Source organism: Jaculus jaculus, chromosome 4 (assembly GCF_020740685.1).
Source record: "Jaculus jaculus isolate mJacJac1 chromosome 4, mJacJac1.mat.Y.cur, whole genome shotgun sequence".
In the NCBI taxonomy this organism is placed as follows: Eukaryota; Metazoa; Chordata; class Mammalia; order Rodentia; family Dipodidae; genus Jaculus; species Jaculus jaculus.
Window position 1 is genome coordinate 89,246,762 of NC_059105.1, and position 121,896 is coordinate 89,368,657.

The window sequence follows — 121,896 nt, forward strand, 5'->3', positions numbered from 1 at the left end:
AGTGCATCTAAAAAAAAGTAGTGCATCTATCCAGGCATATTTATCCCATGCACTTTTGTGTGTATGAATGTGTGGGTATACTAACCTGCCCTCCCTTGGGAGCACAGAGGAAAAGGGAAAGGCTTTTGTTTTTCTTTGCAGGACTGCTGTGGACCAAATCTAGGCCTTTGCATATGCTAGGCAACTATTTTCAGCTGAGTTTTATCCTCAGAAATCTTTGCACATATATCTTTACGTGTCTTATAAATTTAGAAATAGTATTCCTATGTGTTTAATTGATAAGCAAAAGAGCATGATATAGTTACACTTGCTCGTCCCATCACATTAGCTACTTGGGAGACTGATTCAGGAGGTTCACCTGGCCCAAGTATTCAAGACTAGCCTTGGCAAAATGGTGAGATCCTGTTTTACACAAACACCCCCCTGCATAAATGAGCACATCAAAATAGAAGAGAGAATGGTTGGAAAGAAGGAATATAGTGGAGGAGGGATTTGGGAGAGGGGAAAAGGAAGAGTGGTGGGAGGGGATTATGATCATGCCATATTGTCTATATATATATCTATGTATATGTATATGTATATGTATATGTATATATATATATATATATATATATATATATATATATATATTTGATATCAATAAAATGTTCAAAAAAATCCCTAATATTAGTAGAAGTAGAATATGTAAAAGCACTGTTTTGAAGAGTTTACTTGAGTACTTAGGTTATTATCAGATCCTCATGCTTAACTATGGGTTCACACATCTGGAGCACAGAGCTCTTAACACTGGATTCAACAGAACCATCAAGGGAGCTTTCAAAGCAGCCCCAGTGCCCAGACTCTACCCATCCCCACAGATCCTGATTTAATGGGGCTGGGAGTGGGACTGGGCACTGGTGAGTCTAATGTGTATCCAGGGCTGACAGCCACTATGTGAGCCATGTGCTAACACACAATAGTGTCTAGCAAAGAACACCCAGTGATCCTGAATATCCTGTCTCATCATGATTATTGCTGGAACCCTGAGATGCTGAGGCCTGTGAAAGGGCAAAGTGATAGAAAGGTCTAAAATTAGACCACTTGCTTATGGAGTCAGATGGGAACACTGTCTTTTGTAGTCAGACTGCTGGCTCCTTCAAAGACTAGCTGGGTAAGTGATGCTGGGCACATTATTTATTTGCTAGCCTGGTGGAGACTTATAACCCTTAAGTTACTGAGCCAGTTGTGTTTGGGAGAAAAATATAAGAGAAGGTTCAGTCTTATGTAGCCGTTTTCAGCTACTTATTCTTTCTTGATCCAAGCTTTTACACCTATTAAATAGATATAATTATAACTACACATACTTTTAGGTTAGACAATTGAGCAGATTAGGTAAAGTAATAAATGATAAACATTTATTATGTTAGTGCCTTATGATAGTGCCTAACACGTACTATCACTCCAATACCTTAATAGCTACCCAATGGCTAATTTTTACCACTCAGACTGTATTAACCTCAGTTTGCTGTTTTATTCTCAGGATGTAGAGTCTTTTGCCTATTTATCTTGGACATGAAGTCAGAATCTTCACCTCACACGTGAACAATGGATTCTATGCTTCTGTTTCCTTTGATAATAGCTCCTTGTGTGACTTCATTGCCTTTCCTTAGAAGCCAACTAAAGGTGCAGAAAATAAATATCTCATTGCTTAATTTTCTTATAAGTAAGAGGGGATAAATATAAATAGAATTAAGATAGATTCATATATAATCTTTAGAGTAGAATTTTTGCTTTAATAAGAGCTATCACTGACTATAGTATCTACCATGTTTCATGTATAATTTTAAATGTTTTACATAAAACATTGAAATGTTTTGTTGTGGAATATCCTAGGAGCATATGGAAGTCACTGTCTGTACAACATATGAATCTTCATATACTCATATTCACTCAGAAATGATTCTCTATACCCTTGCATCCTCACTATCTTGATACCATGAATAATCTCCTTTAAGTAGCTCAGCATGCTCCTCAAAAGGATAAAGACCTTTGAAGATGTGTTAGCAATACCAGCACAGCACACAGAGCAACCCATGTTAAAGCCTTATTCACTAAGTAATATTACCATCCTTATTTCACAGATGAAGAAATCAAGGCACAGAGAGGTCGACTAACTTGTTCAAGTTTATATAGCAAGTGACAGAAATGGGGTTTAAAACCAGATGAATTGGCAATGTTTGTTCTTAACCACATTGACATAGTAACTTTTCAAATAAAGAAATAATATAATAATAGAGCAATTTCTTCTCAATGCATGCAAAAGTCCAGACTTTAGTTTTCTTAATGTTTTTACATTATGAAGGTCCTACTGGGCATGGGGATTTAGTTTTGTGATTGCGTGGACTTAGGTTTCTGACAGAGCTGAGATTGAATCCTGGTTCCATAATTTATTAGCCAGGTGAAGGTTGAATGAGTTAATTCCACAGAATGCTTTCTCCCATGCTTGCCATATACTGAGGCTTACTGTGTTACGATATAGGGTCCAGAAAGTAGGCAGTTAATTATGCAGAAACAGAGTATTTCTGAGTGTTTGGGTGTCTAAATATTTGAGTGCTATCATGGAGAAAGTCTTTTACACCTTGAAAGGATATACCATACTTGATTAGACTGCTTCTTTTGGCTTGATTGGTCAGGCAGCAGTCCACTGAATGGCCACGAACTCTCTTGATGAGGGCTGATTTAGAAGTGCTTCCTCATTTGCAGCTGAGAAGCTGTCAGCTTGTTAAATCAAAATAAATGTTATCATATGTTCGCTCATCTCAGCAGAGGAACATCATCTTCAAGGCATGATGCTTCTTTTTTTGAGTCGCTTTCAAGTCCTTTGTCAACACCCACCCTAAAAATGCACTGAAAATTCACATGGAGCACATGCACATATTTTGGTGCCTGGCTTCTTTGAATCCAGCCATCAGCTGGAAGCCACATTATGAATAATAAGCTGGAGAGTGAAGAATGTTAAGACCATGGGAGTGGAAAAGTGTGTGTAGCAGTCCTTGTGTGTCTGCCCTTTAAAATTAACAACCTGTGGGCTGGGGGATGGCTCTGTGGCTAAAGCCCTTTCTGTGCATCCCAAGAACCTGTACAAAGCTGGCCACGGCAGTGCATGTCTATAACCACAGGGGTCCTATGGCAAGATCGGGGAGGAAGACAAGAGAATCCTTGGAAGCTTGTGGGCCAGTGGGCTTGGTGTATGTAATGGCAAACAACAAGACTCTGCCTCAAGCAAGGTGGATGGCCAGGACCAACACCTGAGGTTGTCCTCTGACATCCACACATCTGATCTGTGGCTCACATATGTTCTCTCCCTCTCTCTCTCTCTCTCACACACACACCACACACCCCAGAAGTTATATGCCTGCGCTCACACATATATCATACACATACTCACACAAATTATATGTCTGTGCTCACACATAAATTACATATGCAGTTTTCTTAAAAAAACAACTTGTTTCTAAATTACCTACTATTTTGGCACTTATGTTCCATTGCTGTCTACCATAATCAGGGCTTGATCACACTTAGGGTATTTCATGGTATTTCTTTCTCGGCTTTGTAACATGTGATATTCAGCAAGTGTGCTTCATTACAGACTCTAATTCTTTTCCTCTTGTTCATATCAGTTCTGCCCAAGGTTTGTATTGAACAATTCAAGCTTGTCAAAGAAAAATCAAGCTTTTCCAATATTACACTTAATTGGGAGCCCTGTTACTTTGAAGGCATGTGATTGACGTACTGTACACATTTTGACAACAATGGCATTCCTTTTAGTATTCCCACTAGGTAGAAATAACACCCTGTAACCTTGCTCGCTCCCCTGTCTTCGCTTTGTTAGGTAAAAATGAAAGGGTGATTTTGATTTACAAGCAGCAGCTGAGCGCAGCTCTCACCTTCACAATACCCTTGCTCCATGAAGAAAACAAATGTTATTTTGCTCTATAAACATTGTATTTGAGATTTTCCTTCAGATGTCTTTTAAATCATCTTTTCAGCCTAAGGCTTCTTGCTTCCCCTAGGCTTGCAATTTCTCCAAACTCAGCCACATCTTGCCAGCATCCCTTTGCCAGGCAGGCAAAGAGAGAATCTTGGAGAACTCAGAATCTTTGAAATTCTCCATTGAAAACAAGTCTCTTGCCTCCAGCAGTGTGTATATAAGGGAATTGGGCTCTGCTTTTCCTATAGCTACGTCAAAGTAATCACTTATGCTGTCTGATCAAACACTTGGCAAAACTTAGATGACATGCCAACCTTTCAGAATTTTGCATTAACAATCTCTGAATGAAATAAAAACTGCAAATTATATTCTATCTAGGTAATTTGATCCAAGGTAAAAAAAAATAAGTAGAAATTTGGGAGTGTTTGCCATGTGGATGGTTAGGTTTTACAGTTGGCTGATGCTTCAGTTTATTGATCTCTTTGTATCACCTATAGGTATCACTTATAATCACCTTTTCAACATATATATGTATATATATATATATATATAGTTTATTAGTTTTTCTAAGTAGGGTCTCACTCTAGCCCTGCTGACCTGAAACTCACTCTGTAGTCCCAGACTGGCCTTGAACCCACAGAAATCCTCCCATCTCTGTCTCCCATGTGCTGGGATTAAAGGCATGTGGCACCATGCCTGGAAAAATTATGCTTTTGTCTTGTTTTGATTTTGTGTTTTGAGGTAGAGACTCACTGTAGTCCAAACTGACCTGGAATTCACTATGTAGTCTCAGAGTGGCCTTGAACTCACAGTGATCCTCCTACCTCTGCTTCCCAAGTACTGGGATTAAAGGCATTGTGCCACCACACCCAGTTCAAAATATGCTTTTAAAAAATACATAATGGGAATTTATTGGATTGGCTTACAGGATACAGTCTAGGCAGTCCAACAATGGCTGTCTGCAGACTGGAGAACCTGAGAATCTGTGGCAGCTCAATCCATAAGGATGGACACCTCAGTAGTCAAAATATATCTTTTATGCAATAAAATGCATCAATTCTAAGTGTAGACTTTGTTGAGTTATGACAAATGTAGAGATTTAGGTCATCCTCATCCTAAACAAGGAATCAAACCACTATCCCCAACCAAGGTGACAGAAAAGAGAACACTTGTCAGACACTGTCATTCTTAGAAGAAAACGCACCCTCAAACTCAGTTGTAACTGTGTGGCTTTCTTTAACAAAAGCGACATTTGCTGTAATGACTTTATTATAAGCAGAAACATTCAGACAGTGAAAGAGCTCCTTCAATGACTGACGGCTCCAAAAGGAGGAGGGGCATCAGGGAAGAGCCAGGATGGCGGGGCAGCAGACACAGATTATTACAACGGCAAGCAGGTCAGGATGCTCCAACTGGCTTCAGAGGGACCTGATTTCCTGTGGCTTTAAGCAAAAGGGATAAATTATAGCTGACATCTGCAATGAAAAATAGCAAGATGACCCAAAGGGGGCAAAACGTCAGATATGGTAGAGGTTAGAGAGCCTTACTGAATTGTTGTTCAACAAATGCAGATTTGTTTGCAAAGACCGAAGAAGCAAATGTTATAAGAGGTGTCTTCAGTAATAAGCTGTAGAGAGAGTGCACTAAACAGCGGTCATGTTACTAACCCTTCATTAAATCAAGCACTTCTGCTGGGGCAAGGTGGAGGTGGGAGTCAGAGTGGCTGGGGTAGCCTGTGAGGGGATGAGACAAAGACAAGGAAGTTGTGGGTCCGAATGAAACAGGCTTTCTTTTTGATGAGATAGATCTGAATTCTTTCCCCACCTCTCTGTGGGCGTTTGATATTGTTCAGACAGCTCAATTATAGGATTTTGATGCCTTTAGTGGCTCAATCAATCATCGGTAAGAAGGTTTGGGTGTTTGCATTCTGCATGTTCTGAGGAGGATAGCAGTTGGCATTTTCATTATAAGAAAAGTGGGATGGCAGTAGGGGAAACACTCAAATTATTTCAGATTTAAATTAAGTGCACACAATTAGATGTGAAAAGAATAGCGTGGAAGATGGGTTTAGCTCATATGCCTGTTTTTTTCTCTTGTCATTATGCCATTTATACAACACTGCTTATTGTTAAATAATTTTATTTTTATTTATTTATTTGAGAGAGAAGAAGGAGAGAGAGAGAAAGAAAGAGAGAGAGAGAGGAGAGAGAGGGAGAGAATGGGTACATCAGGGCCACTGCAAACAAACTCTAGACGCATGCACCACCTTGTGCATCTGGCTTACCTGGGTCTTGAGGAATTGAGCTTGGGTCCTTTGGCTTTGCAGGCAAACACCTCAACCACTAAGCCATGTCTCTAGTCCTCCAACAGTATTTAAACCAAAGTGTATGCAAGGTAGCCTGTAAGACATCGGTTTAGTGAAAACCGTCAAGTGAGTAGATTCAGTGTGGTGATCACAGGTCATGAGTGGAGGCAGAGAGGAGGGACAGCAGTGACTGTAGTCAAACTTTGCACTTAAGTGTGGGTTCATTGTCCAAGGTAAAAGGGTTTGCTGATGCCAGGACACTGGGCAAAACGGTATTGGTACAATCAGCACTAGTGGTCTGTTGGTGTTTTCTGCCATCTTGCCAAGGAAAAGTGTTAGCTTTTTAGTTGATCCTGTAGGCACTCCGTGAGATGTCTAAATTTTCCTTTGAGATAGTCCCATTGCTTTTAGCCATGACTGAATTCACAGGCTTTTATTTGTGAACTACTTCCCATCTCCTCAGAAATAGAGTGAGCTGCACCTTTTCTGATGTTCGAACATATCTTATTTTTCTTCTTTTCATATAGTGGCTTATTATAAGTAGTATAAACACAACAAGAACCCTTGAACATGCATGCAATTTTTCATAAACATGTACAATCACTGCCTATTCACTGTGGGCTTTGTCAACATGCAGCAAATCAGGGAGTCTGTCTGGTGGTTATATTTTTCCTATAACCGAAGTTATTTTTTTCACTTTTAGCATATGTCAATTTTCTTTAGTCTAATGTTCTCAACCCATTTCTCTGAACACAGACTAAGAAAATCTTGAATTTATCAGGATACAAGGCCACTGAAGAAATTTTGCTATAAATTTTTTTTCTAATGAAAGTATTTTCTGATTAAACAAAAAGCACACATTGCCTTTTAAATATACTTCTTTCTTTCTGCCAGCCTTTGGACAAACTAGGCTTCTCTTTCAATTTTCTGTTTGCATTTTTTAAATGTGGCTGGGTAACTATGACTTTAACTTTCCATCTTACAGCTATTAAAGACCTTGACCCACTGGTCCTAATAAAAGAGTTATGAACCGTGCCCTGCTACAATGTCTCTCTCCCCTTCCTCTCCTTTCACTCTGCTAAATTCCCTTGGTGGGTGATAAAACCCTGCATTGAAATGGACACATTTGGTCTCTGTTAAAGCTATTTATGGCCATTTTTTCTGCCACAAGCATTATACTTAGGGCAACCAGATGCTCCCCTTTCAAGGCCCATCACATAACATATTCTCTCAGGATTCCACAAACTCCTTTGGGGCCAGCAAATTATTCCCTCATGCAAGTGAAGTCATAGCTCTATCCTGGAGAGGGAATGTGTATAAAGAGGAAAAATACCACAAAGTAGGAATGGCACCTTTAATTAAAAAAAAAAAATCAAAAAACCACTTATATATTTAATTTGAGATAGGGTCTCATGAAACCCAGGTTGGGCTTGAACTCAATACATAGGTGAAGCTGGCCTTTAACTCCTAATCTTCCTGCCTTCATTTCCCAAATTCTAAATGTATGCCACCACACTTGGCTTCACATTTCTAGTGCGAGACTTCAGCAACAGGACAGTGGTTGACTGGAAAGCATGAATATTTCCATTTTTTGTTTTTTTGAGACAAAGGGGATGAGCCATCCATAAACTCTGGTAAACAGATAAGATCGCATCTTCTTAATTCAGATAAATATGTCACACTTTTCGCAATTGATTCTCTTGATTAGTACATCAGTTTTAGAAATCAGAAGTGAACTCCTGGCCTCCTGTCAGTCTTCTCCAAGAACATTAAACTTTAAAGCGACCATAGCTACATAAATGTCTGTTTAAACAAGATCCTTCTAAAGATAGTGGATATATATTGTTTTCTCCAGACAGTCTCATGTAGCTCAGCCTGGTCTTAAGTTATGTAGCCAAGGTTTCTTTGAACTTCTGATGTTCCTCCTCTATTTCCCAAGTGCTAGCATTATTGGCTTGGGCCACCATGCCCTGTTTATATGATACCGGGGATCAAACTCAACCTTTGTGCAAGCTAGGTAAGCACTCTATTCATTGAGCCCCATCCCCAGCCCTGATCAGTATATATATTTTTTAACAGACTTTATTTTATTTTAATCTATTTATTTTTGGTTTTCAAGGTAGGGTCTCACTTTAGCCCAGGCTAAACTGGAGTTTACTATGTAGTCTCAGGCTGGCCTCAAACTCATAGAAATCCTCCTACCGCTGCTTCCTGGGTGCTGGGATTAAAGATATGCTCCACCATGACTGGCAGGCTTCCTTCCTTCTTTCCTTCTTTCCTCCCTCCTTCCCTTCCTCCCTCCCTTTCTTCCTTCTTTTTTCTTTTCTGAGAGAGAGAGAATGATCTGGCACCAGGGCCTCAGTCACTGCAATCGAACTCCTAGTGCCACCTAGTGAGTATGTGGGACCTTGCATTTGCCTCACCTTTGTGTGCCTGGCTTATGTGGGATCGAGAAAGTTGAATATGGATCCTTACGCTTCGCAGGCAAGTACCTTAACCACTAAGCCATCTCTGCAGCCCCAAACCTTATTTTTAAGTGAAATTTTAGTATTACAGACAAATTGAGTGAAAACAACAGAGACTTCTCAAACATTCTCTGCTCTGTAACATGCATAGCCTCCTTTGTTATTCATTTCCCCCACCAGAATGATCCATTTGTTATAGCTGGTGAAACTGTACTGACACACCATTGTCACTTTATTGTTTAAATAAGATTCATTCTATAGTTTTAGACCAATGTGTATTGATGTGTACATGTCACAATAGTCAGATTAGTGGACTCAGCGTTTACCTTTAGAAGTCCATATGAACCACTGCAGGTTACCCTTTGTCGTTTGGACGCTTTGGTGCTGTTTTCCCTCCTCCGTTTCAATACCAACTCACCTCCAAGCACAACAGTGAGGACAGTGGCTCCAAGAACTCCATTAAACTGAGCTATTTCACTTACTAAAGCAAAGGTAAGTGTGTCCATATTAAGTTTCCAGGTTGTGGCTAAGGTCATCTTTATTGCTCCTCTGATGAGTTGGCTGGGAAACCCAGCAAGGATGGGTTGGTGTAGCTGACTGAAAGCTTCCTTTCCTGTTTGTCCTTGCCTGCCACGATGTCTGTTCTTCTGCAAGACAGCTGTACAGACAGTTATAGGTTCTACAGGCCAACATCCCCAAACACACGAGCAGATCTCATTGAGGCAAAGTGCTTTTCTTCTCCTGTTCCCAGAAAATCATTTCCATTTGGGAGCGATTGGGCAAAGAGAATTGCATGCAAACTTCTTCTCAAAAGCTGCGAAAAGTGGAGGTTGCGGAAGCAGGTTTGAAGGAGAACAGCTGTTTCTAGTTCTCTGGGGGAAACAGTAGTGTGAGGATTGGCTGATGTCCTGTCCTAAAGCCACTTGGATTCCCTAGCACGGTGTCTGGCACAAAGTAGGCAGTCACATATTTGCTAAATTAAAGTTTCTGTGTTAAAATAATTTATGAACCAGAAAATAAAAGTAGTGTTTAAAACCTTAAGTTTCACTAGAGGTTATAGCAGGAGGAAGAGAGATGATTAATGAGGGTGTGCAAAAATATACATGGAATGCTTGCATATAGTGTGTAGAGATTGAATATTTATTCCTTTTATTCTGTGTTTGGATGAAATTCCCTTCTTACATAGCTTGACCTTTGACTGTTTCTATTGCTTACTTTGGAACTGTCTCCAATGTTTCCTGTGTGAAAACATGCCACATTTAAACATTGTTTTGGAAGTCCTGATCTAATCTTTTAGAGTTCAATTTTCTGAAGTCAAGTCTGATTTTGGAAAAAAAAAAAAATAAAAGGAACAAAACTTGGCAAAAACTCTACTTGGAAAATAAGGTTGTCTATGTGTCATGCAGACCTAATCCAAACAAGGTTGTTGTATTAGTTAAATTAAATTCAGAGAAACAGGGAACAACTGAATCTCTCATACTATGGAAAAGAGCTACCAAGTTTTGTGAGAACTTTACTTTCAGAGAATATGATTTGATTTGAATTAATTTTATTTAATTCTACTGATTACACATTTTCTTTGTGCTAGACCTGTGCTGAGTACCAGCCATGCAAAGATGATTTACATGAGCTTTGTGTTCTGCAGGAGCTCACAGACTGCTCAGAGGTTGAATGACTCATTGGAACCTACCCTGCACAATAGCAGACCTTCTCCGTGCACCATCGTATCTCCTATCCCCATAACAGGTGCTCAGTGCTGTATGTAAAAGACTGATGGAATAGTACAGTATGAGGGAGGGAGTTTCTGAATTATCACATACTTATGTGGCAAATAGCCACAAGTGTGGAAACTGGTTCTTACCAAACCTCTGCTGTGATGTATAGCAGTCCAGCAAAGTTGCTACTATTCAATTTCTAAATCAAAAGCTGGTAGACTTGGATTGAATGAGATGCAATACTTCCATGTCATATTGTCTTAGGACTATGTTTTTTGCATGGTATAAAACAGAAATTGAAGATTTAAGACTCTAAGTCTGGGATAATTGTTCTGCAGGTGGTGAATTCCAAGTTCACTGTTCCTTGAACAGAAGGAAGTGTTCATCTCATGGAAGCCAGCTTACATTGGAAAACTGGCCTAGAAACTAAAGTCTGACATGGACCATAGGTAACAAGCCTGCCCTATAACTGCATCAAAACAGCAAAAGTTTGGCCAGGAAAATGACCACAAATAGAATCACAAAGCTGGCCTATGATATGATGGGACCAGACTCAGAAGGAGTTTCAAATGAGTCTATTAAAAGTGAATTTGGGCTGGAGAGATGGCTCAGTGGTTAAGCACTTGCTTGTGAAGCCTAAGGACCCTGGTTCAAGACTTGATTCCCCAGGACCCATGTTAGCCAGATGTACAAGGGGGCACACACATCTGGAATTTGTTTGCAGTGGCTGGAGGCCCTGATGCTCCCATTCTCTCTATCTCTCTCTCTGCCTCTTTCTCTCTCTGTCTGTCTCAAATAAATAAATAAAACTAAACAAAAAAAATTGAAGTCACATCTCTTGTCAGCCTTTTGGCTAAGATCAAGTGCAGTATCTGTTCTTATCAGTTTAATATCTGATAGGTCCTCTATCTGAGGTCAGTATATTAAATGGATTTTTGGAACTAGGAGTTGGAATAGGAGTTTGCTCCATCCACTCCATGCATCGATCTGGTATTGCAGTACCTCCAGCAACAGAATGCCCCTGGGAGGGCAGTGAAGTCACAAAAGGGTTTTTTAATAACTTACACATTTTTTATGTAAATACACTTTAAGATATGTGCATGCATATTCACTCATCAATATTATGATGTAGGGTCAGGACATTCTTGAGTATTCTTCTGAGCAGCTTTCTTTCTTCTTTCCTTGTCTTCTACTCTCCCTCCCTCTTTTGCTCCCTCCCTTCCTTTCTCCCTCCCTCTCTTCCTTCTTTCCTTCCTCTATTCCTTCTTTCCATATAACATGTCCATACTGAAGCTTTTATAAGCTCCAGTGTTAGTGTCTTGGAGCGGTGCAAGATTCAGATGAGACTCTGGGTTGAAGCTGGGCAGAGTGGCACACGCCTTTTAATCCCAGCACTCGGGGGGCAGAGGTAGGAGGATCATCTTGAGTTTGAGGCCAGTCAGGGACTACAGAGTGGGTTTCAGGCCAGTCTAGGCTAGAACTTGAGATCCTGCCTCAAAAAGACAAATACAAAACAAAACAAAAACTAGCCAACCAAATAAAAAGAGCCTCTGGGTTGAGAATTTAAACACAGCTGAAAAGCATTTTAAGGATAGAACCTTTATGTACTTCTGCGGTTTTTACAGTTTTAATGACTTGCCTCTCTTGAATTTTTTTAAGATTTATTTTTATTTATTTATTTATTTGAGACAGACAGACAGATACACACAGACACACACACAGACACACACACACACACACACACACACACACACACAGAATGAATATGAATGGGTGTGCCAGGGGCTGTAGCCACTATAAACGAACTCCAGATGCATGCGCCCCCTTGTGCATCTGGCTTATGCGGGGAGGAGGCTGGAGAATTGAACCTGGATCTTTAGTCTTCGCAGGCAAGTGTCTTAACTGCTAAGCCATCTCTCCAGCCCTCTTGAATCTTTTTGAAATGACAAATTTCTCTTCTGTTACCATTTCATGAAATACTATGAATGTACAAACTTACGAATGTAAGTTTGCTCTTACATGTTATTAAGTAATAGATTTGAAGTAATAGACACAATGGCCAAAAATATCTTCTAAAACCAATCCAACTGATTTCTTCATAAGATTCCAACTCCACAGGTGAGAGCAGAAGTGCATATACACACTGCAGAGCAGCCAATTAGCTGTGCATGGGGAACAGGCTGTGCAGTCTTAGTTCGGGTTTTGCCTCTGGCGTGGCATGCTGCAAAGCTGTGGAGTGAGTAATGATCTACATTACGTGACAACAGGAAATGACACGTAAGGGTTTTTTTTTTTTTATTGGCCAAGGAACTGTAGCTCTTTGGACATAATATTAAAGTTATTTCAAGTAAATTTGAAACACACATTTAAACTGCTTGACAAAGTAGGAATTTGTGTTGAGAGGAGCCCAAGAGTGCAAGGAATGCTTGATTTAGTTAGAAGGCAACCAGCTCTAGGTAGCCCATCTCTGGAGTGTGAAGGCCATACCTTGAGTGGTGACTTAGACTCAACCCACAGGGATATGAATAGCACTGTTAGGAGAGTTACAAGAAAGGCTTTGCGTTTGTGTGAACTTTACCATTCCCTGTTGCAAGTGCTAGACATTATTTGGGTGACTAAGCAGATAATGTTTAACCGAAGACTTGCTTGTTAGAAACTGGGAGAGCTGTGGTATGGAGTCAGAGGCAAAGCTGCAAGCATTAGAATCCCCAAACCTGTGTCAAAACTGGTCCTCAGCTGCAGCAGCCAAGACATAGATGCAAACATTTGTTCCACCTTGCACCAGAAAGTCAGTTAAACTCAGCCCAGGCCAATACCATATGCCCCTGTTGCTGCTGTGCCAAGGACCCAACCTGCAGTTACTGCTCCTGTTGCCATGGAGAAGGAGACAGGAGAGTCACTGTCTACTTGAGCACTTTGATCCTGAACCAATTCCAGCCTAGATGGGTCATTGTAAATAGTGTAAATAGAGAGCAAGTTCCCAACATTCTTAGTATTTGTAGCAAGCACTTTGGATAGGAGTGCACCAGTCTTAGAAAAAGAGTTTAAATTTTGAACAGAATTGAATGTTCACTAGACATAAAGCAGCCATGTTGAGGTCACCAGAATGCAGTGCTGGGACAATATGTTTGTATGTGAATAGGCAATACCCAGTAAAGTGTTAGGAAGACATCTGTCCTTATGTTTGAAGGAGCCCTCAACACAGGAAGGAATTGCTGCTTAACATTTCTTCTCAAGGTAGAAGGGGAAATTGAGAGTCGTGTCAAGGCCTTAATTTAGTACCTGTTAAGAGTGATGAATGAGCACTTCCATATGCCTGCTGGAATGGAAACAGGAATGGGCTGTATCCCTAATGGGATAATGGGACAGGGCTACAGTGCTTTACTTTCCCAATTTTAGGAGGGTCTAGGCAGCTGTGATTAACCTGACAAATCAAGGAGAGGATGGTTTGAAGGGATCCAAACAGCTGAGCCAATCTGGCGCTTCTTCCTCTTGCATCCTTGAGGGTCTCATCAGACAATGGCTTGGCTCTGCTCTTCATAGAGCATCTCTGTCAGGCTTCCAAGTCTTGGTCCCAGGGATGCTGGTTGCTGAAGTCAGGGCCAAGATTCTCTTGGCTTCAGTCCTCTAGTGTGCCCAGGGAGGCTGTTTCTAATCCTATCTTGGAACAGGGTACAGTGGGGAAGATTGTAGTCAGAGATAATCAGCCAGAAGTTATCACACCCAAGGTGGCCTCTGGATTATGAACCATTTATATATTTAGCAAATATTTATTGAACACCCACAGTGACTAAGACAAAGGGCCAGGTATCCTGATGGTGAGAGGGAGAAATAGAGATAGAGAGATAGAGGAATAGAAAAAGAGACAGATCTGGGACTGTGGAAGATTTGAGGAAAGCACTCACATGGTGGAAGAAACTCATTTATATGTTAGTGTAAAAGGAAAGGGCTTGTTTTCATCTGGGGTTGCCCTGTGCTATGGAAATACTCCTTGCTGGAGAGCTGATTATGTCTCTGCATGAGCTGATGAGTGTAGGACCAGGTTGGAGCTGGTTAGCAATGTTGTAAAAGGCTCCCAAGCCACAGCTCAGCCTTCTGGAAACAGCTGTTGCCAAATCCCACATGTGGGCATGAGTCCCAGGCCCACATGGGCAGCCTTGCTGGGGGTCTTCCCATTGCCAGTTTAAGGCTGAAATGATATTGTTTATGTTTTCATTTATCAGGAGGACTCTTTTGTGACTTCCTTGTCTTTTGTAGGCACTAGGAGAAGGGAGCTCAGCTGGTGAGGAGAACTAGAAGTCAGGTTCCTACTTCAATTTCTCCATCTTTGATTCTCCCATAAAGAGAAGAGCTGTTTTCCCAGGATTCTGGCAACCCTTTTACTGTAAAAGCAAGAAAGCTTATCTCCTGGTTTGTACAAAACCCTTGATGCCCATCGGACTGATGTTAGGTACAGGATGTGGAATGTGGGAGTCTTCCACAGACAGTAAAAAATCCTTGAGTGAAAATGTTTTAGGTCTGGATGAAGAAGGTCCAGTCACTGCTGGAGCCAGAACCTGTGTAGAACTATGCATGATGAGACTCATGGCTCTCAGGTATGATAGCTTCCAGGTGCCAGTCAATGCCCCTCTCATGCTTATTTGTCAAGCATAATTTCAGATTCAGAAATTAGTAAAACATTGAAGACTCTAGTAAAAACTGACAATAATCATTGTTCAGTGGGTGGAAATAACAACCTGCCAAGGAAGCACTTGAGGAAATCTATTGGAAACATGCTTTCACAATGAGAGATTAGCATATTTCCAAATAATTTCAGCTGCAAAGCTTTGATATAAAACATAAATACTGTTTATTAATTTTTTGAGAATTATAAAATGAGCTAAAACTGCCCCACAGTTGATGGATGAAGAATTCTTTACTCAGGAAGCAAAAGGATAAAAAAGGTTGTGAATCAACCATTTTTCAGGAGAGGATGAATTTAGCTTTAAACACCAATACTAGGGGTAGGGAGATGACTCAGCTGTTGAAGATGCTTGCTTGCAAAATATATCAGTCCCAGCTTCAATTCCTCATGTTGCAGTCAAGTTCGCATTGCTGGAAGAAATCACCTAACCAAGAGCATCTTGTGGGAAGAAGAGGATTTATTTTGGCTTACAGAGTCAAGGGGAAGCTCCATGATGGCGATGGCATGGAAAATGATGGCATGAGGAGAGGGTGGACATAACCCCCCAGCCAACATAAGGTGGACCATAGCAACATTGGCAAGGAGAAGCTGGCTATAACACCCATAAGCCAGCCCCCAACAATACACTCCTCCAGATGGTGTTAATTCCCAAATCTCCATAAGCTGGGAAACTAGCATTCAGAATACCTAAGTTTTTAGGGACACCTGAATCAAACCACCACACCTCAATACCATATAAAGCCAAATGTACAAAGTGTCAACTGCATCTGGAGTTCATTTTGCAGCAGCAAGAGGCCCTGGTGTGCCCATACACATAGCTACACACCCACAAATAAATAAATAGATAAATAAAAAAATAAATTTAAAAAGACCAATACTAACTAGGCAGAGACAAATGTCCATTCATGGAAGAAGGTGATTCATTTCATGCTGGTGCCTTGATTGAAGATGGGACCCCTGAACTTCTGTCTCACCTGAGACCTTTTGAAAATGTAAACCTTGGATACTATTACAGACCCACTGATAAGAACATACCAGGGTGGATCTAGCAGTCTGGGTCTTAACAAGTCTCTAGGTGATTGTGTTGCAACTTAAAGATAGGAATCTCTGCTGTAGACTAATATTCATTTGTTCAGCTAATGGAGACTATACTCCTCCTCCATTTGTAGGACCATCAACACCTTTCTGATTTGTGATTTGGTCTTTCGGTGATCATTTCCAGAGGGATTGTTCTGTGGTGGTAAATTAAGAAGTTCACATTCTGCTTTTCAAATCAATCTGTCATGTAAGATGTAGTCCCTTCCTCCCAGGAGCCTGAGGTGAACCACTAATATTACATTTCTAAATCTTAGTTAATCTATTTTACCGAAGGGACCCTCAGTCTGAAGTAAATGTCTTTCCTTTACTCATTTTTACTACACAAAGAGTACTCCAAACTATAACATTTTTAAATTTAAAGGGACTTTTTGAAGCTAAAATGGAGGATTTGCCAGCAATAATCCTGAATGTAAATAATTCAGCATCAGCGAATTGGCTCCAGACTTTAAATAGATAAGAGGAAAAATACAGAACATAGATCTCTCCTACTAGCTGGATATACTAGCTTAAGCATTGTATGAATGGCAAATTCAACAGCTAAATTCAGCAGATATTTTTTAAAAAGGTAAATAATATATGGGAGGTTTGCTTATCTGTTTATACTAAAGGCTATCAAAATTAATGATCTATCCTTTCCTCATAAAAGGCCTCTAAATGAAATGTACCTACTTTAAATTAAATCTGATCTGATTTTTTTTTTTTTTTTCTGGCAGGGACTGTCTTAAATCTTCCATGCATCATGACAACATTAAAATTCTTTGTTCCAGAAGATGCAAGCAGGCACTTGCAGAAGAATTTGATGGCAGTAAAGCTTCCACTGGAGATCACAGGAGAATTAATGCCCATGAGGGACACATCCACTAATAATTAGACAACTTTTTGTTTAAAATACTTAACTTCTAGGAATAAAACTAATTTCTGATTATATCAAATGGATGTTTTTCTGAGGGTGTTAATAGTTACACATTGCTGAGGAAGGGTGTGTGAATAGTATGGCTCAGTTAAAAAGACAAAGCAATAAGCCTAATTAAATTTATATTGAATCCTTTTAGTATTATATTATAGCCATGTATTAAACTGGCATAGCCACAAGTATGTTATGAAATTTTCAAAAAATAAAAAGGTAAATGCACAGAGATTTAGCTGGTAGCTACTAGGAGTGATGGGAAGATGGGAAGAGTGGGAGCATTGCAGACATATAGGATGAACAGGTCCAGAGATCTAATGTTCAAAACCAAGGCTGAAGTTATTATTGTGTTTTGATGGGGATTTTTTCTACAACAATAGATTTTAGGAGCTCTACACACACACACACACACACACACACACACACACACACACACATAGTAGCCACATTAGATGAAGGACACATAACTTTCTTGACTATAATAACCCTTCATTATTTATTTTTGTTCATCAAAGCATGTGGCATAGCTTAAATATGTAATAAAGTAAAACTTTAAAAACTCTCCTTGAGAAAATGTACCCTGATCATAATCCCCTTCCACCACCTTCCTTTGTCTCCTCTCCCCTATGTCTTTTCCACTGAACTCTTCCCTCTTTTCAACTAGTCCCTCTTTTATTTTGATGTCATCACTTTTTTTTTTGCTCTCATATTATACAGGTTTTATGTAGATAGCCTCAGCCAATGTGAGGTCATGAATGCCTGGAAGATAGTATTCCAAAGCACTTTTCCCCTTCCTTTGGCTCTCATATTTTTTCTTTCTTTTAACTTATTTTTTATTGACAACTTCCATAATTATAGACAAACCATGATAATTCCCTCCTCTCTCCCATTTTCCATCATATCCCCTTCATCCTATCCTCACCATACGCCACCCCTCTCTCAATTAGTCTCTCTTTTATCTTGATGTTATCATCTTTTCCTCCTATAATGAGAGTCTTATGTAGGTAGTACCAAAGACTGTAAGGTCATGGATATCCAGGCCATTTTGTGTCTGTAAGATTGCATTGTAAGAAGTCCTACCTTTCCTTTGTCTCTTACATTCTTTTCTCCACTTCTTCCACAATGGATCCTAAGCCTTGGAAGGTGTGATAGAGATGTCTCAGTGCTGAGCCCTCATCTGTCATTTCTTCTCAGCAATATGTTGCCTTTGAATCATCCCAGTGGTCACTGCCATCTGAAAGAAGCTTCTGTAACCAAAAGTGAGAGCAGCATTAAAGTGTGGGTAGGAACATTAAAAAAGTTTGGTGAGCATAATATATGCATTTATCCAGACAACAGCAGGTGTTAAACTCCAAGACCTCATGCACTTCCCCACCATAAACTTTTGACTAAGTTTTCAGCACCAGGTATGTATTCCTTCATGTGGAGTGGACCTTCAGTCCAATTATAAAGTGGTTTGTTTCCCCCATAACAGACATGCCACTATTGCATTTCTGATCTATTACTGGTCTATAATGGGTTCCAGTTCAGCCTGGGGATGAATAAGACCCTGCCCCCAAGAATGACAGAAGGAGATAAAGGCACAATAAATCAGGAAACATCAAAAGTCACAAATGTCACCCCCCAAAATACAGCTTATTTACGAATGGTAAAGCTGACTTTCTATCATATCTAACAAATAACCTGCCCCGACATGCAAGGTGTGATTAGCACTTATAGTTCAGGCCTATATACTATGCTTTGGGGCAGAAATTAACTCAGTGTACATAGGCTGTTACATTTCAGGCTGACTGCTGGTCTCCCCTGTGCTGTGTGCCCACCTGGGTCCCTCTTTCTTGCTCTGTGAGCTTGGCTATGCTGGTTGGCTTGGGTCAGTTCTGATCAGCTGTACTGGCTGCTGTGTGGCTCAGTCCCCTTCCCCAGATCTCCAGTGGTCTTCTTCTTCAGGAGCTGCTCAACTGATTTCTGTTATCTTCTGCTTCAGGTTTCTTGACTTTGTGAGGAGGCTGGTGTGAGTGGAGAGTCCCTTCACCTGGGTTCTGCTCCTGAGGCTCAGGTAGGGCTGGGCACACTTAGCTCTCTATTCCCAGCAGCTCACCAGAGAGGTGCCATGATTGGAGCCTATTCTGGCTGCTTGTGTAGTTGCTAGAAACTCTGGGTCTCTCCTGCTTCTGTGCTGTAGTTGATAATTCCTTATACACCTTCACCTTTTACTTTTAATTATAATAGTGCTTGTGGTACTTTTCTGCTTATTTCCCCCTCCCCTGCCCTAGGCTGCTTTAGCATGGTTACTATGCTTTCATCTTAACTGGTAGTCCAATTTTCTTTTTCTCATATATTTTTCTATCACCTCTTCTGCAATGGTCACTGAGCCTTAGAGGGTATGATAGAGATGCATCACATTGTGGTGAGTATTCCATAGTCACTTCCCAGAATTTTGATAAGTTTTGAGTCTCCCCAGTCATCACTAATGATCTGAAAAGAGAAGCTTCTCTAACCAAAATGAGAGTAGCTGTAATATATGGATATAAACATTAATATTTAGGGGGCAAATTGGTGGGCATACTATATTCATTTAGCCAGATAGCAGTAATAGTTTCTCCCCTAGAACTTATGCCTCCCTTTCCATAGGTTTTTGATTAGGTTTTCAGTACCAGTCATAACAGACATAACTAACATTGTACCAGATGGATCATTTTGCTTTGTTGGCCAGTAGTTTAGTATATAGGATCTATTGCTTGTTAAAACCATTTATGACTTTTCTGCCCCAACAGGCTGTGTAGTTCTTTTTTTATCAGTATCATGTCAGCTAGTCAATAGAGAGGAGGCTTCCAGCTGAGATCCAGCTTGATACCCCTGTGTTCTGTAGCCCAAATGTATGGTGTCTTCAGCAATAAAATCTTAACATCTACTTCTGATGGACAGCCAAGAGTCTAGGCAATAGCTTGCATTATTTAGGGGGCATCCAAGGTCCTTCTGACCAAGAACTCACTGGAAGGTATCCTACTGCAGCACTGAAGTTTAATTTTAATAATCTATGGCTGGCTTCTGAGACCAGTATTATCCACCACCACCCCCCCCGCCCCGCCACAGGGTACTTCTGCCAAAGTCTCTCTCTCTCTCTCTCTCTTTTTTTTTTTTAAAAATATATATTATTTTGCCAGTGAAAAGTAGGTTTCCATATAGCTTATTCATAACATCTTTACTGTTTTTTTAAGTAGAAACTTTGTATGGATACATTATATGTTGGTACCATTATTTCCCTCCTCCTTGCACCCATTCCACTGAGGGCCATCCTTAGTGGGATTGCTGGTATTCAACATGTAGTCACAGATTATGAGTTGTGACAGAAGCAGTCTGTCATTGTGGGGAGGGTTATGCTCTGGATAGCCCTTCCTACTCTGTGGCTCTTATGTTCTTTCTGTTCCTCTTCCATAACCTTCCTTGAGCCTTGGTGGCTGTACTTTAGTTCTACTTTAGTGCTGAGTTCTCAGCAGCTTCTGGATTTCTGCTTTGGTACATTTTGCGTCTTCTCAGTGTCTGCCTGCATCACCTTGGCCCTGGTCATCAGACTCACTGTGGAAGCAGCATAGTTGCTTACCTTGCCAATTTCCCTGTGCTATCTTTAATTTTGACTAATCATCTTCCTTAAAAACTTTTCATTTTACCTACTTACTGTAGTCTGAAATATTCTTACATCATTGAAGACTCAGAGTTTATGCTAAAGATTATAGTACTGTATATAAAAATGGCAGAGTGATATTCAGGTGGCAGGTACCAGCAGGGCCATAGTGCCATCCTACAACTGCCATTAATTAGTGTAACTGTCAACCATGCAAAGACACAAACCTGAATCTTGCTAGCCAGGAAAGCAAGGCTAAGATATAAATAAGAGTGAATGCTAACATTTCCTGGGCTCTGGAAATAGTTTCTCACTTGGATATATCCAAATAGAACACATTTTTATTTTATGCAGAGGCTTAATAATAAAAAAATGTTTGGGGCAGAGAGGAAAGACAAATATTCAACAGAAAAGATGAGTAGAGGTAAACTAAAGATTTAACTTTATATTATGTCATGATTATTATTTTTTGACCTAGGGTCTTGCTCTAACCCAGGCTAACCTGGAATTCACTACGTCATCTCAGCAAGGCCTCAAACTCATGAAAATCCTCCTATCTCTGCCTCCTGAATGCTGGCATTAAAGGCATGTGCTACCAAAGGCATTAGTTGAACAAATTGCCCCTTAACTGGTTTTGTTCTGCTAGATTACAGTTATATATCACATAGGTTTTCATTCTTTTGTCTTTTTTTTCCCTACTCTATAACCCAAAACCAAATGGGTTATTTAAGATAGATTTTATTGGCAAAGTTACAGGGAGTATGAACCATTATTAGGATACTTTCCTTCCATTTTGACCTGTACCTGAATGACTGAAAATAAGAAGTCTAGGTAACTAGGTGCCTAGCCCAAGTAACATCAAGCAACCAACTTGACTATTTCTCTAACATTTTCCATTTTGTACAGAGCCAAGTTTCTTGGGATTGGGGGAGAGTTTCAGGCAAGCATAACCTTTATTTGTCAGCCTCCTTCATTTCCAAGTGGGTGATAAGAGAAACATTGTGCTTCAAAATTAACAGAGATGGGGGAAATTTCTTCAAGGGAATTCATCCTTCAAAAGCCAAAGGACAACTTGAAATTTGTATTAGATTTATCTAGAAATAAGAACTGCTAATGAATAAATCTGCTTGCTAGTGATTTTGAATGTGTATAAAATAAGGAAGTTTTTACTTTACTTGACAAGGAAATCAAGACAGTGAATAGATTATTCAATGGACTGCTGATGTGGCCTAGCATCCCTCTGGCAGGTGCACTGTGCTCAAATATACATGATAATAGTTTAAATGTAAATAAGGTTAATGAATTTTAATATTCCTCTGAAGCTTGTATTCGTGCTTCCATTTGCATAGTGACTTATTTCTCAAGTCCCTTTGTAAATATTGTAATGAAATAAACATAAGAGTCGAGCACAAAGGAGTGCATACAATTAACTCAGCAGACAGTCCTCCATGAAGGAAAATTGGAATCATATCAGAGGATCACAGACATCAGGGATGGGTGAGTCCTGTAAGTAAGCCAGCTGATCCTCCTTTCTAGTGGGGAGTCATTCTGTTTAGGAAGCTTTCAAAAAAGTGGCTTGATTTAGGTGCTGCAACTGACAAGGTTTCTGAACTTTCCTTCAAAAGAATATCTGCTGTGCTTCTGTGTGAGGTCCCCTAGATATGGCATAAGGGACGCCACCTGGAGCATAAGCACTGTGTGTGTGTGGAGGGGATGGTGGCTTCACGCTGGGGACACTCAGTAGTCCTGATGTGAATTCTAGAAGCATTGTGGTACAGAGGAAGAGTCAGGCTGTTCAGAATAGGGTTCACTTTTTCTCCTGGCAATTTTGGTTAAAATAAGCAGACAAGGGCTGGAGAGATGGCTTAGTGGTTAAGCGCTTGCCTGTGAAGCCTAAGGACCCCGGTTCGAGGCTCAGTTCCCCAGGTCCCACGTTAGCCAGATGCACAAGGGGGCGCACGCATCTGGAGTTCGTTTGCAGAGGCTGGAAGCCCTGGCGCGCCCATTCTCTCTCTCCCCCTCTATCTGTCTTTCTCTCTGTGTCTGTCGCTCTCAAATAAAAAAAAATTAAAAAAAAAAATAAGCAGACAAAAAGTCCCACCCTTATCCCTCTACTATTGTCCTTGTAAAGATAAGCCAGTTGGGAGTTGAATGCTTGCTGGTTAAAATGATGCTTAGGGTGGTGGTGATTTTATCTTCAGCCTTTCGTTTGTATTTGCACTAATCCATAAACTGCTGCTCTGAAAATGCTTGTACTTTGGCTTTTCTTTTCTTTTCTTTAAAGTTTTTAAAAATATTTTATTTTTATTTAGTTATTTGACAGAGAAAGAGGGAGAGAGAGGGAGTGAGAGAGAAAATGGGTGCACCAGAGCCTCCAGCCACCGCAAATGAACTCCAGATGTGTGTACCCCCTTGTGCATCTGGCTAATGTGGGTCCTGGGGAATCCAACCTGGGTCCTTCGGCTTTGCAGTCAAATCCTTAACTGCTAAGCCCTCCCTCCAGCCCCACTTTGGCTTTTCCTTGAACACACTGTGCTCTCTCTGCTCCTGGGCTAGGCTAGGACTACAGTGCAGAGAGCCTAGATCCTCAAATCACGACTCTTTCCTTGAAACCCAAGTGAAACAGGAACAATTACCTCAGCTACCTAAAAGGTTTGGAATCAGGACTATTACTTTGAAACCCCAAATGAAAGAGGAACAATTACTGTAGGTAATTTACAGGTTAATCTGGTGCTGGTGCAAGCTTGGAAGAATGTCTGGCGCAAAAGCTTTAGCTCTCACTAGCTCCTCTGCTAGAAATGCCCTTTTCCCTCCTCCATAAAACTGTTTTTTACTCTGGGCCAAACGTTTTTACATTTTTACCCTAGTACCTCAGACTTCTAACTCAAGGTAGGATCAATTGCTGGTTCCTCCCATACTTTGCTAACACATTTACTATCCTTCCTTCCTCCCTCCCTTCCTCCCTTTCCCCCTCCCTCCCTCCCTCCCTCCCTCCCTTCCTTCCTTCCTTCCTTCCTTCCTTCCTTCCTATCTCTCTTTTTCTTTTCTTTTTTTTTTTGGTGGGGGGTAGGGTCTCACTCTAGCCCAGGCTGACTTATAACTCACTCTGTAGTTCTAGGCTGGCCTTGAACTCTGCTTCCGGAGTGCTGGGATTAAAAGCATGCATGACCATGCCTGGCTATGACACATTTTATGTATTTCTAGAAGTGCATGATTTTTGTGAGAATATAATGAAAACATTTCTTTTATTTCTAGGCTTTTTACTCCTTAGTATTTGGGGCAATTCTTAAGCTATGAGTCTCAGAGTCCCTGAACAGTAGTGTAGGCAGCTGAGCTTCCCATAAAGCACTCCAGTGGGGAATCCTGGTTTGAAAGAAAGCAGGACAGATGTCCGCCCACCCTTTTCTGATTTCATAGCAATGCAAGTAGCGGCCTTTGCAAGTATGGTAGAGGTAGTCAGCGGAAGACATGTTTGTTCCAGAAGTGTTCATAAGTGAAGTCAAGTTCTGGAATTTTAATAGCAACAACGCCAGCATTAGTGTCTTCCATGTCTAATTTGTGGTGTCATTTGCCTGGAAATTGAACCCCCTACTTCTGTATGACTTTGTAAGTTACTTAATGTGCTGTAATAATACAATAGCTAAGCTAATGCCATCTTGTTCTGACCTGGCCCTGACTCCATTTTGTGGCTGAATGGGTGCTTTTCAGCCACTCTTTGCCCCACTGCCAGGTGGTCATGTGCACATTCAGGGCTTTCCATGAGCCTGACCATGGCCCAGATATATCTCTAAAATGGCTCCAGGATATATAACCAAAATAACTGCAGATGTATGATCAAAATAACTGGCATTGCAAGGCTACCCTAACCTTCACTGGACATTGATGTCATTATGGTTTTTGTCTCTAAAAATGCTACACCCCTGAACTTCTTCACTGAGATCTCTTTTGGCAGTAAGCCCCCTCTTGGTCGCCTGCTTAATAAAAGGACTCTTAACTGGCTTAAAAAGTGTGGTGACCTATAATTCCCTCACATGGACTATAACAAATAAATATCTTGTTTTGCTTATGTTAGAGAGGATTCTGGTGTTTTCTACCCAAATCTCAGACAAATAGAGCTATGTTGGACTTACCTCTACTGTCCAGAATTCTCAGGATGTAGCAGTTGTCTTCTTGTTGCTGGGACAAAATAAAAGACCAGAAACAGCTTATGGAAGGAAGGGGTTTTATTTCCAGCTTACAGTTTTGAGGGGCAGTTTCATCATGGCAGCCGAAAGAATGGCAGGTGCTCACAGCTGGGCAGCACATCTCCACAGCAGCAGGAAGGGAATAAAGTGACTGAGTGAACTCCACGCCTGTTCAAGCCGGGCTGGACACTTAACTCCCCAAGGTCTGGCCCCAGTTACACACCTCTGATGGCGAGGCTCTACCTCCCTAAAGCTCTCTCAGCTGGGAATTGAGTACGAGGCTTAATCACAAACACATAGAGTGATGTGGGGCATTTTAACTTCAAACCTCCACACAGGGAGTAGTGATGCTTTTGTTCTTGTGGTGTATTCTCAGCTTAACATCTGAGCCGGAACTCATTTGGACCCTCCATGTGTCATGTGCCAATGGTAACTCAAGTTATTGTCAGTGAGATGCTTAGGAAATTGTAGTTTTATTCATAAGAGGTTGGATTATGTAGTCTGACAGAAACCTCCAGGTATATAGCAAGTGATTCTTTTCAGGTCTCCCTTTCACATCTGCCCAGACCCTTGCAAACAAATGTGTTGCCATCAGCAGGGGGAGCTAGACTCAGGAAACTAGAACTGCTGGAACAAAGCCTGTGTTTCCAAGGAGGAAATTAGCCAGCATAAAAGGTCAGGAAGAGTTCAGTTAGGATTTTCTGAGAAGGGGAAAAAAATTGGGAGAGAGTAAAGAGATCAGAAAATTGTTATGAGTAATAATAATAGATTCAAAATAGGAGAGAGAGTTAAAAGATGATTAACAGCTGTCACTCCTTCAATTGCTAAAGCTGGGGAATTGCTCATATAATTCACGTTTATAATTTTCCACCTAGTATACTTCGCTCATGAGACTCACAAATGACTTGCACGTGGTACTTTTATTAGGCTGCAGAGGATGTGCGTCCAAGCAAAGCTTTGGATTTAGAAGGAACAGCATGGGCACGCATGTGTACATCTGAAGAAAGGGTTTTCCCGGTTACAGGCTGAAGGCACTTGGGATTGAAGACAGGCATTAGGATTTACCTCTTCATGACAGAGATTCGAGACAGAGGCCTGTAGAGGGCCTGAGTTACTGAGTGTCACAACATAAACTTGACTCCTTGCTCTATCACAGCTAACCAGCCCTCACACCAATGCCTACGTTTCTATAAAACCATCCTGCTCCTCACCTGAATGTCCAGTGCATTTTTCTTCCTTCAGTTACACCATCCCCAGCCACTTAGATACACAGTGGTCCCCACACAGATTCTGACCAGTATTGTACAGAGCTAAAGTCTAAACAAATTGCTGGGATCTGTTTCTTACTCGTTTTCTTTTTGTCCTACATTCCTTAATGCTTAGCAGATGTTGAATGCAAACAACAGCTGGGTGAGTGAGAAAGGCTCTCCTCTTTTAAGGCTTAAGCACACATGCCCATTTCTTTAAAATATTTTACTCTTGCAAACTGGCAAAGGGGAGCTTTCCTTCCATTGTATTTCACACATACAGACCCACTCTCCATTTGCACTATAGGACTCCCCTCCCAACTTTATATGTGTTTGGATTTTTAAAGATTTTTAGGTGGGAAACACGTTTGTCAGATCTAGAAACTTGACTGAGTCATTCAGCCTACAGAAAAGCCTGGCTGACTCTGCCCTTCAGGAGTTCCTTCACCGTTGCCATCTGTAAATCTGAACCTTTATTTCATTACATTCTAGACTTCAGTGTCCTTGGGCCAGAACCCAGCTCCCGTGGCTGCCACCCATTTCTTTCTGTGGTTTGCTTGGATGACTCTGGGGATCCTTTGAAATTCCTAAAGGAAAGGCATTTTCCTTGGTTGAGTTTGAGTTGGCTTCTGGTTTAGACTCTTTGATTGCAGCTGTGGAAACCCAAGCATATTTATTGGTGTAATAAAAGATAATTGTTGTTGCATATTTGTGCTTTTCTATTTGGGTTTCTTTTGATCCTTTAAAAAGAATTTGAGCACTTTTCCTTGGGTGCTGAAGCAATAGGAAAGTGTGAGAAGCACTTAAGAAAACATTATTTACTAAACTGTTCACTTATGGAAACAACTCTACCATAAATATGGACAGAATAAAGGGATGTTTGTTTTGTCAGAATTATACTGGTGGTAAGTGGACCACCCACCTTCAGCAAGCTCTCAAAGGTACAACCTTAACAGGGGCAAGTGGATTGGATTTAGGACCTCCAAGGGCTGGTTTACTTGATCCTCTGTCCTTGCAGCAGCCTCTTAGAAGATAATTGCACCATGGCATTCTTTTCTGAACAATGTCTCTTCAGTTTAAGCTATCCAAGATCTTTTGATGCCCTTTCAAAGCCTTCCTAAAAAAACTTATATAACACATGGTGAGCTTTGCATCAATAGATAATCAATGACAATCGATCTTTGTCCTTCAAGATTTTGACATTTGCAGATGTAGTGCATTCTCCTGGATCTCCAGACCCATGATAGATACTTTATTGCAGTTCTGACAGGTGTGACTCAGGCTTGGGTAAAGAATGAGAGGGGATAAGTCAACATTTCCCAGTGGGCCAGGAGAGCTGCCCTGCCCCTGAATATTAATACAGTTTTTGAGGTTTGCTGTTCTCTGTGAATTTTCATCTACATTAGTTGTCAGTGTTTGTATATATGAAAATAGCCATGGAATGGGAGGGTAAACATCAGTGATGTGGAAATCTTTCTAGGAAATGCAGCTTTTCATAAAAACATGATTTGGATGAGAACCAGTTCTAAAAAATTATTTGCTCAAAATTTAGTCATTTATGAACATCTAAGAACATTGTTACTTTATATGAATTTTGAAAATTATAGGAGTTGTATAAAATAAGAGTAAAAATATGTTACTTTCCTGTAGAAATCTCTGTGGCTTGAATTGCAATGTCTCTCAGCTTCATGTTAAATTTTATTTTTTGTCCTAATGAACTTGTTCATTTGATTATTTTGGTGATAACAGATTTCGCAGAACTGAAGGAATAATTAACAGTAGTTTCTTTGCAACACCATGCTTTATATACAAAAATGTTTAGTTTGTATCTGCACATAGAAATAGCTGCCACTGTATTTAGAAAGATGAACTGGCTTTTAATTCTTTCATAATGTTCCATTTCACTTTTGAGAAGTTTATAGGTATATGCATATTAACTACATCACCATTTCCAACATATGTCATAGATTTGCTGTCTGGGCAGTTAAGTCCCACAGAGAGGAGACTCTTTTGAAGACAGATGTTCATCATGTCTAGCAGCAAAGAATTAGAAATTTCATGAGTCTTCCCTGGTGTCCTTTGGCTTACAGAGTGACTTCCAGAGCATCATGCTGGTCTGCCTTGATTCCAGAACTAGTGTGACTCTAATACCTAAGAGGGAAGAGGAATTGAATTTGGATTTACAAATGCCGACTCAGTGGGTCTTACAAAGAAAAAAAAAATGATAACACAAATAATTTCTCCTGCAACTTAGATGTGTAAAATCTCTACTGTGAAATTCCATTCTTAGAATGTTTGACTTCACAGGATGACAGCTCATCAGAACTCAGGGTTGTGGTCAGCTTAATAATACCTTGGTGGCTTTATCTCATATTAACTTGATATATAGGTCAGCCAAAAGTTTACTGGTTCACAAGCATGTAGAATATTTACAACTGGGAGGAGACAATAAATGAAGGGCAGAGGAAATCAATTTTTATAGATTGTTTTAAAGCAAAAGAGGCTTAAGCTATAGTCTTAGAAAATCCATGTGGTTTTGTTTGTTCTGTGATGTTGACTTGATCTATGATTTTTAATTTAGGTATAAGTTTCCCTTGGGCCATTTAATTGGGCAACTTGAAAATAATTTTATTATTTGTTTCTTAAACAAGTAGTTAGATAATATGTCTTTTGGGGGGTAAACCTTGCTTTGTTTTACTTTGGTTTTCTTAACCAAGTCATAAATTATTTGGCATCATAACCTATGTCTGACTTCTTTAATTTTTATACCACTTATTAAAGTTTTAAAAAAATATTTATTTACTTATTTATGAGAGAGAGAAAGAGAGAGAATGAATGGGTGTGCCAGGGTCTCTTGCCACTACAAAGAACTCCCAATGCATGCATCACCTTGTTCATCTGGCTTTATGTGGGTGCTGGGGAATTGAACCTGGGTCATTGGGCTTTGCAGTAAGTGCTTTTAATTGCATAATCATCTCTCCAGGCTCCTTCAAAACGTTTTAAGTGATTTATAGTTTAAAAATAGGATGCTTTTGTTTAAGAGTTCTTGATGTGATCTACAATTATATTCATATTCTCATCACAATGAAGTTAAAAGCCCAACAGAAATGTATAGGGGGTGTAGTGGTTTGATTCAGGTGTCCCCCATAAACCTAGGTGTTCTGAATGCTAGGTTCCCAGCTGATGAATATTTGGGAATTAATGCCTCCTGGAGGGAGTGTATTGTTGGGGGCGGGCTTATGGGCTTTATAGCCAGTTTCCCCACGCCAGTGTTTGGCACACCCTCCTGTTGATGTGGTCCACCTTATGTTGGCCAGGGGGTGATGTCCACCCTCTGCTCATGCCATCGTTTTCCCCTGGCATCGTGGAGCTTCCCCTCGAGCCTGTAAGCCAAAATAAATCTCTTTTTTCTAGAAGCTGCTCTTGGTTGGGTGATTTCTAACAGCAATACGAACCGGACTGTAACAGGTGGAAAGAAATTAAATTCCAAAATGTTTAATTATGTGAAGAGGACACAGTGATGGGTGACTTTATATTTTTTTTGTATTTTCAATTTTTGAGAGCTCCACTAGAGAAAAATTGCCTATTTAGAATGAAAATATACTTTGGCACCTGACCAAAATATAATGCTTCCACTATCAGGTCAATGATCTCACTAAGAACAGAGATCTGATACGCATGGCTGCTTGGAGTCATCAGAAAGCAGCCCAAGTGGCAAGACTGGAAGGCAGAGTTGGAGAAGGGGACATAACCATCCTGAGTTCCTGGCTGCTTTCTTCTCTGTGATTGCTGCTGATGTTTAACCAGGAACTTGAAACTGAGTAGAAAGTGGTGGTTGCCACAAAGAGGAATGAGATTATGCCAGTTGTAGGAAATTGGATGAAACTGGACATCAACATATTAATTAAAAAGAAAAGAGAAGAAAAAAAAAAACCAAGTCAGGCATGGTGGCGCACGCCTTTTATCCCAGCACTTGGGAGGCAAAAGTGGGAGGATTGCTGTGAATTTGAGACCACCCTGAGATGAATTCCAGGTCATCCTGAGCTAGAGTGAGACCCTACCTCAAAAACAAAACAAAAGAGAGAGAGAGAAAGAGAGAAAAGAAAATCAGACTCAGACAAATATTGTTTTTTTTTTTCCCCCCCTCAAATGCAGAATCTTCATTAAAAACATACAAAAATGGGGCTGGGGAGATGGCTTTGCAGTTAAGCGCTTGCCTGTGAAACCTAAGGACCTCGGTTCGAGGCTTGATTCCCCAGGACCCACATTAGTCTGATGCACAAGGGGGCACATGCATCTGGAGTTCGTTTGCAGTGGCTGGAGGTCCTGGCGTGCCCATTCTCTCTGTCTATCTGCCTCTTTCTTTCTCTCTCTCTGTTGCTCTGAAATAAATAAATAAAAATAAACAAAAAAATACAAAAACCATACAGATATATGAAAGCAGAAAGGGGTTTATGTGGGAGTAAGAAGGACTCTAAAGAGAAGGGGCAGCAAGACGAGGTAGTGTGTGGGGTGAGAAAACTATCACACATTCTTTCTCATATGCACAATATTAAGTATGCATATGTACACACATATGTATATGATATCGAAGAACAAGAGGGATGATTTCCAGGGATCACAGGGCCAGTGAGAGAGGATGATAAATAAGGGTGGCCAAGGACAAATATGAGCAAACTACAATGATGCACAGGTATGAAAATGTAATAAGTAGCTCATTATTTTGTATGCTCACCAAAAACATTCAGTAACAAAGTGATGGCTGAATGTGTTCAGCTTTCTCATTTGGCCTGGAAGACACAGCAAACATGCAGACAAACTGAAGCTCAGAACCTACCAAGAGCAGGGCCCAGTGGGCACATGTGAATTGAGACTTTGAAAGGATAAAAAAGATCAGCGAGAAACAGACCTTTGCTTCCACAGGCTTAAACTGAATCCCAAACATCTCAACTCCTACTAGGATTTACTTTTGATCTGACTGCTTTTGGGAAGAAAATTGCTCTGTGGAATAAGCAAACATATCTTGTATAACTTTTCATTTACAAATATGGTAATTAAGAAAGAGTGAGGCTGCCAGAAGACAGGACCCCCATGGATAAAACCAAAGGGAAAATAGTAACAAATTCACAAGTGATTCCGCTGTTGGAGCTATTAGACTTAAATTCTCAAAAGACAGTGACTATAGGGGCTAGGGAGATGGCTATGTGGTTAAAGGCACTTGCTTGCAAGCCTGATGGTCTGAGTTTAATTCCTCAGCCACACATGTAGAGCTGAGTAAGTATTTATTTGTAGTGGCAAGAGACCCTAGTGGCTTCCCCCACCCCCACACACGTGCGAATAAATAAAAATTTTAAAAATGTGTAACAAAATGCATAAGAAGAGATGATAAGATAGACAAGTTCTATAAAGAAGAATCATGTTTTTCAAGGTAGGGTCTCACTTTAGGCCAGATTGACCTGGAATTCTTCATGTAGTCTCATGCTGGCCTCAAAGTCACAGCGATTGTCCTACCCGTGCCCCCCAAGTGCGCCCCCACACTTGCTAGACTAGAAGTTTGTAATGCCTCTTCTGGGTCTTAAGATACTTATGTTTGTTATGGTGTCTCTTCTCATACTTGTTCCCTTTTTTGTGTATGTGGTGGTGGCCTCCTGCTTCCCTGGTTCCCTCTCACCTCCTTGCTGCTGAGCCCAGGTGAGTGGAGAGTCCATCTCTTCCAGGAAAGGCTCTCTCTGCTAAAGAGGTAACCCCAAAGCCCCTCTTCTGTCCCAGGTGACTTTTTGGGCTGGCATTTGGCAGGAACAGGCAAAATAGATTGTAGTTTGTAGCTTGCCGGTGAGCTTCTTCCTTCCTGGGAGGCCACTCTGTCCTTCAGCAGAGCCAGGTTAGGACTCCTCGCCTTCCGCCAGCTCTGTTTCAGCGGCTCTGGGAAACCGTGGGCTGACAGAGTCAATCAACCCATCAAGGCCTGTTTTCCCCCTAAGTCCAGACATAGCTCTAGAATCTTTCTCAGTGTCACATCCAAGGCAGCTGTGGGGGTTTGCTTGTATATAACACACACACACACACACACACACACACATCTTTGAGACTTGTTACTTTTAAACATTCTTTTGGCTCTGGAATTCTACAGTGGGAACTGATGGCAGGTTTTCAGTTACACTGTACAGGGTGGCTGGGAAGCATAGAGAATGGAGAACGGCCGGAAGTTACAGGTACCGCCACAGTTATGGCACCTGAAATTTTGTCTACACCTTCACATTCTTAGGCCATGGCATGGTCATCTGCTAAGATGGACCTTGCTGTATTGTGTATCTGTTGTCAGTTAGTTGAAACCTGGTGGACCTTTGGAACCTTTTGTGACAGTGGACAGCCAAACCCACCATCCCATTAACCAGGCCCCACTAGCTGCTCCAGCCATCTCTGCTGACCAGACAGCACTGCCTCCCCAAGCAGGCATCTGAGTACTTGCAATGTGGCGAGCTAGGCGATCGTGTTGGCACCACTTTTGAAGACTCCAGGGAACAGGACAGAGGAATTGTGGTGAAGTAGAAATAACACAATATTGACTCGGTGGACAAGTTCACATTATCGTGCCAGCAATCTCCGTGGTCTTTTCATCTTGCAAAATTAGAATCTCTACACCAGTTTAGAAGCAACTTCCCGTTTTGCCCTCTTCCCACTCCTTGATGACCATGTCTTTGAATATGACTGCTCTAGGACCCTCAGATATGCAGAGCCATGTAGTATTTGTATTTTTGTAAGTGGCTAATTTCACTTAGCAGAATATCCTCGGAGCTCATCCATGTTGTACCATGTGTGGAATTTCCTTCCTAAGGCTCCATTGCAGGCCCGTGCAGTGCCACACTGCAGTCACCTGGTCCTCTGTCAGCAGGCACTTGTGCTGTTAAGAACTTGAGCATTGGGGTGGGCACAACTCTGAATTTGGCAAAGACTAGCTCCTGGAAATTTTCTATCCAGAAGTGTGCAAACTGCTTCTAGGAGAAGAGCCTGAGAAGTGAGAGAGCTGACTCCTTAGACACCCATCTCAGCAGTGGGCTAACTACCGCTAGCAGTAGCCTGAGGAAAAAGGAAACTGAAGAGTTTACTTTAAGCCACTAGTGTACCTGCTGTCCACTCTGTCCACTGCTCTAATGTCCCTGCGGCTGTGGCTTCCTCTGCATATAAGTACTTACTGGCACTTTTACTAAACAGCCAAAAACCAATAAAATGTGAACAAATGGTCCATTGGATGTAAAGAAGTTTTGACCTTGGTTAATCTTTAAACATTTGTTAAAAGAAGGGATTTAAGGATATGACCTGCTGGGGTCTGCTAATTCAGAGCACACCTACACTCTGATCACAAGAGCAACCACATTAAGCCTACCTGTTGTCTTCAACAGATCTATGGGCCCATAGTGACTGACTTCAATGTCTTCAATGCTATGCTCAATACTTCACATACATGTGTGTTTGCTCTGAGTTGAGAGTCCATCCAGGCCTCTTAGGAAAGGAGCATAGAGCATATCTTACGATCAGTCAGCATCACTGAACATTGCTTGTCAATATTGGTCATTTTTTCTGTTCAGGTCAAACATACCCCAAGGTAGAAGAAACCTAGCCACATTGTATTAAGTGGGTTCATTACACAGTTACAAGATTAATTTTAGAGCAAGTTACAGGTAAGAAATTTAGCTGTCACAGCAATAATCTCAGAGAAGTTATTTGTAAGGTCCATGAGAAATATTTCCACAGTTTTTTCCCATACTTGATTCCCAGAGTTTATTCCCATGGTTTGTTCCTATAGTTCATTCCCATATGTAAGCATGTCTTCAAGGACTTGCTCTGTTCTTGCAGGGTGTGGGGGCCCAGATTTATAATCCCAGTGCTTGGGAGGCAGAGCTAGGAGGATTGTGAGTTGGAGGCTACCCTGGGCTACACAGCGAGTTTCAGCCCAATGTGGCCTACATAGTGAGACCCCCCCTTCCCATCTCAAAAACTAAACAGAGCAATCCTTGCTCAATTTTTTTTTTTTTTTTGATTTATACACACAAGTAGAAGTTTTGGTCATATAATGATTCTTTTTTTAGTATTTTGAGGAATTGCTATACTGTTTTTCATTTCCTACCAATAGAGCAAAGGTCTCAATTTCTACAAATCCTTGCTAAAATATCTTACAGTGTTTTGGTAACAGTTGAGACTTTTGGTAACAAGAACTTTATGACTAAACTAATAATGTATTATATTTAAAATTATTTTTCTACAAATATGTAAGATAGACTTGAGATACAATCAAATTCATTACACTATTACTATTAGTCACCAGTCACTTAAACCTCAGGTTCATTATTTTTGAAAATTTTATTAATATTTTATTTAAAATTTTTCAATTGTTCTTATTTACTAGTATATGTACTTAATTTTGGAAAACCTTCCCCTCTCCTTCCTGTGCCCCATCTCTCTGGCCCCCTACCCTGCTTTCCACTTCAGGACCTCCCTTTGATTTTTCATATCACTTAAGATCCGCTACCTTTTCTACCCTTCTCCTTTGAAGTCTCGTTTTAACCCCTCCTATGGGCTTCTTTAGAGCTTCTTGGTATTTTCTTGGTATCTACTCTCTTCCACAATATAACACACACATATAAAGTTTCTAAGCAAAGAACCACAAATGAGAGAGAACAAATAGTGGTTTTGGAAATTTTATATATGCTATGCAATAACTGGCTAAGAAGTCGGGGTGTGAACTAGAGTTGAGATGACATTTCTGTGAAGTAGCAGATGATAACCAGTGGTAGGTCGGAGAGCAGAGCAGGGCAGAAGCATGGCACTGCCACATGCAGCTGGTCATATTTAAGGAGGGGCTGTAATACAGACTGCCAGCCTGTTCCAGAAGGTGTACGTCTTTCTGCTACCATGAGACCAGAACTTCTCCCAGCCACTAAAACACAGTATGGGTTCTGAATAGATTTAAAGCATGTCAGCAAGGTTGACTGATCAACATGCTGCCAGGCAGACAAAATTTCTTGTGTAAAATCATGTGTCTTTTGAATTTTGAAGACTGTAGAAAACTAAAAGGGGATATGAAAAACTCAGCACTGACTTTCACTTGTTTCAGGACTATTTTCAGATTCCAAGAGAGATCTTCAACGCAAAAATCTATCATTCTCTGTAAAGGATTTTAGCTATTCCTAGAGTTGCCAATTCGCTGTATTTTGGAGAGATGAGTCAGGGAGAGCTGGGATTGCTACAGCTGGGTGTAATCAGGGCTATTGTCCCTGTCTGGGCAGCAGGAGGAATGTAGGATCTATTTACATAGGGCCCCCAGAACTGCTTCTACCCCTGAAGGTGTGGCCACCTTTGTACCCTGAAAGTCAGTGATATGTAGCCTTCCTTCCCAGTCTTGGAGTGCTGAGGAATTTGGCTCCATACCTGGATGTTTTTATCACCCTGATCAATATAGGAAGGTCACTAAATTTAGCTGGGAGTATCTTAGTTCCTAGTGTTTTGTTTTTTTTTTTTAAAGAAAAGAAGGGTTTATTTTGGTTTTCAATTCAAGGGAATCCAGTCCATGGCAGGGCAAGCATGGCAGCTGAAGTGAAGTGGCTGTTAATAGTCAATCCACAGGCAGGAGGCAGCGAGTCATGAATGCTGGTGCTCAACTTGGTTTCTCCTTTTCATTTAGTCTGGGACCCCAGACCGTGGTATGATGCTGCCCACAGTTAGGGTGGCTCAGCTCATCACAATGAACCTACTCTATAATTTTCTTCATAGACATGCCCAAAGATTTGTCTCCTAGGTGAGTCTATATGCTGCCAAGTTCACAATCAATATTAACCATCACACTCAGGCTTCAGTAAGTAAGCCTACTAAACTAATTGGTTCACCAAACTAAATTTTGGTAGAATCATTACTTTGGTTGATATTGCTGCCTTATGTGGGATGGATCTGTCATATTTCCCTAGGAGAGGCTAATACAACACCTATCTATTACTATCTCCCCAAGATTCTTATTTATTTTTTTCTTTTTTTAATTTTCTTTTTTCTGACAACTTCCCTAATTATAGACAATAACCTATGGTAATTCCCTCCCTTCTCCCACTTTCCCTTTGCAACTCCACTCTCCATCATACCTCTTCCCCTTCTCAACCAGTCTGTCTTTTATTTTGATGTCATCATCTTTTCCTCCTATTATGATGGTCTTGTGTAGGTAGTAAAGAGAAACAGAGAGCTCCATCTACACTCAATGCAGCTTCGTAAAGCTCAATAATGCTATTTTCATAATACTTTAATTTAATAGTAACACATGATTCTTATAGAAAAAGAAAATAAAAGTCCCTGATACTTTTATTACCCTGAAACAATCACTTTTATTATGTTGGCACAATTCTATCTTATCATTTCTGCAATCATGTATGATAACATAATTGTCCTCATATAACCTGTCACATAAGCATTTCCCCTGTTGTTGCGGTTGCCTAATGACAGTAATTTTACTGGCTGTATGGATGCATAACAATAATTGTGATGCTGAGAAATAGTGAATTCCCAAAGGAATCGGTACTGTCAGCTACTGGGTACCGGGACCATATTGTTTGGTCTTAGGAATGGCAGAGGTACCTCTACAATTCTTCTTCTTAGGGACTATAGTGTCCCCTCTACCACTGCCAAGGTAATTTGCTTAGGAGACTGTAGATGCTTGCCTCTCTTATTCTTTTCTCCCATTCCCAGGGCAAGTTAAGCGAGACTAAATGCGGTTCTGGTAGCTGGGCTCTGTTGCTGCCTCTGGGTGGTCTGAGGGCTTGAGAAGTGCCTAGGTGATTGTATTGTTAGCTTCAGTTTTGGCAGCTTCCTCGGGTTTGGTGGGTTTGTCTGGAGACTGATTTTTCTTGAGATTGATAGAGGCTGCTAGGATAATAGCAATGACTGCTGCAACAATCCCAGTGACAGCAGCCCAGTGAAAAGGATGAGTGCTCAATTTGGATGCTTGAACAATGCTGGTCACAATCTTTGATGAGTAAGGCGTCGTTTTTAAACATCCCCTGCAGTTGTAATCACTACTATGATTATCGTTTGCTTGTGGGATGGAGAAGCTACCGTTGAAGTGGGAAAAGCTCCTGGATGTGCTGTTCTGGTAGAATATGACCCTGTTCAGAGGGCTGCTTTTCTAGCCATGGCATCTCCACATGTTGGTTTCCCTTTCCTGAAACATCAGTTGAGGGGTCTGGAGCTATAATAACCAGTTGGAAATTATGCTCAGATGTACAGGGTCACTTAGGCTGGTCTGGTCCATCTGGCACTGGTACTCCCTGCTGTCATTGTTCTTGGCCTTAAATGTGTAGCTGGTCTGGACCTGGGTCAGGATTGGACTCCCATTGTGGGTGCACTGTGCAGAGTGGCTCCCTGGCATGGCAGGGTCAAGCTGTCATCCTGGAGCATATGCATCCATGGGGGTTCAAGTTTCACCACAGCCTTTAGGAGATTGGCTTAGTGGGCCCAAGCAAGGCATCAATGCCTTTTCACAAAAGCTATTTCTAAGGGCTTGCCATACTGCTTTGTCCTCTGACAATCTCAAGCATGTGTGTCTCCAGCAAGTATAAAAATTCTGGAAGGCACCAAGGACCTTTGCAGTCTTCTGTGACAGTATTTTTGAGCAAACCTTTTGATGAATTTGGAAGTTTAAAATGTGAACACAGAGGAAGGCATCAAATACCTATCTACAGGCTACTGGAAAAGTTGAAACACTTCTTTTTCCTTAGTTTCCCACTCAATTGGAAAAGAAACTTTAATGTAGATTTTAAAAATATCTGAGTATGACTGTTAATTTCTATTGTCAGTTTGGTCAGATCAGGAATCACGAGAGAGAGAGAGATGCCTGTGGCAGGGTCTATGAGGGCATTTCCAGGAAACAAACCAATACTCCACTGAACTGGAGCCTAAGACTTCCACATGGTCACGTTGGCTCCTTATGTCCTTGAGTCAATGGGCTAAGAAAGGAGTTACAGTGCTAGAAGGGTGACTGACCCAGATTTCCACTGTGTCTCCACAATAGAAGAGGGGAAGGAGTAGATCTGGAGTGCAGGAGGTCTTTTAGGGCCCATCTTAATGTTACCATGCCTATGATCAAGGTCAAGGGGAACTACAACAACTCAATCAAGGCAGGTCCTTCAGAAATGAAATGGTGGGTCACCCCTTTTGATAAATAAGTGCTTGATGAGTGTGGAGGAAATAGAGTGAAGAGTAGAACACAGTAGTTATAATCTCCAGCTAAGGTTGTGTTGTAAGGTTTGGGTTCAAGAAGAGCACTGAGATGATTTCTTGTGCCTTAGATTTTTATTTAAAGTCAGGACAGACTAGCCTGTAAAAGGAAAAGAGGCTTTGAAACCTTGGCTTCAAGCATTTTCCAAAGGGAGAGTGGGAATATCTTCAGAGGGAGTCAGGTAGCTTTGCTAGGCAATTAGGGTGGCCCCTGAAAATAAAAATGTCAGGAATGTCGGCACTTGCTTAGATCAAAGGAGGATCTGACTTCTTATCTCTTGACTATTTCCCTAATCCTGTTTATCCATACCTGAACCCCTTCCTGTGGGGGGGAAGGGAGCTCTTTTTCTAGAATCCTGACCTTGTGGTTGGGCAAATTCAGCTCTTAGAGTTTGGCATCATGGCTAGCCTCTTCCCGAGACAGCTCCTAACCCAGACCAATTGCTGAACCAGAAGGTAGGTGACTCAAAACTAACCAAAGTGCTGAGAAGTGATAGTGGAGTGTTCAACACTACCATAAGGTTATGAATATATTTGCGATGGGAGAGCAAGGTCTCTGGGATGCCTGGCCTCTTCTAAACCTCCAGATAAGTTTCTCCTCATCTTGGCCCAGCCAGGTTGAGGTGAGGGGAGAGCCCCTTAACCCCTACTTTCTACATGGGCTCTTTACCCTCTCCTGACCTCCACATGGCAGGAGCTTGCTATACTTTCTTTTTTGTTCTCTCCATTTTTTTTTTTTTTTTTAGTTTTTCGAGGTAGGGTCTCACTCTGGTCCAGGCTGACCTGGAATTAACTCTGTAGTCTCAGGGTGGCCTTGAACTCACGGCGATCCTCCTACCTCTGCCTCCCGAGTGCTGGGATTAAAGGCGTGCGCCACCACGCCCGGCTTGTTCTCTCCATTTTTTAAAAAATATTTTTTATTTTTATTTATTTATTTATTTGACAGAGAAAATGGGAGAGAGAGAATGGGCATGCCAGGGCCTCCAGCTGCTGCAAATGAACTCCAGACACATGCACCCTCTTGTGCATCTGGCTAATGTCCTGGGGTCCTGGGGAATCAAACTTGGGTCCTTTGGCTTTGCAGGCAAATGCATTAACCACTAAGTCATCTCTCTATTTTCTCTCTATGGTTTTTTGAGGCCCAACACATGGGCTCTCAAGCCACATGGATATATTTATTTTCCTTCTCTTTGTTTGTTACTTCTCTAAATAAATATAATAATTTAATAGTTATCCTTCTCAGTCTTATTTTATTCAATTCTTTGGTTAAAAGTAGACATGAGCCTAGGGTTTGGTGTTCAAGGATTTTCCTGAACCCCTTAGCACCCTGTTTCAATCCTATGGTGAGAGAGGATTTTTGGATGGTAGGGTGTTGAGCACCAAGCCTACTTGGTCAGGTTGTCTAGACCTCTTATTGACTTCCTTTAGGAAAGTGAGGCTTGTAAGACAGTTTTTACTCAGGGCCACAGGCAGGCAGTAGAGCTTTGTCAATTTACTTAATAGTATGTAGCTGTTGGGCGGGGGAGTGGAGAGAAGTAGCAGCTTTCTTGAACTTCATTACTTCTTAGATGAACCTAATTTTCAATTTTGTTTCTTATTATTGGGTAGTTTTCACATCGATAGAACTAACTTAGAGGATTGTAATTTCAAAAGAGTTTCTGTCCTGTTTCACTAAAAAGATATATATATATATATCCAAACATATATATATATGTTTACCCCCTCCTGACCTCCACATGGCAGGAGCTTGCTATACTTTCTTTTTTGTTCTCTCCATTAAAATATACATATGTTTGGATAGAAGTATCTTATAGAGGTATGAAATGTTGAGCCCAGAAGCCATAGATTATTATTAGAAAAACTTCAGTGTCAGGAGTGGAATGCCTTTCAGAGAATTGTTGGCCTAATTTCCTCTAAGCATTATATGATAGTACCAAGGCTCTTGGTTGCCCACCAGAATTAGATGGTAAAATCCTGTTTCTGAAGATTTCACATGCTTGGGCTACAGGACACGGAGCAACAAGCTGCAGCTGAGCTAGAAGCCTCCTTCTTGTTGATGATCTGGGAGGATGTTGGACAAAAGCTATGCAGATGGTTGGGGGACAAAAGTCATCAAGGGTGTTAAGCCAGAAGTGGACTCTACAAGCTTGTGGCTGGCCAGCCATGCTACAATGGTGGCATGTCCATTATGGGGGAAACCAACTGATCTCTGGCTGGACTTGCAGCCTGCTCCATGAGAGGGAATTCATTTTTGGTACTGAAAACCTATTGAAAAGCCTAAGGCTTGAGAGATCATAGCCCTAGGGGGGAACTACTACTGTTGTCTGGATAACTAAATATATTACGTCCACAAACCTGCCCCCTGAATACTTATGTTTATGCATATATATTAATGCTACTTTCGCTTTTAGTTAGAGAAACTTTGCTTTTCAGATGGCAGTAACTACTAGGGTGACTCAAAACTCACCAAAGTGCTGAGAAGTGATAGTGGAGTGTTCAACACTAAAAGAGACATCTCTATCACACTCTCCAAGGCTCAGGGACCATTGTAGAACAGGTGATGGAAAGAAAATAAGAGCGAGCCACAGGAAGGGGAGGAGTGCTTATAATACTGTGTTTCAGACAGAAAGTGGCCATGGTATTCATGACCTCACAGTGGCTGATGCTACTTACACAAGACCTACATAATAGGAGGGGAGAATGATGACATCAAAACAGAAGAGAGAGTATCTGGAAAAAAGAAGGAATTCAGTGGATGGGGATTCAGAAGAGGGAAAACTAAGGGTGGTGGGAGGGGGATTATGATCATAGTATATTGTCTATATGTATGGAAGGTATCAATAAAAAGTTAAAAAAAGAGAAATAAAAGTTCCTTTGTTATCTTTCTTCTACTTTTTTACCACGTAATATAGTATCAGTAGTTAAATGTTATTGTATTTATATAATCATATTTAAGTTATGGGACACTAAAGATGAAGCATATCTTAGGGGACTTTGCCATATATTTTAGGAGAAAGTACAGTGATCTTGCAGTTGCTTGTCAGATAGTTGTATCATGTTAGGTGGAATTCGGACCTTGCTATTGCCTTTACCTATAAATTAAGCATAATGTAAAATGTGGTTGGGTGTCAAGTTGACAAGGGGTAGACTTGTGGTACTTAATTTTTGTTGTCATCTTGATCAGACAAAAAATCAAGTAAGAGACACACCTCTTGGGCAGGTGTATGGGGCATTCCAGGAAATGGTAGTATCTTATGCCTGGCTACCCTTGCTACTTGGTGGTGAGTGCATATATATTGTTGCTATCCAACCTTCATGGACATTGGAGTCCAGCTTCTTCAGTCTTCCAATGTGAACTGAAGGACAGTGGTTCCCCAGAGTCCTTAAGGCTTTCCATGCCAGATTGGGACTTCTTTGTTTATTTTTATTTATTTATTTGAGAGAGATAGGCAGACAGAGAGAGAACAAGGAAGGGGGGGGGGAGAATGGGTATGCCAGGGCCTCCAGCCACTGCAAATGAACTCCAGATACATGCATCACCTTGTGCATCTGGCTTACATGGGTCCTGGGGAATCATGCCTTGAACTGGGGTCCTTAGGCTTCACAGGCACACTCTTAACCACTAAGCCATCTCTCCAGCCCCCAGAATGGGACTTTTGAGGCATCCATCCTCATGGACTAAGAAGCTACTGGGTTCCAGCCTCTCCATTCCACTGACAGCCATTGTTGGTCTGCCCAGCCTATATCTTGCATGCCAGTCTCATAAGCCCTTTATCATATGTCTACAACACAGAAAAGCATAGTGCACTATTGTGTACCTAGCTTCCAAAACTCAATACCTGCCACCCCTGCTTCCCACTTGATACTCTTGATAAATGGATAAAGTAACACAGCTTTGAAAAAAAAAAACTTTGTTCAATGAAATATTGATGATTGCTGCTGTGGTTGGAGAGATAAGATTTGATCTATGTTTTATCATGACACTTACCTAAAGCCATATGCAAACAAACATATTTACCTCTTATCAGTTGAGATTTAAAATAAATCAACCTCAAAATAACATCCATCCATCCATTCATTCATTTATTCAGCCTCTGGGAACATTTAATATAGTCCAAACTGTTTTCTAGGCATTGGGAAAACAATAGTAAACAAACCCAAAAGAAATTCTTGCCTTAATGGAAATTTACATCCTGGAGAGATAAAGAAAGGGAGGAAAGGGGGAGAGAGGATAAGGAAGAGATTGAAGCTGGAATATTAAATAGAGGGACCTGAGCTGGAAGAGAAAAGGGGAGCCAAGGAGAAATGGGAAGATGGGAAGACTGTTGCAGTTCTGGTTGGAAGGAATATCATGTGTCAAGGTCCAGGGATAGAGAGATGGGAGTGGTCTAATTTACGCTAAAGACAGCAAGGAAGACAGGACAGTAAGGAAGGAACAAGGAAAGGAGGTCTGAGAAATTCTGAGGAGGACTGTATTATTGCATGTTGAGGACATAGGTTTCCTCAGGGAAGTAAGCTTGAACAAGGGTGGGTAGCTAGCCAACAGCATGAGATTAAGGAGCAAAGTATTGTTCTAGTTAAGCCAAATAGGACAAAAAGTGAGATGTATTCTGGAGTTTTCACACAAGCTGAATTTTCTGAAGTAATTGGAAAATACCTGCATTTTGTTCCCCAAATCTAACAGGAATTTTGATACACAGGACATACTTACCTGTGTGTTTCTTTGTTCAAGCCTTCTTGTCTAACTGGATTATTTAATTATTTCTAGTTATTGCCTCTGTTTCAAAGTCTGCTACACAGGACTTTCCTTTCTTAGATGAACCTAATTTTCAATTTTGTTTCTTATTATTGGGTAGTTTTCGCATCGATAGAACTAACTTAGATAGAAACCTTGTCAGTTTCTCACAGACAATGGAGAAATCATCTGCTCTTCGGACTGAATGACTGCTTAATCCACTTGACTGCATTATTTGAGGCAGTGTAGAGGTAACAGGGCTCCTGAAAATAAAAGCAAGAAATGTCTTCCAACCTGTAAGGGTAGAAATGTCCTGGAGACTCTAAGGATAGAAATGTCCTTGAGCCTGTAAGGGGTGATTCTGGGTTTTCCTTATCTCTTTCCTTGCAGAAGAGCCCTTGCAGTCTCCATCTTGTAGGAGTTCAGGAGGATTATTCCCTTTCCTAGGCATGTAAATGGGATTACTCTCTCTCACAGAAGGTTAAGATTCCTGGAAGATATATCCCTCCCAAGATACTTAGACATCTTGCATGGGAACTGGGCTTACTAGCTCAGTCCCTATCTGGTAATTCCCATGAAAGTCCCCAGTCAGGGTCACCAGGGGTGCTTTCCCATTTCTAGGGGATCCATCTTCCTCAAAGAAGGGGCTGTGCCTTCTTTCCTTCTTGTAAATTCTATAATAAAATGTTTCTAAGCTTTACCCTTGATGGTCATTGGATTTCATGACTCAGTGGAAGTTTTGTGTGGCCACGATGTTTTGCACCCTAGTTCCTGAGTTACTGCTCAGCTAAGAGCCAACAAAAATTCTGTCAATCTCAAAGGTACCTCAAATTCTCTATCAATGCTAGATATTTACAGAATATCATATTTATTGCATCACTTTGGCATACTATGAATGAATGTCTGTATGATATGTTTTATCATTACTTTTTGGTAAAATATTAGACTTGAAATATAGTTGCCTTGTTTCTGGTCAAATCTCAGTGAAAGGAGATTATTGACTTCATAAGGTGTATATATAGTAGTTCATTATTATCTTGGGACTAATGTATCCCCTTTCAGGAGTGGTAGGGTGTGTTTTTTATACTCTGTGATACCTCACAGAGAAGGGTGGGGGGGTTCTCCTTCTGAATGATAATTTCCAATTATTCACACCCAACTTGAACAATACAAGCTAGCATAAGCAGACAGTCATAGTTTAGGGAATTCAGAAGGGGAAGAGGATTGGATATCAGGTTATGAGAGCTAACTGGATATCAGAGGAAGGTAGAGGAAAAGGGATAATTATATTTGTGGCTATCCTTCTTGAAACATTCTTAGCAGATTTTATAAACTTGGGTTAAAGATGTTTTTGTTTATTTACTTAAATATCAATTATGCATGTGTCATGAAGCTATGGTGCTGTTACATGCTGGGAGAAACAAGAACTATATAAGAAGGAATGGTACTTGCCTATGAAATGATTTAGAACAATGCAAGAATCCTCTCATGTAACCCCAGGTAAGCATCTGAGTAGTTAGAAATTACATGATGAGGTATAAAACATCCCTTTTGTAGTGAATTTTTCTTTATATCAATTATCTTCTTGCTCAGAGAGGTTGTTACCAAATTACAAGTAAGTACTATAACTTTTGTTGTTCTACTGACTAAATTCTAGAAAATGCTTTTTATTAATGTACACAAAGCCACAAAGCCTTTTTGGAACATTTGCAAAAAGCATGCAGAAAGCAAATAGTCAATCAAATATCTCTGTCCTGGTTTCATTTCATGTAGCCAAGTCTGGCCTCAAACTTTGATCTTCCTGCAATGTCTCTCTAGGCAATGCACCCAGGCCTGATTTGTTATGTGCTAGGCAAGCACTGGACCAACTGAGCTATATGCCCAGCCCCTGTCTGTTTTTTTTTTTTTTTTCTTTTTTCTTTTTTATTAAGCTGAAACTCTGTATGGATACATCAAGTGTTGCTACCAGCATTCCTCTCCTCCCTGCCCCCATTCCACTAAGGGTGTCCCCCTTAGTGGGATTGTTGGTATTCACCGTGGACTTGTAGGTTATGAGTTGTGAGAGCAGGAGTCACTGGGTATATGAGGAGGGAAATGCCTTTGATGATTCCCTCCCACCCTGTGGCTCTTACATTCTTTCTGCCCCCTCTTGCACAAAATTCCGTGAGCATTGGTGAGTGTGCTGTAAGTGTATTTTATTGTTGAGCCCTCAGCAGCTTCCGGATGCTCAGGGTCTGTCTCATCACCCTGGCTCAGGTTATCAGGCTTTCCATGGAAGCAGCACTCTTGCTCATCTCACGTTCCTTTGTTTTTTCACCTGGGCTCTGGCTGCTGTGCTGGGAGTGGGTTGCCTGCTGACACAGAGTCAGTGATCCTTGTGCTATTGACAGATTTTGGTTGTCCTTGGACCTTACTGTTTTCTGACAAAGAAAAACAGTTTCTCTAATGGAGAGTGAGATCAGGACAGGTTAAGGGTATAAGCATTGTTAATTTTGAGAGATTTCGATGGGTGTAACCTCACTTTGGGCAAAAAACTAGCAGAAGCTTTTCATTGTAGTCCATTACCTTGGTCTCCATAAGATTCTCAGTTGCAGCTATGGGTTCCTTTCCACTTAGTAGAACTCTTAGTTAATCAGAAAGCCATTCATACCCTACCTAAGGTGGGTGTCTCTATTGCACAGGTATGTACATCTTGTCAGGATAGTTGATTGCATATAGCAATCTCTTACTTGCTTGCAGCCTTATTGGCCTTTTCTTTTTTTTTTCTAGCATCTCATGTCACAGTTTTCAGCACTATATGAGCTAGTCATCCGGGTACTGACTTCTTTCCAAATTCAGGCAGATCTCTGTGTTCTGTGTCAGCAGCATGTGTTGTCTTCAGCAATAGTCTTACCTTTCTCTGCAGGTGGATAACCAAGTGCTTTGACAGAAGTCTGTCTTGTTTTGAAGACCTCAGAAATATCTCTGATCAAAAGCTCAATGTGGGTTGTAACCCATTTATGGTCCTGAGATTTACCAGCTAGGGCCAAATATTTTAGGGTTAGACTCTATCCCATCCTCTTCAGGTCCTATCTTACTGGATGATTCCTCCATGGTCCTATTGAGGGTTTTATCTTTTAGTCTGCTGTCAAGGAGGAAGGTTTCTGTGGTATCAATTCATTTTGTATTTGGGTTTGTGTATATCTCCCCCCGAACAGAACCCTCCCATTCCCCTCTCCACAAACACTTCTATCCTGCTTGCTTGCCCTCGAGTTATGTGGCCCTCAAGTTTCACATCTTGTATGATAGCAATTCAAGCTGTTCCAGTTTAGGAACCACAGATGAGAGAGACCAGAAGCATCTGCCTTTCTGTGCTTGTGTGAGTGTGGTACTTTGAATAGATGGCTCCTAATATACTCACTGTTTCATTAGTTTGTAGTTTGCATCTGCAGCCGCCTGGCTGCACACAATCTCACTAGGTGGATCTTAAGGTGTGGTTGTGGGTTTGAGATTTCAATCTAAAGATATGCAAAGTGTGTCGTGCTGTGTGGCTTGTGCTTTTGGCATGTGCTTCTCTGTCTGTGTTCGGTCCTGTGAAGGCAGGCCAGCTTCTTCTGCCATTTTGGAACTTCCCCTGGATCTGTAAGCTTAAATAAATCCCTTCCTCCATAACTGTGCCTGGTCTGGAAGTTCATCTCAGCAAACCTGAAACTGTCTGCTACAGAGAGTTTGCTTAGTATGATCTGTCCCCATTATGTCCACTTTTCTACAAATTTCATTCATCATTTTGCCTTACTGCTGAGTAGAATACCATTGTGTATATGTACCACCTCTTCATTATCCATTCATCAAACAATGGGCATTTGGGTTGATTCCAGTTCCTAGTGATTATGAATTGAGCAGCTATAAACATGGTTGAACAAGTATCTCTGCAGTGAGGTATGGAGCCTTTGGGGTAGATACTTGGTAGAAGAATAGCTGGGCCAGTTGGTAGCTCTATTTTCATCTTTTTCAGAAGTCTCCATATTAATTTCCATAATGGTTATACAAGTTTGTACTCCCATCAGCAGTAAGTAAGGGTTCCTCTTTCTCCACATCCTTTCCAACATTTGATTTTTCAATTATTGCCATCCTTTATGGAATAAGGTGGAATCTCATAGGTTTTTATTTTTAGTTTTTGGTTTCTCAAGGTAGAATCTTGTGGTAGCCCAGGCTGACCTAGAATTCACTATGTAGTCTCAGTGTGGCCTCGAACTCATGGAGATCCCCCTACTTCTGCCTCCTGAGTGCTGGGATTAAAGTTGTGCACTTCCAAGCCCGGCTTTCATATTAGTTTTAAGTTGTACTTCCCTGATGGTTAAGGGCATTAAACATTTTCTTAGGTGAGTATTAGTCATTTGTTTTTCTTCCTTTGAGAATTCCCTGTTGAATTCTCTGCCCCATTTTTTGAGTGAATTGTTTGCATTTTTTGTTGTATAGTTGTTGAGTTCTTTATAGATTAGGATATTAGGCCTCTATCAGTTGTATAGCTGGCAAAGACTTTTCTTACATTCTGTGGGTAGTCTGTTGGTTCTGTTTATGGTATGTTTATGTGTACAGAAGTTTTTTAGCTTCATAAGATCCCATTGGTTGAGTGATTGTTTAATTTCTGGGCTACTCAGGTATTGTTTGGGAAGTCTGCCCACTTCTCTATTGTGGAGAGTTCCCCCTACTTTTCCATCCAGTAGCTTGAGCTTCAGGTTTCATATTGAAGTCTTTAATCCATTTGGAGATGATTTTGTGCATGGTGACAAGAGTGGGTCTAGTTTAATTTTCCTACATGTGGTTGTACAATTTGTCCAGCACCATTTGTTGAAGATACTGTGTTGTTGTTTTTTTTTCCCTCCCGTGTATGTATTGGCTCCTTTGTCAAAGAGCAAGTAGCTTTAGTTATTTTAACTAAGGGCTGGGTCTTCAGTTCATTTCCTTTGGTCTATATGTCTGTTTTTGTTATTATGGCTTTGCAGTACAGCTTTATATTGGGTATGGTGATTCCTCCAGAGGTGTTTCTTTTGCTGAGGATATTTTTGGATATGTGAGGCCTTTTATCATTCCATATGAATTTCAAGAATTTTTGTTTGCTATCTGTGAAGAATGATGCTGGGATTTTTATTGGCATTGCATTGAATCGTATATTGCTTTTGGGAGAATTGCCAATTTTCACAATATTAATTCTAGCTATCCAGGAGCATGGAAGGCCCTTCCATCTTCTCATGTCCTTCTCTCTTTCTTTCTTGAGTGTTTTTATGTTTTCATTATATAGGTTTTTACTTCCTTAGTTACTGTCATTCCAAAGTATTTGATTTTCTTTTTGTGGCTATTGAAAATGGGACAGCCTTGCTGATTTCTTATTCCATATATTTATTATTCGTGTATAGGTTGGCTACTGATTTTTGCTTGTTGATTTTGTATCCTGCCACTTTGCTGAAGGAATTTATTACCTTTGGAAATTTTATGGTAGATTCTTTCAGGTTACTTATGAATAGGATCATGTAATCTGCAAAAAGGGCTAGTTTGACTTTTTCCTCTCTGGTTTTCATCCTTTTCTTATCTTTCTCCTATCTCATTGTTTGGGCTAGAACTTGTAGTACTATGTTGAAGAGCAGTGGTGAGAGTGGGCACCCTGTCTTGTTGCTGGTCTCAATGGGAACTCCTTGAGTCTTTCCCCATTAAGTATCATTTGGGCTTCAGGTGCTTTGTATATAGCCTTTATTATACTGAAATGTAAACCCTCCAGGTTTACATTTTTCAATGTTTTGATCATTAAATGGTGTTGTATTTTGTCAAAGGCCTTCTCTGTATCAATTGAAATTACCATTTTTTTTTGTTTAAGATTATTTATGTGGTGTATTATATTAATCAATTTCTATATGTTGAGCTATCCCTGTATCTCTGGGATGAAGCCTGCTTAGTCAAGGTGTATGCTAGTTTGATGTGTTGAATTCAGTTTTCAAGGATTTTGTTCATGTTTTCTTGCATCTAAGTTCATCAGGGCTGTAGGTCTATAATTGTTCTGTTTTCTAGTTACACCTTTGTCTGGTTTTGGTATTAGGGTAATGGTAGCTTCATAGAAGGAGTCAGGGAACCTGCCCTGTTTTCAGTTCTTCAATGAAGGTTTGGTGGAATTCAGCTGAGATTCCATCAGGTTGTGGAACTTTCCTTTTGGGAAGGTTTTTCATTATGTTTTCCATCTTAGTGCAGATAATAGTTTGTTTAGGAGGTTTATTTATCCTGGATTTAGTTTCGGAAGGTAGTATTTGTCTAGGAATTCATCATTTCTTTCAGGTTACCCAATTCTGTGGAGTAGAGGTTTTAGAAGCATTTCCTAATGATTCTTCCTATTTCATGGATTGTCTATTGTGACTGGTCCCTTTTCATTTCTAATTTTGTTAACTTGAGACTTCTCTTTTTTTGTTGTTTGATCAAATTGGCCTGAGGTTTATCAATCTTATTTATTTTTTCACAGAACCAGCTCTTTGTTTTGTTAATTTTCTTAATTGTTTTCTTAGTTCCTGTTGCAGTCAGGCTTACATTGCTGGTAGAAATCACCCAACTAAGAGCAGCTTGTGGGAAAAAGAGGTTTATTTTTATTTTGGCTTACAGGCTTCAGGGGAAGCTCCATGATGGCAGGGGAAAATGGTGGCATGAGCAGAGTGTGAACATCACCCTCTGGCCAATATAAGGTGGACCATAGCAACAAGAGAGTGTGCCAAACACTGGCATGGGGAAACTGGCTATAACAACCATAAGCCCACCCCCAAGAATACACTCGCTCCAGGAGATGTTAATTCCCAAATTGCCATCACTTGGGAACCTAACATTCATAACTCCCAAGTTTATGGGGGACACCCGAATCAAACCACCACAGTTCCTATTCATTAATTTTTGCTTTGATATTATTTGTTTCTTTTCATCTGGAACTCTTAGGGTTAGATCGTTCTTGGTTTTCCATTGCCATTGTTTATTTATTTATTGTTTTGAAAAAGAGAGAGGGGAGGAAAGAGAGAGGATGAGGTAGACAGAAAGAGAGAGAATGGGCACATCAGAGCCTCCAGCTATTGCAAATAAAGTCCAGATGCATGCACCACCTCATACATCTGGCTTACATGGGTAATGGGGAATCAAGACTGGGTACTTGGGCTTTGCAGGCAAGTGGCTTAATGGCTGAGCCATTTCTCCAGCACTCCAATGCCATTATGTGAATGGCTAGGTCATTACAATCTTTCTGTCTTTGTTATGAAGGCACTTAGTGCTATGAATTTTTCCCTTAAGGCTGCCTTCATTGTGTCCTATAAGTTTTGGTCTTTTGTGTTTTTGTTATCATTCTGTTCTAGAAATTTTACAGCTTCCTTTTTGATTTCTTCCACAACCCATTAATTATATAAAAACACGTTGTTTAGTCTCCAGGGCCTGGTGTAAATTTCTGTTGTGACTTTTGTTGTTAATTTCTAGTTTTAATGCATTATGGTCTAATATGATGCAGGAAGTTATGTCAATTTTCCTGAATTTATGGAGGCTTGCCTTATTCCCCAATATACAATCTATTTAGAAGAAGGTTCCATGGGCTGCTGAGAAGAATGTATATTCTGTGAAGTTGTGGTGGAATCTTATGTATATGTGTTAGGTCTAGTTGATTTAGGGTGTTGTTAAGCTCTATTATTTCCCTGCTAATTTTCTGCTTGGATGATCTCTCTATTGATGATAGTGGGGTATTGAAGTCCCCTACTATGATGGTATCATAGCCAGCCTCACATTATTGGGATGAACCTCCAGACATGACATAGTTTATGGGAGGAAGAAGAAATTTATTAAAAGAGATCCAGGGGAAGTTCTATAATGGAAGAAGAAGTTGGCCTCCTTTCACAGGACCAAGCAAAGACAGAGAAAAGCCAAAAGCAAAACCACCAGCAGCAGGCAAACACACTTTAGGAGCCTGAGGCAGAATTCCAGCAAAGCTCCAGATTTTTCATGTCTTTAGACTGTAATTCCAAATCCATCCCAACACACACTTTAGGGCTTGATTCTAGAATCTACTCACTATGATGTCAAGTTTCAAGCTTAAATGAAACTCTTGAATCAATTGGGGGCCATCCATTCAAACTACCACAAATGGTTTTGGAGTTCATTTCTGGTTTTTTGTCAAGTAGGTTTTGTTTTATAAACTGTGGTACTCCTTTGTTTGGTGCATATAAATTTATTATTGTGATGCCCTCTTATTGGACTGTTCCCTTGATGAGTAAAAAGTGGCCTTCTTTGTCCTTTTTGATCACTTTTGGTTTGAAACCTATTTTATCAGATATTAATATAGCCACACCACTTGTTTCTTATTTGAGTTTGCTTGGAATATTATTTCCATCCGTTCACCCTGAGGAGGTGTCTGTCCTTAATGGTGAGGTGGTTTTCATGAAGAGAGCAGATAAAAGGGTCCATTTAAAAAGAACTTTTGTTTTTATTATTTATCCATTTTGAGAGAGAGAGAGAATGAGAGGCACATAGAGAAAAAGTACATTCCAGGGCCTCCAGCCACTGCGAATGAACTTCAGATTCATACATATGCTCCTTTATGCATCTGGTTTACAAAGGTACTGGGGAAGTGAACCTAGGTCCTTAGGATTTTCAGACAAAATCTTCAACTGCAAAGCCATCTCTCTAGCCCAGGTCCAATTTTTTAATCTACCCTGTTAACTTTTGTCTTTTGATGAGTAAGTTAAGAACATTAATATTTAAGGTTATTACTGTGAGGTTCAATTTTATTCCTGCTGTGTTGGAGGCTTTATGGGGTTTAGTGTTTTCTTGGGCTTTGTATGTTTCTGAGCCTGCTCTAGTTTTGGTTATTGTGATCTTTCTCTTGTGGGCCTTGAGATGGATTGTTTGACTCATCTGTGTGGAGTATTCCCTGAAGTATTCTCTGTAGGCTTGGCTTTGTGTTCATGTAATCATAGAGCTGGCTTTTTATCATGGATGGTTTGCCTTTTTTCTTTTTTTTTTGATAAATGTCTCTGAAAATCATGACCCAACATGTAACTCTGACATTCTTTCTGCCCCCTCTTCCGCAAGATTTCCCTGAGCCATGTTGGGTTCATTTTTGGTCTGCTTCAGTGCTGAGGTGTTGGGGGCCTCTGAGGCTCTGGCTCTCTGATTTGGTAGGAGTTGATTTTTCTCTGCATTGATCTCCTTCCCCTTTGTGCTGGTATCCAGTTCACAGGAAAACATCACCCTTGCTTATTTCGCCAGTTGTCCTTAGTTTCAGTTGGGCCCCTTCTGAGGTATGTTGGGGCAGCTCTCTTCTTAGGATCTGCATCTATCTGGAAAAGAGAAGCAGATTCTCCAACGGAGAGTAAGTTAGCACCCAGGAAATTGAGATAACACTTACTTTTTTGATAGACAGTTTGATAGGTGTAGGCCCTCTTATACCCCGTGATTGATGGTAGCTTGATATTGTAGAGTGGGCTTGTGTTTGGGTATGGTTCTGACTTGTTTCCCAGCTCCAGCTAAGGGTCTAGTACCACTGAGTGGATCAGTTAGCCAAATCAAGAGCAATTGATTCCTCACCATGGCTGTGTACCACTATTGCACTTGTGTGGGTATCACATCCGGTTAATTGTTGCTACTTAGGTTAAACAATGTGTTGCTTGGACAGATCTTGGTCACTTCCCCCAGTCGCCTATGTAGCGCCTTCTGGCACTAGACACGCTGACTGTCTGGGGACTGACTCTCTCCTGGCTTCCAGCCATGTCATTCCATTTTACGTGTCAGCTGTGTATGGAGTCTTCAGCAATAGGGTCTTACCACTGGCCTTTGGTGGGTCATCAATTACTGTGGTGGTTTGATTCAGGTGTCCCCCATAAACTTAGGTGTTGCGAATGCTAGCTCCCCAGCTGATGGATATTTGGGAATTAATGCCTCCTGGAGGGAGTGTATTGTTGGGGGTGGGCTTATGGACTTTATAGCCAGTTTCCCCATGCCAGTATTTGGCACACCCTCCTGTTGCTGTGGTCCATCTTCTGTTGGCCAGGGGGTGATGTCCACCCTCTGCTCATGCCATCGTTTTCCCCTGCCATCGTGGAGCTTCCCCTCGAGCCTGTAAGCCAAATAAACCTCTTTTTCCCAGAAGCTGCTCTTGGTTGGGTGATTTCTACCAGCAATGCGAACCGGACTGCAACAGTAAAGTGGTACCGGGAGTGGGGTTGCTGCTAGACACCTGACTATGTGGCTTCAGCCTTTTGTAGCTGATTTTCAAGAGGAATGTGGAAGGAGTTGAAATCTTGGCCTAAGAGATGCCTTGCAGTACTGTAAGTACAGCCTGATGGACTAATCTGGTCAGAGCTGAAAGTCCTGAATGCAGTAAGAACTATGGACTGTGAGGTTTGGCTTATGAGGGTGAAAAAGAGCTGTGCCTGGACTGGGCTAGCAGTTTGTGAGAGAAGCTTGCTCTTATGCCCGTGTCCTGAGAAGTTGTGCAGGGTTGCTTTGCGTAGAAATGAACTGGTGTGAGCAGAGGAATATGGCACAGAAAGAAAAATCTTTGGGTGAACTGTTGCCCATTCAGCTGCAACTGAGAGATTACAACCTTTGAGACTGGGCTAGCTGACCTGCGCTGGGGCAACAAAAAGAATGCCGACTCTTTTGAAGGGGACTGAGTGCTCAAGGAGTGTCCTGTTCTTCAAAGTCTGCTTTATTCCCCCCTGGATTAACAAATTGGCACCCTACCTGGTATCATAGAGTATAAGAAATGCTGGAAAGAGGGTCATTGAGTTTGCAACACGGTCTTATGTTTTGGAAATGGCCATGGGCAATGTGAAGCAGGTTTGCTGGTTGCCTGCATAGAGACCCCATGGGGCCATGAAGATGAACCGTGGCTTGCAGTGGAGACCCCGTGGAGATGCCGGGACCATGAGATGGCTGCCGAGGAGCTGCCGGCCCTGATGAAGTTTCCCAGGACTGTGAGTAGCCTAGCTGGAGGGGCGGAATTGGAATGCCAGAGACTTGTTGCTGGTTAGAATTATCGGACTTGAAGACTTGTCACTGGCTAGAGTTGCTGGACTTGAAGCTACAGAGTTTGATGTTTGCCCTGGTTGTTTTAAATCGTGTATTGGTTGAATGTTTCTTTGCTATGCCCAATGCCATCTATTGCAGTGTGAATATTTATTCTGTGCCATTCTGGGTTTTTTGAGGTTATATTTTGGTAGTATGGCTCAGTTAAAAGATCTTGAACTATGGGGATGTATGAACATCATTGAGATTGATTAAAAACTATGGGGACTTTTAAAATGAGATGAATGCATTGCATTTTACATCATGTATGATTATCAGTTTATGGGGGCCAGGGGCGGAATGTGGTGGTTTGATTCAGGTGTCCCCCATAAACTTAGGTGTTGCGAATGCTAGCTCCCCAGCTGATGGATATTTGGGAATTAATGCCTCCTGGAGGGAGTGTATTGTTGGGGGCGGGCTTATGGACTTTATAGCCAGTTTCCCCATGCCAGTGTTTGGCACACCCTCCTGTTGCTGTGGTCCATCTTCTGTTGGCCAGGGGGTGATGTCCACCCTCTGCTCATGCCATCGTTTTCCCCTGCCATCGTGGAGCTTCCCCTCGAGCCTGTAAGCCAAATAAACCTCTTTTTCCCAGAAGCTGCTCTTGGTTGGGTGATTTCTACCAGCAATGCGAACCGGACTGCAACAATTACTCTGACAGAAGTCTGTCATTGTTTTGGGAAACCTTGTAGGTTTCTCTGATCAAAAGCTCATTGTGGATTGTAGGCCCAAGCTGGAAGTGGGGGTTACAGGTCAGTGTCCACTAAGAAATTGAGGAAAAAGATAACTAATATACAAGAGTTTGAGAGGAGAGAGATAGAGGGGAGAGGGGGAGAGGGAGGGAAGGAAGATGTAGGAGATTTAGGTCAGTCTTGATCCTACCCTCTCCAGTGTCTTGTGGTTCAGGTTTGTATTTGTTCTTGTAGTATCTTCAGTAAGTGTTTCATTTTGGGTTTGACCCAGATTGGAGTTTTATGGCATTGTATCCACAGATAGCAGGTTGTAGAAGTTGCATGCATGGGTACAGCTCTGGGCTGGTGGTTGATAGGAGAGCTGTGGTTTGATGTCTACAATCTCTTCATCCCATGACCACAGCTGTGCCTTGCCTGTGAGGCCTTAGCTCTTGTCCCTGCTCCTCTACTATACCCAACTGAGCATGCCACAGAGGACTCATTGGTTGCCCTGGCAGGTGGCCTGATGTTCCTGTGTTCTCTCCCAGCTGGAACAGGAGAGATCTATCAAGGAAGCACTGGTCAGCAGATGCTAGAGATGTGTGGGTGTGTGGGGGGGGAGTAAGAGTGGGGAGGGAGTGTGGAGCACTGTGCACCAGGAACCAGGCTGGAGCTCAGGTCTGCAGAGTTGGCATCAAATGGTGCACAGGCCCCAGAAACACAGAATCCCTCACCAGCCTGGAGTGGACAGGTCCCAGAGATGCCACGCCCATCACTAACCTGGACCGCACAGGCCCCACACATGCTTAGACCCTCAGCATCTCAGAGCACACAGACCCTAGACACACCAATCCCCTTACCAACCCAGACCACAGAGGCTTTAAAATTAATAATTTTGAACAGATGAAATGACCCTAATCCAAGAAAAAAAATTCTGGTCTAGAATGATCCCACAGAGGCTGTATTTTGACAGCATAAGTTTTCTCTGTGTGACTTTTCAAAAATAACAAGGAAAAGAAGATGTGTAGAAAAAAATGAAGAAGTGTGGGGGGCTTCCATTTACTGAAGTTAAGCTTTTCTGTTAAAAGAACAAATCACCAAGTGAATCCCTCTATTGCTTGGAATTTTTAGCCTTTAAAAAATAGTCATTGGCTTTGATGCTTAAATTGTGGCTAAGTTGGCCTCCTTTCACTAGACAGAGATAGCATTTACTTTTTATTTTTTTTTAATTTTAATTTTAATTTTTTTGGTTTTTCGAGGTAGGATCTCACTCTAGCTCAGGCTGACCTGGAATTCACTACGTAGTCTCAGGGTGGCCTTGAACTCACGGTGATCCTCCTACCTCTGCTTCCCGAGTGCTGGGATTAAAGGCGTGCACCACCATGCCCGGCTGCATTTACTTTTTATTTCATCTTTTTATATCCATACAAACTTACTAAATGATTACTCAAAGACCTTGCTGATGTACCTAGTGAATCTTGGCTGACCCAGCAGCCCTCCTGTGGCTGGTGAAGCTTGGAATCCTGCACTGTCTGCCACTGACCCCTGGTCCAGGGCAAAGATGGCCACAGCCCGCGGCACAGATGGAGTCAAGAGACTTACACAGCTGAAGGTGTCAGTATTCATGAGTGTGGGGGAAAAGAAAAGGTGCATGTCTCTGTGGATTTGCTGATAACAGGAATGTGTGGGGTTTCTTATTTAACCCACTCTGCCAACTAGCTTTGAGTGCCAGCCTGCAGAACATAATAGAGATCTTCTACAGAGACTGTGGCAGGTCCCTCATTAGGAGGAGGAATGCCCCATGGCTGGATCAACATTTCAGTGCTATCTTTAGCTGATGGGAGAGCGAGATAATCACTTTGTCCTCTCCTCTCTTCTTTGGGCTTGTCCTCATTTAACTTTTCTATAAAGGGCTTTCTGGCTGATTCATTTAAAGAGAAAATTTACTGGTTTCTTTCCATGGTTAAAGGCATACACATTCTTCACAGATGAGTAATACAGAGGTAGAACTGCTGTTCACCACCACACATCTCACCTCACAGTAGACACCCTGTGAACTGATTAGCATACTTGACACTTTGTCATACTGTTTGTCCCCCCCCAACTAGGATAGTTTCACTGTAAGATGTTATATGCCTTTGGAAAGAGTTATTGATTTATATATTTATTTTTAAAGTTTTAATTGACAGCCTCTGTACCTATAAAATGTACCCTGATCATAATACCCTCCCACTATCCTTTTTTGTCCTCCCTATCTCCCCTCCACTGGATGCCTTCTTTCCTCTTCTATGTTGAAGTCATATTTCTTTTTATTTATTTATTTACTTTTTGCCCTCTTTAAGCAGGTCTTGTGTAGGTAGCAGCAGCTATGATAAAGTCATGAATACAACAGTCAGTATTTTTTTTTTTATCATTTAGGAATTGCTTACAACAATCAAATGAAAAATTCTAACAAAAACAATAGACTGAATAAATAAATGGCTCAGACTTAAAAACACATCAAAGTTCTGAGAAGTGACAGTTGAATGCTCAGCACTGAGACATCCCCATGATACTCTTCAAGGCTCAGGTGGCAGAACCAAAGGATGGAGAAGAGTGCGTTGGAATGCTGTTTTCTAAACACATGTTTGAGGCCAGCCTATGCTCCGTGAGACTTTGCTTTTAAAAAAGTGGGGACGAGATGGGTGGCTTAGAGAGTAAGAGCACGTCTTGTGCAAACATGGAGGTCTCAGGATGTCAGACCCCATTCAGTGACCTGGGACTGGGCTCCACGTCTGTAACCCCAGTCTTGTTGGGAACAGAAGCCCCAGTATTATCAGAATTCATGCAAAAATGGCATGCTCCAGTATCAGTAAAAGACTCTGACTCAAATAAAAAACGGGCTGGAGAGATGACTTAGCGATTAAGGCACTTGCCCATGAAGCCTAAGGACCCATGTTTGACTCTCTAGATCCCAAGTAAGGTAAGGCAAGCATAAGGTCACACATGCCCATTAGGTGGCGCAAGCATCTGGAGGGTTTTTTTTTTTTAATTTTTGGTTTATTTTTATTTATTTATTTGAGAGCGACAGAGAAAGAAAGAGGCAGAGAGAGAGAGAGAGAGAGAGAACAGGCGTACCAGGGCTTCCAGCCACTGCAAATGAACTCCAGACGTGTGAACTCCCTTGTGCATCTGGCTAACGTGGGTCCTGGGGAATTGAGCCTCGAACAGGGGTCCATAGGCTTCACAGGCAAGTGCTTAGCCTCTAAGCCATCTCTCCAGCCCAAGCATCTGGAGTTTGATTGCAGTGGCTGAGGAGCTGGCACGCTAATTTTCTCCCTATCTCTTTACCTCTCTCTGTCTCTCTCTCACACTCTCTCTGAAAAATAAAAAAATAAAAAAAAATTAAGAAAAAAGGGATGGAAAATGATGGAGCCAGACACCCTACATTCCATTCTGGCTACTGTAGGTGAGTGCACCGTGCTGCAGGCGACCCCATGGGCACCACATGAGCGCATACATGTTCATATACCCAGACACACAAGCAAAACTATGTGGAGACTGTTACCGGTATTTTCCTGGGATTGCATTGAATCAGTGTACTGTTTTGGGTATTATTTTTGAGGTTTTCAAATCAAGCCACTAGGAATTTACTCTTTCTTATGTATCTTCTAACAAAATTCTCCCTGATGACAAATCAAGTGAATTTGAAGGAAAACTTCTACTTTCAAAGATTTATATAGAGAAAAATCTTAACCGTCAAGCATTAACACAATTGGAACTAGATGGACGTGTACTATTTGCATTTATGAAATGTGCTGGTTTAGATGAGAAATAGATATTCAAGGACAGGTGAAAGGTTCCTGTGTGAAATACAGTGGGAAACCAGAGCACTCTTCAGTCTAAACTGTTTGTCCAGCCATGGAACTCACCTTTAGATAGCCTTGTGTTAGAACCTTTGCAAACTGTGGACCATTTTTAATCATCTTTCTCATTTAAAAAAAATTGTTGTAGAGGGACTGAAGAGATGGCTTAGCAGTTAAGGTGCTTGTCTGCAATGCCTAAGGACCCAGGTTTGATTCCCCAGTATCCATATAAACCAGATGCACAAAGTGGCACATGCATCTGGACCTGGTTTGCAGTGGCAGGAGGCCCTGGCACACCCATTCTCCATTCTTTCTCTATCTGTCTCTAATTCTCAAATAACTATTTAACTAACTAACTAAATAAATAAATGAATAAATATTTAAAAACTAAGATACTGAGTTCAGAATTAGATAAACACAAATATTCCTTGCAGTTTGCTGTATTTGGAGAAAGGCTATCCTTGCCAGAAATGTTGCTTTTAAAAGGGAAAATGCTGAAATTCTCTAATTTCAATCAGCTATTCTATTCACTGAAGCATCTCTGTGCTGGGCAATTGCAGGTTTACTTCTTATAGGCAGAGATTCCATAATTACAGTTCTGTAAAAAGCAGATAATGTATATTGTATTTGGGATATTACACAAAATTATACTTGTTTATTCAAATGAAAGCCTGCACACTGAAAATTTAACCATCATTTTAACCACTGATGAGAATATTGAAAATGCAAGTTTGTAGCCGCAGCAAGCATTGTGTTATATTACTTCCTTGTTTCCCCAAGTGCTTTAATATTTGTGTTGTGCTGCTAACTGAATGTACACTGGAGTAATGGGTTGTTTGCAAAGTAGATTACAAGTTCAGGTGCTGCTCCAATGTTGAAGGTAACTGAGATGTAAACTATGTTTTTGAAATGTGAGCACTGTGTGTTCACATCCTCAATCTAAAGACCATCTTTAATCTCTGTGTAGAAGAGGGATAGTTGCTGAACTATCTTTGAAATGTACATCAAGGGCTGAAGGGATGGCTTAGTGGTTAAGGCTCTTGGCTACAAAGCCAAAGGGCCCAGGTTTGATTCCCCAGAACCTACATAAACCAGATGCACAGGGTAGCATATGCATCTGAAGTTCGTTTGCAGAGGCTACAGGCCCTGTCCTGCGCATTCTCTCTTTCTCAAATAAAATTTAAAAAAAAATAAAAAGAAATACACATCACATTTTTCACTTGACTTTATAAAGTACTGTTTACTTTGACTCTTATTTTGGTCACAAATATATTCTTATAACCTTTTAAAGGCAATATTAAATCTAGTTTAACTCCCAGAGCATTTACTAATTATAGGAGGTCTTAGTGTTTTCCTAAATGAACTTGGTTCTAGTAAGTCACCTTCAAAAATAACAAGGTAGGTACTTTTCTACCTGGGTCAATTTCCTTTTTTTTTTTTTTTAAATTTTGTTCAATAAAAGGCTATTTTTTTTGATAATTATCATACAAGTATATAATACTTCTTGGTCATAGTCCTTTTCTATTGTGTTCTCCTACCCCCTTTCCACTGAACCCCTCTGTTCCACAACTAGTCCTCAGAACAGTGCTTATAGCAGCCAGATCTGGTGGTCGATTGTTATTTGACCGGTTGTTAAGTTACTATCTTTGTGGCTTTGAGAAAGGCAAGGTTTTTCAAGGTAGTGTCTTGTTCTAGCCCAGACTGACTTGCAATTCACTAGGTAGTCTCAGGCTGGCCTTGAACTCACAGCAATCCTCCTACTTCTGTCTACCAAGTTCTGGGATTAAAGACATGCACCACCATACCCTACTTGAGCAAGGTCTTAAGCACTTAAAAAATCTCAATATTTTATATCTAAAATGAAAATAACAATTCTGGTATATGCAGAGTTGGATAAAATATTGTGCATACGTGCATGGTAGAGAGGAAATGAAGGTTACTAAGGGATGCCGGGAAATGTCAGTCTTCCTTCTCCTCTTTCCTATGCTTCAACTGTACTTATCTAAATTATGCGGATTTTTAAACATGCAGCCCCCAAAAGCATCCTTTTTGGATGACTCTTCCACTAATGATTCTGAACAATTGTACTTTTTGCATATGTCTGTATGTTTGTGTGTGTGCAGGTGCACACATGAAGACAGGCAGGTATGCACATGTGTGAGGGTGTGTGGAGGCCAGATGACAAGCTTGTTCTTTACAGACTGTCCATCCACCTCTGCTGAGCTGTAGTCTCCTACTGCCTTGGAGCTTGCTGGTTATGCTTTAATGGCTGGTCAGCAAGCCCCAGGGATCTACTTGTCTCCACCTCCCCAGCTCTGAGATACAAGCATGCATCACCATGCCTGACATTTTTGCATGGGCTCTGGGGGATTGAACTCACATATTCATGCTTCCAAGGCAAGCACTTTGCCAACTGAACTGTCTTACCAACTCTCAAAATCTTTTCTGAAGATAAATATTTTAGAACCAAATTTGTATATTCAACAAACCTAATAGCAGTTTTATAGTTTTATAACATATAGCAAGAATGTTCTCTCTGCCCAGCTTCCAGCTCCCAGGTCTTCACTGCAGACTGTAGAACTTGCGCTCAAAGTTCATGGTAAAAACAGTGGTGAAAGGAAAAAGAATAAAATAAAGAATGGGGCAGTGCTGGAGCAATGGCTCTGTCGCTAAGGAACTTGCCTGCAAACTTAAGGACACAGGCTTGATTCCCCAGTACCCATATAAACCCAGATGCACAAAGTGGTACATGCGTCTGGTGTTTGCAGTGGCTGAAGGCATACAATTTCTCTCTCCTCTCTCTGTTTGCAAATATATAAAGAATGGGGCAAAAGACCCAGTCTACTTTCTCCTAAAGAGAATTCTGCAAGCTAGTATATTTCACCTCTGCCTCTTCTTCACCAGAGATTAGTCATGTAGCCATACCAGCTGTGAGGAGGCTGGGAATTATCATTATTATGAAGGCCACATGGTCAACTAAAATTTCTGCTCTGACAGAAGAGGGAAGAATATACCTTAGAGACAAAATCTATGGTGTTAAGAACTCATTTTCCCCTTCTCTCATATCTTCTGTCACTTTTGCCAGCCCTTGCTTTCCTGCAAGACACCTCTATGAAGGAGACTTCTAGAATCTTCTGTATGTATTCATTGCTACAGGTCCCTTAGGCTCATCGGAGCCAACCTTATAAAAGCTAGCAGTGCTTTAGGTAGTGGGCTGAATTTAAAGAAAACTTGGTGCATTACTGTAGGTTGTATTTTCTTAGGCTGATGTCTGCCTCCATTCCTTGTAGAAAAAAAAAAATTATACCCCACTATTCCTTTTATCATGTGACTTGCTTTATCCAGTCAAATGTTGTATTAATCACCAAAATGTGTCGTGTTGATGAAGCTCCATGTGCCCATTTGTGCTCCGATCCCTTTCCACCTGACAGCTGCACTTTCAGCTTGGATGCCGGAAGGGAGGAGATTACCCCAAGTGGCTAGGAGCTCCTCTGTCTGACAGAACAAGCCTGGGAAGCAGTAAGCATGGAGTTCTTGGGGACACTTATCAACACAGCACCACCTTGTCTATCCTGATGGGTACAGTCATGCTAAAAATGTCCTGCTTACCTGTCACCTGCAGGTCCACCCAGGAACAAGTGAGGGGATGAGACATGAGGGGAATGGATGGTAAAGTCCATTCTGTCAAATTAGGAATGTCATGTCACCCACTGCCTACTTTACATTTTAATTTCCAAATTATACTTGACATTTTATTTCAACATTTTAATCATATACGAAGCAAAATGTTAAGTGAGGTGAGGTGACTATGTCAGAAAACTGTGCCCCTCAAATTTACATATTTATATCCAATTTACTATTGCAAATACCTATCCGTTGAGAAGCAATAGTAAAATATAATCTTTAGCAAGAAAAAAATTACCCTCTTTATTGTTTTTTTATCTATGTATTCAACCTTCAACTAATTTTTTTGAAAAAGAGCTTGTATTTAGCATAGCCTTTAGCATAAGTTTATGGCCATTCGGTTATGAGGAAATGAAGATTGTGTTCATTGTGCCAATGAATTTGTATTTTCTAAACATCTCTTCTTCCTTTTTCTCTGTTTCTTTTTTTTTTTTTAACTCATTATTCATGAAGCAGATTTTCCTCTTTTGAGTTTGGAGCCCATTCAATGTTTGTAATTTCTTTTCTTTGTGTATATCTTAATTCCCCCCTTTTGTCTAAGCTTATCTGAACTTCCTAATTCCTAATTCCCTGGGACAATTCAAAAAAAATTAATTGAAAAACTATTTAAAAATCTGTATAATACCCCTCCAGCTCTCTCCTTTGTCCCCTCCCCACCTCTGTTCCATAGAACCTTTTTTTCTTTCCAACTGTTCCCTCTTCTATTTTGATGTGTGTGTGTGTGTGTGTGTGTGTGTGTGTGCGCGCGCGCGCGTGCGCACTTATACTCCTCCATCATCCATGACATGGTGATGGACCCCGTGTTATGAAGGTCTTGTGCAGGCAGTGAGAGCCACAGTAAGATTTTGCTTGCAATGACCATTTTTGTGTCTGGAAGACAGAATTCCAAAGCATTCCTCCCCATTTGCTGGCTCTTATATTCTTTCTACCACCTCTTCTGCAATTGCACCTGAGCCTTGGAGGGTGTGACAGCCATGTTTCATTTAGGTCAGAACACTCAACTGTCACTTCTTCTCAGCACTTTGATGAGTTTTGAGTCTCCCCAGCAGTCACTGCCATGTGAACAGAAGATCTTGTCTAACTTCCTTTTTGTGTATGTGCTCGGGAATTGCAATGCTGGACACATGTGAGGTGAAGCCTCTCCACTGAGCACTTGCCCAGCACGTCCACAGCGTGGAAGTTTCATGGGACTTCTGACTACGTAGCCCTCTTCACACCTTTCCTTACAAATATTTCTCACATATCAAACCACTTATAAGTTGTCAATCTCTCTTTTTGGCTAATTTCTACTTGTGAGTCAATATAAAAATTTTGGTAAGAAACAATCATTTCTAACCAAAGAAAATTTAGAAAGCTCGTGTAAGTGAACGGGTTCTTGGCATTGAGAGCTGTGCTGACGGTATTGTCACAGCAGTGATGGAAGTGCCCATTTCCTTACCAGGCCATCTCCAGTGCAGATCTGACACAGCACAGGCACTCAGTAAGCATTTGTCCAGAGGAGGGATGGAGGGTTCCTCGGGGCTCTAAGACAAGACTTTAGGGAACTCATCCTTTTGAAAATAATCTTAGTAGAGATGTACAATTTTCTTATTTAGATTTCCATCCATATGAACATCTAATGTTACAAGATGCATAGAGGCTAACTTTTTCTTTTATTTAAAAAGATAAATTTATTTATTAGAGACAGGGATATATAGAGCGAGGCAGATGGAAAGAAAGAGAAAATGGGTATATCAGAGCCTCTAGCCACTGCAAATGAACTCCAGATGCATGCGCCACCCTTTGTATCTGGCTTACGTGGGTACTGGGGAATCGAACCTGGTCCCTTAAACTTTGCAGGCAAACACCTTAAGTGCTAAGTCATCTCTCCAGCCCAAACCTTGCTTTTCAACAATCTTAACAGTACAAAGGGTTTTGACCATTATGTTTCTTTCCCTAGTCAGTTGAGTGCTGGCTATTGCTCAAAGCACTGTGTAACCCCACATCTCCCGGAAGGCAATCCTTCCTCTGTGGGGCTGGCGAGCTTCCTCCAGGGCCTAGCTGCTATAACTGGAAGACACATAGCAGCAAGCCACTGTGTGCCTTCTGTTCCTCTGACTCTGTCCCTGAGGCAGCAAGAATTAGTAGACACAGGCATTAGGAATGAGTCTGATCTCCTCTTCCAGTGGTTAAAAAATAAGCAAATGTACTGAGTCTGTCAAGTTCCAGGGTCACCAACTCTGTAAGTAGTGATTCTTGCCCCCCACCCCGTGTGTGTGTGTGTGTGTGTGTGTGTGTGTGTGTGTGTGTGTGCGCGTGATGTTTTATCTTGGGGTGACATTGGCACTAGAAAAGCAATTCTTCATTAAAATGATGAAGATTACTAAAGATATTACTAGATTAATACAGTGACCTACAACTGCCTGACATGGTGGTGCCCAAGAGAAACAACTGATTTTAACAATCACTTCTGTAGTAATGATTTTTCCCATTATGTTGGAGACTTTGTATCAGCTTTCAGAGGACATGCAAGTTAGAAAATTGAGTTGCAAAGGTGAGGGTCATGGTCAGATTGCCTAGATTCAAATCTTAATTTATTGGTAAGGTAATTATGAATAAGGGACACTTAAAAATATTTACTTATTTATTTGCATGTGTGTGACAAAGATAAGAGATAGAGATAAACAGAGATAGATAGATAGATAGATGGAGAGGGGGAGAGAGAGAGACAGAGAGAAGGAGAGAGAGAGATCAGATTCTAAGGAAGGCAAGGTGGAGGAAGGCAGCCCTCACAGGTGATTAGAAAGCAGGGCTCCCTGGGTTAGAAAATGCTGCCATGGAAGTCAGGGAAGAGTTTCAGTGTGACAGTGACCATCTGGATCCAGTCGTGATGGGCAGTCAAGCAAGGTAAAGGCAAAACTGCTCATTGGATGTGCTGCATTGTTTACTATTAATGGGGACACATATTCAAAAATTTGAATAATACCATTTCCTGTTTGGAATCCTAATTTGGCAATGGATACAATTTTGAAATCTGCTGCTCTCTGTGTGTATGTGTGTGTGTGTGTGTGTGTGTGTGTGTATGAATGAGAGAGAGAAAGAGAGGGACAGAAAGAAATAAGACCCACTTCTAAATAGTATCTTAAGAAATGTGAAGGCAGTCCAAGAAGTAGATGCTAAGTGAATAAGGGATTGGTGGCGCACAGATTAATTGTTGAATAGTGCTTATTTTTGTTGCAATCACTTTTTCTTAATGCTTCCCATTGCTCGTATGTAAACACCAGGGCGTGTTGTCAGTTCAATTTTCAGAGCATGTGTTCAGGTGAGAAGCTATCTGTCAGCCATGGCACTTCTTCTCCTACGGACCATGATGACAGCGTCGTTGGAAAAGCATACCTAACCCATCCTCACTTGTTCTCGGGGACAGCAGGCCACAGGAAACCCTCCACTTTCAATACCAAACAATTCTTCCTCCTTTGAACTATGCCTAAATCGCTCCCCTGTACACCTGCAGCCTGCCAAGGGATGCCAGATGTACCCGAGAATCAGTGAGAGTCTGCTGCTTCCCCACCAAGCTCAACTCTCGCCAACTAGAGAACAAGTCCCCAGCATCCAGCATCTCTCCATGGGAACTTCCACTTCATGCAGACACTCAGGGCTCCTGCTGAGAGGAAAGTGGCGGCCAAGTGTTCCACCCCTCAAGGTTATGAATAAACAGCCTCTGGACATTTTGCTCCTGGGTTTTGTGTGATCTATTCTTCTCTAACTCAACCTAATGTTACTTCAGACTCTTTTATCAACTGATAGTCAATTGTACTATGCCACATTCTGGGTGTAAATGAAGTCCTTTAAAGCTCAATTCAATTACCTTAGGATTTCCCCACTGCCCCTCTCACATTCTGGTCTAGATGTCATCTCTCTTGGGCACAGCGAACTTGTGGAGCTATTTTGGTCCCATGCAAGGCAGGAACTAGAGAGGTGAGACAGGAACCTAGGAAGTAGAATTGAGGGAGCTCCCTTAAAGAGGCCAGCGCTGGACAGGAAGTGACTAGAAAGGTAGAAAGGGTCTCACTCCCTTTTTTTTTTTTTTTTTTTGGTCAGGATTTGACTATATTGCCCTGGTTGGCTTTGTACTTGCTATGTAGCCCAAAATGTACCACCATACACAGCTTGTAAAAGATATTTGGGAGAACCAACATTTTCTTTCCTTAGCTATCAGCTAGTTAAAAAGGCATGGTCAACTTGTAAAAGCTCATAAAATTGTATACTGGATGCTCTTTTCTGAGTATATAGCGTATTTTAATAAAAACAGGAAAAAAAAAATCACTTTCCTAGGGCCAGAATATTTTTGGCCAAAAAGGTCTTCTTTTCTTTCTTCATCTCTGCCATAGTCTGTGTGAGAATTTCTTGCTCTTCATTGGGCAAACAAATGACAAACCTCATATCATCTTTAATTCATAAACCTTATAGATGCATTTATATATGAATATAAATTTATATATGAATATAAATTTCATAGATTCATTCTGGCCTAGTTTTGCAGAAACAGTTGACTACTTTCTAATGGAAATCTGTCTTAGCTGCACCAAGTCCTTGGTGCAGGTGTGTTCTAGATTAGAATTTCAACATTAGCCTTGGCTGGTATGCCTATTAGGGTACTTTGTGGAAAAAAAAAAAAAATCATTGACTGCAGTAGTTTGGGGCAGTGGAGGACAGGGGTTGGCTGCTGGAATAACTGTGTTCATGTGCTTGCTTGGGGGTGGCATAAAAACCACATCCTTGATGTTTTGAAAGGATAAAAGTTGCCCTATTTCTGCTGCCCTGTTTTCTAGCTGCTCTGCTAACCTGCCTTTTTAAGCTTCTGTAATATGTCTTGCTTGCTGCTGCACTGAATCACAGAACTGCCATTTTGCAACTGCCTCCATTTTGTAAAAAGTATACCATGAGGACCTGACCTTTTGTACGCCCTACCCAATCAGAGGGACCCACACGAGCCCACCCCGTGGGCCCCACCCAATCAGAGGGAGCCACGGCTGAAAAGCCCCTATGACTCTGCATACCTGTGGTTTTAGCCTTTATAAGCTGACCAAACTCGTGGCTAGGGGCTCTTCACCCCTCCTGCGAGAGGAATCTGTGTTGAGCCCCGATGCATCGGATTCAATAAACCTCGTGCGGTTTGCATTGAGAGCGTCCTGCGTGAGTGTTCTTGGGGTCGCGTAGACAGCCCTGAGCAGGGACCCCTCTGGGGAACCCCACAGTTTCTAGGTCTCTGTTCTGCCTTTGCAGTACCTTCTGGACCTGACTTGTGGAGGAACACACTTATGAGGAGACCATCAGAGGTTTTTTGCTTTTCTCAAGGACAAAATAAATGGAGACGGAATCAAGAAGACAGAGTAAAATGGCTTAGTCTAAAAACATTTAAGATAATTTTCCATAGATGGGGTTGACTTTTAAAATTATTATACACTGAAGTAGATTTCACAGCATCTGTGAATCAGTTTTCGAAAGTGTTCATATTTCTTTGGGCAAGAATATGCAAATAAAGTCAACATCACCAACCTCAATAGTGGGCAAAAGTCAGTATGTAGAGAAAGCCATCAGATGAAATATTTGCTCTTTGGACATTCTAGAAAGATGGATCTTGAAAATCACTTTGCTTAATATCCACTCTCCAAATGCTCTTACTTAAAGGCTGGGGCATGTTTGATACCTCTAGGCCACTTCCTGTAAGTCCCTTGCTATGCCACCCCACAGAACCCTCCTAAAACTCCAACCCACATCGTGCATAGTCCATGATCTCTAAGTTTTGACTACATCTAGTCACACATCTTATTTATGAGAAAATTATAACTGAATAAGATCCCACATATTCAGTGGTGTTATAATTACTTACTATTGCTGATTATTAATACTTAAAAATATTTTCATTATGGTATCTTTGCTATAATAGTTCCCCAAATTCTGACTCTTCTGAAAGGGAGGTAGATCTGGAATGTGCAATAGATTAGAAATGCATGAGCTTCTGACTGGCTGGCAGAAACACCCAGAAATGTATTGGTAATGTCTTCAGGTTCCTATAAAGGGGGTAACATTATACCAGTGTACTTTGAGACTGTTGGGAGAGATAAATTTGTAAGTGAAAGTATAATGACAATGATATGTATAAGTCAATCCCCTGAGGCACAGGAGTTTAAATACATGTGCAAATCAGGTAAATAACTGGTAACTCATTTCTGTAACCAAAGAAATCAGATGTCCACTTGAATTAAAGATAATGAGAATAGTGCATGTTTGCACAAACACAACTATCAGGTAGGCAGAATTTGCTTTCCTGTGTTTGAAAAGGTTAGCAATGAATGTTAACTATGTAATTGAATATATTATGGAAGAAATGAGGTATATAATGCTATTGTGATTGATTACAGAGTATCCGTAGGCAGAAACCTGTAACGCTCCTCACATGTGGCATTTCAATCTGCCTCCTAAAGTCTTATGATAATTTTATGAGAGAAAAACTTCTGGCCATTATTTGCTAATAATTAGATATACCTTTTTGTAAAATATTTTGTTTTTTGTGCCTGTTAAAGTGAGTGCGCTGAATACATGTGAGAAAGGCCTGTGTGAAACCGATCATGTGGGGCATTAAGGACCACTTGATCCAGATCTAGAGGCTGGGCACACTGGAGCAGTGACCATGATAAGAAAAGAAAGCCTTACAAATAGGGAATTCCAAAACTGTGTAAGATTGTGTGAATGCCCCTCCCCCTGCACCCAGCAGATTTTATTTTTCTTTTTGTAGATTTTTTTAAAAAATAAGTTAATTTATTTAAATCATGTGTATGTGTGTGTGTTAGAGAGAGAGAGAGAGAGAAAGCATGGGTGTGCCAATGCCTCTAGCCAGTGTAAAGGAATTCTAGACATATGCGCCACCTTATGCATCTGGCTTACATGTGTGTTGGGGAATAGAACCTGGATCCTTAGGCTTTGCAGGCATGCACCTTAACAGCTACGCCATCTCTCTAGTCCTAGATCTTCTCTTTAAATAAACAAAATAGAGTTAGAAAATGAATGTTTAGTTTAAATATTCCTTCTTTAAACTAGATTTTAAAAAGTAAATACTTCAAACCTTGTCTTTCTGTTGTTATGAAAGAAAATCTGAGATTGGACAATTTTCTAAGGAAAGAGCTTTTTGGGGCCTGACGGCCGTCATCTGCTTGGTTTCTGATGGAAGCCGGCTGCTTCCTCTCAAGACACAAAATGGAAGGACAAGAATGTGAAAGACAAGGGAGAAGCCTTGCCTCAACACTTGAGTGAGAACGAACCCAGCCCTGGAAGAAAGCCTGCTGCTCCTGACCTAATTACTCCTACCATTGGTCCTCATTGGTCTGATACACGAACTTTGGGGAAGCACATTCAAATCCCAGCAGACAGGAATAATGTTCCAGTTCACAGGAAACCCAAAAAATCCAGAGAAGGGACTTCCTCAAAAACCCAGAGCAAGATATCGCGCCCTCTGGTGTCCTAATCTATTATTGCCAAATTCGGGAGCAGGTTAAGGCAGTCAGTCCCACGTGGTAATTTGAACACTGATATCCCACAAAACAGCAGATAGAATTAAGAAGAATGGAAGCGACAGTGGAGGGATTAATGAAATCTATTAAAAATATAGGGAAAAGTATAACTTTGTAGTTTTTTTTAAATATTGCTTCACCTTTTGTAGACTATCAGATATTCTTAGGTCTTTTCATAGAGGAAGTCTTTTCATGGAGGAAGTGCACATAAGAACATTTTGGAGCTGGGCGTGGTGCACACCTTTAATCCAGCGCTCGGAAGGCAGAGGGGGGAGGATCACCATGAGTTCCAGGCCAGCCTAAGACTGCATGGTTTGTTTGTTTTTTAAATATATTTTAATGTGTGTGTCTGTGTTTGTCAGTGCTGTAAACCAACGCCAGACGCATGTGCCACTTTTTGTGTCTGTCTTTACTTGGATACAGGCCAGTAGGCTTTACAAAAACGTGCTTTTATCCACTTTGTAGGTTTTTAGTATTTATTTATTTATTTTTGAGTATGTGTTTAGATCTTGCAAATCTCTAAGCATTCTCCTTTTTTTTTTTTTTGCTCTTGAAAGAGGTTTTTAGAATTTTAATTTCCGATCGTGTGCTGTTAGCATGTAGAATTGCACTTTTTACAAAAAAACTGATCTTGCATCCTGAAATCTTGCTAAATTACTTACTAGTTCTAGTAGCTTCTGACAAATTCTCTAGGATCCTCCTCACAATCATGTTTCTTGCAAACAATGCATATTTTTTCACATCTGGGTGCCATTTATATATTAATATTTATAGATTTTGCTTATATCACTTTCTGGAGTCTTCACTCCAGGGCTGAAAGGAAGCATTTTGCTGGTGGATATTCCTGACTGTTCCTAAGATGTGAGCCAAAGACTTTTCATAGATATTCTTTATTGGGCTGAGGAATTTCTCTTATAGTCCTAATATGCTGGAACTTTTAAGTCACGAATGGCAAGCCATTAGACTTTTTCAAATGCTCATCAAATATTTTCATTTATTTACTTATAAAAGACAGAAATAGAGAGAGAGAATGAGGGAGAGGATGCTGATTGTGGGTGTGCCAGGGTCTCTTGCTACTGTAAATACACTCAGAACTCATGCACCACTTTTGTGCATAGATTTATGTGGGTACTGGGGAATTGAACCCTGTCTAGCAGACCTTGCAAGAAAGCATCTTTAACTATGGAAACAGATCCCCAGCCCTCAAATACTTTTTATGTTTTTTTTTAAAATTATTTTTTATTTATTTTTAATTTTTTATAATTAACAACTTCCATGATTGTAAACAATATTTCATGGTAATTTCCTCCCTTCCCCCCACATTCCTCTTTGAAACTCTGCTCTCCATCATATCCCTGCCCCCTCTCAATCAGTCTGTCTTTTATTTTGATGAAATCGTCTTTTCCTCCTATTATGATCGTCTTGTGTAGGTAGTGTCAGGCACTGTGAGGTTGCTCAGCACTGCTTTTTATGTTTTGATTGAGATGATCACACGCTTGTTCCTTTCTTATGAGTTAATGCAGCTATATTAAACTAACCTGATAGTTCTGGGATAAATCCTACTTGGTAGTGATATATTATGTACCATTGTCTCATGTATGTCAGGCTTGCTTTAAATTCCCTTTGTAGCAGAGAATGACCTTGAACTCCTGATCCTTCTGCTCTATCTTCTTAGTGCTGGGATTACTAGTATTCACTAACCCTGTCTGTGAAGTGCGTGGGATTGAACCCAGACTGCACACTGAGCTACGTCCTTAGCCCCAGATAGCTTTTTTTAAATTGTTATTAAATTATGGATTCAATGTATTTAAGGAAAGGTAGGTCTCTGTACAACGTACTCCTCTCAGACACAAAATGGCCTGGATATTCATGACCTCACAGTGCCTGACACTACCTACACAAGACCATCATAAGAGCAGGAAAAGGTCATAACATCAAATAAATAAATAAAAATGAAATATTTTTTTAAAGTGAAAAAAAGGAATTTATTCTACTTGAATAAGCTGTGCTAATCTGAAATGTTCAAGGAATTTGTCTATTTCATCTCATCTGTAAAAATTATTGTCTTAAAGTAATTCATGATATTCCTTTATTTTTCACCTGCTATATATAGAATTGACAATGCTGCCCCCTCTCAATTTGATATTAGTGATTTGTGCATCTGGCTAACGTGGAATCTGGGGAACTGAGCCTTGAACTGGGGTCCTTAGGCTTCACAGGCAAGCGCTTAACCGCGAAGCCATCTCTCCAGCCCTAGTTTTCCTTTTTAATGTAAGCATTATGAATTATAAATACCTCTCCTTAACTGTATCGTACAAATAACATTATGCTATACTTTAATTGTCACTTATCTCCAGTGTTTTCTAAATTTCATTATAAATTTTTCTTTGAGTAATGGGTTATTTAGCTTTGTGTTAATAAAAGTAGGAGATATGTAGGGACTTTCCAACTATATTCTATTACTATTTCTAAATGAATCTCACAGTATAATGAAGGAACATGCTTTATTTATTTATTTATTTATTTTGGTTTTTTGAGGTAGGGTCTCACTCTGGCTCAGGCTGACCTGGAATTCACTGTGTAGTCTCAGGGTGGCCTCAAACTCACGGCGATCCTCCTACCTCTGCCTCCCAAGTGCTGGGACTAAAGGCGTGCGCCACCATGCCCGGCTTGGAACATGCTTTATAATATGTGACACTTTTCGAACTTACTGAGACTGTTTTATGGCAGAAAATAGTTTGTCTTGGGACATGTTCTATGCTCCCTAGAAAGTAATGTAAAAGCAAGTAAAAATCTTTCACCTAAATCTGTGGCATTACATATTTCTTCTTGGAGATCTGTAACTTTTTGCTTTATGTATTATGAAGATTGTTATTTGGTATTTAAACTTTTGGAGGTTTTTCATAATAAACTGTCTTTCTTTCCTTTTTTTTTGAGTTAGGGTCTCCAGGTTAGCTCAGGCTGACCTGGAATTCACTAGGTAGTCTCAGGCTAGCCTCAAATTCACAGCAATCCTCCTGCCTCTGCCTCCCAAGTGCTGGGATTAAGTGTGTGCACCATCAAGCCTGGCTTTAAATTAACTTTTTAAAATACCATGAAATGCCCTCTTTTGTCCTTGGCAATATTATTTACTCTGAAATCTACTTTGTTAATATTAATATGGCTATTTCAGCTTTCTTTTGGGATGGGTAACATGCTCTATTTTATCATTTTATTTACTTTTAAGCTAATATCTTCACATTTAAAGTGCATCTCTTGTAGACAGCATACAACTGGGTCTTGTTTATTTTTGTCTAGACTTGCAGTGCTTAGATCATTTATGTTTAATATGAATGCAAAATTGGTTAGTTTTAAAATACCTCATTTTATTATTTGTACTTTTTCTGTTCTTTTTTTTTTTTTTTCTTCTTCTTCGAGTTAGGTCTCACTCTAGCCCATGTTGACCAGGTAGTACCAGGCTGGCCTCAAACTCCCAGTGATCCTCCTACCTCTACCTTCTGAGTGCTGGAATTAAAGGCATGCGCCACCACTCTTGGCATTGCACTTTTTCTTCTATTCTTTTCTTTTCCTTCCCCTCTGTTCTCTTTTGGATTGAATGTTTCCTTTTTACTTATTTCAGTTGTTACACTTGTTAAGCCTGTGTCTGCTTATTAGGTATGACGTGTATGGGGGAATGTGGCTGGGTTGCCTTGGGTTTAGAGCTTAAGTACAAGTAATAAATACTTTGCCATTCTGTGTAGTTAAAAACTCCCTTAATAGTATTCTTCCCTTGTGTTCTTCCTAGCCTTTCTGTTGCTTTAGCTATGTATATAAGCTCATAGTACATTCCTGGTAGTTTTCAAATTCATTTCTATTAGCATGTTAATTATACATAATAATGCATTCCATGATGACATTTTCATACATGTATATACTTTTATCATATTCTTCCCATTATCTTCTGTGGTGGTTTGCATGGGAATGTATGTCCTATATAACGCAAGATATTTTCTTTTAATTTTATTTATTTATTTATTTGAGAGCGACAGACACAGAGAGAAAGACAGATAGAGGGAGAGAGAGAGAGAATGGGCATGCCAGGGCTTCCAGCCTCTGCAAACGAACTCCAGACGCGTGCGCCCCCTTGTGCATCTGGCTAACGTGGGACCTGGGGAACCGAGCCTCAAACTGGGGTCCTTAGGCTTCACAGGCAAGCGGTTAACCGCTAAGCCATCTCTCCAGCCCAACGCAAGATATTTTTAATTTTTATTTATTTATTTGGTAGCAGAGAGAGAAAGACGAGGGACAGACAGAGACAGTGGGGGCACCAGGACCACTAGCCACTGCAAACAAACCCCAGATGCATGGGCCACTTTGTGCATCTGGCTTTATGTGGGGACTGGGGAACTGAACTTAGTTTGTTAGGCTTTGCAAGCAGGCATCTTAACCAATGTCATCTCTCCAGTCCCAAGCTTGAGGTATTTTTGAGTACATTTGCATCCTGAGTCTCCAGCAGGAGGAGGAGGATCTTACAGTCCAGCCCTGTAAGATGTGTTCAGAACCAGTTTGCTCTCTGGCTGGTCATGTTTGCTAGCAGTTGCTGGTGTCTCTCTGCTGTGCTCTATGAAAGTGAGCCAGCTTCTTTGGCCACTGACTGTTTCTGTAAGCCTAAAATAAACCTTTTCCTCCCATAAGCTGCTTCTGGTCATACGTTTGTCTAGCATCAGGGAGGTAAATGCAACGTCCTCTTCTGCCTTTCTGTTTACTACTGCTGCTGATCCCTTTGCTTTTCCCACCTAATCTTCTTCCTAGCTTTTTTTTTTTTTTTTTTTTTTTTGGTGATCCAGTCAACTTAAGGGCAAAAGTGGCTATGAACAAAATCCTGAAGGATATGGCCTTACCAGTCCTTCCACACATATGATGTTATGGCCCAGTCTTGCAGATCTTGTGCAGGTAATCATGGCTGCTGTGAAGTTATGAGTGTCACGTCATACCTGGAAGACAGTGTTCCATAATACACCACCCACATTGCTATTAAATTTTCCTTAATTGTCAATTACATTTTAAAGAGATCAAAATAAGATCTTACATACCATTCTTGCTGTTTTTCATCCCATTGTTTGCCTCCTAACTTCCGTCAGGTATTGTCAGCAGAACTGCAGCTTGACGCTGTCAGCTGTGCACGCAGCAGAGCTCTTGCAGAGACCTCTACCCAGGTGTGGCTGAGGTGTTGACTTGCTTATATCACGGAAGAAAATGCCAAGCTGAGAGCTGGAGAGATGACTTAGCAGTTAAGTGCTTGCCTGTGACGCCTAAGAACCCTGGTTCAAGGCTCGATCCCCAGGACCCATGTTAGCCAGATGCACAGGTGGCACATGTGTCTGGAGTTCATTTTCAGTGGCTGGAGGCCCTGGCATACCCATTCTCTCTCTCCCACTCTGTCTATGTGCCTCTTTCTCTGTCTGCTGCTCTCAAATAATAAAGAAACCCAAAATTTAAAAAAATAAACAAAATTTTTTAGAAAAGAAGCTGGGTGTGGTGGTGAACACCTTTAATCCCAGCACTCTGGAGGCAGAGGTAGGAGGATCTCTGTGAATTCGAGTCTACCCTGAGACTCTATAGTGAATTCCAAGTCAGCCTGGACCAGAGTGAGACCCTACCTCAAAAAAAACAGAAAGAAAAAATAAATAACTTTGAAAGGATAGATCCTATGTTAAGTATTCTTACCACAACAACAATTTTATAAAAGAAAATGACAAGGTGAGTCAGTATGAAATAAAGTTGGGGTTTCGTAGCTAAGTAAGGTGTCTATTCAGGATAGAGCAGCACTGTACACTCAAAGATGAATCTGAGCTTCTCGGAAGAGTCATTTACCAAAAGGCCAGCTGGTGGTTATCTTAGCTGTGTTAGTTCCAGCCAGTTTGGGTGGCCTTGCTGCAGGGATCTGCCTGTAGCCATCGTGTGGTTCTTGTCTTTCCTCTGTGCACATCTAGCCTAACTTAGTATTATTTTTCTTGTCTATAAAAGACTTGCCTTAGCATTTTTTACATTGCAAGGCTGCTGGTTATGAAATTTTCAAACTTTTCTTTGACTGAAAGGGTCCTTGTTTTGACATTATTTTTGAAATATATATTCACTGTGTGTAGGATCTTAGTTTGGCTGTTAATTTCTTTTAATCATACTTTTTTAAACAATAGTGCTTCATTATCATTTATTTTCCACTTTTTTTTTGGTATGAGAAATTGTTGCCATTATATTTGCTCTCAAGTATTGTAAGAAAGAGAAAATGGCTTTCTGATTCTACCCTTTAAAATAGATTCTTTGGCTGGGTTTCTAAATTAAATTGACATGAAACAGATTATCGGGAGAAGAACCATTCTAGTTATATATGCCCAGGTGTATCATCAGATGGATGAGACTCAAAGCATGGGCAGATAATTGAAACTTACATAGCACCCCCAGCTACAGAGAAGGCTATGGTTTTGGGGACTTCTGGAGGTCATGCAGACGAACTGTAAGGGAGAGTCAGGGGTGCAAATGTGCTGTGGGCAAAAGTTGCCTTGTTATGTAGATAAAAGTCATTCAGTGTGTCAACAATTTAAATTTCCTGCACAAAAGGGGAGTTTTAGGAAGTTAGAGGGAGGGCGGGGAAGAGCTTTCCTTGTGTTGGCTGGTTCTCAGCTGCTTCTAGGTCAAAGTCATTAATGTGCCAAGATGGCATGCACTGGGGTGACATATTCTGACCTCCTTGGATAACACTTTGAGGGTGGTATAGCTTTAATCCAGCAATGTGCAATGTGTCTTTTCCCCTGTGGCTTACTTTAAGGTTTTCTCTTCTTATGCATTTGTGTGCGTGTGTGTGTGTGTGTGTGTGTGTGTGTGTGTGTGTGTCCAGAAGACAACTTTAAGATGCTCCATCTTCTTTGAGAATGCATCTCTTTCTGCTGCAATCAAGCTCCAGACTGCAAATGAACAGCAGACTCGCTGTCCCAAGAGCTTTGGATCCTCTTGGTTCCACCTCCTATTGTCATAGGCACGTTGGGATCACAGATGCCTGGATCACTTTGCATCCAGCTTTATGTGGGTGCTGAGGAGTTGAATCCAGGCTGGCAGGTTTTGTAAGTAACTGCCTTTTAGCACTGAACCATCTCCCTAGACCCCACATTTATCTTTATTCTTATCAATTGTAAGCAATTTTATTATAATTTCAATATTATACATTATATCATACTTTCATACTGTGTTCACTGCCTTTATTTCACGTGGGTTATTTTTTTAAATTAAATTTCAAAGAGATGTATGCTTGGTTTATGAAAAAGAGTTTGGTCTCCTTCTTTAACATTCTTTTGAGGATTTCAATGTCATAGGCAAGTTGAATATTCCTAATTGAAAATTCAAAATCTGGGGCAGGGAAGATGGCTTAGTGGTTAGGATACTTAGCAAAGCTAAAGGACCCAGGTTTGATTCCCCAGTGCCCATGTAAAGCCAAATGCACAAGGCAGTGCATGCATCTGGAGTTTGAGAGGCTAGAGGCCCTGCTGAACCCATTCTCATTTCTTCTCTCATTCTTTCTCTCTCTGTCTGCCTCTTCCTCTCTCTTAAATAGATAAATAATAAAAACAAATATAAAAAATTCAAAATGCTCCAAATCTAAAACTTAAAAGCTTTTTATTGACAACTTCCATCTATGTAGACAATATACCATTTTCTTAATCCTCTCCTCTATTCCCTCTTCACCAAATCCCTTATCTCCAACTCCTTTTTCTTCTATTTAGATGTCATCATTTTTTTTTCTCTTCCTATTATGCAAGCCTTGTGTAGGTGGTTTCGGCCAAAGTGAGGTCATGAATCTCAAGGCCACTTTGTATCTGGAGGTCAGTATTGCAAAGCACTCCTCCCCTTCCTTTGACTATTGCATTCTTTCGGCCACCTCTTCTGCAATGGTTCCTGAGCCTTGAAAGGTAGGATAGAGTTGTCTCAGTGCTGAACACTCCTCTGTCACTTTTCAGCACTTTTGGGGGTGAATTCTGAGTCTCCCCAGTGGTTGCCACCATCTGAAAAGAAAAGCTTCTGTAACCAAAGATGAGGGTAGCATTAATAGATGATCATAAATGTAAGTATTTAGAGGGCAGTTTGGTGAGAATTATATAGCCATTTAGCCAGATACCAGTAGTAGTTTCCCCACTAGTACTTATGAGCACCCCAGCCATAAGTTTTTCATTAGGTTTTCCCATGAAGCAGGGCTCAAATCCAATCAGAGAGCAGTTGCTTTTCCCCCCAATAGACATGTCACCACTGTACCAGTTGGAACATTTGTCCTGGCTGGCCAACAATAAAGCTTGCAGTGTCTGCTACTGGTTAAGGGACTTTTCTCCCTTGATAGGTTGATACTCTTTCCAGCATCCTCACAGCTAGTCAACCGGGAGAAGGCTCCCAGCTCAGCTCCAGCTTGATTTCTCAGTGCCCTGCAGCACAAGCATGTGGAGTCTAAGGTCCTTTACAAAATTACCCTCAGGCTACTTATGATATACATGTATAAACCACAAATGAATTTCATGTTAGACTCTATTCCTGTGGTAAGGGGGACACTTGTGAAATGGGTCTTCACTGGCCTTCCCTTTCCCCCTCTGCCTTCCCTAAGCCTTGTGCTAAAGAGAAGCTCTACTTCAATGGTTACGGTGTAAACCGTTCAATCTTTCTTCATTTCCACAGAACCCAGAATGTCTGATGGTCTTTTTAATGCTCTTCTGTTAACTAACCTTAGTTATCTAGCTTGCTCTGGCCAGCAAAAGAGAAAGAAGACACACCCTTGGGTTAAAGAGATCTTGCTTGGCACATAGTCTTGCTGTGCTCTTCTTTCTTGCCCTCCCCACAGCAGAGCATTGTGCCACTGAGCGCCCCTGCATTGGAGATTTGGCATGGTAACTCCATCTATTTTGTTATGATTGCCAACCCATGAATAAACTCAGTCTCTTCTTCCCAAATTTCATCTCCCAAATATTAGTATTTTTGAGCAGTAGGCAGCCCAGACATGTGATTCTGATAAACACCATCCCAAAAATATATTTAGGCAATATAATTTTTTTTCAGACTCTGAAAACAAGCTGGAATTGGAAACTTTTCTGATTCCAAGGACACTCATCTTGTGCACTGAGCTGGTTGAATTTGTTCTACAGTGAACGGATGTCTTGATTCTTTTTCGCTCCCCACCTTTTTGTTGGTTCTGTTTTCATGACTTCAATTTAATTAATCATTTCTCTTGAGATATGTAATCTGTTTTCATTTTTACTCCAGTTTATTTTTTTTATCTCAGAGCTTTACTGTTCATCTTTTGCTGTGGTTTGACTAAAATGTTGCACAAGCTCATGAGTTTGAGTACGTGGTTGTAAAATCTTTGGGACAAAAGCCCTAGCCAGAAAATGTAAACAATTACAGGTGGGCATGCCTTTGATTGCTATATCCATCTTCAGTTTTGGGGTAGCTCTCTGATTCCTGATTGGCCAAGATTGGTAAAGGGGTAGCCAAGCCTATGTGTCATGTGTTCCTCATCAAAATGGACTGGATCTTCTGAAACAATGAATCAAAATACACCCTTCCTCTCTTAGGTTGCTTCTGTCATATACTCTGACACAGCAATGAGAAAGCACCTAATTTATCTCTACATTTTCAGATTAGGGACTTTGAAAATACCTCCTCTAGATAACATATTTGTTCTCTTCTTCAGTGAACTTAATATATGGAGACTAGACGAGGACACTTTCAATGGGCTTCCCCCTCCTCACCCACACTAATTCTTCTTCTTCTTATTATTTTTTTTGGTTTTTCCAGGTAGGGTCTCACTCTGGTCCAGGATGACCAGGCATTAACTCTGTCATCTCAGGGTGGCCTTGAACTCATGGCAATCCTCCTACTTCTGCCTCCCGAGTGCTGGGATTAAAGGCGTGCACCACCACGCCCGGCTACCCACACTAATTCTTTATTTGTGGCATATCTAGATCTTGTGTTGATTATTTTTTTTCAATATAGTTTGAGTTGTTTTTCTTGTTTGCTTAGTCATTTTTAACTAGATGTTAGATCATATAAAACTTATTTTAATTAGATACAATCATAGCTTTTTTTTTTTTTTTTTCCTTTTTTCTAGGTAGGGTCTTTCTCTAGCCCAGGCTGACCTGGAATTCACTATGTCATCTCAGGGTGGCCCTGAACTCATGGAGATCCTATCATCTCTGCCTCCCAAGTGCTGGGATTAAAGGCATGCACTACCACGCCCAGTTTAGGGCCATTAGTTTTACATGAACCTTTGAGTGGACCAATTATTAACAAGGAAGACAATTTTAAAATTAATTTTTTATGACTGAAGCTATAGCCATATCATTTATAAACATGCGTGTTAAGTGTTTTAAATTAAACTGATCCTAGGGACAAGGGAGTGTGTGCTGAAGATGGTGGGCGCATGAACTGCAGGGCCACATGTTCCCTTCAGTTGGGCCCTCACTGGCCTCTCACTCAGCCGTCACACATATGAGATTCTTCCCCCGACGTTGGGAGTGGCTGCCAATTGATCCTCTCATGAAAGTTCTGGATCATTTTGTCTCATTGCTCCTTAGAACTTTTTATTTTTATTTTTGATAGGAGTAATACTCATTCATGCCACAAAATTTGGGGTGAAGTTCCTCCCTTAGTTTCTCCCTGTGAGTACACCTCACACAATTCTAGTATGCAGCTGGGCATCATGGCACACACCTGTAATCTGTATTCCCAGTACTTGTTGTGTAGGGCAGGAAGGTCATTTTTGAGACTCTGCCTCAAGATGCCAACCACAACAAAAACAAAATAAGTCATGAAAAATTAATGATTGTGCATTAGCCAAGTCTAGCAGTAGGTGGAGGGGCCTAGACGCTTGGCAGGGTGCTAGTGGGGAGGGTGTGGGAGGATAGAAGCAAACGAGCATAGACACTTGGGCTGACGTGGGGGCAAGGACAGCCTATCATGAACTATGACAAGCATCTTCTTCAGTGAAACTAAAGTTAGTAGTAAGTTCTCTAATTTCTTCCTAGTATTCTGACTTCTTTTGTTCAAACATCTGTCAATAAAAAATTATCAACAGATGTTCTTTGCATGTTTAGCTATTACCTTACAATATTTTTGAGGAGCTAGTTATTAAACTATTATGCAGATTATTAAGCACTAAAATTTTAGGAGGATAAGGTATAAATAGATGGGAGTAGAAGTCTTAAATTTGTGCTCCGTCTGAGAAGTACGCATGCCACTTTGGAGGTAGCCATCCTGGAGAAAGGCTCTAGAAGGTGTCGCAGGAGGTATGGAACTCCTAGGTCTTACAGCTCAGTCTGTTTACCATGGAGGATAAAGGTTTAAAGCACATCAAAACCTAAGCAGGCAGAGAGCAATTACAAGGCACTAGCTCCAAGTTACTGAGCCATTCATATTCAGGTTTGTGTGCTGTGTGTCAGTAAGGCACTATATTGAGCACTAAAATGACATTATGTTTATACATTTCTAATCCAACCCAACATGGTATCCATGTTTTATGGCCATTTGCAAATGGACTAGACTTCCCTACTACAGCAAAAGACCCTGATCATGAAATGTTCACCAGAGTCTTCAACAAAACTTTATATTGCCTTTCAGAATAATCCTGGAAGAAGCATTTGAAGATTACAGTGAACTATAATTGCTGTTTACTGCATCAAAGATATTACAAGGTAAATGATTTAAAAAAGAGAGTTTAAAAAACACCCAGAGCATATTATTAGATCTTATAGTCTGTATTTCTTTTGTTTGTATTTTCTTCTAACTCTGTTCATGTGTGTGTTTGTTGCACATTTTCAATGCCCATGTAGACATTACCTGTTTTCTGGCTATTTTCATGAGCTATAAAAGTTATATTCCAGAAGCAACATGGAAATGTTTGAAGACTATATTATAACTTGTCAAATAGTAATATCTAGCTAACTTCTCACCAGGTCTATAATTTTGTTCCTGTATTTTTTTATATAACATACCATGTAACAGTTTGATCATTTGCCAAATATAAATTTCCTGAGATAAATTATCAGTAATAGCTATAATATATTAAGCATTTACTATGAAGTATCACCGTTATATGAAATAGAACTTCAAGGCCTGTATTCACTACTTTTTTGTTGCTGTAACAAGATACTTGGCAAAAGCAACTTAAAGAGGGAAGGACTGAGTTTGGCTCTTGGATGAAAGGCTACAAGCTATAGCGCTGGGGAATGCATGGCGGTGAGTATGAGGCAGCTGAGCATATTGTATGTGCTGTCAGGAATCGGAGAGAGATGAACGCTGGAGTTCCACTTGCTACCTCATATTTATTCATTCCTGGGCCCCAGCTTAGGGATAGGGCTGCTCACATTCAGAGTGCGTCTTCCCTCAATTAACTTCCTATGGAAACATCTTCATAGACATGCTCTATAGTTTGTCTCCTATATGACTCTAAATGGAGATTAATTATCACAGGCCCAAAAGATATAAAAACTATGATTTAAAAAAATATTTTCATTTATGAGAAAGAGGGATAGAGAGAGGCAGGCAGAGAGAAAAAGAGTGAGTATGGGTGTCCCAGGGCCTCTTGCCACTGCAAATCAACTCCAGATGCATGTGCCACTTTGCACATCTGGCTTTATGTGGGTATTGGGGAGTCAAACCTGGTCTGTCAGGCTTTGCAAGCAAATGACTTTAATCACTGAGCAATCTCTCCAGCCCCTGATACTTTTTATTGTGTTTCTCAATTGCTCAAGGTGACAAATCTATTCTACTGCTAGGAAATAGTGTGTGTTTGCTACTTTTTCTGCTACTCTGACAGCTTTGAGAATTATTATGTTAGGGTAAAGCACAATTTTAATGGTTGGTTCTAGAATTCTTAAGATTACATTTCTTTTCTTTTTATATTTTATATTTATTTATTTATTTATGAGAGAGTGAGAAAGAAGCAGCAGGAGAGAGAGAGAGAGAGAGAATATGAGTGTGCCAGGGTCTCTAGCCACTGAAAATGAACTCCAGACTCATGTGCCACCTTGTGCATCTAGCTTACATGGGTTCAGGGGAAGCGAATCTGGGTCCTTAGGCTTTGCAGGTAAGTGCCTTAACCACTAAGCAATCTCTGTAGCCCAAGATTACAAACAGTTTAAGGAAAATACTTTGATAAGTTACTTTCAGATGAAGGAAGAAAAGAATACATGGGTTGGCAAAACTTGGTGAGGTACAAGCAGGATAAGAGGCAGTGAGAAGAATGACAGGGAGTTGAAATCATAGTTGTGCAAGTGGTTTCTTGACTTTTGCAGGAGAGAGAAATACTCAACTTGTATTTTCAGTTTGCTTATATTGCACACCAATTCCCTGACATCCTCAGCTTGTCATTATGTCTTCTCCATCTACAGACACCCATTGTGGACTGGTTTGGGGAAGTTAAGGAAAATGATTCTGCATATAGAGGGCAGTTGAATAGGATGCATAGACGAGATGGTGAGATGTTCTCTAATCGAAGTAAATAAAGACATTTGAGAAATTTAATTGAAAAGTGACAACCAAAAGAAAGAAATTTTAAAGGAAATTCCTTAAGGACTTTGAAGGGACTTTGTTTTTCCACAGAGCATAAATTGGAAACTGTATTCTCCCCTTGGTTTGGGGGGAAATGTTCTAAAACCTTCAGTGGATTCTTGAAACCATGGCTAGTATGGAGTGATCATATATATTTACTATATGTAACTTTCCTATATACATTACCTAAGACAAAGATTAACTTATAAATTAGGTACAGTGAGAAGATAACCAAAACTAACAACTAATAAAATAAAATAACCATAATAACGTACTGCAATAAAATTTGTCTAAAACTTGTATATTATAGAGTTTTCCATGTAGTATTTTCAGACCATGGTTAACCACAGATAACTGAAATCCAGGAAAGGTAAATTATGTATTTGGATTTAAAAAGCCTGTAGGCTGTGGTTGTCAAATGAGTTGTGTTCACTTTCACATAATGGCTTCAAGTGACTCTGCTTCCATCTCAGATTTCTGCAGCTGTAATACACTTTATACCAGTTGCTGACCATCAGTGGGTTGATAGATACAATGCACAGAAAAGCTTTTATGTATCACTATAAAAGGAAAGGAACATTCACAAAACAGTTTCTGGACCATCATTGTATTTGATCACCATTAAACAACTGGCAAGCTGGAGTATATAGGGAATATTAGGGGTTCTGAAGTCAAATATTGAAGGAGACAGGGAAAAACACTACTGTGTTAGTTTTACTCAAAATTTCCCTATTTAGCAAGAAGCATCAGTCATTCTGTTATACTATAGTTTCATAGCTTAGCTTCAGCTTTTTACAGTATTATTTCACAACCCTGAAGTAGGCAATTGTTGATATTTTAAAAATAATTTATGTATTTATGAGAGAGAGAGAAAGAGAGGCAGATAGAGAGTGGGCATGCCTGGGCCTCCAGCCACTGCAAACGAACTCCAGATGCATGCGCCACCATGTGCATTTGGCTAACATGGGTCCTAGGAAATTGAACCTTGGTCCTTTGGCTTTGCAGGCAAACACCTTAACTGCTAAGGCACCTCTCTAGCCCTATTAATACTTTTATTAGAAATATTATCATTATCTTACTGTATCTAGAGAGCTATGCCATGTTTCTCTTTTTTTCCACCAGTGCTTTTTGCACACATCGGAGCACAGAATATACCTTTAATAAGTTATTTGTTGATTAAATAAATGCCCCTAATACTCCCAACTGAATGGACTAATGTTTGCTTTTTGTTTTGATCTCTCAGTTTTCCTGTTTCTCTTTTATTTGATTGTCCTTGAATGTCTTCTTTAATTGTTAATATTGTATAATTTATAACGTTCCATCAGCTATTATGAATAATTCTGTTTGAACCATTAATTATTCTGTGTCTAGTCTCCTTCTAAGTGGCATATTTTCTTCTTCATCTTAGAACAGTTAGAACAATGAAAATATGTAATGGGCACATAAAAATGTATCCTTATGGACTCACTCATTGTTGGCAGAAACTTGCTAACATACATTTTGAATCAGTCAAGTCATATAATTGACAAAGTGCCCTTTTATTATTTATTAACAAACAAAAACATTAACGTTTGAGAGGCAGTCTCAGGGCAATTTGGATGAGCAGATGGAGTCATTTAACTCCTTTAGATTGCTGGATGGCTGACAGGTACCACGTAGCGTTAGAGTAGTCACCTCCATCTGGCACACACACGGTGGTTACTAAGATATTTAGCATGGCAAGATGATGGTAAAACAGATGCTGCTGTTAAGTACAGAAGTTAGAGACCAAAATAGACTTTGCCCACTCATGGACCTTGCTGAAAGGGCAAACTTTGAGTTTCAACTAATTAAAATAATGAGGCTATTTTAAGGTAATGACTAGTTTTAAAACATTAGTCAGAGGCATGAAGTTCTGTATTTAGCAGCAGAAAAATGAGCATGCATTTTTCGATTCATTTGGCTTCCTGAGTGTTATGTAGTATTTCCTGAGGAACGTGGAGGACCCCACAAATGCAGTGACATAAGTGGCTCACATTTTCTCAGGATTAATTCTCCAGGCTTTATCACCTCTGATTCTTTCCTGTAAATCTGATGGAAACTTCCTATGGGCAAATGTGATTACCTTTAAGTTTCTAAATTGTGAGCTACCTCTGTTTTACTTGCCATAACCTCTATATTACAATCATATAAAAATAGGAATACTGTTTTATAAAAACGGAGGCACATTACTGAACTCTTTCATCATGCAGAGCAATTTGTATCCCTGAATGCACTCAGAGTGAGTCATTAAAGAAGACTCCCCATTGTTCCGAATTGCACAAATGTGCATGTTGAAAGGGCACTTTTTTTTTTTCCTGATGTGGCATCATGTTTTCTTTTTTCTTCCTGATGTGGCATTAAGAAAAATGGCATTTATAAATCTTCACTGACAGCATCGTGGAAGAGATGACCGAGGCAAGGGAAGACTCCTTAGCCCCAAAAGATTTTTCCTCATATACTTAAACCTTTGTCTTGAAACAAATGAGCCTGGAGCGGACCAGGAAAGATGTAGGTGGCGCGGTGTGAGATCTGGAAGAAAGAGGCAGCTCCCTGGCCAAAGGATGACACACAAGCACATGCTGTGGCCCCACTCGGTTTTCACACAGGCTGCGCATGTCTCACTTAAAATAAACCAGTGACTTATAGATTTCAGGGAAGTCCTCCCTCCCATCCCCCACCCATGGGCACTCTTCTGGGAAGGACTCTGTAGGAAGGCAAGCGAGGGATCTGTATTTTCGGTTAGGTTAATATGCTCGGTCAAAATATAGCATGTTCTCTGCAAATCATACCAATAACTGGGGGCTAACTCCACAATGCACGGCCCATTTTCATTAACAAGGAGGGTCTAATGGGAGGGGGTAGATCACAGATGAGCCTAAATAATGCTACCAAACTGCCTGTATTTACTGAAAAGAAAACTAATAAATTAAATTAAAAAAATATATAGCATGTTCTACTATTTTCTTTAGAGGTTTGCTCAGATACATATTAAAAAGCTGTGGTGCAGTCAGTTGAGTGGTAGATGGCTTGCTTCATAGGTGTGAGGCCCTGGGCTCAATCCTCAGCCTTACAAAAAAATAGTCATGAGGTCTAATAATTTTTTTAAGGAATAAAAGGCTTTTGTGTCGGGTCTTCCATTTGAGAAATTGGGTTCTCATAGTTTCAGTCTTTTTGTTTTTTTTCAGAGGAGATTTGCTTGTATGTCAACAGGCAAAGTGGAAAAATGACACTATCCTCTAGCCAGAAAATGAGCTGATGCAAAGTTACATTTCTGTGTTCAGGAGGGTGGAATCCACACTATGTCTGTAGATTCATGGTAGCCTTTCAGAGGCCTAAATAGAAGGTTTGGTTATTTACTGAGACTGTTTTTCTTTGATGTATCCATTCATCCCGTGTTGCTGAGCAAAAAAAATAGCACAGGCTGGGTACTTTACAGAGACTGTAAATGGGTTTGCAGACAGTTCTGGGGGCTGGCAGGTCCAAAATCAAAGTTAGCAGGCTAGGGACCAGCTTCTCTGCTCCCAGACTGCAGCTGGGATTCTCTGGAGATGAGTCTTCCCTGCCTGCAAAGCAGGAGGAAGCAGCCGAGCCCACTTTATACCACTGTTCTTCCAGTTATGAGGAGGGAGCTCCATGGCACGGGTCGCTCGCTGGGCCCTGCCTCCCTGCACTGTTGCGTGGGGCGTTGTTTCCAACACATGAGGTTTGGTTTTGCACTTTGGTTTGGTACTTGGTATATCCTGAACAACAGTTGATGTTTCCCTCAAGTTTCTTAAGAGGATGGCAAATTCAGCTCAGTTTCAATTTTTTTTTTTCCCTGAGAAAGCATGTTCGACTTTTTTTTTTATACATTTTTATCTAAATAAGGAGAGTCCTTTCATATGGAAAGAGCTAATACAGCCACATATTTGAAAGGAGAAACAGGTACTGAACTGGAGGGAAGGGAGGGTGAGCAAGTGTCCAACACACTGGGTGAATCCACAATTACATTTCCATCTGAGGTAAGAGGTTCCCCAAACCCCATCTAAACAAGCTGCATAGCACACCTTTAGCCATTGTCCGCCCTTTCAAATATCTGGTCTACATGAAGGCAGAGAGAGGAAAGGTCAAAACTAAAAACAAAAGGAAACAAAACAACCCTCTCAAAACAAAAAAAAAAAAAAAAACAAACAAACAAATCCTTTTTACTATGAAAGGCATGAGGTCAAAAGCTGAGGAAGCAGGACCCCCTTTCAACAGTGGAAGAAAGCTGTCCACACAGAGCCTTCGTGGTTATTATGTGGTGGCGGCCCCTGGGGATGCTGCAGGCCTGGGGCGGGGGAACTGGTGAGCTGCGGATCTCATGCGCCTGGATGATCACTTGCCAGATGGTCACTGGTAGGTAGGTCAAGTGGGGAGCACAGCTGAGCGGCGTCTGGTGTCTGCAACACCAAGCCTCTCCTTTTCCGATGACCTGTCTTGAGTCCATCTCACATCTGGAAGCCTGACTTTTCCTCTCTTAACAGAACGATAGAGCAAACACTCCAGAACCCTTGGTTGTCAAAGGAGATTTCCATTAGGTCCACTCACCCAACATGCAGAGGGGGGACCCACGGGACCGTGGGGAGCAGGCTTGGCTGAAGTTGCCACCATGGCTTCAGTGGGCTAGTTCTGGACACTGAGAACCAGTGCACACACTCATCCCCTGGTCTCTGTCTGTCATTCACAAACTTTACCACTGCCCACTTGGACCACTTGGAAGGCAGCTCCAGAGACAGGAGAGTGATGCCAATACTAGCAAGTCATCCCAATGTCTCTAGGAGCTGAATTAGCTGTGGCTGTGGAAATGAACCAACTTCTGAATGTGTAAACCATCCCATGTTCTCCCCTTTAAGAAATGCAAAGGCATGGGCTGGAGAGATGGCTTAGCGGTTAAGCACTTGCCTGTGAAGCCTAAGGACCCCAGTTCAAGGCTCGGTTCCCCAGGTCCCACGTTAGCCAGATGCACAAGGGGGCGCACGCGTCTGGAGTTCGTTTGCAGAGGCTGGAAGCCCTGGCGCGCCCATTCTCAATCTCACTCTCTCTATCTGCCTCTTTCTCTCTCTGTCACTCTCATATAAATAAATAAAAATGAACAAAAAAAAAAAAAAAAAAAGAAATGCAAAGGCAGAAGCGTTCTGGTAACTCTAAGTTTAAAAATGGTAACAATGGCAGTGCAGCACAGGACACAGCTGTCAGGAAAGCCTTTCACTCAGACTGCCTGGTACCCATGCCATTGGGGATGATGATTGAAACCCCATGCTGGGGAAGGCTGACCCCCACTTCTTTATAAAAGCAAACAGGGCAGCAGAAAGACACGTCAGTGGTCCTGGGAGCTTCTTCCTTGGGCTTTACACGGACACAACCTGCGGACACTGTAGGCCCACAGCAAGCTTGTCTCAACCTTCCCACAAAAGTGGAGCTCTCTGAAGCAGACCTCTGGCATCACCAGGTAGGTGATTGGTTAGGGCCCTTCCCCCCAAAAAAAGAGTCATGAGGAATTTGAACTTCCTTCTTCACTTTCCCTGGAATGACAGAGTCAGGGAACATTTCCTTGTTTCTTATTTAAAATCAGAGGCCCCGCACACAGTGACTCATACAAACCTTGGACATGTTTTGAGTCAAATCAGTAACATGTGTTCCCCAAGAAAGGCCATAGGAGGTTCATCTTCTGTTCTTCACTCCCTGCAGCAGAGCCCGGGTGCTCGGTGGGCAGGGGCTGAGCTGGGCGGGTTTGTCACTCATCCTTACAGTTCAGCGTGGTCAGGGAATGGGTGGCCTGCAGGGCCCGCCATAGTTCACAGCAGCCTGCACAGCCTTCCCAAAAGGACAGTTTCCATTGTTTTGAACAGAAGCATCTACCCAGCCTTTCAGCACTACCCCCTGCCTCCAGTACCCACGCATCTTCCCACCTTTCCCGCCCCTGGTGAAATGACAGGAGGATTAAGAATTAATGGTCACAGTGAATGGCGAACTCACTTCTTTTTGTTCCTTTTCTTGGTAGAATCATAGCTTTTCAAAATATCACCAATTTTCCATCTCTGTGATGTCTTAAAATATTTATATTTTAAAATATATTCTAGTTTTCTATTTGCTCTCATGGGGAACATTTAACAAAAATAAAAACAAGAAAACTAAAGATGCTGCTGTTGTAGCAGAGAAGAGTTGAAGTGTTAATCCCTAAATTTCCTTGCTTTGATAAGTTGATCTGGAACGGGTGGATTGTCATTTCTTAGGAGTTAACCTACAGACAATGCAATCAGTAGAGTGGAGTGTTTAATGTTGCGTTGGTTGTTCTTATTTCTATTCTGACTGATGGAATGGAAAGGCCAAAGGTGTGGAGTGGCTGTCAAAAGGGCTTTGCCTGCAGCACTACATAGACTTGTCCTCTTTGATACCTTCATAGGAGCCAGGTGACAGTTCTCTTGTTTCTTGATGAAAACAAGATTTTTCCATCCCTCAGTATGATGAGAAAAATCATGAACCATAATAACAATTTAGGAGTAATTGATCTGAATTTACTGTACAACTCTGCTTGGCCAAAGTCTTCAGGGATATACTCAGGCCAAATCACAGGTTTGCCATAAATAATTAGATAATATTTCCACAGCTGTGCAATACCAGATGGTTTTGCTTTCTCAGGCTTAAGGCAACTTCCTTCTTTTGCAGTTAAAAAGTCAGCAATGTCAGATTCTATCCACTCATCCTTCTTAAATGGGGCAGAGAGTTCTGAGAGACTTGGGTTTGAACTCCATGATACTCTGACTTTTAGTGGAAGAGAATTCAATTAAGTATGTCACATGTTGGAGTCAAGAGCATCTGCTGCCCGTGCAGCCAATGTTTAGCTTTCAAGTGAATTATTTAATTTACAATAATAACATTCTAAAAGACAGGTGGAAGGAGTGAGGCTTCATGCCCCACTGACCATCGATTTTAGTCCTTGGCCAAAGATGTCCCTGCAGATTTGTTGAGCAGAACACGCTTGGGTCCTTGCTCAGCCCTAGGCTCATGTTGGGCTGGGCTCCTGTCTTTGAACTGCTCTTCTGATTTCTATATTGTATTTTCAGTTTCTGTCATCTTTGCTTTGCCTTGAAACAGTGAGAACTGGGGCAACGCTTTTACATAATGTTAGTTACTTTGGACTTCACTTAGGGAATTTCTTATATTATGGCAAAGAAAATAACTCTTTTAGTCTTTGGTAAGTGGCTAGCTAAAGATTTTAAAAAGATTAGGAATAAACAAATAAAGAAAGCCAGCCTTTGTTTTTTAAATCAAATACTAAATAACACTTAAAAAACTATTCTTATTTTCATTTTTGCTTTTATTTTCAAAAGCATAAGGCTGGTGCTGGGCAATGCAGCAATGGATAAAGCACTTACTTGACTACAACTCTGGGTACCTGAGCTTGGATTCACATAATTCATGTAGAGGCCAGAAGCTGTGGAAGGCTTCTGTAATCTCAGTGTACCTATAGCAATACAGGAGGCGGAGACAGAGGCAGGATGATTTCCTGAAACATCATAAACAGACTGGTAAAAGAGATCCTGCCTCAAATATGTGGAAGGTGAGGACTGAGCTAAAGGCTATCCTCTGACATCCACACACACACTGTAACATGTGCATGCATGCACATGTGCATGTACATGTAAATGCACATATTATTATATTAAAAAGAAGCATAAAGTACTGCAAATAGTGTAAAGTGTCTTGATGTTAATGGCATTCTTATTATAGGTTATGTCCAGTTTATAACTATAAACCTTCAGTTTCTTGTAGAAATGACATTTTCTCCATCGAAAGTCCATTATTAGACAGGTCCTAGGAGGAAGCCTACCACTGCTATTTTGCTAAATGTCATATTTCTTCTAAATATTTACATTTAAGCCGTAGATTAGTGCTGCTGTCAGCCTTAGTCAGATAAGCTTTATTTTTATTGTGTGTGGCAGTTAGTGCGGAGGCACATAATTGGTCAAAGTGCTGAGAATAAGTACCCATTGTGCACTCAGCCCTATAAGGAACTTTGCACAGAGGTGGCAGAAAGAATGAAAGAGCCAGAGGATGGGGGAGGAGTGCTTGGAAAGCTATCTTCCAGACACAAAGTGCCCATTGCTTTTATGACCTCACTACAGCTCTGGTTACCTGCACAACTTGCACAGGAGTGGCCCATTAGCATTTTATCATTTAAAGAGGAGGGTCTTATAAGACCTCACACCTCCCTGAGGAGTTATTAATAGTTAGGGATGGGGGCTCAGGATTCTATTTCTACTGTTTTCATTTATTTGCACATGTGTACGTAGATGTCTTGCAGTGCTGTAAGTGTAGCTTGATGGACTATTCTGGTCAGAACTGAAAGACCTGAATGCAGTAAGAACTATGGATTGTGAGGTTTGGCTTGTGAGGGTGAGAAAGAGCTTTGCCTGGACTGGACTAGAAGCAGTTTGTATGAGAGGCTTGCTGTTATGGCCATGTCCTGAGAATTTGTGCAGGGTTGCAGTATGTAGAAATGGACTGGTGTGTGCAGAGGGGCATAGCACAGAAAGAAAGCTTTAGGCCCAAACTGCTGTCTCTTCAACTGCAATTGTATGAGCAACTCCAACCATTGACATTGGGCCATCTGACCTCTGTCCATTGGGACAACAGAAAGAATGTAGTTTTTTAAGGAGGCCTGAATGCTCAAGGAGTGTCCTGTTCTTCAAAGTCAGCTTTATTCTCCACTGGATTAACAAATTGGCATCCCAGTTTGTATTATGGAATATAAGAAATGCAGGAAAGAGAGGGTCATTGAATTCACAACATGGTCTTGTGTTTTGGACATGGCCATGGGCAGTGTGAAGCAGGTTCGCTGAACTGCCTGTATGGAGACTCAAGGGAGCCATGAGGATGGGCTTTGGTTTGCAGTGGAGAGCCAGTGGAGGTGCCAGGACCACGAGATGGCAGCTAAGGAGAGCTGCCACCCAGATGAAGTTTTCCAGGAATGTGAGTAGCCTAGCTGGAGGGGCAGAATTGGAATGCCAGAGACTTGTTTGTTAGAATTGTTGGACTTGGTGACTTTTCACTGACAAGAGTTGTGGGACTTGGAACTACAGAGTTTGATGTTTGTCCTACTTAAGTCTTGTATTGGTTAAATATTTCTTTGCTATGTCCAGTGCCATCTTTTGCAGTATGCATGTTTATTCTGTACCACTATGGGTTTTTGGTGATTTTTTGGTATTATGACTCAGTTGAAAAACCTTGGATTATGAGGATATTTGAACATCATTAAGAGTGATAAAAACTATGGGGACTTTTAAAGTTGGACTGAATGCATTTTACATCATTAATATTTATCAGTTTATGGTGGACAGGCGTGGCACGTGGTGGTTTGATTCAGGTGCCTCCCATAAACTTAGGTTTTTCTGAATGATAGGTTCACAGCTGATGCAGATTTTGGAATTAACACCTCCTGGAGGCAGTGTTTTCCACATACTCCTGTTACTATTGTCCACCTGATGTTGGTCAGGGGGTGATGTCCACCCTTTGCTCATGTCAACATTTTCCCTACCATCATAGAGCTTCCCCTTGAGTCTGTAAGCCAAAATAAACCATTTTTTCCCCCAAATCTGCTCTTGGTCAGGTGATTTCTGCCAACAATATGAATCTGACTGCAACATGGGGATTGTGTGATCAAAATACATCAGACACATATGTGAAGTTGTCAAAAAATGAAAAGCAATTCTAAATTACATATCTGAGATTTTTCAAAAGTTCAGAAAACTAGTTTATGTAACTTAAAAATCATCCAACTTCCTGTTCTTCCCTGTGTTTTCTACTTTATCAAGATGTTCTAAGAAACAATGAAATATAGCTTATCAATGCATCAACTATATCTGAATTTTATCCCTTTATATTTTAGTAATATTTTTCTTTATCAGTGCCCTAAACTTTTCTACTTATAGGTACACATGTGCACACACACACACACGCGCATGTAAACACTAAACTCCCTGAATTACAGAAATCTTAATGCCAGTTAACTACTGAAAGATTTTTTTTTTTGCCTTCTTTTCCCACAATGGAATTTTATGCTAGCTGTCTATAGGAATTTTAAAATCAATTTGATCAAATTATCATACATTGAAGATCCTTTAAGATGATGTTCATTTTGAAACTTTTAAAACGTTTGTGGAAAATTATCTGATTCAAGTACTACATTACATATGTGCATAAAAACAACCTATGTAATTTTTATGTCTTTATGTGTCAGCAAAAATAAATTTAATTTAGATTAAAAGTATAAAATATGATGTGCATGAATGCTTCCTATGTATTATTAAGAAATAAACTTTGATATACAATATAGTCTATAAATAAAATTTGAGACTTGAAAATAACACTTACTTTCTCTAAATATTTTTAATACATATGTATTGAGACATTTTATATAATAGTGTATAAGTAAAATTCTATTATATAATATCTTGGTAGTTATATACGCCAATAAGCTATGGATATGATTCTAGGCTGATATTTATTAATGCTTTTCTCTAAGATATGTAATATAAGAGGTGATGTTTGCCCTGACTTGATAATTTGCCAGTTTTTGGAAAGTGCAAAAGTTCTGTGATGAGCATTGTGAGTTGAACTGTGTCTACCTAAAAGGCAGGTTTAAGTCCTGAGTCCTGAACCAATGGACATGATTTACTTAGAAGATGCAGCTAAGTTAAAAAACTCCTTTTGGATTATAGTGGATTTTAAATCCAATGACTGTTTTTATTATATTTTATTATTTATTTATTTATTTATTGAGATGGTCTTTCTCTGTTGTCCAAAGTGGCCTTGAACCAGTGGCACTCCTCCTGTCCCAGCCTCCTGAGGGCTAGAGTTATAGGTGTGAGCTACAGTGTCTGGCATTGGTCTTCTTTCTTTCTTTCTTTCCTCTCTTCTTCCCTTCCTCTCTCCCTCTCTCCCTCCTTCCTTCCCTCTCTCCTTCCCTCTCTCCTTCCCTCTCCCTCCTTCCTTCCTTCCTTCCTTCCTTCCTTCCTTCCTTCCTTCCTTCCTTCCTTCCTTCCTTCTTTCTTTCTTTCTTTCTTTCTTTCTTTCTTTCTTTCTTTCTTTCTTTCTTTCTTTCTTTCTTTTTCCTTTGAGTTAGGGTCATTCTTAGCCCAGGCTGATCTGGAATTTACTAAGTGGCCTCAGGCTGGCCTTGAATTCACAGTGACCATCCTACCTCTGCCTTCCAAATGCTGGGATTAAAAGTATGTGCCATCAGGTCCATGTCTTATGAGGGGCTGATGAACACAATTATGGAGGCAGAAAAGCATGCATGAAGTCCAGAACTGGAGCCCCAGCACTGCAGAAAACAAAATCAAACATGACAATAACAAAATTCATTTGGAAATTGGAATGATACAAACTGAAGCATGTCAAGGATTGGTAGCAATCACCACCCACTATAATGAGAAAAGAATTTCCTCCTTAAAGTCCCAGAACTGACACTTAAAGTCTGAACATGTAGCCTCCAGGACTACGATAGAATACATTCCCACTGGGGCTAGCTGTCTAGTTTGTAGTAGTTTGTTACAGAAGTCCTAGGAACTAATGTGCTATGTTTAGTTATTTTATTTATTTTCTTATAGCTGAAATTTATTATTAATATTATTATCTATCTCACACTTTATGGGTTGGCAATTCTGTTGTATAATTAACAAAACAAATGCTATGATGTATTTTCTAATATAGATCTCAAATGTTCCCCAAAGGCTATCTGCTAAAAGCTTGTTTGCCAGCCCATGGGAGATGGTAGAACCTTTAGTATAAGATCTGGGGGAAGGAATGCCCTTGAAGGGTATATGAGACTTACGCTCCTCCTCTTTCATGCTCTCTGATTCCTGGCTGCATGAGGTAGGAAACTTTGCTGCATCATACACTTCCTGGCAGGATGCTGTTCTTTACCATAGGACCCAACATGACAGGGCCAAGAAGCCATGATCTGAAAGCTCTAAAGCCATGAGCCAAAATAAACCTCTCCTTTTAAGTTAAGTTTTTCAGGTGTTTCCCCCCCCCCACAATAATTTTAACTAACACAGTATGAAAGAGTGGTTGGGGAAGTAAAGAAAAAGAACATACTGTTGCTAGAGGTATAGGTGACATACTTTGATTTTTCTATGCTGTTATTTCTCAGTGTCCTCAAAGTCAACTTTATGCTCCATGATAGGAATATTAATATCAGTTTTAAAAAAGACCTTTGCCTCAAGATCGGAGTTAGGCAATGCAGTTTTGGTACTGAGATATAGCTAATAGAAAATATTCTATTATGGAATTAGAGAGAGGGGAGACAGTTGTAACCTAATTTGGTTTTCTTAGGAGGGGCTGATGACATTTCAGAGTCAATATAGGATCTTCCTTATATTTACCTTGCAGAAGACCAGTTTCTCATAACTAGATTGATTTTATGGCTAAGGTATATAAGAGAACTCTCTCTATATATCTTTCTCTATGTGGGTGTGTGTGTGTACATATGATTTTGTTTCTATCTAGCTTTCAAATGATAAAAAATTTAAAATACTGCTTTTGTCTTAGCTTAGCTATGTCCAGAGATGAGAAAGGTATCCAGTGCATCACAATGAAGCTTTCTCTAATTTTTAAATGGTGTGACTCCCAAATCTTCAAGATTTATCTGCTTTTGCCCAAATATGGAGAATTATCCTGAAACTGTTTATGTTATCTACCAAATATTTCTTAAATGTCTCTACTGCACTTTTCTTCCTTAAGTATTTGTCATTTTTTATTGGACTTATTCTAGTTAAACTGATTTCTATACCTACTAAGCTCTTTCTTTGTACAACTATATGTTGTTTTTTTTTTTAAAGACCTGGCCATGAAATTTCCCATTCCAAATATGATGTTTGTTATCTCATATGAGATTTCTTAATAATGACATTAGAAGTCAGATGCCAATAGAATCAAATTGAAACTTCTGAGGTAATGTATTTCAAACCTAGCATTATATATGGGGTCATTGTGATGGTTCATACTTAATTTAAACTTGGTAGGACCTAGAATAACTTGTGAAAGATTATCTTGATTAGGTCAGCTGAAGTGCAAAGACCTACCTTAACTGTGGACACTACCATTCTTTGGGATGGTGTGGTAGTTATCTTTTCATTGCTGAGACAAAACACCTGACCAAAAGCAGCTTCTGGGAAGAAAGAGATTATTTTGACTTATAGTCTTGAGGGGAAACTCCAAGATAGGGAAAGGATGCTAAAGTAGAGGATGGGTATCACATTTTGCCATAGCAGGTAAAAAACAACAGGAAAAGTGAGCTGAGTCCTGGAAAAGGGCTATCTATAATAGCCCTGAGCCTGAACCCAACAACACACATCTCCAACAAATCTCCACCTCTCAAATTTCCACATGCTTAGGATAAGCATTCAAAACCTATGAGTCTATGGGGACATCTGATATGAGCCACCACATTTAGGTCCTGGGTTATATAAAAACAAGAGAGCTGATTAAGTATGAACACTCATCTTTGGTATGGATATGGCCAGCTCTGCTTTAAGCTCTTGCTGCCATGCCTTCCCCACCATGATAGAACCAACCTGGAAGTGTAAGCTGATATAAACCTTTCTTCCCATAAACTGATTTTTTGTTGAGAATTTTGTCCCAGCAATGAGAAAGTCGCTGGTATATTCATATTAAAACTAAAGTGTGAAACAAGAATAAATGTATTTCAAGACATCTCAAATGTCATATTTCATATAAACGAGTAAAAGATACTGTATGAAGCTCTCAGGATAGAGAGTTCATCTGGATACAGGGCCCAGATATCTCATAAGGCATGATGGAAAGTCACAGGATGAAAGCAGGAGGGATTTCTAGATGATAGATAAGGAGAATCCCAGAGAGAGGTGCAGGAAGGCAGAGGACCCAAAAGCACTGTCTCATTGTGATTCCATGCTACTAAGTATTTTCATTCTCACGCAGAAGCCCAGTCATCTGTAGCTAGGATCCACATATGAGAGAGAACATGTGGCGCTTGGCTTTCTGGGCCTGGGTTACCTGACTTAGTATAATACTTTCCAGTCCATACTTAGTAGCAGAGGCCAGTAAGTTGAAAAGGAGACATAAAGGGTGGAGAAAGGAAGGGAGGAGGATACTTAATAGGTTGATATTGTATATATGTAATTACAATGATTGTAATGGGGAGGTAATATGATGGAGAATGGAATTTCAAATGGGAAAGTGTGGGGGTGGGGAGGGAGGGAATTACCATGGGATATATTTTATAATCATGGAAAATGTTAATAAAAATTAAAAAAAAAAAAGAAAGTAAAATAGGAAAAAAAATAGCACTAACACCACCAAGAAGGACCCTTAGTAGAATGGCAGCCGAGGATAGGGGTTATAAAAATGCACCTTTTATAAAAAAATCAATAAATAAATTTTAAAAAATAGATGTATATTGGTGATAATACATAGAAATGAAACAAATGAAAGAATAAAATAATCAACTCAAATGAAAACAAAAAGTCATAATAGAAATTTCATAATGTAAGCTCAGAACTGAACTTTTACATATATAGTCAAATGATTTTTTTTTTTTTTTTTGAAGTAGGGTCTTGCTGTAGCTCAGACTGATCTGATATTTACTATGTAGTCTGAGGCTGGCCTCTAACTCATAGCAATCCTCCTACCTCTGTCTCCCAAAAGCTGGAATTAAAGGCTTGTGGCACCATGTGCCTCAAATGACTTTTTGTTTGTTTGCTTGTTTTTTCTAGATAGGGTCTCACTCTAGCCTAGGCTGAGTGAATTCATTATGAAGTCTCAGGATGGCCTCAATCTCATGGCAATTCTCCTTCCTCTGCCTCCCAAGTGCTGGGATTAAATGGGGTACACGACCATGCCTGGTGCTCAGTGATTTTTGACAAGGGTGCAAGACCACTCAATGACAGCCTTTCAACACATAGTGGTGGGAAAACTGGAAGCTGATGAGCAGAGAGCACAGCCAACTCCCACATGACCCCTGCATGAAGCAATCTCTTCCTATTTGTCTCATGAACAACTACTTTCCATTCTTTTAGCATAATATCTCAACCAATATGAGAAATATCTATGAACTTCTTTTATTTTATTTATTTATTATATATATAGAGAGAGGCAGATATATGGAGAGAATGGGCATGCCAGGGCTTCTTGCTACTGCAAACAAATTCCAGACACATGCTCCACCTTATACATCTGGCTTATGATTTTTCTTAAATTTATACTTTAGACATAATTTATTGATTCCTAATATTAGAAGTAGCAATGGTTCATGAGCCTTGGAGGGTGTGATAGAGATGTCTCACTTAGTGCTGAACATTCTACTGTCACTTCTCAGTGCTTTGGTGAGTTTTGAGTAACTCCAGTGGTTTAAATAGTTTTGGGAAGGAACTGAGGCTCAGAAAGATAAAGAGACCTGCCAGAGGGAATCCTAGCTAAAAAGTTTGGAAGATATAATTGAATTACAGTTTTTGATACCAGTCTCAGAAATGTGCTTGTTGATGACACCATAGTGGCTGCCTCCTCTCAAGAATAGTATTATGATGGTTCAGTTTATTTTAAGTTTCAGTGAGTCACTCTTGCCATAGGTAAGTTCATTTCGGCAGGTTTCAGCTGCCTTAGAAATTCCAAAATCCAGATCCAACCAAAAGTGCCAACTCTGAAGCAGACAAGCTACTGCTCATTTAGGGCCTGGTGCCTAAGAAAGGAGTCACTATAACAGTAAAGTCTGGAAGAAGTTTAGTAACATATGTACCAAGTTCAGATCTGGCTCACACACTGAGCCACTGATTTTCTATGTACTACTTTCCTATTTATCGCATGGGTTCTGCCTTTGAATGAAAAATACATTAAACTAGCATGCACACTGTAATATTGCAAGAACTTATAATAACTCATTCTTTCCATCAGTGTGCTAAACATAGAAATAACTAACTTCTTGCTGCCTTCATACCATATCTGAATAAGTATTTCAATTTGCCTTTCTCTTCATCTCACAGAGTTTTAATTTTCTGTTTCATTTAAGATCATTAAAGAATATTACTTAAAATGGGCAAAAAGGCGAGTGTTTAGTCATTTTTAATTTACTGTGACATACACATTTGCTGATTTACGGAATGAGTTAAGGTTACAATAATGTATCGCCTGTGCCCCTTGATTCTTTCGGATTGCATTTCCATATGGCTGCCTTTTCCATTAACAGTCTTCCCAGGCACATAGAACCCCTGTTAATGGAGCCATCGATTGAACAGCCCTCAGGAAGGGTCAGGTTGTGATGTGGGGGGTGGAGTTGACTAAGACTTTGCTCAGTATTTATGACTTTGCAAAGCAATATTAGGGTGATGTCTTCCTGTCAGTCTCCTCACCTAAATTCTCAGTAGCCTAACTCCTGCTAGGTGTTACCTCAGCATCCTAGAATCACACTGGGCCCTGCCAGGAAAACCTGGATGCATGTACATGGGGTTGGGCATGAGCTTGAGACAGAAAGGTGAATCACTAGGATGATAGGAGGAGGGTTTCTCTTTTTCTCCTCACTTCATAGAGTGCTAACAGAACCTTGGCCATGGGTCTCAGAACCATCTTCTTCCTCACTTTCTTGAGGCACAGGCCAATAGTAACTGTTCTGCAGCCTAAACCAAGAGAAAGATGAACACTGTGGGATTGTTTTCCAAGCATCACTTGCCAGCCACACTACACAGACCAGTTTTACTACACAGAACCATCAAGCTAAATATGCACATTCCTAACTTTCTCTTAACACTTAGGACACTAAGGAGAAGCTTTGGCCAGTGACACCTCAGGGGAGTCTTCTCAGATTGCTTGGAAAGACTGACTTTCCTGCTAAAATGGGCTTGGTGGTTGTGCTTGACACTGGTGCCTCCCTCCCTCTCTCTCTCTCTCTCTCTCTCTCTCTCTCTCTCTCTCCCTCTCTCTCTCTCTCTCTCTCCACACACACACACACACACACACACACACACACACACACACACACACACACATTAGTTTTGTACTCAGTGAATACAGTCAAGTTGGTACCATTCTTAGGCTCGTCTATGTCCCACCCTCTTCCCCTGGCCCCCTTGTTGAGGTATATGAGTCATGCATTGTGGAGTTAGTCCACAGTTATGGGTAGGAGAAATGTCTCTGCATATCCTGACCCAACATGTGGCTCTGACATTCTTTCCGCCCCCTCTTCCACAAAATTTCCCTGAGCCACGTTGGGTTCATTTTGGGTCTGCTTCAGTGATGAGGTTTTGGGAGTCTCTGTGTCTCTGGATATCTGATTTGGTAGGAGTTGAGTGTTCTCTGTGTTGATCTCCTTCACCCCTGTGCTGATGACCCTGGTCTTTGCCTACCTACTTTGTCCTGCCTGGCATATGTGAGTATGGCTTGAAAAGCACTGGTTGATTTCAGGATATGTGTTTATGAGCTAACACATATGGCAGCATGGATGAAAGCAATAGCCTGGATCCTTATGGCATCTTTCAGCATTGTATCAGTCTGCCTACTGTTAGACTTTTTTCATGAAAATATTTTATTTGTTTGTTTATTTTATTTATGAGAGAGAGAGAAAGAGAGAGAGAGTCAGGCAGATAGAGAGAATGGGCACACCAGGGCTTCTAGCCATTGCAAATGAACTCCAGATGCATGTGTCACCTTGTGCATCTGGCTTATGTGGGTACAGGGATTGAACCTGGGTCCTTTGACTTTGCAGGCAGACACCTTAACCACTAAGCCATCTCTCCGGCCCCTGTTATATTTATTTAAAAAGAAAACATTTTTCTTTATTTGAGGAAACTACTATCTGTCTGTCTGTCTGTCTGTCTATCTATTTGGATAGATATATAGAGAGAGACAGGACAAGAGAGAGCACACCAGGGCCTACTGCTATGACAAACTACAAATGTGTGTGTATCTGGCTTTAAGGGGTAGTGGGAAGTGAACGCAGGCTGTCAGGCTTTACAAGCCATCTCTCTAGCCCCTCCTTCCATTAGACTTTAAAAGGCTAAAAAAAATTAAATAAACAAAGTTGATATTCTTTCATGTTGTTTCCTGGGCATTCCTTGAAAGGATTCTTTAAAATGACTTATATAATTTGTACACCATTCAGTTGAATTATTTTGGTGGTCAGAGTACAATAGTGTTTCATAACTTTGTCAACTATTGCCAATTAGTGCTGAATAACCATTTGTTGTGAGCAATCTTTTGTTCACTGTAGGCTGTATGGCAGCCCTTCTGGCCTTTACACACTAGGTGTCATTAACATCTCTCCCAAAATATCTCTAGATGTTGACAAATATTCCTTGGGTGACAAGTCAACTCCTGTTACAGAGCAGAGGGACAGTGAAATGGGGTTTATCAATGTAGATTATCCATTGACATCTGTTAGGACAGTTTACTGTGCTATAGTAACAAAGAACCACACACTTCAGGAACCTACAGGAACAAAGGCTGTTCCTTACTATTGCAGAATGGCTTGTTGAGGCTCCACTTTATGTCACTATCAATTTGAGAGCCAGGATATCAGAGAAGCTTTGGTTTAAATACTTCCAGTTGCTCAAACAAAGGAAAAATAGTCTCTAACTATATGTAAAATGATATAAATGAATATATTTGCTTCCTAGCATGGTTGTTTGAATATAATACAAGTGAGATGGTTAAGAGAACTGGTCCTTGGAAAATATTCAATGAATGTCATTTAGCCCAACATAAAGAGTAGATCATATATATATATATATATATATATATATATATATATATATATATATATATAAATGTGTGTATGCGTGTGTGTATGCATGTGTGTGTGTATGCATGTATTTTGAGAAAGAGGGGGAGGAGAGAGAGAGGATGGCTGTGTCAGGGCCTCTAACCACTGGTCAAATGAACTCCAGATGCATGTTTCACTTTGTGCACCTGGCTTTACATGGGTACTGGGGAACTGAACCCCAGTCATTAGGCTTTGTAGGCTAGTGCCTTAACTGCTGAGTCATCTCTTCAGCCCAAAGGGAAGTTTCATATAACTTTGAGAATCACTACTACTGCAGTGTGTTTGTGGAAAATAGATTAAGTCTGATCATGGTTGCTCAGCCACTCTGTATCTCCCTTGCTTCTTTTCTGAGTTGTTGCCTGTCTCAATTATCTGAGTGACTATACCAAAATTCCAGAGACTGCATCCTAAATCACAGTTCTGTTTTCATGGTTCTGAGATTGGAAAATTTAAGATCAAGGCACTATCTGTCTTAATTCTCAATCTTCTGAATCTTCTGGGATTATAGCCAGCTGCCTTCCTGCCATATCCTTACATTGCCTTCTCAGTAGATGCTGACACACACACACACACACACACACACACACACACACACACACTCAGAGAGAGAGAGAGAGAGAGAGAGACAGAGAGACAGAGAGAGACAGAGAGAGAGACAGAGAATGAATCATAGGGGACACAAACATTTCATCCATGATACAATCTCTAATAATGTCTCTTCAGCTTGTGTGTTGGGACTCAGGACAACAGGCCTCAGTCATGAGTCAAGGATGTGAATGGGAAGTGTTATGGGGTCTGGTGTTGCACAAGTAAGACCATCAACTCACGGAATGTGAGGCAAAGTTTTATTGAGCAAAAAAGAAAGAAAAGAAAAAGAAGAAAGTCTGATATTCCAGGTCTTCACCCCAGAGGTCAGAATCGCAGGGTGCAGCCCCAAACTGTTTAGAGTGTCAGCTTTTACTGGAAATAATCACATGATGTTTATAGAAGAAAAAAAAAAACAACACAGGATTGGAGTTAAACCATAAATCAGTTACAGGAAGCATCTGGGGGGTATGAGGTAGCCCTGTGACCAGGAGTCTGCCAATGTCTCACTTATCTGTCCTTAAGGATTTTCAACAATGCAGGTCCAGGTAATGCTATTCAGGCCAGCAGAGCCTCCTGTTTACTTACTATCCCCATTTGCTTAAGCAAGTGTGTCATTCCATTCTTTTTTTTTTTTTTTTTTTTTTTGGTTTTTCAAGGTAGGGTCTCACTCTGGTCCAGGCTGACCTGGAATTAACTCTGTAGTCTCAGGGTGGCCTTGAACTCATGGCAATTCTCCTACCTCTGCCTCCCGAGTGCTGGGATTAAAGGCATGCGCCACCAACACCTGGCTCATTCCATTCTTTTGATGAGCTCCTACAAGGAAGTGACTTCTATTTTTCTCTAAGTTAGTTATAAAGAAATGTAGAGAAATATATCATTTTGCTCCCTTTACAGAAGAAGGGATGAACAGTGAACTGAAAGTAATATTGGTCTCATTTCCCCTCCTTTCCATGGCACCACCAGAACTCCCTGCATATGGTTTGTAGGGATCTCTGAAGGGTTATGGTACTGTTAAATAGCGTTTACACTGCAAGACATTTAAAATTGAACAAATGGGGAAATAGTCAAAGAAAAGTTATTTTTAAAAGTTCAACCTTCTCAAGTGGTCCTCTTGGGAATGCATCCACATTGCTGCCCTTGCTTATGTGATCTCAAGTGTCTCTGACTGTGTGGGGTTCTCTTTGCAAAGCTCCCCAGTGGGAAACCACCTGACACACAGACTGTATCTACACTGAACCCTTCATCCCTCTCCACAGAGAAGCCTTGAATGTCTGTGGGTTGCAAATAGAACTATAATCTACAGTAGAATAGTTGTTAATGGCTTAAAATTTGTGAGTAAGTGATGGTGAGATGAGTCTGGGTATCCCAATTCTAATTATTTTTCATGCTCTGTCCCTTTCCAGTGTCTGTTACAAATAAAGAAAACTGTGTTTTTAATTTTCTAGCAAGTCACAGAGTGTCTATGTGCACACACTCATGCATGCATGATACGCAGAGGTATGCATGAAACATACACATTTACACAACCGCTATAACAAACAGTGATTCTTGGCAGGCAAGAGCTGTGGGAGAATGAGAAATGTTCAGACAATATCCCCCACCTCCCAGCCCCATGAGGCTGTTAGCAAGGTCCTTCTTGGCCAGAAGACTTAGTGTGTTAAATTATTATGTTAAGCAGAGTTAATTCCCTTTATTCATCTGTCTGCTTCTTAAATAAATACCCTTTCCAAATGTCAGCAAGAGGAAGAAAAAGAAAAAAAAAAAACCAAGCAGGTGCTTTTCTGACTCTCATCCATCTTTGTGCCTGTTTCTATGGGCTGACAAAATGACCCTTTGGATCTGTGAATGTCGTAGAGAAATCTGTTTCTCTCCTAGTCTCTTGTCCAGATAGAGATGAGGAGTGAGGGAGGCGGCCTTCAAGGAACATTGTTATTTCTGCCTCCTAAGATGCCTCTCCCATATATTCTCTCTTCCTAACTTGTTTAGATATTCCTTCCTTCTCAGTTTGCATTTAAAAATAACCACTCGATGGAGCTCTCTAGGAGATGGTGCAGATGTCAAATAATGTGGCCTGACTTTGCATGACAATATCTCATTTTATTCTCTAATTTACTTTAATTCAAAACAGGGCTAATGTCTGTGAAATAGCCAATACACAGACCAGCTGGGAACCTAGTTGGCATCAGAAGCTTCACTCAGATTAACATTTCAAAAATGACACCATATGGTGGGGAGCTTTGGGTTTTATCAAAAGGAAAGTGAATGAATGCTGGATATAGCAAACTAGTTAGTACTGACCACACTGAGTCATGACTGCACTGGAAGATGAGTAAACGGGAATGGAAGAAATATGGCCTGCCCCCTTAGCTTCAGAACAAGCTGTGGACTCTGATTTCAATGTGTTACTTTCAGATTATCTTAAGTGCTGAAACTATCCTCTGGGGAAACTAAAGTATTTAGTGTGGAAATGTTTTGGCTGAAATATAGAGCCACTTTGTGATTTTATTCATACACTAATTATTGGGAACATGTAAAATATAATAGGGAATTTTAACTTATTTTTTTACTCACATGAACTTGAAGGATAAAATGTGATCTGCAGATTCCAACTCCTTCACTATTGTATCTTTCAAGTGTTGGTTTGTACAGGAGTCATTTTTAACTCTTTTTGTTACTAAACTCTTTTTTATGTTACTTTTAAATGTTTTCATTTATTTATTTGAGAGGAAGAAAGAAGGAGAGAGAGAGAATGGGCACACCAGGCCTTCCAGCCACTGTAAACAAACTCCAGATGCATATGCCCCCTTATGCATCTGGCTTACATGGGTCCTGGATAGTCCAACCAGGATCCTATTGCTTTGCAGGTAAATGCCTTAACCACTAAGCTATCTCTCCTGCCCTGTGACTAAACTCTTGAAGTGCTCTTCCTTAGAAGTGGAGTCACAGACATGCATGGCTGTACCCAGCTTTTTATGTGCGCTCTGAGGAGTTGAATATGGTGGTGTCTGGCCTGGGAGGCCCTCATGCCTAAGTGGCAAGTGATCTTCACTGATGAGCCATCTCCCCAACCCTGTTTTAATTTTTTGTTTTGACTTTATTATAGATTCACAAAAAATGGCAAAAAATTACACTGAGGCCCTAGATACTGTTCACCAAATTTTCCTCAATGTCAATATTCTATATAACTGTAATACAATATGGAAATTGGAAAATTAGCATGGGTACATTTTAGGCATACCCACTCTTCTGTTTGTATGTGTACATGTGTAGTTACATGCAGTTTTACCATGTGCATGTTTATGTGACAATCACTATAATTTAGATTCAGACTTCTCCATAACCAAAAAGGCTCCTTTATGCTGTCCTTTGTGATATAGCTATAATTTTCTTTTTAAAAAGTATTTTTTTATGAGAGAGAGAAAGAGAAACACAGGCATAACAGGGCCTCTAGCCATTGCAAATGAACTGTGGATGCAAGAGCTACTTTGTGCATCTGGCTTACATGGGTACTGGGGAATTGAATCTGGGTCCTTAGGCTTCACAGGTAAGCTCCTTAACTGCTAAGCCATCTCTCTAGCCCACAACCATAATTTTTCACAGCCAACTTTAACCCTTAGCAATCATAACTCTGTTTTCCAGTCCCATAATTTTGTTATTTAATCATGTTGTACAAACAGAATCATATAGCATATAGTATTTTGAGCTTTAAAAAAATTTATCATTGTTATGGTTTGTTCCTATTCATATACTTTGGATAAGTGACTCTCACAGAGCTTGTGTGGAAGGCTTGGTTTCCAGCACATGGTGCTATTGGGAGATGGTGGAATCTTTGGGACATTGGGCCTAGTGGAAGGAAGTTAGGTGTGTCTTAGAAGGATATATTAGCATCTCAGTCCTGCTCTTCTGAGGGTTTTGTTTTTCAGCCACAAAGGAGCACAGCTTCCTTGCCACATGCTCCCACAATGCTATACCACATCACCACAGGTTCCAAAGCAATTTTCCACCTAGATTTTTGTTGTAGTTGTTGTTGTTTCTATTTGGTATCAAGGTTTGAGGGGTCTTCCTATAGTCTAGATACCAGACTTTTTTTTCTTTGGTTTTTCGAGGTAGGGTCTCACTCACCAGATAAGAGACTTTTGTCTGATACAGTTGGAACATATTTTATCTCCATCTGTAGTTGGTATCTTTATCCTTTTAAGAGAGCAATTTGGTGAAGAAAAACATCAAGTTTTCTCTTTGTGTATCATTTTTGGTAGCAAATCTGAGAATACTGCTTAGTGTCAGCTTTGAAGATATTCTCTGTTATTTTCCCCCAAAAGTGCTATAGTTTTACATTTAAGTTGTGATTCATTTGACATTATTTTTAAAAATATTTTTATTTATTAGAGAGAGAGAGAATGGATATGCTAGGGCCTGTAGCCACTGCAAACGAACTCCAGATGCATGTGCCACCCTGTGCATCTGTCTTACGTGGGTCCTGGGGAATCCAACATCAGTCCATAGTCTTCACAGGCAAGGGCTTTAACCTCTACACCATCTTTGCAGCCCCATTTTACATCCATTTTGGTATAATGTATCATATTTAGGTAGCCTCCCTCCCTTCTCTCTTCCTCCCTTTCTATCGCTCCAGCACCAATTGCGAAGGCTGTCCTTTCTCCATTGACTTGCTCTTATCCTTTTGTCCCGAATCTTGGTCCATGCTGTATGCTTTATCTCTGCTTCTTCTTTTTTTTTTAAATATTTTTTATTTTTATTTATTTATTTGAGAGCAACAGAGAGAGAAAGAGGGAGGTAAGGAGAGAGACAAAGAGACAGAGAAAGAGATAGAGAGAGAGAGAGATAATTGATGCACCAGGGTCTCCAGCCACTGCAAATGAACTCCAGATGTGTGCACCCCATTGTGCATCTGGCTAACATGGGTCCTGGGGAATCGAGCCTTGAACCGGGGTCCTTAGGCTTCACAGGCAAGCACTTAACCACTAAGCCATCTCTCCAGCCCTATTTCTGCTTCTTTATCCTCTGTCATTGATCTGTGCTTTTCCTTCCACCAGTACCAACTGTCTTAATTGCTATGGCTATACAGTAAGTTTTAGCATTGGAAAGTGATTTTCTCCACTTTAAAAAAATTGTTTTAAATATTCTATATGTTTTGCCTTTCCAGCAACAATATTATTGTGCTGGGCCTGGTGGTGCATGTCTTTAATCCCAGCACTTGGGAAGCAGAGGTAAGAGGATCACTGCGATTTTGAGGCCAGCCTGAGACTACATAGTGAATTCCAGGTCAGCCTTGACTAGAGTGATACCCAATCTCAAAACACTGTGTGTGTGTGTGTGTGACAGAATGTTTTAGAACATCTTTTATGGCTATAGATTAATTTTAGGAATAATGGTATCTTTACTATGCTGAGTTTTTAAAAATGCATGGATAGTGTGTTTATTGCATTTTCTTTGTTTTGTTTTATCAGTGTTTTCTAGCTAGATTTTGATCATGCACATGTTTTTAAAGGTCATATGTTTTTTAGCCAGATTAAGTGGATATCTACTTACACTAAAACACCACAATAGCCCATTAAATAGGAACTCAATTATTTTGATAGTTGTTAAGGTAATTTATAATAAACTCTGACAAGGTATTTTCCCCTCATTAATCAGAACCTAGCTGTTTGCTTACTTCTGTTGAGTAATTTTATAACCCTCATCATGGTACACTGCATTTACTCAGAAGCAGTATATCCCAGTTCTGTGATTTATTAAGTCTATAATCTCAGGAAAATTACTTAATCTGTGCATCAGACTCTTCATCAGAAAAATGGGGATAAAATCGTATCTATATTCTAAGATTCAGTCAGGATTACTACATTAATATGTATGCATGCTTACCACAGTGCCTCACACATTGGCAATGCTCTAGAAAACATATATAATACGTTACTCAATGATAGTATCATTACTGTTGTAGGTTAACAGTGCAATTCAAACCATACTGCAAATCAAACCTGCAACAACCATCAGCCCAACTCAAAGACAAAGGAAGGTAGTGAAACTGTGCAAATGATGCCACTTGACAAATTGACATCATAAATAGCAGGCTGCCTGAGATTGTTTCTGTTGTTATAAATTAGTAGACCACGGGTTTCTTGAAAATACATTTTAATACATGCAAGTTGAACATACCTGCACATGGCACTGAAGGCAAAGGAAGCAAATTGTTTAATGGGAAGAAAGGCTTCACAGAGCAAAGACAAGGATGATACATGAAATGCTTCATAAATTTAACTTTTCTTAACCTGAGTAAGCACATCTTAGATTATTACTCTAATAGAGATTACTTCACTCTGTACTTACAATGTGGACTTCAGGCTTTAAACATCCTCTCGCTTTTCTCACTCTTTTTACTTTTGAGGTATGTTTATTCAATACAGTTACTAGCTCCTTTGGTAATGGTCACTATTAAAAGTATATAGAATTCTATTAATTCTATAAACAGAATTTTGGGAACTTCATTGCTATTATTAACATTGAGGTGTATACAAATGAGTGCCTTTCTTCTCTGCTAAGTCTGAGGTTGAAGTCCTCGGTGACCTATCTCTTCTCAATGGCATAGTTGGGACTCCCACAACTTTCAGATGCTGATTTATTTTTATTAAGTCTTCACTGTCAAGTTGACATAGCACCTACCCAACATGTACAATAGCTTTCTGTGTGTTTCCTACATACTTTTATCCATCAATTTATCATCTTTTTAATGCTCAGGAAAAATAAACACCTAATTCTCCATGGTCTGGTTTCCCTCCTTAACATTCATTATTGCAAACCTCCCTATATGCTGCCAGAAAGGCTTAAATTGATTCCTGCCTGTGTGTCCCAGCTGGGGCTCCTGGCTTTGCATCAGTCCCTAGGCCTACAGATGAGCTGGATATATTTTGAATGCAGCTGTAGACCTTTTTAAAGAGTATAAGCCACAATGAGTTCATAATCCCTGGAATGTATGCTCTATGTAGGCTTTTCATTAGTGTTTGGAGAAATCCCAGAGCTGGCATTTTCAGATAGCATTTCACTGGCCTCAGCCCTATTGCATCTGGGGAGGGAGATTTTTGTTTCTTTGTTCATCTGCTAGTCTCTGTTGCCTTTGTGATATTTTAGCTGTATTTCCAATTATTATAGGGATAGAGAAAGGTACAAAAGGTTGAAGGCTCTGGATTGAGAAGAGACACACTCAACATGAACTACTGGAAGATGGTAAATGGAAGAAGGGGTACAGACGCGCCTGCGTGGACTCATACTAGACTTATGGTGGAGTAGTAGGGTTTAGACTCGTGTGGATAATTGAGTTTTAGTGGGAGGAGCTTGCAACAGAAAATTACTAGAGTGATCTGCCTCATAAAATATTGGCCTATCATTTTTGTTAAAAAAATGTTTATTTATTTGCACTTGTTTATGTGTGTAGGGGAAGAACCATGCCAGGATCTCTTGCCATTGCAGGCAAATGCCTGTCTGGCTTGGTGGGAGGAATTGAATCTGGGATAGGTGGCTTTGCAAATGAGTGCCTATAACCACTGAGCAATCTACCCAGCCCTATGAATCTGTTTTTATGTTTGCCTCCAAAACATTTCTTATAATACGTTTAAGATGTCAATAAAGTAAATACTTTAATTCCCATTCCCTTGATAAGGACTTTATAACATATTTTTAGATGTTATTAAGAGCTAGAAATGGAATTGATTTGTAATTAGTCAGTAGTTGTCTGAATATGAGAGTAATTCTGACATGAAACATGCTTATTTTTGATAGACATGAAATTTTTCTCTAAATGAAATTCTAAGCTTACACAATTAGTGAAATAAGAAAAAAAAAATCAAATTAACATATCTTGTGTTGTGTCTTCCAAGAGGCTGCGCCATGTTATATCTCTTCCTCTCTCTTTTCTCTATCACAAAATTAAACAAATAAAAATAAATAAGAAAGTGAAGCAGTGCAGTTTTTGAGAGTTTAAAATCAGTGACTCTGTATAACAGCAGGGTGGTGCAATGTGAAGAAAGGAACCGAGAAACATCTCCAGGCTGATGTGACACATGTGGTCTCGGGAGGCATGGAATTGCAAGAGGAGATCTGGGCAGGGGCCGGACAAACTCCTCAGAGAATGGTCCTGGCCAGTATACCCCCAAGCCATGTGTTCTCTGACAGACCTAACCCGGTATTAGCGGATCACCTTACCCAGTATTAGCGAAACAGGCTTCTGACTCTACCTGAAAGTTATTTCTTCAGGTATCATCTCCTTGAATTCCACCAGCTTCTTGACTGTAGTTATTTGTGTGGTTTACTTAAGTTCTTTAATCAAGTAAGCGACATTTGCCAGGACTGCTGAACTAAGCCCGCATCAGTAATTCCTCTTATTTCCTATCAATCTTCCAATAACCGAGAACACATGCATTGATGGGAAATGTATGATCCTATGGCCCCTTTGGGAGATGCGTTTCTCACTGTAAACCCATGACTTCTACTTATGATTGTATTTCTCTTATTAACTCATATACATATATACTGGTCACCTGCTATGTGCATCACCTGCCTAGTGGGATGAAAGGCTGTACTGTACAGGTAACATGTGCAGTCTACTTGATACCAGATTTTCTCATTGTGAGCTAAATGGATATTGAACTATGTATGCGTGTGTGTCTATGTATTTGACTAGTCATGGGAGTCTGTCCCTGTGAAAGAGTATCAATCACTTTAATGGGGTTGGGACAAAAACCTCAGCTATGTGAGTATGTAAAATGCTTTTATCAAGGTACACATTCCATTTCAATTATTTAAACAGACAATAGGGAGCTTTGCCTGGCTGGGCTCTTTGTAGCCCAACATTTGTAAGTTATTCTTATATCTGACCTACTCAGAACTCTACTAATAAGGTAGTCTTTTGGTACCCAGGAGGGCATGGCTGATCTCAGAGGGGTATTGCTGATGGAGGCTCAGTTTGGCAGTCCTGGCAGAGGTCTCTTATTTGATTAAAGAACTCAAGTAAACTATAGGAATAACTCCCAACCAAGAAGTTGGTGGCCAGTGATAGGATACGACCTTTACAAAAGTTCCAGGTTTTTAAAGAAAATATTAAAGGATTGCTCATTTGCCATAGTATGGTAGTCCTCACCCCTTTAAAACAGGAGTCAGCTACCTAACAGGAAAGTCCATAGTCACTCTCAGGTATTCCATTTTCTCACTGGTGAGTTTGGAGAGGGGGTATCTGGTCTACCTGTGCCATCACCTTGCAGAGGGGATCAGATGAATCTGGGTCTCAGTGGGCAACAACTCTGCAGTGAGATAATCACTCTCAGATATTTTTAACAGTGATATGCATTTTACTTTGTTTAATATCTTATAATTATTTATTTGCGAGAGAGACAGAAAGAGAGAGAGAAAGAAGGAGAGAAAGGAGAGACAGACAGAGAGAGAGAGAGAGAGAGAGAGAGAGAGAGAGAGAATGGGTGCATCAGAGCCTACAGCCACTGCAAACAAACTACGGACACATGTGCCACCCTGTGCATCTGGCTTACATGGGTCCTGGGGAATTAAAGCAAGGTCCTTTGGCTTTTCAGGCAAGTGCCTTAACAGCTAAGCCATCTCTCCAGCCCCAGTACTATTCATTTTATAAGGTAATTCTTATGCAAAATCCTCACACATTAGATGCATTCACAGAGCCGCCTGCGTTGTGTGTGCTCTTTGCTCTGCTGACTGGCTCATTCCATTGTATTCTTAGTCTACTCAATGTGCCCAGAATTTGCCACCTCCAGGGGATTTGTCCAGCTTGAAAAGCTCTGAACAAAATGACATCTGACGTGCTTTCCACATGATACTGCTTCTCTTTAGTTTGCCATGATAACATGTCAGGGTTTACCAACTACCTTTGTATGTATGTACCTCTCTATGTCTTTTCTATTTATTTATTTATTTATTTATTTATTTATTTATTTATTTATTTATTTAAGAGCAACAGACAGAGAGAGAGAGAAAGAGAGGGAGAGAGAGAGAGAGAGGGAGAGAATGGGTGTGCCAGGGCCTCCAGCCACTGCAAACAAACTCCAGACGCTTGTGCCCTCTTGTGCATCTGGCTAACGTGGGTCCTGGGGAGCCAATCCTCGAACCGGGGTCCTTAGGCTTTACAGGCAAGCACTTAACCACTAAGCCATCTCTTCAGCCCCTCTCTATGTATTTTCTATAATCACATATCTATTATCGATGCACCTCCCTATGTATCTACCTATGTATGTATGTGTCTATCTATCAGCTATCTGTAACTATCTCTATCTTCATTATTAACATCATCCTGTTCCTTATTTATTCCCAATTAAGAAAATCAAAACATCTAGATTTAAGCTCTAATGCAGCCACTTTTCTGCTTGTGTGATTGAGGGAGAACTACTTTCTCTGCCTCCATCCTCTTGGAAAGGTTGGGGAGAATAGTGTCTACCTCCAAAAGTTGCTGTGTGGTGAAGTACAACATAAGACCTCACCTCTAGGTGAATGCAGGAAGTTAAATGAGTTTAAACTGTGTACAAAGAGTGTAAAGAATGGCCAACCAAGAGTCCATGGGTGAACGGAGAAGGAAAATGTGTCTTCATGGACTGGCATAATACTAATCAAGTGAAACAGAATGAATCCTATATTGGAAGTAATTCATATGGAGCTGGAGGTAATTATGATAAGAGAAATAAGCCGGAGACAGACACACTCCACATAGTCTCCCTCATTTGTGGATGCCCAAAAGTTGGTCTCATGGAAGAATGGACTGGGTTCCTAGAGATTGGGGAAAAGTAGGGGAGGGAGGAAAGGATGGAAAGAAATTAGACAAGGGGCCTCAAAGTACAGAAAAGAGGAATTTGTTTTGATTTTCTAGTGAACTACAGAGCAACTATGACAACAATTTATGCTATGTTTCAAAATAACTCAAAAAGAAGAAAGAGGACATGTGTTACTGACGTGTATTATTATTCAGATTTGCACATCACACATCATATGCATGTAATATGTGATCATACTCTATTCCACAAAGATGTCTACGTAATAGCTCTCAATAACGTAAGGAGTGCAGGGCTGGAGAGGTGGCTTAGAGGTTAAGGCGTTTGCCTGCAAAGTCCGAGGACCCATGGTCACCTCTCCAGGTCCCACATAAGCCAGACTTGCAAGTTGACACAAGCACACAAGGTTGCACATACACACAAGATGGCACATGCATCTGGAGTTTGATTACAGTGGCTGGAGGCTTGGTTTTGCCAATTCTCTCTCATTAAAAAATACCAAAAAATAGAAGGAGTAAAAGGCAGTGGGGCCTTACACAGAAAACCATGTTAAAATGTTAGATTAAGAGCTAATAGGCAAGACAACTAAACTGAGAAGCCACTGCTGTAAGAAGGAAGAAGAAACCCAGCAGTGGGTGTAGGACAAGAGAGGCTGGGCATCAGCTGGGTGTGGTAGCGCATGCCTTTAATCCCAGCCCTCGGGAGGCAGAGGTAGGAGGATCCATGCGAGTTTGAGGCCATCCTGAGACTACATAGTGAATTCTTCCAGGCCAGCCTGAGCTAGAGTGAGACCCTCCTTACCCCCCCAAAAAACAAAAAAAAGAGACTGGGCATAAACTCTTTTCATAGAGTTCTGGCTATGGCTGTGGCCACAGAATGTGACTTTGCCTCATAGGTTAATACAAAATCTGGATATTTGCATAGTCATATGTATTATCCTCATTGACTCAGTTGAGCATCAAGCATCTAGAAAATGCAACCCATCTATACCTATGTATATCTTTATCTGTTATCTATCATCTATCTATCTATCTATCTATCTATCTATCTATCTATCTATCTATCTATCTATCTATCATCTACCTAGTACTTGCTTGGGTCAAATGAGCTTACAAATGCCAGCTTTTATTTGACATTCTACTTCTCTGGATTCTAGTTGGTCAGCTTGGTATCACTGTGTCTGTTAGGGCAAATGCTTTAGCCAGTCAGCAGTACCACTGGTATGGTACTGAAGCTGACATTATTCTGTCTTGAGGGTTGGGTATCATCTCCTGGTGCATGGAGGCCCATTTGGTATGGATGTAAATTTGTCTTCTTGAGGAAGAATGGGCCACAGCCTCTCCCTCCATCACTCAGGGACCAGATGCAACAACCACATTGCCATGCAAGCCTGATCCAAGACCTGTAGTCCTTTTGCTGCTACCTCCATTTTTTTTTTTTTTTTTTTTTTTTTTTTTAGGTAGAGTCTTACTGTAGCTTAGGCTGTCCTGGAATTCACAATCTCAGACTGTCCTCAAACTCACAGTGATCCTCCTACCTCAGCCTCCCAAGAGCTGGTATTAGAGGCATGTGCCACCATGACCAGCCCCACCTCCATATTTTTAACCCTTCCATATACCAAATGCCATATTGGCAGAAGAAGGGAGACATCTAAAGGAATGATCATTTACTTAAAAGAGCCTGTGTAAGTGGGAAGGATGGGAGCCACTGCCGGTAGAAGAGATTCTAAAAAAGGCGGGATCTGAACACTGTATTTAGGGCTCTTTAAAATTTTGCCTCAACATACATGGTGAGATATCTGATGGCTCAGATAGGTGGCTCTCCTAAGAATGTTGCTGGTTAGGTTTGGCTACAAAATGGCCCTCAGAGACTCATGTATCTGGATCTGACTTAATCAGTGGCTTTTTCTCTTGGTGGATTCCTATGATGCTTTTATCCAGAGATGGCGAAAGAGTAGGTGATGGAGCATGGTGAGAGGAAGTCACTGTGGGTATGTCTTTAGGAACTATGTCTTTCCCTGCTCCTTTCTGGATTTCCTTTTCCCACTTTCTGTCCGCTATGTTGTGGGCTGCTGTCACTCCATTTCTGTATGAGGGGCTGAAGCTTCTAAAACTCTGAGCTCAAATAAGTCTCTGAAGTTGCTTATGGCAGGCATTCTATCATAGCAATCAGAAAACTAACATCCCCTGGAACAGTGTGGCCATGATTCAGCTTCTGCCCAGAGTATAGTTTTCATTTTATAGGAAACATTTGAAGATGATGAGGTATAAAAGGCATAAGAAGCAACAGAGTGATGGCCATTCTTTAGTAACCCCCACAAAAGGAATCCACACACTACTGTGGTGGTTATAAACTTACTGCTCTGATGATTTGCTTCAGCCCCACACGTTCAGTTCTCTATCTTGGTCAGAGTGTCATTGCTCCTAAAGCCCTCTGGGATAGTCCTTAGGGGACCTTTTGTTGTTGTTGTTGAGGTAGGGTCTCACTCTAGCCCAGGCTGACCTGGAACTCACTCTGTAGTCCCAGGCTGGCCTCAAACACTCGGTAATCCTCCTACCTCTGCCTCCCGATTGCTGGGACTACAGATGTGCCCCCCCTCCAGCTCCCTTTGGGGATCATGTATTTCTCCTCTTTCCTCCATCCCCCAAAGCATTTTGTTATAAACCTTCTTTGATATCACTCTGAAAGTCTCCCTTTCTCTTGCCATGCTTCACAGTTCCCACTTTACACCTCCACATGGCCTCTGTTTCCTCAGTAACTACATGTCATCCTTCTCAAAACCATCTGTCACATTTTTGCAAATCTAACATCTCATTTCAATATTCATTCAGTGTGACCTGCTCCAAACTACTGCCTCCACCTCAGGACTGCCTCCAATAACCAAGCAAGGGCTGTACAGGTTTAAATTCAGACATTTGATCAAACTGATGTCCCTTTTGGAACTTCAAGAGGATGGCAATTGCAATGTGAAAACTTACGCTAAACCCCTCCATAAAATTCATGCTTTTGTTACTACATTCGAGGTCGGGTTTATGTCTCCCATATAGCTCCTGGCCACCCCACCCCACACAATTGTCAGTGTGGCATGTGCACTGCCCATGTCATGAGCAAACCACCTTGGTGGTGTTTTGCTTGGCAAGACCTTCCTTGGTCTCTCTACCTGCTAACACCATCTCATGTTTCTTCCCATCCACGGAAACATTTCCCACTATAGTAAATGCTTTGTACAGTTTTCTTCTCCCTCTAAGCTTTTACAAATGTTAACTGAGTGACACAGATTAATTATAATGGAATCTCCATGCTTCATTCCATATTAAAGATATTCTTGTTACCACATCTTTCTAGTTGGAAGAATGCCACTACCTTTTGCTACTTACTTGTTTCATAGATATATAGGTCAATTTCCTCAGATATCAGTGCTGGTTACAATGCTTACATGTGACTTTATTTCCTGCTTACTCTGTACCCATACTTTCTTCCATCTTTCTGTGCATGGCTTGAACATTTACTATACTTACTGATTAACTAAAGGATGAATTCTAGGCAGCCTTGCTTAATGAAACACAATCAACTTTAGTTAAAAGAGTAGTAATTGCTCCCCTTTAAGGCACACCATGTCGCAGGACCAAGGGAAGTGCATCTTGGGATAGTGATCAGTACCAATATTTACTGAGTTCTTAATGAACACATGTCACTCAGCACTTTTCTGGTAGATGTCATTATTTGTGTGGCAGCTACTTCTGTCATTCCTCTTTTAAAAATATTTTTATGTATTTGCAAGGAGAGAGAGAGAGACAGAGAGAGACAGAGAGAGAGAGAGAGAGAATAAATAGGCATGCCAGGGCCTCTCTTGTTACTGCTAACAAACTCCATCCAGACACATGTGTCATTTTGTGCACCTGGCTTTACATGGATACTGGGGAATTGAACTCAGGCTGTTAGGCTTTGCAAGCAAGCCTTTAACTGCTAAACTATCTTGTCAGCCCCCTCATCTTTGTTTTTATATGCAAAGGTGTAGCTATTACTTATTACAGGTAAAATCAGAATTTGAGCCAATGTGATCTGTCTTTATACTCTTTTTTTAAAAATTATTTATTTATTTATTTGAGAGCGACAGACACAGAGAGAAAGACAGATAGAGGGAGAGAGAGGGAATGGGCGTGCCAGGGCTTCCGGCCTCTGCAAACGAACTCCAGACACGTGCGTCCCCTTGTGCATCTGGCTAACGTGGGACCTGGGGAACCGAGCCTCGAACCGGGTCCTTAGGCTTCACAGGCAAGCGCTTAACCGCTAAGCCATCTCTCCAGCCCTGTCTTTATACTCTTGACTACTGCTTGATGCCCTTCAGCTATTGGGATCATGGATGTTATTGCAATGAGAAACACAGGTTCTGTTAATAGGCTTCTCGATGACTAAATCAGAAGCCAATTTTATATGTCCTGCAGGTAGAAAAAGACATTGAACACTACTTTTTAACTATGAATAAGGCCTTAGGAATGTAGAAATGCACGTTGTAAGTGTCACAACACTGTGACAGTTTCAAAGCATAACACAAGATAAAAGTTTATGGATAAATATACTTTTAGAGATCATGCTTTTATCTGAATTATTAATGTATAAGACACAAGTTTCCAAGTGTTATATTAGTCTTTCTGGAAAGGGTTAGATAATGAATCTGTTAGGCTTTCTGCACTACAAAGTCTCTGTCAGGACTCTTAAACGTGGGCCTCACAGTGCACATCCAGCCAGGAGCAGTGTGCAAATGAATGGGCAGGGCTGTGTCCCAATAAAATCATAACCAAAATAGGCAGTGGGCTGGGTTTGGCCTAAGGACCATAACTTCCTGACCCTTGGTGTAGGTGGATAATTGTGTCCTGTCAGGTTAGCACTGGCCATGTAGACTGTCCATTCCATAGTGCTCAACTGATGCCCCCTGTACTTCAGGAAAGAACATTGAGCTGCTATTGAAATTTCTCCATCACAATCTCATTATTAGTCCCGTTTTCTCAGATGGTCAATCAGTTGCTCCAGAAACAACACGAAACTTGCTACTTTGTGTGTTACTTTACATGCACTGACTGTTAAGAACCTGGGAAGGCACAGGCATTTCATATTAGTTTCCTATAATTGGAAGTATTTATTATTGAAAACTCATATTTGTTTCAAGCCTTTCATTCTCAAAATTCCTAAAGGGAAAAGATAAGAGTAGAAAGAGGAAAGGGATGGAGAAAGGAGTAAGGAAGACAGAGATGAAATAGATGTTAGGGGTTCTCTGTGCCAAATGGAAATATTTGTTCCATTTTCCTCAGATTTGAGTGACTTCAAAAAAGAGCAACTTATGAAATGCCTGCATGTCAATGTGGCAACCCTGTTTAATAAAAGCACACACAGTTATTTAATCTAAGTAGGGGATATCTAGACCATTACAATGAATCTCCACTAAATATTTTACTAATCTCATAGAACTGATACGTGACCTTAGCTTTTAAACTACTGTCATTGCAGAAGTACACGAGGAAACATTATTTGGTTTTCATTTGTATTAAAAACATCTTCCCTACACATGAAGGTGGTAGAATACATCTAGGTTGCAGAACAGGAGCTCAGATTAAGACATTGGAGGGTCCTCATTTACCCCTCTGTGTACAGTGGTGAATTTTAAGGTCACAGTGCTCAAGAATCTGACCAAGCTCAAGAGAAAAGAAGGGACTTTTTGAGGCTGCAGTTGGCCATGCTGCCTCCCTACCATGGTGAGTAGGGTAGTTGGCTCAGTGGCATCAAAAGGTTTTGATTTTTCAGTGCTTGGCCTCTTGGAGAATGAAGTCAGTGCACACTGTATATAAGGGAATATCTCTTTTCCTTCCTTTGGACTGAGAGTTCAATTTTCTGAGAATTCTCTGACAGTGCAGGTGGAAAATTGTAGTGTGTGGACAATGTGTTGTTGACTCAAGGTTTCCTTAGATACCAGAGAGGAATTAAGTCTAGCTGTGCTTGTGGGGAGAGCAACATAGTCACTTCATTGCACCCCCACTCTAGTGTTACTTATAGCTGAATGCAGGTTGGGGCTCTGGGCTATGGGTATCTTATGGCTGAATTCTCAAGTGAGGGTCTTCTGACAGGATGACTATAAAGCAGTGGTTTAAAGATGTGAAGAAAGTGACTCTCAGGAAAGAGAAGAAAAAAAAAGTCAAATGGATATATCTTCATAGTGTTTATTTCCCAGAAGAAGCAATCTTTATTTTTTTTTGTCTCATGATGAACTCTGGGAATAATCATACTTATATGAGCATTTCAAAGTTGTTTTCTTCTGTTGGACTTTGACTACTCCCAACTCTTTTGTACAGAGAGTTGTCTGTGTATCTTGTGGTATGAATGAATGAAAAGGTAGATGTTCATGGGATCCACAGGGCAGGACAATTATGAGAAGTTAGGGAGGTGGGCCATGAGCAGCACTGGGAGCTGAGCCCCACTGGGGGGTAGAGGAGACAATGAGGAATAAGATCCCCATTCTTCTCAAGAAGCAACACAAGTACTATTCTCAAAACCTAAGAACCAGCAGCAAAGCTCTACACTAGCTTACTTACTCCAATGTCTTCCTCCTACAGATCGCCCAGAATATGTCACTTTCAGAACCCAATGCCATGAGAAGTTATCAGATGCATTTGGTTAGAAGTTCCACAATCGTATTTCTGTGCACTGGGACTTGAAAATTGTTTTAATACTTGCTAAGAACAACTACTTAAGCAGTCATCTTCTTCTAACCTAGCTTTCAGTTCTCACTGCTGTTTGCTGGTTGAAACAGAATGGAACACAATGGTGGTGGTAAGTGTTAAGTTGTCTCCTTTGTACTCAGGCCGACACATCAATGTCATTGTCATTGCCACTGGTGCCTCTTGCTTCCATATTTCTCTGGTGCATCAGTTTCTTGTTGATTTGAAGGAATAGTCATTTTTTAAAAAAATATTTTATTTATTTATTTACTTATTTATTAGAGAGAAAGACAGAGGAAAAGGCAGAAAGAGAAAATGGGTGCACCAGAGCCTCCAGACACTGCAAACGAACTCCAGATGCATGTGTAACCCTGTGCATCTGGCTTACGTGTGTCCTGGGGAATTGATTTAGGGTCCTTAGGCTTTTCAGGCAAATGGCTTAACTGCTAAGCAATTTCCCCAGCCCGAATAGTCACTTTTTAGATGTCTTGTTTCTGGAGAATGGGAGCTGATATGGGGAATGGAGATTAGAGGTGGGTGTCAATGAGTTAAACACTAATATCAAGCAGACAGTGTGGCCTTCAAAATCAGATAAACTCACTTACTTTGGGATATTAGGCAAGATGTTTAATCTTTGCAGGACTCAGTTTCTTATCAGCAAAAGAGAGGGTGATACTGCAACCTTCTTATTAGGGTTGTTGTAAAAATATATGAAAATGCATAAGAAATACCTGGGACAATGTGTGGGTCATGTCAAGCACTTAATAAATGTTCCTTTTTCATTAGCTAGTTCTTGAATTAATATCCAAATATTAAAGCTGATCACCATAACAATTTGAAAGAACCCATCACTATTTCCAATGGGAGTAATTTGAATTCTGATTTCCTGTTTCAGAGGCTAGATGGAGAAGTGATAGCCTCTCCTTTGCTCTCTATTAGCATCTGTATGAGTGTGTTTTATGTAAATGAGACATTTGCATTCACAGCGACTGCAGGAATGAGCCCACATCATGTGGATGGTTTGGCACCTCATCTTCTTGTTTTTCATTGTTGTACTGATGCTGTATCCAGTGCACCTGGGTCTTCATGTCTGACTGAGCTGAGGTCATTAAACAAACATGTGCATTGCCTCTGTTCAAATTAATGACATACGCTTCCACTCGTTATGTTTTGAATCAATGGTCAATATTTCCAACGCTGTCCTTGGCAATTGGTAGTTTAAATGAAATCTCTCTACTTCAAAACTTACCTTTCCAAATTGCTAGTTTACCAGGATGAGGAACAAATAGAAAAAGTTGCTGATGCTGGCATGAACTTTTCATTTCAGCATAAGAACAATTATATACACATGCATAGATTTTATAGTTTCATTGCTTGGAATGTATTCACCTCCTCCTCACTTACTATTATAACAACTTCAA

At 40.6% G+C, this 121,896-nt stretch overlaps 1 non-coding gene and 1 pseudogene across 1 annotated transcript; one reads left to right on the plus strand and one right to left on the minus strand.

Annotated features, from left to right (window-relative positions):
* The first annotated feature begins 11,291 nt into the window (after positions 1-11,291).
* On the plus strand, positions 11,292-11,482 carry LOC123460305. Its single transcript, XR_006636885.1, has one exon. It is a non-coding gene; the product is annotated as a U2 spliceosomal RNA (small nuclear RNA).
* A 25,525-nt stretch (positions 11,483-37,007) lies between these two features.
* LOC123460239 lies at positions 37,008-121,563 on the minus strand (annotated as a pseudogene).
* Between the last annotated feature and the right edge of the window lie 333 nt (positions 121,564-121,896).